This window comes from Miscanthus floridulus, chromosome 15 (assembly GCF_019320115.1).
Source record: "Miscanthus floridulus cultivar M001 chromosome 15, ASM1932011v1, whole genome shotgun sequence".
NCBI lineage: Eukaryota > Viridiplantae > Streptophyta > Magnoliopsida > Poales > Poaceae > Miscanthus > Miscanthus floridulus.
The window spans coordinates 76,169,547-76,313,725 of NC_089594.1; the positions used below are offsets into that span (position 1 = coordinate 76,169,547).

The 144,179-nt window shown below is 43.3% G+C and overlaps 2 protein-coding genes and 2 pseudogenes across 5 annotated transcripts; 1 reads left to right on the forward strand and 3 right to left on the reverse strand.

Annotated features, from left to right (window-relative positions):
- Positions 1–59,373: 59,373 nt before the first annotated feature.
- LOC136507978 (light-inducible protein CPRF2-like) lies at positions 59,374–64,388 on the forward strand. Of its 4 annotated transcripts, none has more exons than XM_066502565.1 (7): positions 59,374–59,645; positions 60,928–60,992; positions 61,137–61,224; positions 61,933–62,092; positions 62,533–62,608; positions 62,693–62,818; positions 63,823–64,388. In XM_066502565.1, exons 1-7 carry the CDS (start codon positions 59,393–59,395, stop codon positions 64,183–64,185), a joined length of 1,131 nt encoding a protein of 376 aa, XP_066358662.1. In that variant the 5' UTR covers positions 59,374–59,392; the 3' UTR covers positions 64,186–64,388. The 4 variants fall into 4 exon arrangements, with proteins under 4 accessions (XP_066358662.1, XP_066358664.1, XP_066358663.1 ...); XM_066502566.1 differs by having other exon boundaries at positions 59,402–59,645; positions 60,928–61,017; XM_066502568.1 differs by lacking the exon at positions 60,928–60,992 and having other exon boundaries at positions 59,402–59,645.
- A 343-nt stretch (positions 64,389–64,731) lies between these two features.
- On the reverse strand, positions 64,732–72,319 carry LOC136507977 (pyrophosphate-energized membrane proton pump 3-like). Its single transcript, XM_066502564.1, has 15 exons — positions 71,898–72,319; positions 70,937–71,241; positions 69,803–70,006; positions 69,403–69,554; positions 69,159–69,306; positions 68,947–69,079; positions 68,615–68,787; positions 68,085–68,205; positions 67,441–67,628; positions 66,416–66,853; positions 65,990–66,154; positions 65,755–65,910; positions 65,562–65,673; positions 65,270–65,489; positions 64,732–65,056 (listed from the first exon to the last, which is right to left on the reverse strand). Exons 2-15 carry the CDS (start codon positions 71,024–71,026, stop codon positions 64,957–64,959), a joined length of 2,400 nt encoding a protein of 799 aa, XP_066358661.1. The 5' UTR covers positions 71,027–71,241; positions 71,898–72,319; the 3' UTR covers positions 64,732–64,956.
- Positions 72,320–88,103: 15,784 nt separating this feature from the next.
- On the reverse strand, positions 88,104–96,039 carry LOC136507690 (putative disease resistance protein RGA4; annotated as a pseudogene).
- Positions 96,040–137,873: 41,834 nt separating this feature from the next.
- On the reverse strand, positions 137,874–141,236 carry LOC136507691 (protein RAFTIN 1A-like; annotated as a pseudogene).
- Positions 141,237–144,179: the final 2,943 nt, after the last annotated feature.

Here is a 144,179-nt window from a genome sequence, read left to right on the forward strand (position 1 = left end):
ACCATCACTTACTAATTTTTGCATCTGGACAACATAGGAGCGAGATCCTGTAGCCTGGTGGTACTTCACTTTTGCACGGTTTCACTTGTTCTTCTTAGATGTTTCCTATAACTTCATTTGTGTTAGACTGCAGCACAAGTAGACCATATCAAGACTAGACAGAAAATCGATGGGTTCACACACCTTGTTCTTAGCGCTAGACTAAATCTTGACAAGTTCACACCACTATGCATCGTTCATGGATGAGACAGGAGAGGTCATACAGATCTAATTAGCAGGGACGCCATTGAAGTATTTTCTCTACTAATTTTGTAAGAACAAGGGAACATGGAGCCCCTGAACGAGCACCACGCAAACTTGAAGCACCCCCAATTGAGTATGGAGACCCTAAACAGGAGAGAACCATATGATTACAGATCTTCTATTAAGACAAGATTTGCTACGATTCACTTTCCTGAGACATGTTTACACAGATGCCTGGAACTCGAGCGAGGCGCCGTTTGGTTCCTCGAGAAAGAACCGTCGCATTGGATGATTCACTTCCCTGAGACATGTTTACACAGTATACATGATACTTCAAGAACACGGAGTCTCCGCCTACATAAACCGTCGGCCCTATTTCCCTAGCACTCTTCGCCTCATCATAGTCGTGCCTTCGTACTCCGCTCCGACACCGCATCTATCGTCATTCGTCGCGTGCACGCTTCGACTCTGCTTCTTCCTCGGCTATGTCATGATGGATCAGCTCTCGATGGAGTTGGCCGCGTACATCATTGGTCGCATCGCTGAATAGTCATATGCCCTCATGGACGACCTTGCTAGCCTGCGGGCAACCTGCTCTTTCATGCGCAGGGTGTGCGGCACCACCGAAGTTGGCCGGCGCATACCACTATGCCAAGTGCTGCAGCATCAAGGTTTCTAGGAGCACCACTACTACTATGACGACTATTGCGCCCTGCTCACCACCGGGCTAGCCAGTGTGGGCAACCTAGAGGCCTGCTTCCTCGCCGGCTTGTGTCTCGTCTTCATGGAAGCCCGTAGGTCGTTGATGACACCGATTGAATGGCTTGAGCACTCCGCCATGGCAGGCCATAAATTTGGTATGTATGTCTTCGCCCTCATGCTCTATAGGTCCAATACCAGCAGCGACAATGACGATATTGCTCGGTGCTTGTTGAGGGAGCTCGAAGGTGCTGACGAAGCGGGGCTGGCTGCACTACAGTGGAAGAACCAGACCTATATGCGGTGCCGCAAAGATGTGTACTGGTGGTTGCAGGACATGGTGCCATAACATGTAGATCCCATTCTTCGCCCCGTTCTTCCCTAGAACGGGCATTGCACAAGCGGCGGCTGCGGTGAGCCCGTTAGATTTGAAGAATGGGACTTGTAGGCTAGGTTCTACAGCGAGGAGTGTAGGATCTCATGGGAGTACTATAAGTTATTCACATCAGTGTGGTAGATTAATTCCGAATTAGTGCATGTTGTGGCAGAATCGCCTGAAATAACACGCTTACGGAGGTGCTCGTCTTCCACCAGACACTAAGCACCCCGAAAGCACGCTACAGCGGGTGGTATCCGTCGGGCACACCCCAAGGGAGAACCTAAAAGATCCACATTTTTCCTAAGGATCCAACAATGAGAACAAGTTACAATATAGGTCCATTTTATACATCAGAGTTTCTTAAAAGTACATTATTACAATACCAAATATCAGAGTGCGGAATGATAAACAACAGAATTTAAAATAAACATCTAGCGATAAGAACGAGGATCCGTCTGAGCCCACCAGAAGAATCCTCCACACAAAGGTACTTCTCATGCATCACCTGCAATAGGGGTAAATAAACCCTGAGTACATAATATACTCGCAAGACTTATCCGACTAGTGGAAATAATTTCCCAACTCCAAGGAATATGAGAAGTTTTATGGTTTGCTGGTTTTCTTTTAGCGAAAAGCAATACTAATACTAAGTCCTTATTTATGTTATTATTATCAGCCATATTAAGTTATTATCTATCCTGTCTATATAAGCACCTATTCTACTTTCAAGCAAGAGTTGAGCAATCAGTTCCATTTCATCATCTTTCATCTTTTAGTTCTTACTACGGTACTAGACCACGACAAGCCGTACCAGATGTCCCGACGATTCGCGAACCAATGTGCCCAGCTGGGTGCCCTGATGTAACACCCCAAATTTTTGCACTTTTAGAAATAGAGTAAAAATGATTTATTTTATAGTTTTGTGCTCATAAAAACATAGGTAAAAGAAATTTTTCTTTAAATTAAAATCCGACGTAAGGGTAACAATATGTTTGTGCATACATACCGTTGCATTGATACTTTTGTGATGAGTGGTTTGGAAAATAAATTCAAATCTCAATCTTTAAAATATTGCTTTCAAGTAGTGGTTTAAAAAGAATTTGAAAATTTGTAAAAACAAAAGTTAGATAAGATGCCTTGTTTTTAAAATCTAAAGGCTTGGAAAAGGTTTTAAGATACGTTAGGACGATGTCTCACTTTCCGGGAATCTTTTCGACCTTTTTCGGGATTAAATTCATATTTCTTGGAGATTTATCTTTTTCCTTGATCAATGCAAAAGTCTTTTTCAGGAGCTAAACCACTTTGGTTGTGTTCCTTATCCTTTCATCTATTCCCAGGAATTTTTCTAGTATTTTTCGGAGCTCAGAGATATTTTTCGGAGCCTAAATAGTAATTCCCGATTTTCTGTAATTATTTTAATTTCGAAAATCAATATTTACTAAAATATCTCGGATTTCCAAAATATCCAAACCCTACGTATATATATATGCCGGCGTAGCCCTCGACGCGAGGATTCCAGAAGTACAGCCCGTTTTTCGAGCCGCCACACGTAGCCCCGCAGATCGGACGCCGAAGTTCTCCACAGCTAGGTTTCCGGCGAACCTTCGGCGAGCTTTTCCGACCACCTCGGACGCCTCCAGCGAAAACCGTCACCACCACGAGGTAGATCTCGTCGTTCTCTACGACATCTTGTCATCCTTTTCGCGAATCCGTGCCCGTTCGTCGTTTCCCTAACTTCGTTTTCTCTTTTCCGGCGAGCTCCTCCATGGACATCATGTTCATCGTCTTCTCCGGCTTGTTGGCCACCCGGCGCCACCACAGTACCCTCCCGTGTCCCGGCCTGTGGCCCTGCGCCACCCTGTCCCGCGCCCCTGCTCGCGATCACAGCCAGGTAGCCGCCGTCGCCCCTGCACGTGCGTGCAAGCACGCCGCACGGCCTGGCCGGCCAACCGCCGCCGCCGCCGCCCCTTTGGACGCGTGTGCACGTGGCTATGTCACAGCCGACGCTGCCCGCAGCCCTCCCAGCAGGCCGCCGACCAGCCCCGGCCGAGTCCCTCCCTCTCCTCCGCGAGCATCACAGCAGGCTCCCATGGCCACTGCTCTGTGCGTAAGAGAAGCAAGGTAGAAGATGGAGTATTTACAAGATTGCCATCCGGTAATTATCATTGATCTTTAATTCTTCGTCGTTTCGTCATTTTAGCTCTGTTCAGTCCGTTCCAATTGCGTTAGTTTCGTGTCGTCGAGATCTATGCAGTAGCGTTATTAGTTTTCCGATCACATGTTTATGAATTTATTTTATTAAAATATTAATTGTGCCTATAATTAATTAATCGCCGATTAATTAAAGTCGATTTAGGTTTTTGATTTCGATTCGATTGCACGAGTTTCATCGTAATGTGTGGTACGTGTTAGCAGCGATGTTTAGCATGTCTCACGTTTTGGAAATTTATAAGTTAAATATTAATATGATTAACCTACAACCAATTAGTTTTCTAACTTAAAAGCAATATATATATATATATGTTACACTTCAGTATTTAATAAATGATATTCATATGATTAATTATTAATATTCCTAAGTTATAGTTTGATTAGTTTAAACACACCTTGCATATATTAAACTTGTTAGATGCTCTCACGTGCATTTTACTTTTGCAAAGTTAAAGTTTGACTTGATTAATCTATACGGCAATATTTATAAATAAAACATAATTTGTTTTAGCTCAGATTTAGGAGTATACATTGTGAACTTAAATATTAACTTGATTAAGATTAATGTGCAACTAGCTTTCTAAATTAATTAAAAGCAATATAGGTTTTCCACGTCGGCCTTAATAAATGAATATTAAACTGGTTATATCAATGTTTTGATTATAACTTGTTTAGCTGAACCCACGTCATATTCAGTTATAGTGTAGATGCTCTTACATGTTCTTTTAATTTGAAAAGTTAAAGTTTATTTTGATTAAATAATACATGCACATCCGCTCCTTAATACATTATTAATTATTCCATTGATAAATCCTAAACTGATGTAATGCTTACATCATTTTGGTTTTCCTTTTAAAAATAATAAATGCAAGGGCTTATACGTGCTATATATGTTTTGAATATATACTCTCACTTGTTATTATATCTTTGTAAGTCAAAAATTTAATTTGCATAAATGATATCAAAATAACTATAATTAAGATATGAATAGTTTATCTTAGTTTTCTAAATCTAATAACTCAAGTATAAAATGACTTAACTCAATTTTAGATATTCCCCTGAGATATCTTATACATGTTTTATGATCATTAAAATAGATAAAGCATATAGTTTTCTTTCCAACGCAAATCCTTCGATAGATGTTTCTGTTTTACCGTAGCTCCGATTAGTGTGTCTTTCGCGTGTGTGTGATCGTAGCAATGCGTAGATTAGATTTTGAATCTTTTTCATTGATTGGTGTATTGTTCTAATCTAGTATGTTTGCTATGCATGCTTGTTCGGGTGCTTGTGTGGTGCTTTTCGGTCTTGTCCAGTCGGTGAGTTTTGCGTTGGTGATCTATAAGAAGTTGGAGAAGAAGAAGAAGAAGAAGAAGAAGAAGAAGAAAACGTTGAAGATTAAAGCTTACCGAAGGATCGGTGTTTAAGGCAAGTATAGTTTGGGTTTTCTTTCTGTGACCATGATCTTGAAACTTGATTAATGAATATGCTACAAACATAAAAGATGACTTGTTAGCAACAACAGGAGGGTTAAATTCCCTCTCCACAAGGTCTCATTTGTAAGTGATCATCCAGGACTTACAGTACAGCTGTGAGGGTTATATGGCTCTGGCTCTAGTTGCTTGGGAGACCTTTTCTAGCAGGTTTAGAGGATACTGCGAGTTGGGTATAGGACAGCCTCTGTCCTGTTGTGCCTTGCTATGGAAGCGGCCTTTTAATGGAAGGGGGGTTCCTATATCCGATGACCCTGCGGCCCTTCCCGGTTAGACGAACTTCTGAGTAGCTTTATATGATTTCCGGTGTTTGGACCTTGCAAACCCGTACATTTGGAAATCATGACTCACAGTGAAAATGTACACCTCTGCGCAGAGTTTAATAAACTGATATATCAGCCGTGCTCACGGTCACGAGCGGCCAAGGGATTCTTATGTCAAAGATGAGCACTTGTTAAATCATGCTTAACTGAGTTATTTTGAGCTATTTATTATTCAATTATACTTGATCATGTGGCTATGGAATACACTACCTTGTTGCTATATTTGCGGAGTTCGACATGGACTCACCCTTGCAATTTCCCCCACACCTCAGGCTGCTGGAGTCTGAAGGAGTTAGGCTTGTGATCAACCAGTCAGTTGGATCCAGGTGAGTAAAGTCTACACCCGGAGATCAGAGTTGTCTATCCGTTGATTGCTTTCTAAGGTTATCTCTTTTGCTAAGTTCGCTATATATTAAGCATTGTGAATTGATACTGCCTCTTCATTTGTAGCTATATGTGAGGTTTGATTACCAGGGCTCACATATGGTGTGCATTCGGCTTTGTCCTTAAAACCGGGTGTTACAAGTGGTATCAGAGCAATGCTGACTGTAGGACGCAAGCGTAGTAGAAACTGGTCGTTCTAAGGTTTACAAGTTACAGCAAAAATCCTTGTTCTATAAATCTTGATATTTTCTTCTCTACTACATTCTTACCCTTGATATTCGTTCCCTCCTTGATGCTTCTTTAAAAGCTTTTTGTTCCCATCTACTCCTTGCTTTGATATGCTTTTAGAATCTTGTCTTACCACCTTCTCGCGCAATTCGAAGTTAAGCTATAGGATCTTTACCCATAATATTAAGAAGACGATAGCATCGCAAGTTTAAGTCAATGATTGAATTGTGCACCCTAATTGCCTGTTGGCTTGTCATTATGATTATGTTTTGTTTTGAATCTTTGTAATGAGTGCAATGATTTTGTGGTATTTTCCACAAATTCATTTAGTTTATAAGCATAAGACATAAGGATTAATGAATAGATAGTTGGGTTTTGGTTTTCTCCTATTTTCCTATCCTATCTTTCTGGAGCAACCTATCATCTTTGGTTTATATCTCTATTCTTGGGTAATTAAAAATCATGACAAAATTCTGGAGAATAGTAGACTTCAACATGTTTCTTTGACCGCAAGAATCACCCTGATATCTAATTTGGTTATGGAGTTATCAAAATCTCAAGAGGATATAGCTGTGCTGACTGAGATCTGGAGCAGTATGTGGTTTTCTGGTTATATCACAATACCTGTTCGAGAAAATGTTACAAAATTTCTATGGGATCAACTGGACTTCTATACCTATCATATGCCTCCGGATTCACCCTCATAGCTATTTTAATTTGGGAAATATAGTCATCACAAGTTGAAGTTTCTGTGCAGTCTGAAACCTGGAACGGTTTCTGTTGTGCACTATTTTCGACCAACTTAGCTGTATAATCTGGAGAAGTCTTCTACATGAAAGTTATAAAGGATTTAATGAGCTTTCCAACGGTGTAAAGTACGACATTATTGGATTTACAGAACAGGAATTATAGTAGTTTTACTGCACTGCTGTTTTTCTACTCGCGGATAAACTGAGGTTACTTGTTCCTACTTATACACATGAGTTCCTCTTGGTTATCAAAGGTCATCCTGATAAGTTAACTCACTTAGAAGAAGATTCAAGCTATCCTTTGGCGCCCTACTTGATCTTTTCTTAAGGGGGGTAGCCAAGGCATAAAGGAATCACAAGATGGGGGTCTCATATAATCTAGAGCTTCACTTGGAAGTGTCGGTTATTTCTACGGTTGAGGAATCACTATCAGACACAAGGATCTTTGTTCAAGATTGTTAACAGGTTGGATCATCTACAAGGAGCTCAAATATTTTGTCAAGATTGGTCTTCGCTTCAAGCTATCATCACTTGGGAGTTCAATCTTCAACTCAAGACAAGTTGGCACTGATGGCATACGAAAATATGATGATTGGACTTCTCTACAGTTGGTTCTTTGGTGACTTAAGTGAGTTTAGTTTGGATGGAGTTCTCTTTTTTGTTGTGGGATGTCTCTAATGATAGAATTATACGGACAATTGCTCAAGAGAGATGTGTTGAGCTAGAACCCGCTTAAGTATGCAAGAGTGATTCAGAATTCCTCGGAATGGTAAGATTCTATCACACGTTCATTAGAGGTATTATAGTGTTGAACACAAGAGTTTCTTTTATAAAGCGGTTGGCAAGGATATGGATGTGCTCTATGTAAGAAAAGCAGTGAATTATGCATCAAGTCAACTATGGAGGCTTGAGATGGGCTATTTGACATATGAGATCTGGAGATATCCATTGTGGAGCATAGTGGTATTATCTACTTGGACATGAAGAGTGATATCTACGTGAATCATAAGAATCTAAGGGACACTTTCAGTAAGTTGGTTTGAGATTGTGACATCAGTGTTGGGTTCAATTAACCAAATGTTTTTGGTTTAGAAGTATGTGTTATCTTTAGAAGAAATAAAAGTCGTTGTCAATGCCGTTAGCAAATTGGAAGAGCTATGCTAAGAAGATTGAACGACACCATGAATTAAGTTTTGTGTTTAAGAGTCACAACTCAACTTGAGCATATATATAGTTAATAGTGTTTTGAAGTTGGAATCTATTTTGGACCAAGAGAGTAATACATGAGGATCAATTGGAATATGGATGTATGAAGTGGTCGATTTGATATCTTAGACTAAAAAAATCTAGCAAGACATGTTGAGAAGTATTGTGTTACATTTTGGAATTAGTGAGGACAAGAGTTTGTCACTCAATGGATTCCAAAGTGGTCTTTGTGAGAAGCATATGGAGTGTCAGTGTGAAGAATAAGCTAGCACCCAGCTGCAACAGTTCATTAAGGTTGTTAAAAAGGAAAAGAGAAGAGGCCTAACAATTGGAAGAGTACCAGAGAGTTGGTTTGTGGATACTTGAGAGTTAATTAGAGGGCCTATCAACATCTTGGGATCAGCGAGTATGCTATTTGGAGTAAAAGTCAAGATGAATCTTTGTCAAGACGGTGGAACTACTCGAGAAAGTGAAGAAGATCCAATGGCAGTGTGTATTCTAGTGTCTTGATCATCATCTTCTGAATCTCGAGGACGAGATTCATCTTAAGGGGGGTAGAATTGTAACACCCCAAATTTTTGCACTTTTAGAAATAGAGTAAAAATGATTTATTTTGTAGTTTTGTGCTCATAAAAACATAGGTAAAAGAAATTTTTCTTTAAATTAAAATCCGACGTAAGGGTAACAACATGTTTGTGCATACATACCGTTGCATTGATACTTTTGTGATGAGTGGTTTGGAAAATAAATTCAAATCTCAATCTTTAAAATATTGCTTTCAAGTAGTGGTTTAAAAAGAATTTGAAAATTTGTAAAAACAAAAGTTAGATAAGATGCCTTGTTTTTAAAATCTAAAGGCTTGGAAAAGGTTTTAAGACACGTTAGGACGATGTCTCACTTTCCGGGAATCTTTCCGACCTTTTTCGGGATTAAATTCATATTTCTTGGAGATTTATCTTTTTCCTTGATCAATGCAAAAGTCTTTTTCAGGAGCTAAACCACTTTGGTTGTGTTCCTTATCCTTTCATCTATTCCCAGGAATTTTTCTAGTATTTTTCGGAGCTCAGAGATATTTTTCGGAGCCTAAATAGTAATTCCCGATTTTCTGTAATTATTTTAATTTCGAAAATCAATATTTACTAAAATATCTCGGATTTCCAAAATATCCAAACCCTACGTATATATATATGCCGGCGTAGCCCTCGACGCGAGGATTCCAGAAGTACAGCACGTTTTTCGAGCCGCCACACGTAGCCCCGCAGATCGGACGCCGAAGTTCTCCACAGCTAGGTTTCCGGCGAACCTTCGGTGAGCTTTTCCGACCACCTCGGACGCCTCCAGCGAAAACCGTCACCACCACGAGGTAGATCTCGTCGTTCTCTACGACGTCTTGTCATCCTTTTCACGAATCCGTGCCCGTTCGTCGTTTCCCTAACTTCGTTTTCTCTTTTCCGGCGAGCTCCTCCATGGACATCATGTTCATCGTCTTCTCCGGCTTGTTGGCCACCCAGCGCCACCACAGTACCCTCCCGTGTCCCGGCCTGTGGCCCTGCGCCACCCTGTCCTGCGCCCCTGCTCGCGATCACAGCCAGGTAGCCGCCGTCGCCCCTGCACGTGCGTGCAAGCACGCCGCACGGCCTGGCCGGCCAACCGCCGCCGCCGCCGCCCCTTTGGACGCGTGTGCACGTGGCTATGTCACAGCCGACGCCGCCCGCAGCCCTCCCAGCAGGCCGCCGACCAGCCCCGGCCGAGTCCCTCCCTCTCCTCCGCGAGCATCACAGCAGGCTCCCATGGCCACTGCTCTGTGCGTAAGAGAAGCAAGGTAGAAGATGGAGTATTTACAAGATTGCCATCCGGTAATTATCATTGATCTTTAATCCTTCGTCGTTTCGTCATTTTAGCTCTGTTCAGTCCGTTCCAATTGCGTTAGTTTCGTGTCGTCGAGATCTACGCAGTAGCGTTATTAGTTTTCCGATCACATGTTTATGAATTTATTTTATTAAAATATTAATTGTGCCTATAATTAATTAATCGCCGATTAATTAAAGTCGATTTAGGTTTTTGATTTCGATTCGATTGCACGAGTTTCATCGTAATGTGTGGTACGTGTTAGCAGCGATGTTTAGCATGTCTCACGTTTTGGAAATTTATAAGTTAAATATTAATATGATTAACCTACAACCAATTAGTTTTCTAACTTAAAAGCAATATATATATATATATATATGTTACACTTCAGTATTTAATAAATGATATTCATATGATTAATTATTAATATTCCTAAGTTATAGTTTGATTAGTTTAAACACACCTTGCATATATTAAACTTGTTAGATGCTCTCACGTGCATTTTACTTTTGCAAAGTTAAAGTTTGACTTGATTAATCTATACGGCAATATTTATAAATAAAACATAATTTGTTTTAGCTCAGATTTAGGAGTATACATTGTGAACTTAAATATTAACTTGATTAAGATTAATGTGCAACTAGCTTTCTAAATTAATTAAAAGCAATATAGGTTTTCCACGTCGGCCTTAATAAATGAATATTAAACTGGTTATATCAATGTTTTGATTATAACTTGTTTAGCTGAACCCACGTCATATTCAGTTATAGTGTAGATGCTCTTACATGTTCTTTTAATTTGAAAAGTTAAAGTTTATTTTGATTAAATAATACATGCACATCCGCTCCTTAATACATTATTAATTATTCCATTGATAAATCCTAAACTGATGTAATGCTTACATCATTTTGGTTTTCCTTTTAAAAATAATAAATGCAAGGGCTTATACGTGCTATATATGTTTTGAATATATACTCTCACTTGTTATTATATCTTTGTAAGTCAAAAATTTAATTTGCATAAATGATATCAAAATAACTATAATTAAGATATGAATAGTTTATCTTAGTTTTCTAAATCTAATAACTCAAGTATAAAATGACTTAACTCAATTTTAGATATTCCCCTGAGATATCTTATACATGTTTTATGATCATTAAAATAGATAAAGCATATAGTTTTCTTTCCAACGCAAATCCTTTGATAGATGTTTCTGTTTTACCGTAGCTCCGATTAGTGTGTCTTTCGCGTGTGTGTGATCGTAGCAATGCGTAGATTAGATTTTGAATCTTTTTCATTGATTGGTGTATTGTTCTAATCTAGTATGTTTGCTATGCATGCTTGTTCGGGTGCTTGTGTGGTGCTTTTCAGTCTTGTCCAGTCGGTGAGTTTTGCGTTGGTGATCTATAAGAAGTTGGAGAAGAAGAAGAAGAAGAAGAAGAAGAAGAAGAAAACGTTGAAGATTAAAGCTTACCGAAGGATCGGTGTTTAAGGCAAGTATAGTTTGGGTTTTCTTTCTGTGACCATGATCTTGAAACTTGATTAATGAATATGCTACAAACATAAAAGATGACTTGTTAGCAACAACAGGAGGGTTAAATTCCCTCTCCACAAGGTCTCATTTGTAAGTGATCATCCAGGACTTACAGTACAGCTGTGAGGGCTATATGGCTCTGGCTCTAGTTGCTTGGGAGACCTTTTCTAGCAGGCTTAGAGGATACTGCGAGTTGGGTATAGGACAGCCTCTGTCCTGTTGTGCCTTGCTATGGAAGCGGCCTTTTAATGGAAGGGGGGTTCCTATATCCGATGACCCTGCGGCCCTTCCCGGTTAGACGAACTTCTGAGTAGCTTTATATGATTTCCGGTGTTTGGACCTTGCAAACCCGTACATTTGGAAATCATGACTCACAGTGAAAGTGTACACCTCTGCGCAGAGTTTAATAAACTGATATATCAGCCGTGCTCACGGTCACGAGCGGCCAAGGGATTCTTATGTCAAAGATGAGCACTTGTTAAATCATGCTTAACTGAGTTATTTTGAGCTATTTATTATTCAATTATACTTGATCATGTGGCTATGGAATACACTACCTTGTTGCTATATTTGCGGAGTTCGACATGGACTCACCCTTGCAATTTCCCCCACACCTCAGGCTGCTGGAGTCTGAAGGAGTTAGGCTTGTGATCAACCAGTCAGTTGGATCCAGGTGAGTAAAGTCTACACCCGGAGATCAGAGTTGTCTATCCGTTGATTGCTTTCTAAGGTTATCTCTTTTGCTAAGTTCGCTATATATTAAGCATTGTGAATTGATACTGCCTCTTCATTTGTAGCTATATGTGAGGTTTGATTACCAGGGCTCACATATGGTGTGCATTCGGCTTTGTCCTTAAAACCGGGTGTTACACCTGAAGACACATGCCCCGCTTGTACCCCAGGCACAAGCAGGACCAACCCATCACTCTTCTGTCCTGGGTGTCTAGGTCCCCGTCCAAACTTGGACTCCAAGCCCCCACTCCTGAGTCCCAGACTCAGTGTGGTGCAAGGACCTCCACCATCTCTGCCTCCAATCAGTCGGTCTCGAAAGAGCCGGATCCATGACAAGAGAGCAACAAGTCTTCCCTGCGCCCATACCTAAGTATGTGCTCGGGACAATAGATCTGTGACTTGCCTAGAGACTTATGCAATGACCGGTCCTTAATCGACATAGACAGGGAAAAAGTGTAACCGAGCTATTCCCTATTGGCCGCAGGACACAACTCCTTACACCCACCAGTACCCAAACCATATCCCTACCCGGTCACCATTTTCCTTTCCACCATTTTATCATGAGTGATCATATTTTATCACCTATTTGCGAGTAACGATAGGTTACTCACGCTATCGATATCCTGAGCATAGCAGCTACTCGACCTGTACTAGTAGGACTCATAGGTAGATATATTTATGCATGTAGTTTCCATAAAATGCCTGTAACTTAAATGCACATCATATATATATAGTGATAAAAATAGGGGTTATGCACTAGGGCTTGCCTTGGGCAGGCGCGGTGTCAACAAAGTCAGTGATGGGTGGCTCCGAAACGTCCTCCTGCACAAGGATCTCCTCCTCGTACTCTTTGACGACTTCGTCGTACTCCTGCTTGCCGAAGGTCACGATCTCCAGTGGCTCATTCTCTATATGCATGCAGCGATGATGATGCAATAATTAATATTTAGGCAACCACAACTCTTAAAATAAGAACACGCTTATCATGCTAACAAGCGAGTTATACTGATCTCATACCAACTAATTTCTTAAATGATTTCATATGCTTTAAATTAGGGTATGTTAGCTACCTTAATAAATTAGCTATTCAGAGGCTACAAAAATTACAGAGAGCATCTAATATTATCATGAGTCTACTGTAAAATTTGCAGGGCTAGCATTTCCACCAATGCATCACATAATGTCATTCCCTAAATAACCATAATAATAACAAGCAACCTAGAATTAATAAGTAACCTTAAAACATCGTAGAACCATATGAACAAAATATACCAACAGATAGATCAGGAATCTAGGAATCTAACAAAATTTATTTCACAATAAATAAATAAATTCAAATGAGCTCTAGAGATGAAGAAAATGATATTATTGGAGGAGGCTAATCATGCTATTGGACTTGTTGACTAGCACGTGACTGTGAGTCTAGAAATAATGGAGAAGGAGAATGAAGGAATTCTTGCAGGTTAACTACCTCGGTCAATTACAGCTCGGGGAGGGAGATCGACAGGGCGAGCTGGAGCTCAGAGAGAGAGAGAGAGAGAGAGAGAGAGAGAGAGAGAGAGAGAGAGACTGAAGAGGCGAGAGGAGTGAGCAGCGGCGTAGGACGGCGACGAGCTCAGTGTCGCCCTTTTATAGGCAGGAGAAGCAAAGGCGCGACAGCGACACATCGCAAGGTTAGTGGCTAACTAGCTTGCTTAAAGGTAATAAAGCGCTGCTTGTGCACGACATGTTGCTTGGATGAACAGTGTTTTCTACGGCGAACAATGTTTTCTATGGTGAACAGTGTTTTCTGCGATGAACAGTGTTTCTGTGGTGACCAGTGTTTGGGTTTCACGTGATGGACTTGAGTGGTCTTTGGTCTTTCGACGTGTCAACTGGGCTAGTGGATTCATGATGGACTTGGACTCGAGTGTGTCTTTGTCGTATCAACGGGGCTGATCAGCAATAAAGAGTGTATGTGTGCTAATTAAATTAAGAAGGGAGAAGGAGACTACAGGTCAAGGAAATAATGGAGAATGAGAAGATCATTTGCAAACTAGCTACCTTAGCTGATTATTGCAGCTCGGGAGGGAGATCGACGGAGCGCAGCTTTCCCAGGCAAGAACAGAGGAACTCAATTTGGGGAGTAAGATGGTGAGCGGTGGAGCGCAACTCTGGAGCTCGGCGTGATGGGAGGGTTGCGCGGTGTGTCCTTGATAGGTAGGAGACACGGGGCTGGAGGTGGAGTTGGCATAGGAAAAAATGCCTGGCATGCCAACACATTATGGCAGCGGCAGCGCGACGTGCGCTGATAATTTTGCAAGGCGATTAGCAAGCGAAGTAAAGGCGTGGGTGATTAGAACAACAAGAGAGGATAGTGGCGCATCACGAGATTGATGGAGATATTGCTGGTCTTAATATAGGGTGCTAATCCACTTTTGAGAAAAGAAAAAGTATTTGGATTAGTCACACTTGGACTTGCATGCACGTGGCTAGTTGAGGAGTGTGTTTTGGGCTTAACGTGTAGGTGCTGCTGGTGCATGAACATGTTGCGCGGGGTAGCGAGCGAGTGGCGTGCTCAGTGGGCTGAGCTTGTGAGTGAGATTAATGCGTAGCGTGTGCGATGCTGTTGCTACGGTCAGTCGTAGCTGTCCGCGTGCTGCGCGGGCTAAGCTAAGCAGTGTGCCTTGTGCGCACTCTGGGAATTAGGAAGAAGATGAATAGCGAGAGATGGAGCTGGATCAGGATGACAATAGTAATTTGAGCTGTGCTGGAGAGTATTTGGATAAGGAATAAATTAGAGCTCAAATTGAGGATTAGTGCAATAAAATTTAATTTCTCATTTTACCACATGCAATAATACACAAACATGATGCTCATGACATGGTTTTAGCAAAAACTATACAATGTAACACCGAGGGTGCTACAAATCTACCCCCCTAAAACAAAATCTTGACCTGAGATTTCATGTGCCTAGTGTGAGAAGAAGGTAGGAAATACATTTCGACGCAGCAACTAACTATCAGAACCAGAAAGGAGGTGGGGGTAATGCTTCAATAGGTAACTCTCTTGTTCCCGCGTGGCCTCATCCTCTGAGTGGTTTTGCCATTGCACTTTGTAGAACTTTACCATACTGTTCCTCATCACTCTTTCTTTCTCATCCAGAATCTTGACAGGGTGCTCAACATAAGTCAAATCAGGCTAGAGGGGAAGCCCTTTAATTTCCACAGCTTCATCAGGCACCCGCAGACATTTCTTCAACTAGAAGACGTGAAACACATCATGTACCGTAGACAAGGTATCGGGGAGCTGGAGTCGATATGCCACTGGACCACACTGTGCCAAAATCTTATAGGGACCCACATATCGGGGAACTAACTTGCCATGGATACGAAGCCAATGCACCCCTCTTATAGGAGACACCTTGAGATACACATAATCTCCAACTTTAAACTCCAAAGGCCTTCTTTGCTTGTTTGCATTGGCTTTCTGTCGGCTTTGAGTTGCCTTCAAATGATGGTGGATAAGGACAACTTGCTCTCGAGCCTCCTTGATGAATTCTGGCCCAAAGTATCCATGGTCGCCCACTTCAACCCAGTAGTGGTGTTCTACACTTCTTGCCATACAGAGCTTCAAACGGTGCCATGCAAATGCTCTCTTGGTGGCTATTATTGTAATAAAATTTAGCCAATTTCAGGCATTCATCCCACTTCTAAGGAAAAGAAATGATACAAGCTCTCAACATATCCTCAAGTATCTGGTTCACCATTTCAGTTTGGCCATCAGTTTGTGGGTGATATGCTGATCTTATAAGGAGATGAGTACCCAGACATTGCTGTAGTTGCTCCTAGAAGTGAGAGACAAAGACTGACCCTCTATCCGAGATGATAGTACAAGGAACTCCGTGTAGGGTCACAATTCGATCAAAATATATCTCAGCATACTTCTTGGCTGTATATCTAGTGTCCACCGGAATAAAGTGAGCAGACTTGGTGAGACGGTCCACAATGACCCAAATAGAATCATAGCCTTTGGATGTGCGTGGTAAACCCACCACAAAGTCCATGGAAATATCTTCCCATTTCCAAACAGGAATGGGCAAGGGCTGCAAATATCCTAGAGTACGCATATGATCTGCCTTAACTCTACCACAAGTGTCGCACTCCGCGACGTGCCGGGTGATGTCCTGCTTCATGTTGGACCACCAGTACAAGTGGCATAGATCGTGATACATCTTGTTGCTGCTAGGATGAATAGACAGCTTTGAATGATGGGCTTCATTCAAAATCTTTCTTTTTAGCTCCTGATTGGATGGGACCACCAGTCTATCCTTGTATCTCACTACTCCATGCTCATCAACACTAAAGTGAGGGCCACGCCCTTCGGTCATCAATTTTCTAATGTGGGGAATTTCTTCGGGGTCTTGCTTTTGCTCTAGAATAATCTGCTCAAGCAACTCTGAGGTCAATACAATGTGAGCCAATACCTCTGCATGGTTGAGAGACAAAGGTGTTTCTACAACCTGATGTGACTTTTGGCTCAAAGCATCAGCTACAACATTGGCCTTTCCTAGGTGATAATGGACTTCCAAATTATAATCCTTTATCAATTCTAACCATCTTCTTTGCCTCATATTCAGCTCTGACTGAGTGAAAATATACTTGAGGCTCTTATGATCTGTAAAAATATGCACTTTGTTGCCCAATAGATAGTGCCTCCAAATCTTCCGAGCGTGGACCACAGCAGCCAGCTCTAAATCATGAGTGGGGTAATTTACTTCATGCTTTTTCAGTTGGCGCGAAGCATAAGCTATCACACGCCCATTTTACATAAGGACACACCCCCAACCCCGTCTTCGAGGCATCACAATATACATCAAAGGGCCTATCAATATCTGGTTGGGTCAACATAGGAGCAGTGGTCAGAAATGTCTTTAGAGTTTGGAAAGCTTCCTCACAGGATGGGCTCCAATCAAACTTAGCTTCTTTTTGGAGCAGCTTGGTCATTGGCTAGGCTATCTTGGAGAAATCTGGAATGAAACACCAATAGTACCTAGCTAGACCAAGGAACTGATGAATTTGGTGCATAGATCTGAGAGACTTCCAATCCAACACATCTTGCACCTTGCTGGGATCTACTGAAACGCCGTCAGGTGTCAACACATGCCCCAAAAACTGCACTTGATCTAACCAAAATTCACACTTGCTGAATTTAGCATAAAGTTTATGTTCCCTTAGTCGAGATAGTACTATCCGAAGGTGTTGGGCATGCTCTTCATCATTCTTGGAATAAATCAGTATATCATCAATGAATACTACCACAAACTTATCTAGCTTCGGCATAAATACTGAATTCATCAGGTACATAAAGAAGGCAAGAGCATTGGTGAGACCAAAAGACATCACTAGATACTCATACAACCCATACCTAGTAGAAAAGGCTGTCTTCGGTATATCATGTGGTATGATCTTGATCTGATAATAGCCTGATCGAAGGTCAATCTTCGAGAACACCTTGGCACCAGCTAGTTGTTCGAACAAAGTATCTATGCGGGGCAAATGATACTTGTTCTTAACTGTTACCGCATTAAGAGGGTGGTAATCCACACACATCCGTAGAGTACCATCCTTCTTCACAAAAATGGCTAGGTAACCCCATGGTGAAGCACTAGGACGGATAAAACCTTTTTCCATTAACTCTTCCAGATGCTTCTTCATCTCAGCCAATTCCCTCGAAGCCATGCGGTACAGGTGTCGGGAGATAGGAGCAGTACCAGGCTCTAGCTCAATGGAGAATTTCACATCTCTGTCCGGTGGCAACCCAGGAAGATCTTCAGGAAAAACATCTAGAAACTCACATACCACAGGGATGGAGGTAAGATTAGGAGAGGCTTCAACATGGGCAGCAACAGGTAAGACTTGATCTGAGGGTACAATAAGAGACATCCTATCCTCAGAAGAAGGAAGCCATAACTTGACACTTCTCCGCTTCATATCCAAGACTACCCCATATACCCACAACCAGTTCATTCCAAGAATAGCATCAATGCCTTGTCCAAGCATTACTATGAACTGTAGGCGATAAGTGTGGGTGGCTAATACTAAGCTTACTATGTATGTTCGGGTATTGATGAACATTTACGAACCCACAGTAGGGATTATATAGGCATATAGTATATCCATAAGTGGAAAGTTGTGCCGGTCTACAAATCCCATGCTATAAAAGAATGTGATGCACCAGAATCGAACAACACATAAGCTGGATGGGAGTCGATGGTAAACATACCAGCCATCACCGGTTCCTGCTGCAATATCTGCTCCACAGCTATGAAATGCACATGTCTAGACTGCCTAGGCACCTTCATCTTGATCATGGTCCGTTTGACCAGCCTAGAGTTTGTCGATGGTTGAGCAGACTGAGCTGGCTGGTTCTAAGGACACTCCCGGGCATAGTGGCCATCTTTGCCGCACTTGAAGCAAGCACCACGCTTGTTTCCAAATCCCTGGTGAGGTGGGACCTGTTGTCCCCACTGTTCGCCTAAACGGTCGTTTAGCCCATTTAAACACCGTGTAAACGCTACATGGTGGTTCGCTGTTTCCATTTAATCACCCGTTTATCTCGTTTAATTGGCTGTTTACCCCATTTAATGGGATGTTTTGCCTGAATAATGGCTAAACGGTAGGTGACCGACTTTTTACCATTTAGCATTTAGAAAAACACTGGCTGTCCCTGAGGCTGCTGGGGCTGCACCTGTTGAGTAGGTGCATGGTACTGTATGGAAGGAATCTGAGAAGTCTGCTGGGGCTACCGAAACGAAGGCCCGCCTAATGATTGATAGGGCCCTCACCGGACGACCTGTACCTTCTGAGTATGTGGGTGGCTGGAAGACCCCGCAGCCACCCGCTTCCTCTTCCACTCTGCCTGGGAATCCCGCTGCAAGCCCTCCATGGCGATGGCAGCGTTCATCAGTGCCCCAAAGGTCTGATAGTTCGCCGTGTACAGCTTCTCCTAAAGGATATAAGAGAGGCCATGAAAGAAGCGATCCTTCTTCTTCTCATCAGTGTCCACATGAATGCCAGCATACTAGGACAAGTGATTGAACTTATTAACATAATCCATCACTATCATACTCCCCTGGCATAGCTCTAGGAACTCAGTCAGCTTCTGGTTGATGACACCGGTAGGAATATAGAACTCTCTGAATGCTGTGGTGAACTCCTGCCAAGTTGTCGGATGATCTGGCTGTTGCATGGCATGGAAAATATCCCACCATGCACTTGCGAACCCCAATAGTTGCTGTGCTGCAAAGTGCACTTTCTACTCATCGGCCACGTTGAGCAACAGAAACTTCTGCTCCAGAATGCGAAGCCAGTGCTCCACCTCCAAAGGTTCATCTGTCGGTGTGAAAGTGGGCGGGTGGGTCTTGAGGAAATCCTGGTAAGAGGAGGGTCCCTTAGGACGATGGGCACCACCCTCGTTCCCACCATTGCCCCCGTGGCCTTCGTGAGTGAAGCCAGCGACAGCTTGTGCCATTATCTCCAAGGCACGGGCTGACTCTTGGCAAGTAGCCAATAGTTCCGCCATCATCTCAGCGTGAGTCATCGAAGGCGGTGGTGGAGGAGGAGGAGCCAGAAGTGGAGCCCCATGGCTCTCCCTATTGGGCTCATGGGCCTGGCCACTCTCGCCTTGGCCCTCGCCAAGACCGTGAGCCGCCCCAGTACTGGTGCTCCCGTGTCCAGACCTTAGATTCATCTGTAAGAGGTAGGAACCATCCTTTTAGAATAACCTTCCCGATCAGAAGTAAGGGATAGAGAAATGACAACACCTTTAATTAAAGCATTCTTTTAATTAATCCTGTCACTTTACTAATCCAATTATACATGTAGGGGGATTTTAGTTTAAGCAAGATGCTATCATCATGATGCATGCATCGTCCTATACATTCACTCAAGCCGAAATATAGCATCATTCTTAAATTTTTCGGCACATCGCACACTCATTTTCCATATTCTAATCGATTTCTTACGCAACGTAAGTTAGTGTACCTGTAGAAACTGATTAGATAAAACCAGTGTCGCTATCCTAGATAGACCATATTGCTAGGGCTGATACTTATTTACATAATTTAATCGCATCCTACTTTTCACAAAACTTTTGTTGGTCAAATTTTAGGTTTTTGAAAAAGAGTGATGAAACTCATAACCATAATTGGCTCTGGTACCAACTGTGGCAGAACCGCCTAAAATAACAAGCTTACGGAGGTGCTCATCTTCCACCAGACACTAAGCACCCCGAAAGCAACCTACAACGGGCGGTATCCGTCGAGCACACCCCAAGGGAGAACCCGAAAGATCCACATTTTTCCCAAGGATCCAATAATGAGAATGAGTTACAATATAGGTCCATTTCATACATCAGAGTTTCTTAAAAGTATATTATTACAATACCAAATATCAGAGTGCGGAATGATAAACAGTGGAATTTAAAATAAACATCTAGCGATAAGAACGAGGATCCATCTAAGCCCACCAGAAGAATCCTCCACACAAAGGTAGTTCTCATGCATCACCTGCAACAGGGGTAAATAAACCTTGAGTACATAATGTACTCGCAAGATTTATCCGACTAGTGGGAATAATTTCCCAACTCCAAGGAATATGAGAAGCTTTATGGTTTGCTGGTTTTCATTTAGCGAAAAGCAATACTAATACTGAGTCCTTATTTATGTTATTATTATCAGCCGTATTAAGTTATTATCTATCCAGTCTATATAAGCACATGTTCTACTTTCAAGCAAGAGTTGAGCATTCAATTCCATTTTATCATCTTCCATCTTTCAGTTCTTACTACGGTGCTAGACCGCAGACAAGCCCTACCGGATTTCTTGGCGATTCACGAACCAATGTGCCTAGCTGGGTGCCCCAAAGACACATGCCCCGCTTGTACCCTAGGTACAAGTAGGACCAACCCATCACTCTCCTGTCCTGGGTGTCTAGGTCCCTGTCCAAACTTGGACTCTAAGGCCCCACTCCTGAGTCCTGGACTCAGTGCGGTGCAAGGACCTCCACTATCTCCGCCTCCAATCAGTTAGTCTGGAAAGAGTCAGATCTACGACAAGAGAGCAACAAGTCTTTCCTGCGCCCATACCTAAGTATGTGCTTGGAACAATAGATCTGTGACTTGCCTAGAGACTTATGCAACGACCGGTCCTTAATCGACACAGACATGGAAAAAGTGTAACCGAGCTATGCCCTGTTGGCCGCAGGACACAACCCCTTACACCCACCAGTACCCAAACCATATGCCTGCCCGGTCACCATTTTCCTTTCCAGCATTTTATCTTGAGTGATCATATTTTATCATCTATTTATGAGTAACGGCAGGTTACTCACGCTATCGATATCCTAAGCATAGCAACTACTCGACCTATACAAGTAGGGCTCATTGGTAGATATATTTATGCATGTAGTTTCCATAAAATACCTGTAACTTAAATGCACATCATATATATTAGTGATAAAAAACAGGGTTTATGCACCGGGGCTTGCCTTGGGCAGGCGCGGTGTCAGCAAAGTCAGTGATGGGTGGCTCCGGAACATCCTCCTGCATGAGGATCTCCTCCTCGTTCTCCTTGACGACTTTGTCGTACTCGTGCTCACCAAAGGTCACGATCTCCTATGGCTCGTTCTCTATATGCATGCAGCGATGATGATGCAATAATTAATATTTAGGCAACCACAACTCTTAAAATAAGAACACGCTTATCATGCTAACAAGCTAGTTGTACTGATCTCATACCAACTAATTTCTTAAATGATTTCATATGTTTTAAATTAGGGTATGTTAGCTACCTTAATAAATTAGCTATTCAGAGGCTACAAAAATTACAGAGAGCATCTAATATTATCATGAGTCTACTGTAAAATTTTTAGGGCTTGCATTTCTACCAATGCATCACAAAAAGTCATTCCCTAAATAACCATAATAATAACAAGCAACCTAGAATTAATAAGTAACCTTAAAACATCGCAAAACCATAGGAACAAAATATATCAACAGATAGATCAGGAATTTAGGAATCTAACAAAATTTATTTCATAATAAATAAATAAATTCAAATGAGCAATAGAGATGAAGAAAATGATATTATTGGAGGAGGCTAATCATGCTATTGGACTTGTTGACCGGCACGTGACTGTGAGTCTAGAAATAATGGAGAAGAAGAATGAAGAAATCCTTACAGGTTAACTACCTCGATCGCTTACAGCTTGGAGAGGGAGATCGACAGGGCGAGCTGGAGCTTGAAGAGAGAGAGAAAGACTGGAGAGGCGAGAGGAGCGAGCAGTAGTGCTGGATGGCGGCGATCTCAGTGTCGCCCTTTTATAGGCAGGAGAAGCGAAGGCACGACAGCGACGCGTCGCAAGGTTAGTGGTTAACTTGCTTGCTTAAAGGTAATAAAGCGCTGCTTGTGCACGACGTGCTGATAGAATGAACAGTGTTTTCTAATGTGAACATTGTTTTCTATGGTGAACAGTGTTTGGATTTAGCGTGATAGCCTTGAGTGGTCTTTGGTCTTTCAACGTGTCAACTGGGCTAGTGGATTCATGATGGACTTGGACTCGAGTTTGTCTTTGTCGTGTCAACGGGGCTGATCAGCAATAAAGAGTGTATGTGTGCTAATTAAATTAAGAAGGGAGAAGGAGACTACTGGTCAAGGAAATAATGGAGAAGGAGAAGATCATTTGCAGACTAGCTACCTCAGCTGATTATTGCAGCTCAGGAGGGAGATCGACGGAGCACAACTTTCCCAGGCAAGAACAGAGGAACTCGATTTGGGGAGTAAGATGGTGAGCGGCAGAGCGCAACTCTAGAGCTCGGCATGATGGGAGGGTTGTGCGGCGTGTCCTTGATAGGCATGAGACGCGGGGCTAGAGTTGGAGCTGGCACAGGGAAAAACGTCTGGCGTGTGCGACACACTATGGTAGCCGCAGCGCGACGTGCGCTGATAATTTTGCAAGGCGATTAGCAAGCAAAGTAAAGGTGTGGGTGATTAGAACAATAAGAGAGGACAGTGGTGCATCGTGAGATTGATGGAGATATTGCTGGTCTTAATATAGGGTGCTAATCCACTTTTGAGAAAAGAAAAAGTATTTGGATTAGTCACACTCGGACTTGCATGCACGTGACTAGTTGAGGAGTGTGTTTTGGGCTTAACGTGTAGGTGCTGCTGGTGCATGAACGTGTTGTGCGGGTAGCGAGCGAGCGGCATGCTTAGCGGGCCAAGCTTGTGAGTCAGATTAATGCGTAGCGTGTGCGATGTTGTTGCTATGGTCGGTCGTCGCTGTGCGTGTGCTGCGTGGGCTAAGTAGAGCAGTGTGCCTTGTGCGCACTCTGGGAATTAGGAAGAAGATGAATAGCGAGAGATGGAGTTGGATCAGGATGACAATAGTGATTTGAGCTGTGCTGAAGAGTATTTGGACAAGGAATAAATTAGAGCTCCAATTGAGCATTAGTGCTATAAAATTTAATTTTTCATTTTACCACATGTAATAATACATAAACATGATGCTCATGACATGGTTTTAGCAAAAACTGTACAATGTAACACCGAGGGTGTTACACATATTAAGTTGTGTTAAACATCTATGTATATATATGTAGTTGGTGACTTTATTTTAATTTGGCAACAACATCAACTGTATATGTATCTCATTGTTCAAAGTCGACTGGTGCTGATCGTATTTTTTTTTCCGTACGAGCCTGCACCCCTGCACACGTAAAAAATTCGGGCCTCTGTACATTTGAACGCGTTGGACAATATCCTCCATAGTTTTCCTTCTTTTCCTGTGATGCTTGTTTCTGTGTCGTTTACAATTTTAAGTTTGACTAACTTTATAGGAAATAGTAACAACATCTATGACATAAAAGATCACACCAATTTAAAAATAATCTTATCTAATTCGCATGAATGCAATCACACGAGTACAATCCAAAACATCACAAAAGATCTCATCGAATCATGCAAATAGAACACCATTTTATATCGAATCTGACAATGAGCTTAATCAAGAATCTTGATCCATGAAGTGTCGCCCTGTGTATACATAAAGCATGTATACTTCACAGCATATAGAAGGTCCACCCTATGTATACATAAAGCTTGGCCTCACTCCCATTGTTTGATTCCACCTTGCATTGCACAAAAAACCCTTGCCTCACCTCGCAAAGTCCCAAACTTTGCCTCCCCATCGCTTGACACTAAGCCCATGCCCATGAAGCGCTACTCAACGAAGGGTTGCCTAGCTTTAGTCCTCGCTTCCTCCAGTGTACTAGCTCTCCCTGCTTTGGAGGAGGCGGGGCCGATGGTGTGCCCTGCTTCGGTGTTGGTGGAGGCAGCATCGACGTCCAGTCGTGGGAGGCCGGTGTTCCCGTTGTGCTCCTACCCGCCGTCTCCTAGACTACCATTGCTCTCCCCATCGCCTTCGATGACGACGCTGGCGCTAGTGGCACTAGTGGTTCCCTCGCCACCACCACTCCCAGTGCGCTCTACTTCACCATCATCGTAGGCTATGTGGACTCCTCTGTTCGTGCTAGCCCATGTCACGAGGGGGTCTCATGTATCCTTGTGCTCCCGCTCGACGTCCATCGAGGACATGTCTGAGCGCTCCCTAGGCTGCATTACGATGAACTCGAAGGATGATCATCGACACGGGTATGTAACTCCTGTCCCTAAGAGCCAGAAGCTGATGATACACGCTAGTCACTATGGCTTGCTGGTCTGCCCCCTTTGCCCAAAGAGTGCGCCCTATGGTTGGACACATTCCATCGTTAGGGAGCATGTGCTCGCTTGGGCCAACCGCCGCCCACACGGGAAATACGTCGTTGACAAGAAGATTGCCCGGCATTGCGCTCTGGTGATGAACCAGGGCTAGATCACCGATGGGGGCAGCCACCGGCAATTTCATGCCATGCGGCGCCAGTTGGATTGGTTAATCGTTTGCCTCCTAAATCAGATCGCTCTCCCCTTATCATCTGGGCTTGAACTTGTCTTACATTGTGCAGCGATTCCTCCATGGCAACGCCACCCACCGTAGTGGGGCTTCCCATCGGTGGTGCCCGAGAGTTGTCCCATCGCCGTTTGCTGTCACCGAGCCCGTCTGTCCCCGCACAACCCTCTAGTTCTAAGGTGGGAGAATCTTTAGGTGACGCAAAATATCATAAGTTATTGAAGCATTACCGCAAGGTCCGAGTGTTGTTGTGTGCATCCATGCTGCACGCCGACATGTTGCTTGGTGACTTGGTGGCCGTGCGCGCCGCACTTGTTGTGTCCTAGCAAGAAGCCGTCAAGGCCCGAGAAGATAAGGTGGCTATGGTGTCCAAAGTCATTCGTCAAGCGGCTGCCACGGTGCTAGCCACTGCCCAGCTTCAATTGGGCGAGGCGGTGAACATTCGGGTGGTGGAGCAAGGTTTTCCACCAGGATCGGTCGACAATGGGATCAATGATCTCATCGAGAGCCTCCGACTAGCCGCCAATGGCATCTTTGGGAAGCTGAACATGGAGGAGATCCTGCACGCCCGCCTCGACCCTTGATCTGTGGGACATATCAGTAGTTAGAAGTAGTATGAATTCATGTTAATCATCTGTAGTTAGAACTAGTATGTCTTGGTAGTAGTTAGATGACATTGAGTAGTGGGATGGCACTGCTCTCCTCTTATTTGCATGCATTAGATAAAATTTGTTGAACTTGCAAGAACCATGGCAGCGACAAGTTCATATGAGCAAGTCTCATTTTTCCTCGTTTTCTTGTGATGCTTGTTACTGTGTCGTTTACAATTTTAAATTTGGGCCCTATTTTTAAATCTGGGTCGACGCGTAGGATTGTCTAGCCACTAAGAAGCAACATAGGCTAGAATTTAGTGCACCATGCAACATGACATACATCAAATGGAACTTTGTTTACGGCTCTGCTAATTTTCCAAGAACAAGGGAACATAGGGAATAAGGTCTGCTGATGAACTCTGACAGCACGCTGCGTCTACCATACCGAATGGCAAGGGTAGGGATGACATGAAATTTTCTATTGTCCATGTCTATATGTGATGATGGTTCTTGTTGAATATTATTAGATTAATTACAAAATATCTTCGATGTCAGAAGAGCATGAATCCCTAGATGACGTAGAGTACCATTAACTATTGAAGGATTACCGCAAGGCCCAAGCGAATTTGTCATCGACCAGGCTGAACGCTGAGATGTCCCACGCTGAGCTGGACACCATGTGCGATGCACTTTATTTTTTCATGACTGAGGTCTCTGAGGCATGAGTCAACTAGGAGATCCACCTAGAGCAGGGCCAAAACATGATTAACCTTCTTGTAGATCTGAAGATGCGGGTCGATACCCTCATCCTTTGCGTGCAAGCCACCATTAACTTGGGCGTCCCCATGCGAGCAGTGGATAATATGTTCATCACAGAGGAGCCATTCCTAGCCCTGTTGGACTGCCTTCGAGCCATGGTGACCAAAGTTGTTCGTCAGGGGGATGTCACGGCGCTGGCTACTGCCCTAGCTTTAGATTGGCGCAGTGGTTAACGTCTGGGTGGCGGAGCAGGGTTTTCCGCCGGAATTGAAGGACGATAACATCATCGATCTGGTCGAGAGTTTCAAGCCGGCCACCAACGCCATCTTAGTGAAGGTGGACATGGATGAGATCCTACGCGCCCGCCTCAACCCTTGATCTGTAGGATGTACCAATAGTACTAGTAGTCATGACTAGGTTTGATCTGTGGGACGCCCTTGCGAATATGTGAACTCTAATTTGCATGCATGTCTGTGTGAACTTTTGCTACACTCTGCATTAGGTGGGTTAAACTCTATTGAGTATGGTGTAGCTCAGGTCATTTTGTCATTTTGTAGATGATTTCTTTTAGCTGTAGATTTCTTTCTGGTTGTCTTTGATCTGAAACTTAATTTGCTAAACATTCATGAGTGCCTTTGATCTTTGTTAAAGCCAACTTGTGTCTTTGATAAAAAAATTTGAACTTTAAAGAACCATGCAACAAGGAGTTCATCTGAACAAGTCTTGCCTTGATGTAATGCAGAACAGAGGAGCCAAAGCTATTGACTTTTACTACAAACGCAAGAAAGTCCGGCCGCTGCGTATTTGATCTCATAGGACAGTAGAGTGTCATAGCAATCATGTACCCCTCGACTACCGTGATTGCTTGGATTGGAGTGAAATAAGTACAAAAAGACATGTTATAACCGCACTAGGCATTCAAGTCTCAAGCGTATCGTGGTGGTCAAAAGCTCCTTTTCTTGGTTCAATTCTTGTGTCCAGCTTTCCTGCCGCATTCGCTTCATTCTCATATTTTACTGTGCTTGCAAGAAAGTCCGAATGCAACACATTTGATCTCGTCGGACACTATACAATATAGAGCTATGAGTAAAACTATTGCGTACAGAGTGCACTCGGCAACAACATTTGTATTAGTAGTACTAGTAGCCATGAGTGGCTTTCCCCTTCCATCGATTGACACTAACCGAAATCATGCTTTCAAATGGCAACTAGTTATTATACCATGGATGTGTACTCTACAACAAGTGATCACAACTTTTTCCCTGACCACGTCCCTCTAGTATATTCGATGAAATGACATTTACCTATTTCTTGTAAACCGTTTGCTCGCCTGATAGTCCGAGCAGCGTAAATTTGAATGGGCTGGACATGTAACTAGTTTCAATTTTATTTATTTCCTTTAGGGATTCAACGAATGTATTCATACGAAACAGGTTTCCCTATATAATGTGAGATGTGTCCGGTCTGGTCAGATTTATGATGCTCGGACTTTCTTGCGTGTGCTATAAAATTTGAATAGCTATGTGGCTCCTCTATTTGGCATTACATCGACGCGAGACTTGATCGGATGAATTCCGTTATGCATGTTTACCATACTACAGATCAGAAAGAGTACCAGAATGAAACATGTAGGCAAAACCAATCAATAGGGGCTAGAAACTGGCTACCAATTGACCAAAGGACCTGATCTACACCACGGTCAACAGAGTTTAACCCACCTAATACAAAGTTCAACAAAAGTAAACACAGACATGCAAATCAGACTTCACAAATCAAAATCTCTATACATTTGAACACATCTAACATAAAATGCAAGGGAAGATACATAAGGAAGAGTAACAACATAAGCAAAGAGTAACAACATGTACTCCATCCGTACTCCTAACATAAGGAAGATACATCAAATGCAATATGAGATACATCAAATGGAACTTTGTTTACTCCTCTACTTGTCGTCGATATCGCTGTCCTCATCCTTGTCCTCGTTGTTGGTATCAACGTCATCTTCGTCCTCCTCTACATCCATGAGGCCCTTTTGCTCATCATCGGTGATGCAGTTGGCCACCTGCTCAGCATCGGCATGAACCAGGTTGCGCCGGTGCTTCTCGGTGTTGTGGGTGGTGCTAATTCCCCATGTCATGATGCTAGTGTTGAAGCCATCTATTTGGCTCTGGTAGCAGGAGAGGATGTACTCTGTGTTGTCCGTGCGATTCTTGTTTAGGTAGGCTAGCAGTCCTTCTAGGACATCGATGAGTTGGTGAAAAATGAAGACATAACTGCTCACCTTTTCCTCCTGAGGTGGGTTGTGGGTGCCCACCCTGGTGTTCTATAGCACATGCCTGATCTTCAAGAAAGCCTTACTCATGATGCCAATGGCCTAATCGTCTCTATCTCTAAAGGGATCCACTGAAGCTTCATCTTGATTCAATACGGGCACGGCGTCATCCTCCTTCACCACGGGCATGGTGTCATCCCCCTACCATGCACGCTTCATAGAAGGATCACCCTTCACCATGGCGGTGGCTAAGAGTGAAGTAGGCTTGGAGAAGGCAACCACACATTCCTAGCTATTTTAGATCTATAGTGGGAATGGGAGGGCTCGAGGAAGGAAGAAAAACAAGCGGAGTTGCGAAAGATATCACGACGGTTAATATATCACTACTACAGAGGAGCCATTGATGTTTTTTGGGGAATAAAGAGGAGCCATTGGTGTTAAAATATTACTGCACACGCAAGAAAGTCTGACCTCTATACGTTTGAACACGTCTGACACACTGCACAGACATTAGCTTACATTACAAACAAGTTAAAGTTGCTGCAAAATAATGACAACATCCATCCAAGAGGAAATTAACATGTCCATAGTCAATCAAACAACATTGATCCATTTAAACATGTCATGACAAAGAGATACATTAGAAGCAGCTTTATTTACTACTTTGCTAATGACTCCAACTCCGAGAACAAGGGAACATAGGGAAGATAGTAAGGTCTGCTGATGATTCCTGGTAGGATGTCACATCTACCATACAGAATGTAATGTGTAGGGATGACATGAACTTTTCTGTTGTCCATGTTATATGCGATGACGGCTCTTTCCACCCCAACCCCAACAAAGAAAACCAAATTCCATTCTTGGTTAACTATAACCATTGTGTAGCATGACTCAAATCAAAGTAACCCATTTGTTTCTTAGTCTTTCCAAACAACTTACGTAGGCTAATAGTATGCTTCAATGTCCATTTATTATTAGTACCAAAGTCTTCAAGGATCTAGATCGAAAGCTTGGACATATTGCGACCACCAATAGTACATTAACATAAGTGACCCTAAGCTTGATGGATGGAGCTTGAAAAACCATGTAGCCTATTAGGAATTTTCCTCCATGCCTTTCCCTCCATATCCATAGGAAGTATACAATGGTTACGCTCGTAGAACCCAATATAGTGCAAACAATCGTTAAAAAACACAGTTGTTGATTTTGAAAATGTCCACTCAGCCTCCTCGCCCCATTTAGAATCCTTAAAGATCCATGCTGTAGTTTTAGATGAGTAGATGTCAACACCCATGCACTGACCATCTTCCTTCATATATTCAAGCACATGGAAGTGTTAGGAGGCTATCAGATCAAACCCTAATTGAGCCACACCAATAGAATGGATTCTAGGTGGCAGTGCCTTCAACTCCTAGGTTGCCAGATTGCAAATGACATAGCAATATCCATCATCCCCAAGGCACCAACATAGGATGAGGCTATTGCAGCAATCTGAGATAGCTACATTATTCATGGTGAAGGGCAAGAAGGATAAGGAGGGGTAAAACCGGTGATGTTGGTGAAGTTTCATTGGCCATAGATTCCATCGTAGAAGAAGCCAGCCATTGTCTGGGGCATCAACTTATGGTTGTCTGAGATGAGGCGTTTCTAGGAGCTACAGACACATTTGTAGTAGAATAAGGAGCGAGCGGGGAGGCAGCGGAGGATCTCAACAAAGACATCATTCATGAGGCTGGCTAGTGCGTTCCTCTTGTTGGGGGCCTCCTCCATTTCATCAGTGTGCATGCCATAGGATGAGAGCTTTCTCAGTAATGAGATCACTAAGGAGGAAAATAATCCAATAAAGATCCATCAATGAAGTCCACAACTCATACCAAAGTACAACTTTAACAACCATTAATAATTTTCATGGTACGACCTCATCTAAATTTAGAGTAGCACCACATAGATATATATAACTCAAACAAGAGGAGTAGTTAATGGAGCTATAACCATTACAATTCTAGCTAAATCAAGTCTAACCATCACACTTACAATCAGTACATGAGCTCAGAGCTTCTTCCATAGGAGACAGACAAAGATTAAGAGGACTACAATTACAACAATTTTGAAGGACAAAGATAGTGGAGCGGCTATTGGGTTTTGAAGATAGAAGTCATCATCATGAGCTAAGGTTGGATTTGAGTTGGTTCTTGACTTGAAGGCAGCAATTCCTTCTTCATAGGAGTTGTACTTTTTATAACAAGCACCATGAAACCTGAACTTGTCTATGGCAGTTAGGCTAGTTGTAGTAAACTCCTGGCTTACGGCCATTGAACACAACATAGCAGGGATGACTCATCTCAAATCTACACAATCCAAACTAGCTACCTCAGTTTTCATAAGTAGAATGTCAGTGAACAAGTGGTAGTGATCATCATTGGCATCAGTAGCAATATGTGCAGCTTGGACACTAGTGACCTCAGTCATGTGAATGATTGACACAAAGCATTGATTTACTTTCGATGCCTTCATCTTGTTTGGAACCAAATGGATAACTTGGTTGTCAACAAGGAGAAGACACAGAAAGCAAACATATGAGCTACATCCTAATACATCTAACAGCCATGTAGATAGCATTGGCACAGAAATGTGGCCTCAGATATGTTACAAGTTCAAAATACCATAAGGATTCACTAGTGGCACTAGAGCATACTAAACAGAAATGTAGAATCAAGCAAGCACTAGATAGAAAAAATAGTTTAAGATAGAAGTGAAGGGCCTATTTGTTTGCCTAGATAGATCTGCAAGTGACACACACCGGTAGAAAACAAACTAGTGCCACCTCCTAGTTCTTTTCATCATCATTGGCCTAACCAGATCTGAAACGCTACAATGTTTCTTGTATACCTCATGTTCTAGCAAGGACCAAAACAGTGAAGTGAACAGGAAAAGGCGAGAAAGGAGACCTGTGGATCAGATCTGTCGCTTCTATCGCGACACATGATGGACACAGACACCAATGCCGCTGTGCTCCACTAGGAAGACCCACCGCCTAACCTCCAAAAGGATGCCTAAGCCACCACAGCACACTAAGGATCCTCCGTTGCCGCCGCCGCCGCAAGTCCAATGGGCACAGATTTATTTTCGCTTGCAGGGGATATATCCAATATATAAGTCAACCTATCCACACAGAGAACATATAATACTCCAAATACACATCAACACAACCATGCATCTAGCACAATGGTGAAGGTGGTCTATTCCTTGCTCTGGGTCCCAGGTTCGACTCCCAGGTCTCATGGTTTTTTAGTTTGAATTTATTAAACCCCAGCGACAACAAGTGACACGCAAGCCACCGGGTCCCACAGGTCAGATGAAGAAAGGGTCTACAAGTGACACACAAGTCGTTGGGTCTCATAGATCAGATGGAGAAAGGGTCGACAAGTGACACGCAAGCCATCGGGTCCCACAGGTCAGATAGAGATGGATAAGGGTCCTACAAGTACACATGACACACAAGCCATTGGGTCCCATAGGTTAGATGGTGATGGAGAAAGGTGTTGTCAGGTCCCATAGGTCGGATGAAGAAGGAGAAAGGTGCCGTTGGGTCCCACAAGTCGGATGGAGAAGGGTCCACCAGCATAAGTGCCACGCAAGCCATCGGGTCCCATAGGTTGGATGGAGATGGAGAAAGGCCCCATAGGTACATGTGACACGTAAGCCATCAGGTCCCATAGGTCAGATGGAGAAGGGTCCCATAGGTACACATCACATGGAGAAAGGATCGAGTAGACTTTTATGATGAATTGCAAGCATCACGGATGAGTAACTATAGGTCCACAGGTATACGTCGGATGGAGAAAGTACCATGTGGAGATCTATGATGAAGCATCATCATTATAGATCAAATATTGTTTGTCACATATCAGTAATTAGTTTAATGATGAAGCCCTGTTCGTCACAGTTCTGAATAAGACCGTCACAGATGAGCAGGAACAGTCACGTGAGTGATCTGTGACAAAACCCTATGCTATTTTGTGATGTTTTTTATGATGATACCTAATTTCATCATAGATAAGGGGGGTTTGAGGATCATCACTGATGATCTATGATGAAACCAAAAATTTTGTCATAAAAAGCATTTTTATGATGGTTTCAGACCCATCATTAAAATTTTCATCATAGAAGTAGATATTTCTAGTAGTGTAGGGTTGCAGAAAGCTATGGCTCTCCTCCTCCCTTCCTTATCCATGGCAGGAGCCCTTGGCCCGCGACTCTCTCTCCTATCCTCTCTAGGTGTAGGCAAGCAGCAAGCTCTATCATGCACAAGCTCCACTGCGGCCGTGAGCCCCACCGCATGGGTAAGCTCCATTGTGGTTAGACCTGAGCAAATTGAGCCTAGCTCATGGGCTTGCCTAGAGCCCACTGGCTTTTCGCCCACGCAAGAACCTTAGTGGACAGGGCCTAGACACAGATCTTGCTACCTAGAATTTTTTTTCTTAGTCCGAGTCCAAACCAAAAAACATGGCCGACTCACCCAGTGGGACGGTCAGCCAGACTACTTTTCAGCCTAACCTAAACCTGACCCAACCAGCAAAATGCTTAGGTCTAGCCACCACCGCAATCCTGCCTCAGACAGCTCTACCACACATGAGAGCTCCTTTGTGGGCAGCTTCATCGCGGTCGTGACCTAATGAAGCCAACCTGATGGGTGGTTGACATGCACTAGTAGAGAATAGACTTTTGGTTTTTAGGTTTAGTCCCGGCCAAAATTTGGCCTCGGAGTAATAGGAGATTTAGTCCCAGTTGGCACCACCAACCGGGACTAGAATCCCTTGCCCAACAGATAGTGCAGCAGGCTTTTGCAGCAGGAACCTTTAGTCCCGGTCTGTGGTACAAACCGAAACTAAAGGTCGCCTTTCAATTCTAGTTGGAACCACCAACCGGGACCAAAGTGATGAGGACATGACATCCATGCATATGACCATGTTTGGTGCATGGGATGGAGGGGAAGGAGGCCAGCAAGGGTGTCCAAGTCAAGAAGGAGGCCCGAGGCTAATTCGGTTTGAGTCCCCGAGGTGGAGGCCCAAAGCAACTCAAGTTCGAGTCTGCCTCGGAATCTAGGACTAGTCTGCCTTAAACTGGTCACCTAGGACGCATCCGGACTCCATTTTCGATGATCCACATATGGATGGAAAGCTAATTTGATAAGGAAGCCAATCCAAGTGGTTTCACATCAAAAGCTATTCCCTGATCTTCCGTTAAGTGGTGATAACTATCATTGTTGCGGTGAATGACACATCGATCTGGCTTCAGATCGAACCCTGCAATCTTAGTACCATAGCTCCTCTGGTTATCAACCGAGTCACGGACCAAGTTGACCTCACCAAGAAGGCTAATCCTTACCTGCGCAACGAAGAACACAAGCAAGAACAAGAAAGAACGCAACCAAATTGCAGATGAATGATTAATTAAACTCACGAAGTTGGGGTCTCACAAACCGATGAACGGCGAAACTGTTCTTGAAAGATTAATCTAAGCAAAACCCAAACCCTAATGGAGGGGCGGAAGCTGTTTATGAAGACTCTAGGGTCGTGTAAGACCCCTGGACATGCCCCTAATGGGCCCAAACTCGATACATGGTCCAACAGACCAAAAGACGATGTCGTAGCACCCTGGTAGATTCTGAATGCTGACTTGCTTCAACGATTCCTGTTGATTCCAAACAGATTTTGATGTGAAACCACTTGGATTGGCTTCCTTATCAAATTAGCTTTCCATCCATATGTGGATCGTCAAAAACGGAGTCTGTATGCGTCCTGGGTGACCAGTTTAAGGCAGACTGGTCCTGGATTCCGTGGCAGACTCGAACTTGAGTTGCTTTGGGCCTCTACCTCGGGGACTCGAACCGAATTAGCCTTGGGCCTCCTTCTTGACTTGGACACCCTTGCTGGCCTCCTTCCCCTCCATCCCATGTGCCAAACATGGTCATATGCATGGATGTCATGTCCTCATCACAAAGGTCCTGCTGGCCTTTTATCCTAGGTTTTGGCTCCAACTAGGACTAGAGGTTGATCCTTTAGTCCCAGTAGGCTCCATCAATCAGGACTAAAGGTCCCCACCTATATATACCTGCTTCCACTATCCCCTAGCCCAAGACACAGGTCAAATCTTTGGTCTTTGCTTGTGCGTGTGTTCATCCATGTTCTTGCTTGGGGGAACAAGTTCTTGCTCTCGGCCGTCGACTTCATCTTCAAACTTCTAAAGGTTAGCAGCTTCATCTTCTAATCTTTCATTACTAATAATATAGATCATTTCATGGTTTAGTAATAAGCATAGAAATAAGTGGTTTTTTAGATTATGAATAATAATGGTGGATTTTATTTTTATTTATACATCATTTCTACATAACCTTAAACATTTATAGTTTTCTAGATCTTTGTTAGCAACATTATTTCTTGATGAGAGTTAATAATCGTTAAAAGAATTATGTGCAAAATGTTTAAGTTTACTTGGCATTTCATCGATGATTTATTTTTATATGTTTCTCTAATATATATTGTTGCATGGTATATTTATATGGGGGTTCTATATTTATTGGGATATATTGCAGCTTGAGTCCCATGAAAGTTTTAAAGAGTTGATCTAAGATGAAATGGTATCCCTCAATTCTTGAAGTTGAAAAGGCGAACGAACTCAAAGCGGATCTTCAAAGTTTACATTTCTCATTTTTGGCTTAGGTTTGCTGTACTATAAAGAGGGATGCAAATTCAGGTGGTCTGAGAAAGATAGAGTGCTCAAGTATAAAAATAAAATAAAAAAGAGACACTGTAGCACTTCACGAGCACGTAGAATATATTTCGAAGACTTTTGGTGTCAGAAGTCCTGATTTAAGTCAGAACTCCCGACCGTTGGAAGTCCTAACTCAGGTCAAAAGTCTCAACTCCCATCCCCTTAGCCTACATGGTGACTGTGGCCCTTGGAAGTCTCGACGTGAGTCAAAACTCATGACAGTCAGAAGTCTCGACTCAGGTCGGGAGTCCTGATGCCTGGACCCTTGGCTAGCCTGCTGACTGCTTTTGTCGGAAGTTCTGACGGACATTGGGAGTCCCGACCATTGGAAGTCTAGACGTACACTAGGAGTTCTGACATTGACTTGCTCATGCGGACTTTGACCTTGCTATGAACAATGTTTTCTATAGAGGTTAGAAGTCCCGAGATCTGCGTCGAAACTTCCGACGTAGATTTGAACGGTTAGATTTCTACTATGAGTATAAATAGCTCTTTCCTCTTTTCTAACCGTTACCCACTCATTCATTGCCACCAACCTTCATCCAAAACAACTCCCAAGCATTCAAGGCTCCCCTCCCCTCTCCCCTTTGCTCCTAACTTTGATTCCCCCAAGGATTTGAGTGATAGGAGTGGATTGAGTGAGAGAATCACTTTGGCAAGCTTGAGCACTTGATTTCTTTATCAAGCTGGTTGGATTTGCATCTATTATGAGCTTCCATCTTGTGGAAGAGCCTAGGAAAGGTATTACTCTTGATTTCTTAGTGGAAAGCTCAAGTGACCTTTGTGATTGCCTTGAAAGACGCGACGAGGTGAAAGAGACTCCGACCTTTGTGGTCACCTCAACAACGAGGATGTAGGAGCTCCTTTGTGGGGTTGCTGAACCTCAGGATAAATCCTTGTGTCCCATGTGCTTGTTGTTGTTGTGATTTTCTCAAAATTACTTGTATTTGTTTGTCTCTCTCTCTCTCTCTCCCAAGCTTCATTTTAGGGTTTGGACTCGATCTACGATTTGGAGGCATTTTGGAGTCAAGGGAGTGACCCAACATCTTCACCTAACCACTAAGAAGTGGGGTTGTAAGATTATTTATCTACAAAGTTAAATTTGGCACTGCTTTATAGTTCATGTAGGTGTTGGGACTTCTGACAGTTTGTGCCAGAACTTCTGATGATGTCGGGAGTTCCATCCCAAACTGTCGGAACTTCTGATAGTGGCTAACAAATTTGAACTTAGCATTTACAGTAAATTTTTAGATACGCCTATTCACCCCCTCTAGGCATTGTTAGATCCTTTCACATATATACATTCATTCATAACATGATTGTTGCATATGTCATAGACTATAAAATCATCAAGTGGCTAGAATCAACACTATGGCTGCTCAGGGTGTGGGACATCTTTGAGATGATGACAAGTGTGGTCATGAATGATGAAGGAGGCAAGTTATGCATTTCCCCACCGTCAACCATGGCAAGCCACCTCACTTCAATGGAACAAGATACACCGATTAGGCCTACAAGATGAAGATGTTCCTCATCATCGCAAGAATTTGGGAAGTTGTGGATGTTGGTGTGATGATTCCTACTGATGAAGATAGAGAAATAACTCTGGAAGAAGCTTTCAACCTTCATCAAAATGCACAAGCCATGTCCTTGATTGTCTCAAGTTTAGGTCTGGATGAGTTCAACAAAGTGAATGGAATGGAAAGTGCTAAGCAAATTTGGGAAGCTTTGAGAACTTCATTTGAAGGAGACAAGAGTGTGAGAAAAGGCAACATTGAGCTACTTCTTGGTGAATTGGAAAGATTTGTGTTCTTGCAAGGTGAAACAACTCAAGCAGTGTTTGATAGGTTTATGGCATTGGTCAACCGCATAAGAGCTCTTGGAAGCACCGAATGGGATGACAATAAGGTTGCTAGGAAGATGTTGAGAACTTATAGAGCCAAGAACAACATGCTAGCATCCATGATTGTGGAAAGGCTCAATTATGATGAAATGACACCCCAAGAAGTTCTTTCAAAGCTCAAGCATCATGAGTGTCTAGATGAAAATGCAATCAATGCTCACAATCAAAATCCTAATGCAATGGGACACAACAAGAGTGCAACCCTTAAAGCAACTCAACAACATGAGGTTCAAGGTTCATTTTCAAGAGAAGAAGAAAGTGAAGGATGATTCCTCAAGTGAAGAAGAAGATTCTGATGTAGAGGTCACATTTGTGATTAGGAATCTTCAAAAATTTATGAAGAAGAAAAGCAACCGCAAGACCTATGGTGATGGAAGGAAAAGGTACAAGAAGAGGTTTTGCTATGGGTGTGGTAAAACTAGCCACTTCATTGCCAATTGTCCCAAAGAGAAGAAGAAGAAGAAGAAGTACAACAAGGATGATGACAAGAAGAACAAAGGCAAGAAGAAAGGTGAAGCTCATCTTGGTGAAGAGTGGGAGTCAAATGATAGTGACTCAAGTGATGATGAGAAAAAGAAGAAAGGAGCTACAAACATCACCATTCACCACTCTTCATCACCAACCATGATCTTCCTTGACTCATCTTCACCACCAAAACTCTTTCCCAACTTATCTTCATCACCAAGGCTCTTCTCTAACCTCATCAACAATGAATACTACACTCCAACTTGCCTCATGGCTAAGGGGGAGAAGGTACATAACTCACCCGATCCTTCTAATGATGAGTATGATAGTTGTGATGAGAACATAGAAGAACTTGAAGCAACCATGACAAAAGTAATTTGGTAAAAATGCCTTCACTAAGATAAAAACCCTAATGAAGAAATTAGAGAAGAGGGATAGGTGATTGGAGTTGCAAGGTGAAATAATCACACAAGAGAGGGATAAAACCGTGCACTTGAAGCATTTATCTCCGAGGAAAGAATGAAGGTTGAGAAGTTAACTGTAGAATTGTCTTTAGCCAATGACTCAATTAGCAAATTGACTTAGGAACATTCTTTGGTTAATGACACAATAGCTAGCATCAAGAATGAAAAAAGTTTAGTTCAAAAAAGCCTTACAAGCTTGGAAGAAAAATACCGTAATCTTGAGTTAAACTATAGCACTCTTTGGGCTAGCACTTCAACTTCTCCTAAAGCAACCGAAGACTCTAATGTCTCCACTAGCAATGGTTGTAAAAGATGCTATAAAATTGATGTAAATACATATGCAACTAACCTTGTTAATCTAGAGAAGAAAGATAAGGAGATTCATAGGTTGAAGATGATCTTGAAGAATGGGTGCAAGTGTCAAGAGCAATCCAACAAGATGATATACAAGTCATCAAGGCACCCATCAATCAAGGAAGGCATTGGCTACAATAGGTATGATGGAAAGGCCAATGGAAGGAACATGATCAATGGTGTGCCTTGTGTAAAGTTCAACAAGGGTGTTTCCCTTGATGAGCTCATATGCAAGGTGAACAACAAAGTCTACATTCCCAAGGTTGCACCTACAAGTGATAAGACAAACAAGGTGAAGCAAGTGGAGGCCCCCAAGCCATAAGCACCACTCCCACGATATTATGCTAGTGATTACATGTGTTGTTGGGGCAAGGATGGCAAGATCATGGTGAAGTATGTTGGTGCCCAAAAGAGAAAGGAGATCATGTGGAGTGTTTGGGTGCCCAAGTTTTGTGTGACTAACCCCCTAGGACCCAAATCTTTTTGGGTACCTAAAACCAAAGCTTGATTTGTCTTTGTAGGAATACTCCTTCGGTGGAACAAGTTGGGTGTTGGATAGTGGATGCACCAATCATATGACCAGAGAGAAGGACATGTTCACATCATTCCAACCTAGTCATGATCAAAGTGGAAACATTATGTTTAGTGACAATGGAAAAGGAGAAGTTCTCGGTTTGGGTAAAATTGCTATCTCAAATGATAATTCAATTTCCAATGTTCTACTTATGAATTCGTTGAGATACAATTTGTTGTCCATTTCACAACTTTGTGAGATGGGCTACAATTGTCTCTTTACAGATAAGGCTCTAGAAGTCTATAGAAGGGAGGATTCCTCTATTGCATTTATGGGTCATTTAAAAGGGAAACTCTATCTAGTTGATTTCACATCAAATAGAGTAAATCCCAAGACTTATTTAATGGCAAAATCTAGCATGGGTTGGTTATGGCATCATCAACTTACCCATGTTGGGATGAGGAACTTGGCCAAACTTCAAAAAGGCGAACACATCATTGGACTAACAAATGTTTCTTTTGAGAAAGATAGAATTTGCAGTGCATGCCAAGCCAGAAAGCAAGTTGAAGCTAAACATCCTGTCAAGATTATTATGACAACTGAAAGGCCATTGGAATTGCTTCACATGGACCTATTTGGATCTGTCACTTATATAAGCATTGGTGGTAACAAATATGGTTTCGTAATTGTTGATGATTATTCACATTTCACTTGGGTGTTTTTTTGCGTAATAAGAGTGAAGTGCAAGGCATTTTCAAGAAGTTTGCAAGAAGGGCCCAAAATGAGTTTAATGTCAAGATCAAGAGAGTTAGAAGTGATAATAGGACGGAGTTCAAGAACACCAACATTGAAGAATTCCTTGATGAAGAAGGAATCAAGCATGAGTTTTCGGTTCCATATACTCCACAACAAAATGGTATTGTGGAAAGGAAGAATCGAACTCTCATAGAAGCCACAAGAGCAATGTTGGATGAGTACAAGACTCCAATCAACTATTGGGTGAAAGCGGTCAACATGGCATGTTATGCCATCAACCGCTTATATCTTCACAAGAAAAGAGAAAAGACCGCCTACGGACTCCTAACCGGTAAAAAGCCTAAGGTGCACTACTTTAGAGTTTTTGGATCCAAGTGTTTCATACTTAATAAGAAATCCAAAAGCTCGAAGTTTGCACCAAAGGTTGATGAGGGTTTCATGCTTGGTTATGGTACTAACTAACATAGATATCATGTTTTCAATAAAACCACCGGTTTAATTGAAATCACGGTAGACATGACTTTTGATGAAACCGATGGCTCTCAAAAAGAGCAAGTCAATGTTGAGATTGTAGGTAAAGAAGAAGCTCCACATCAAGCTATCAAGAAGCTTGCTATTGGTGAAGTAAAGCCCATCGAAGCTCAAGATGAAGATGAAGACATTATTGTGCATATTGATCATGATCCAACCACTCATCATGTTCCATCCAATGAACATGGTGAAGCTTCCGCAATAAGAAATAATCAAGATGGAAGATCAAATGGTGCACAAGGTCATTCTCATGAAGATGGTGCTAACAATGAGCAAGTCCAAACTCAACTCAACAATCAACAAAGAAGTGAAGACAACCCTCCACAAGACCATGGTGTTGATCCTTCAATCGATCATGACCATGATGATGAAGATGATGGCCCCATCCAAAGATCAACTCAAGTGCCACATCCTAGAGTGCATCAATCCATTCAACAGGATCATCCCATTGATAACATATTGGGGAGCATTCGATGACGGGTAACGACACCTCTCATTTAGCAAGTTTTTTATTAACATTACTCATTTGTTTCTCCTTTGAAACCTCATAGGGTGGAAGAGGCACTTGATGATCCAGATTAGATGATAGCCATGAAAGAGGAGTTGAACAACTTCACTCGGAATAAAGTCTGGTCCTTGGTGGAAAGGCCCAAGCAAAATGTGATTGGAACCAAGTGGGTCTTCTACAACAAGCAAATGAGCATGGCGTGGTGATAAGAAACAAGGCAAGGTTGGTGGCTCAAGGATTCACTCAAATTGAAGGCTTAGATTTTGGGGAGACCTATGCACCGGTGGCAAGGCTAGAATCAATTCGTATTCTACTTGCCTATGCCGCTCATCATGATTTCAAGCTATATCAAATGGATGTGAAGAGTGCATTTCTCAACGGCCCCCTATCCGAGTTGGTGTATGTGGAGCAACCACCAGGCTTTGAAGACCCCAAGTATCCCAACCACGTCTACAAGCTCGACAAGGCGCTCTATGGGCTCAAACAGACCCCTAGAGCTTGGTATGATTGCTTGAAGGATTTCCTACTCAAACAAGGGTTTGAGATAGGAAAGGCCAATGCTACTTTATTTACTTGCAAAGTCAATAATGATATCTTTTTTTGCCAAATATATATTGATGACATAATATTTGGTAGTACTAATGTAGCTTTTTGTGAGGAATTTAGTAGGATTATTACTAATATATTTGAGATGTCCATGATGGGAGAGTTGAAGTTCTTTCTTGGATTTCAAATCAAGCAACTCAAGGATGGCACGTTAATAAGTCAAACCAAGTACACCAACGATATGTTGAAGAAGTTTGACATAAACAAATCCAAGCCCATCAAGACACCCATGCCAACCAATAGACATCTTGACCTTGATGAAGGTGGAAAGGACGTAGATCAAAAGGTATATCGCTCCATGATTGGATCCCTCCTTTACCTTTGTGCATCTAGGCCTGATATTATGCTTAGCGTGTGCATGTGTGCAAGATTTCAAGCTAATCCGAAAGAATGTCATTTAATGGCTGTTAAGAGAATTTTTTGATATTTAGTGCACACTCCTAATCTTGGCTTGTGGTACCCTAAGGGCTCCACTTTCGAGTTACTTGGCTATTCTGATTCAGACTCTGCCAATTGCAAAGTAAACCAAAAGAGTACTACCGAGACTTGCCAATTCATTGGTAGGTCTTTAGTGTCTTAGAGCTCTAAGAAGCAAAACTCTGTTGCTTTGTCCACCGCTGAAGCCAAGTATGTGGCGGTCGATGCATGCTATGCCCAACTACTTTGGATGAAGCAAACCCTCAAAGGCTTTGGTTGTGAGCTAACCAAGATTTCCCTTTTGTGTGACAACAAGAGTGCCATTAAGTTGGCAAACAATCCTATAAACCACTCTTGAACAAAACACATAGACATCTAGCATCATTTTTTGAGAGACCATGAAGCCAAAGGAGATATCGCCATTCATCATGTGAGCACCGAAAAGCAACTAGCCGATATCTTCACAAAGCCCCTAGATGAGTCAAGATTTTATGCTTTGAGGAGTGAGCTAAATATCATTGATTCTTGTAATGTGGCTTGATGTCTTGCACATTTTTGGGTTTGATCTAGCTAGGAGAAAAGAATTACGAAAATATTGTGTGATGCTTTCAAAATCTACTTTTAAACTTTTCATGTGTGACTATTGCTTTGTGTTGGTTGATTGAAATCTAGTCACATGTGAAAATGTCAGTGTCCATCATACTTTTTCCCCGCATGGCATGGTGAGTTCAAGCTAGGGAGTTTTTTAGTCTCCCTACGTCGGAAGTCCCAACTCAGGTCGGAACTCCCGACAGCCGAAAGTCCCAGCTCAGCACCGGAACTCCCGACGTGGATCTGGCCCGCGCTGTTTTGACCACCCATTTTAACCATGCTCGTTCCCCTAGGGTTAACTAGTTTTACTATGGGCCAGCCTAGTAACTTCCTCATTCTCTCCCACCCGCCCACCCTCGCTCGCCTGTAGCCCCCGCGTCGCTCCTGCCCTACGCCGCCGCCGTCGTCCTTCGTGCGCCCTGTCAGGAGATCCGGCCGGCCTCTCCTCCACCAGCTCCTCCACCAGGTCCTCTAGCTCTGGTTCTTTCCCTAGTAGTCCTAGCACTTCCCTACCATCCTTCTTCTCGCCCCTCGCCCATCCTTCATCCCAGTGCACTTCGTTGACGACTTCTCCCTCAGACTAAAGGCTTGCGGCTATTGTGGTGGCCGTCGATTTGTTCAAGGAAGTCACCCTCGCTGCAGATTTGGTGTTTCTTCATCTTCTTCCCTCTCTCTTCAAGGTACCACCTTGATTTGAAACCCTAACTCCAATGTACCTTGTTGTTTGCCTCTTTTCTTATTCTTTCTCTCCTCCTCTACCTCCCTTGCATGAATGTGTGCCTAGATCTAGAGCCCCATACCTAGGATGGCATTCATGGTCATTGGAACTCCTGGTGTGTGCTGGAAGTCCCAACGTGAGTCAGAACTCCCGGTAGCCGGGAGTCCTGGCTCATGCCGGCACTTCCGACACCAAGCATGCCCTCCCATGCATGTTTCTCCACCTCCATGTATTCAGTCCCCTCTACCCTTCTTGGTTCTTAGTCTCCTTTCATTTTTTTCTCGCAACCATGGATGACGACAATCCCCTGAGGTGCCATGAGAAGAGGTCCAAGTGCAACCAAGATCGTGCTACTACCCCTAAGCCATCTGGCCACACCAAGGCGGCTTGTCACTTTGATGGTGCTGGTGGTTCATGTGCTCAGAATAGGAGTGCACATGGTCATGGTGGTCAAGGCTTGGTTGCCGCTCCTCCACCTCCTCCAGCACGTGCCTTTGGTGGTGATGATCCCATCATTGAAGAAGAAGAAGAAGCCCTCGAGCGAGCTGGCCACACCATCACTACTTAGATTCTACGTACACCGTGCAGCGGTCCTTCTTTTGTTAGTGATCTCATTCCTTTTGAGGGTCCTCTACTAGTCCTCCGGCAGCCCTAGCTCGCTCCTAATCCCTGTGGTGGCTACACTCCTCTGTTGTTGATTGATTACTGTCACAAGGTCTGGGACATCAGGACAATGTGATGCTAGAATCTCTATGCTAAGGAAGAGAAGGATTTCTGGCTTGAGTATCACTTTTGGCATTCATTCCACCTTGACTTCTATGAGTTCCTGATCTATTGCAAGTTCCTACGGAAGGGTGAGCCACCGTTCATTTAGATGAAGGTCATTAATGCTTATTCTCTTGGTTTGTTCAAGGAGCCAGAGCTAGCGCATATGGTTCGTGATGTGCGCTCAATGGGGCTATCTCACTTGTAGGAGTTTTGTAAGCATTGGAACAATGAGATCATCTGTCAGTTTTATGCATCCTATCACCATGAGAGAGACTCTACCGGTGCCATTGACATCATCCATTGGACCACTAAGGGCAAGCACTACAAGGTGGATTTCATTAATTTCTCTTGCCTTCTTGGTTTGAATGAATACGACCACACTTCACCTGAGCTTACTGAGATGAGGATGTGGCTATGGAAGAGTACCAGCACATGTATCTTGTTGGTTATCCTGCTAATGGATAGACAGTGTATCTAAAATCCTACTTTTATGTTCTAAACAACATTCTTCATCAGATTCTATACCCGAAGGGCGGTGACTCCACTTATCTTTGCAATGATTCTCAAAAGGTGCTTTAGCGCTTTGGTGATGATTTCAACAAGTTCTCCATCAGTCGCTACATTTGGAACAAGATTCATGATGTGAGTGAGGATCTTGTGAGGCACTATCCATATGCCCCTATCTTATTCATGTGATTGAGCAAGTGTTAGGCATTAGATTCCCCACCGATTCCTCTCATAAGGTTCTCAAGATTGCCAACAAGACATCTATTACAGCTGCCAGGGAACTGAAGAAGGTTGTTGCTACTTCTCGTGCTTTGGGCTCTCTCTCTCTCTCACCGTGGTGCTTCACCACCTGCTGCTTCTCGTGCTTCTAGTGCTGAGCCGCTGTCCTCCTCCTCCTCTAGAAAGAAGCCCAGCAAGTTCAAGTTTATCATGAACTACATGTTTGGACAATGTTGTGCTAGTGCTCAATGTGAGCATGACATGCAAGAGAGGCTCTACCATTTGGTGCAATGGGCCAGTATTGAGTCCTCACCTCCCCCGTCGTTTGTGCCTCCCTGTGATCCTCTGGTGCTTTATGATGAGGCTTGTGCGGCATACGCGTGCGATACTTCTTCTTGCCCTCATGGCAAGAGCAAGGCTACTAAAGAGGACAAGGACTACATCGAGGAAGATGAAGATGACGACGACAACGACAATGATGGTGGTGACAACGATGATGATGAGGACTATGAGGATGAGTAGTTGTTTCTCTCTCGCTGCCTGCCCCTTTGGCACTTGTTGACAAAGGGGGAGTGTTAGGCTTTGATTATCATGTAATAAGTTAGTTGGTCGCTTAGAGTTTGTGAGACTTTGAACTAAGTGGTTTGTATTAACTATGTCATGTGCTGGCACTACGTGATGGACAACTATATATGTGTGTATGATGGATGATTGTAGGATAAGTAATGTTTATCTATCTATCATTTTAGCTTGTGCTTGTCTCTACTTGTGATGGTGGATGTTATTTTTGATGGCCATATGTTGATTCAAGTTTTTACTTTGAGATCTTGGCCATCATGTTCTCTTTTACTTGTTGTATGAATATAACATGTCATTTTGCATATCTCTTTCACAAATGTATATTTGTTCACATAGACTTGTTGCACCCCACTAATTACAAAATTTAGGGGGAGCTTTTGTGTCTTGATGTATGCAAGTGATGTATAGATGATCATCATTGAAATTCAAATTCATGCATACATTAAGGGGGAGCTCCTCACCAATTTTGGGGTTCAAAAGCTTTAAATTCTTTCATTCTTATAAAAGCCTAAGTTGGTTGTCATCAATTACCAAAAAACAGGAGATTGAAAGTGCATTTGCCCCCTATGTAGGTTTTGGTGTATTGATGACATCCAAATTAGAGACTAATGAGATTTTAATAAGATATATTGCAGCTTTAGTCCCATGAAAGTTTTAAAGAGTTGATCTAAGATGAAATGGTATCCCTCAATTTTTGAAGTTGAAAAGGCAGATGAACTCAAAGCGGATCTTCAAAGTTTACATTTCTCGTTTTGGGTTTAGGTTCACCGTACAATAAAGAGGGATGCAAATTTAGGTGGTCTGAGGAAGATAGAGTGCTCAAGTATAAAAATAAAATAAAAATGAGACACTCCAGTACTTCATGAGCACGTAGAATATTTTCCAGAGACGTTTTGGTGTCAGAAGTCCCGATGTAAGTCAGAACTCCCGACCATCGAAAGTCCCGACTTAGGTCAAAAGTCCCGACGCCCAGTCACTTAGCCTATGTGGTGACTGTGGCTATCAGAAGTCTTGATGTGAGTCAGAACTCCAGACAGTCGGAAGTCCCTACTCTGGTTGGGAGTCCCGATGCCTGGACCCTTGGCTGGCCTACTGACCGCTTTAGTCGGAAGTCCTAACATACGTCAGGAGTCCCACCCGTTGGAAGTCCTAACGTACGACGGGAGTTCCGACATTGACTTGATCATGTAGACTTTGACCTTGCTATGAATAGTGTTTTCTATAGAGGTCAAAAGTCCCGAGATCTACGTCGGGACTTCCAACGTAGATCTGAACGGTTAGATTTCTACTATAAGTATAAATAGCTCTCTCCTCTCTTCTAACCATTACCCACTCTTTCATTGCCACCAACCTTTGTCCAAAATAGCTCCCAAGCATTCAAGGCTCCCCTCTCCTCTCCCCTTTGCTCCTAACTTTGATTCCCCTAAGGATTTGAGTGATAGGAGAGTGGATTGAGTGAGAGAATCACTTTGGCAAGCTTGAGCACTTAATTTCTTTGTCAAGCCGGTTGGATTTGCATCTATTACTCTTGGGGCTTTGCCCATAGCCCACTAGGCATCACCCAAGAGCTTCCATTTTGTGGAAGAGCCTTGGGAAGTTTGTATTACTCTTGATTTCTTAGTGGAAAACTGAAGTGACCTTTGTTGTTGCCTTAAGAGAGGCAAGAAAGTGAAAGAGACTCCGACCTTTGTGGTCACCTCAACAACGAGGACGTAGAAGCTCCTTTGTGGGGTTGCTGAACCTCGAGATAAATCCTTGTGTCCTGTGTGCTTGTTGTTGTTGTGATTTGCTCGAAATTACATGTATTTGTTTGTCTCTCTCTCTCCCAAGCTTCATTTTAGGGTTTGGACTCGATCTATGATTTGGTGGCATTTCGGCATCAAGGGAATGACCCAACATCTTCATCTAACCACTAAGAAGTAGGGTTGTAAGATTATTTATCCGCAAAGTTAAATTTAGCACTGCTTTTGTAGTTCACGTAGGCGTCAGGACTTCTGATAGTTTGTGCTAGAACTTCTAACAACGTCGGGAGTTCCTACCCAAACTGTCGAGACTTCCGACAGTGGCTGACAAATTTGAACTTAGCATTTGTAGTAAATTTTTAGATATGCCTATTCACCCCCCTCGAGGCATTGTTAGATCCTTTCATATATATACATTCATTCATAACATGATTATTGCATATGTCACAGACTATAAAACCGGTCAAGTGGTTGGAATCAGCACTATGGCTGCTCGGGGTGTGAGACATCTTCGAGACGATGACAAGTGTGGTTGTGAATGATGAACGAGGCAAGTTATAGACGTGCAGTCTCACCTTTGACATCCCCATTAGGTACAATAATGAGGTGCGCCAGGACATCATGCAGACTGGATGACAGTCGCCGACCAAGATAGGCACCTAGATCGATATCGTGTTGCTTTCTTTGCAGACAATTGAGCAAGTTGGCTACCGTATGCCTAATTTCTCATCCTTGAAGATAGAAGCTTTACGTCAGCATAGTCTGGATGTGCTGCGAATAAGCGAGAGGCATGCGACATTCAACCACATGGATGTGGTACGTCGTGTATGATATGAGAGTAATGTTTATTTATTCTTATTATTATATGAGCGCTTCCTAATATTTTGTGTTTGTCCGCTTGTAAATTTTGCTCTATGATTTCACCTATGCTACATGTGGCTTGCAGCCCATTCTCACGCAAGCTATTAAGCGACTGGGGTATGCTTGGGACTTCGTGGAAGGGATGGGCTAGAGGACGACAACTGGTATCTAGTATTGCGTGAGATTTAGGCAGAACCAAGCGATCGATAGTCCGTCAGTAGGCTATATCTATGGTATACCATGTCTTCGGTGTTGTGAGGCAATGGAGAGTGTTGTGGTGCGGGCCTTTACATAGACAATGACTGTGGTTACACAATCCGAGACATATACTACTGGTAGTGGAGACAGGCTAGAGCTGCGGCCGGTTTGTAAGGTTCATGCGTTAATTAGGTTTATTCATATTGTTATGTTTAATTAGGTTTATTTGAACGGTTATGTACTTTAATTAGGTTTATTTGTATGGATATTTTAATTATGTTTGTATACAAGTTAATTATGTTTCATTAGGTTTATTTGTATGGGCATCATAATTATGTTTGTGTGGATTGAAATTTAACTCATGTAGGATTGAAATGCATATGCAAATAAAAAAATAGAGAAATAAAAAAAGAATTTTTGTCAGAATAATAAACACAAACAAACAAAAAAGGACCTTTTAGTCCCGGTTTGTACTACCAACTGGGATTAAAGGGTACTTTTAGTCCCGGTTGTAGTTACAAACTGGGACTAAAAGTCCCCCACTGCGCCCACCTACCACAGCGGGTGATCACCACTCATCCACCGCCGCTACTCATGCTTATAAAACCGACCACTCCGGGCGTCATTCATCTCCCACGATGACATGCAATGTTGTATTATGCCCAATTCATCCGTTGTTGTTTGTCCAATTTCCTATCCACATATATGGCCTCTCTATGGGAGAAAGCCCTCCACATACAAATTTTATTACGCGTAGTCAACAATGAGCAACGCCAAAGCCTGGAGAAGCTAGGTGTGATGCCCGTGCAACGTAATTGTTGCATGGGCTATCTGCTACGTTGATGGATCCATCAAATGCGGTGTGCTCTGGACTGTCTGCGGATTGTCTACCCATGCAAGGCATGAATGGACTGTTCATAGGTTAATGGATCCATCCAAGGAATGAATGTACTATCTTCCAAGAGGCATCGGTCCATCGGAGCTCGCGCAACCGCCCCCTTCGTCTTCAAATAGACGTAGTTCGTCATCCACCTCTGGCATCCTCTAGCACCTATTTGACCCTACTTTGGTGCTAGAAGAATGTTTTTTGAGGTGGTTATTTTATAATGTGTTGGTACACTTTGATTGTAACATTGAAATTTGAATTTTTAAAATGTCCTCAAATGGAGAAATAACCAGAATCAAAGTTGTATATCTCGAAAAGTTATGCAACTTTGTAGTTGACAACTTTTTCATATGAGCTATATCTTTTTACTACGCAATTTCCAATTTTCAACCTATTTATGTTAAAGGAAATGTTAAAAACCGTTGCATGGGCGGGAAACAAAACTGTCGGGTAGGCAGCAGTTCTGCCGCGCACCAAAATTTGGCTTTAGTCCTAGGTTGGGCCAACAACCTGGACTAAAAGGCCTTTAGTCCCGTTTGGTGGCCCAACCCAGGACTAAAGGGTACCAACCCAACATATACTTGTGTCTTCTCTTCTTCTTTCTCCTTGCAAGTGCCGGATTCGCCACTCCGCCGCGCCGTCACACCTCCTATGCGCCCGTCCAACTGCGCCCTCATCTCTGGCTCCGGCCTCGCCCTCGTCCATCGGCTCCGGTGCGTGCAGCTCGCCCTTTTCTTTGGCTCGGGCGATGGGACCTTGAACTCATCTCCCCGGCGCGCACCGTGGTGCCCTCATCCTCATCCTTCGGTGACCGGCTGGCCTCGCCCTCGTCCTCGGCTCCGGCGCACGTGGCTCGTCCTCATCTCTGGCTCACGCAGCGGGCCCTCATCCTCGTCTCCCCAGCACGCGCGTGCGGCGGTGCCCTCATTTTTGTCCTCTGGCAGCTGACCAGCCTCGCCCTCGTCCTCGTCCTCAGCTCCGGTGCGTATGGCTCGCCCTCATCTCCGGCTCACAAAACGGACCCTCGTCCTCGTCTCCCCGGCGCGCGCGGCGGTGGTGCCCTCATCCTCGTCCTCCGGCCGAACTCGTCCTCGTCCTCTTCCCCAGTGCGCCCTCGTCCTCGTCTCCGGCCAGCTTCGTCCTCGTACTTGTTTGCCGCTAGGTGGCAATACTCGTTTTGCAACCCCTTCTCATCCCTTCGTGCTGTGTAAAACCGAGCACTCACCACTAACTTAAGCTAAATGGCTAACTATTTCTATTCGATTTGACTAGTATTTGCTTTTATGCATTTGGTATATATATAGGTTTCAGTTAAATGAATTTTGATATATAGGGTTTACATATGTGAATTTTGATATATAGACTTTAGTGATATGCATTTTGGTATATGAAAGAAATTGACTTCAGTGATGTATATGAATTTTGATATATTGACTTTAGTGTTATATATTGTATAAATATGATATGCATGCATTGTGTATATATATAGGGTCCAGTTATATGAATTTGGTATATAGGGTTTACAGATGTGAATTTTGATATATAGACTTTAGTGCCTGATATTTTGGTATATGAAATTTTTTTACATCAGTGATATATATAAATTTTGGTGTATGAATTCATATATTGACTCCAGTGATATGAATTTTGATATATTAACTTTAGTAACAAGAGATGGCTAGACGTCTCTCTGAACCGATTGTCCCAGGTTGGAGCTATACAATTACTCGTGGATTTGATCTAGTGTTGCCGAATGTACTGTTCAATCATCCTAGCATAGTAAGCAATGATATATGTTTTCAATAAATCAATATGTTTTAATTACGCTTGTACATAATATATTGTTCTGATCTGTATATATGTGTTTCTTAAATATACCGTAGATAATTGACTCAATCATTTGGCTTAAAGAGACACTATCGAATTTTGGGGTTCAGGTTGTGGATGTTGAGAGCTTTGAGGTAGATAATGGCCGATTCATCCAATGTCAAGTTGGCTTTTCCATCGCCGCTAGGAGGGGTAGAGGTGTTGTACAAATCTCGGAGGTGGGAGTAAAGGCACCTAATAAAGGTTGTTGCACAAACATATGTTGTCCTAGCATGTGTAAATAAGCTTGCGAATATTAGGTACACCCTGCCTACTTATCATGATGTTGCGGGCTTTTGTGCAAGGATGGCTCAAAACAACCGGAATGATGTGGTAAGTCGAAGTCAAACTCATAGCTTGTATCTAGATTTGTTGTTATTGGAAAGCTTGGTTCTCATATTCATTTTTTCTGCCAACACTTAATTACAGTTTGGGGACTATGACTTAACCTACGCAGGTTGCAGCTTTGAAACCATTCTAAACCAAACAATGTATGCATTGGCTTATGATTGGAAATATGCCGATAAATGGCCAACACGCACTACGGTAGGATTTTAGGAAAAGATTCTTGTGGCTAAGAGGGGATCATCTGACCCACCGAGTTCTCAGCCACCGCTAACCGTCGTTAGTAGACCCTGTGCTCATACTTTTAAAGTAAGGGAGAGTGCACTATTTAATACCTTGAATTACGTCAATGACATTTGTGGATAACACATCGGGATCTACATTTCGCCGAGTTGAAAATACGAGAAAGTCAAAGGCATTTCTATCTACCTATATTTGCATGAACTTTGGGGTGTACTTGGACATCTAGTATGGAATATTTTAAGTTGGACATCTAGTTTGTAATGACTTGTTTTAAATTATTGTAATATATAATACTTGATTAGTTTCGTTCTTATTTATGGACCGGACGACGTACAATAGTATAGCCTATAATACGTGTACTAAAACTATTTGAAAAATTTGAATGGAAAGAAACCGCAAAAGAAAAGAAAAGTGATATTTAGTTCCGGTTAGTTATACCAACCGGAACTGGAGGTGCCCGCCCTCGGCTCAGCCTGAAGGCTCATTTAGTTCCAATTGGTATAAGTAACTGGGACGAAATGGCCCCCATTCAATCCTAGTTACCAGGCCCGGGGCTAAAGGGCGGGCCTTTAGTCCCGGATTAACAGTCCCGGTTGGGAAACCGGGACTAGAGGGGGTTTCCCAACCGGAACTGCAACCTAGTCCTACACTAGTGATGTGGGGTCTGTTTGACCAAACGGCTTTCGATTTTCTCATAGCCCATAACCAACAACAACTTTCCCACGGACCACAACTCGCAACAATTTTTCGAGAAGCCATAGCCAAACACACCTAACTCAAATTTGGAAGTTGGAACTAAAATCCTTGTTCACATGATGCGGCCTCTTGAATGCCGCACACGCTCGTACAAGTTATCAGAATGATGGTTTTATAATTTATCTAGTAGCTAGCTTTTACTTGAAGCTTCAAGCAACTCATAATAATAAGAATATAAAGATAAAGATATCGTCTTTTACTAAGCGCTGAAGCTTTTAGAAGCTCGCCTTTCTTGAATCTATCTTTCTTTATTGAATCTATCTTATAAATAAAAAAAAGAAACTCAAACTAGACATCTCGCAATATTTTAACTAGGGGGATTGTTATTAATTCTGGCCACACAAAAAAAGAAGGAAGAAAAATAAAAAAAAATGCTAGCTCATATTATCTTAAAACTGAACGTACCTTTCAATGCTAGCTCTTCATGCACCTATCAAACATGGCATTTGGTGCAGAAGAGATAGCTCAAATTATCTTGCACCATGAATCAAGATCAGATCGAGGACCATCACATCAGGAAAGCCACTAGTAGTATAGAAACAGAATCTATAGAATTCCTGATAAACCTCAGTACCTAACACATCTTGGATTGTGTTGGAGAGAGGCAGGCAAAGGCATCACCATCACTGGAATTCCAAGGACAAGTGGCCACCAGACACGTGACCAGATGCATGCACCGGCCCGGCCCACCCGGTGAATTTCCGGCAGCGGATAGTGGCGGACGACGTGGGCGTCACAAAATATCAGCGCCTACTGTCCGCTGCCGACCTGGTAAGGCTCCCAGCCAGGAGAAAGATACGGTGGGGTCCAGAAGAAAAATCCACATTTGGTGGACCGAAACACCCCTGCCCCGGGCCCAGCAGCGGCCCAGTGGGTGCGATCCGCCGGCCACTTGGCCAGCAAGTTGGGGATCCTGGTATTTTCGCGATGGGAGCAGGGAGAAAATGAAATGAACAGACCGACGGCGACACCTTGTCTGCTTGACTTGTCCAAGCTGAAATATGTAGTCTGGGGGGAGAGGTCTTCTTAGTTCTTGCTTTCAGGTTCTAAATTATAAGTTGTTGTTCCGGTTTTGTTAGGTACACAGCTTTTATTTTATATTTAGAAAAAAACATTTATAATTTAGAATGGAGATAGTAGTTATTAAACGTACAGTCTAGATACGCGTTCAGCAACCGAGCGGTGCAGTAGTGAAGCTGTGGTATGAGAATTCGGACTCCCTGTTCATTCTCGTGGTGAAAAGAATTATCGATATCGAGAGGTATAGTTGGCCATTTGGCCCGGGCACTACGGGTCGGCCCAAGCATGACACGAATCAGCACGGCCCAGGAACGTCCCGGCCTTAGTGCCATGCCTGGGCCGTCATTCTGGCCCGTAGTGCCGGCCCGGCAGCGGCACGGCTCGGCCGCAGGTGGCCGTTGGATCCCCGGCGTCGCTCCCATCTGACCGTTGGATCCGGCCGTTGGAATCGGGGGTATAAAACCGCAGCGCTCTCGCCTCGCTCTCAGTCTCCGTTGCCCTAATTCATTTGCTCTCAGTCTCACTCTCTGTCTCTCTCGCCTCGCTCTCGGCTCTCCCCCGTAGCGCCGTCTCGCCCGCTCCTCTCTCGGCGAGTCGGCGACTCGCTCTCGTCTCTCGCCTCCGACTTCCTCTCTTCTTCTCGCTCTCCAGTGGCCTCTGGAGCCATCGTTGGCCGGCACTGGCACAATCCCTAACCCTAACCCTTGATCTCGCTTCATCCTCGTCGGATCCATCGGTTTCCTCTCTGGATCCGTCGGTTTCCTCGCCGGATTCGTGCCTCGTCGACCTCGCCGACGACTCTGGTGCTCCGGCTTTGAAGGTAAGTCCATAACCCTAACCCTAACCCTCAATCTGTACTAACCCTTGCTCTATTTTTGTCTGAAGCTGTTGAGGGACCGGGGCGCCGATGAGTGGCGATGGCTGGATCTGACGACGAGACGATTGAGTTCTCTGCTGTGTTTGTGTGATTATGTGACTTTGAGTCTTTGATAAGTTCTCTGAACATGTAACTTTGTGTGACTTAGACTCTTTGATAAGTTCTTTGATTCTGATCAGTTTGTGATTCTGATCAGTTTGTGTGACTCTTTGATTCTGATCAGTTTGTGATTCTGATCAGTTTGTGATTCTGAACATTCAGACTTTGTGATTTTGATCAGTTTGAAGTGTTGATCACTTATAGGGCCAGTGCCGGCACGGGCACTGCTGGGCCGCTGTGCCCAGTGACACGGCACGGCACGGCTAAGACCTGATAGTGTTGTGCCTGTGCCGGCATATCGGCACGGCGGCACTAACAGGCACGACACGGCTAGTCTACCGTGCCGCGTAGTGCCGTGCCTGGCCATGCCCGTGCTAGTGCCGTGTCGTGCGGCCTGTTTGGCTAACTATATCGAGAGGTGTTTGGTGGGAATTTTTTTATTCTTGTTGTGGGCCGGCGGAGAATCCAATTTTGATCTGTTCCAAACAGGACCAAAGTCATTTCCCCTCTCTCTTCACATGCCGAGGAGACATGAAGAGGAGAGAGAGGGGTCTTTATGAATAGCAAGCGGCTAGCATATAAGAGTAACTTGATGTTTATACTTGTTTAGTGTGCCATCACTTCCCTCTCCTCTAATAGTTTGTATTTCTTTTTCTCTCTTTTTCCTCCTTTTGCTTTGTGACATAGATTAGCTTTGTGCAGTACCTAAAAGCTAGAACACTGGTGTCAGGTACCGTAAAACGGGGTACCCCTAGCGTATATCGAAAGAACCACTTCAACCCCATAAAAAACAAAGCCAGAAGGTAAGCCATTGGTTAACCACCGGTCCCGTCCGAGCCCACCGGCTCTCTGCCTCGCATTTGGCCTCGCACGGGAGGTCTTGACGGCCTGACAAATCTCTGCCTCGCGCGAGGGCTCGCACGGGAGGCCTCGCGCGTACAGCCTCGAACGAGACAGCGATTCTCCGTATCACTCGAGGCCGGCTCGGCAATAACTTGTCGCTCCCGCCACGACCAGTCTTCCCGACAACGCATCGCGTCCCATTAATGCGTCAACCACTCCCGCAATCTCAGCCGGACGATGGCTCGACACCGCGGAGTGGCCGATGGGACGGGAGGTCACATCGGCGCCATACCGTCCAGAGCAGGACGGGGTAGGAGTTACCGGCCACTGTGCGCTAGCGTTGTGCCCACGATCAGCGCCTGAACTACACTGTGCCACCTAATCCCTGCCCCAGGAACAACGCGGCATGGGGAGTCAAGTCCGGGTCACCATAGCCTCGGAATCAGCATACAAGCCCAACCGCTCCCTTCAAGCCTCGGCAATCTACCGTGGGGTCTCGGCATCTGCGGGATTCACGTCTGCCGAGCCTCCCACAATGGCTCAGCCTCGGCACCAATTAGGCCTCGGCGTGCCACCAAGTCAAAACTTCACAAGGCACGGCATGTCACCTACAGCCGAGGCCATGCTGACTAAACGTCAACGAGGACTCCTACGACTTCAACAGCCTCGGGCATGGCCGGCATGACGCACCAGTGATCAAGTACCAATTGCCATTCCCGACACTGTGCTGCTACAGGAATAGGCGCAGTACTAGATCTTCCTTCCTCGCTAAGGCTCCACATGTAGCTCTCTCATGTACTCCTGGCTCCCTCCTTGCGGCTATAAAAGGAAGCAGCTAGGGCCGTTTCTTAGGGGGATCGGACACTTACGATTAGGCCTAGGCCCACACGACGAACTCGCGCATAACGCCCAGAGGAACACACGAGCTTTCCTACGGCTTGAGATCAACATCTCAAGCAATCCACGCCGCACCACGAAGAGACCTGGGGCTAGCTCCCTCTCTCGCCCTGCTTGTAACCCCCTACTATGAGCATTTCGGTGCAAGGAATACAAGATCGATCTCTCGAACCGGACGTAGGGTACCCATTATCCGAACCAGTATAAACTTTGTGTCTCTTTGCATCACCATCCGGAATTGGGAACACACAGTACAAATTTACTAGTTGGTTGAGGGCTTGCTAGTCCAAAACACCGACAACTGGAGACGCCGTATTTTTTTTATACTAGTTCAGTTCTTGTTAAAGTGGATGTGACATGTACACCAGCCTTAAAGGTACTCCTACATGATAGTTCTAACTATTAGCGGTGTTAAGGAGAAATTGCAGGAGAGAACGAGCGCATGGTTTGTTTGATTAGCTAGAGCTAAAAAATTAGATGTGGTTGCCTAGTTAAATACCTAGCTAAAAATTAGCTAGCTAACAATTAGTCCTATGTATCTAAATAGGCTCTAAGAGAGGTGGAAATTTTGAAACCCCACGCTGTAACAGTTTAAATTTATTTAATTAACTCCATATTTTTTAGTCTAATTAAGATCCAAATAAGACGGCTCATCAATGCATTCTCAATCCAATCCAGACTCTCTAGTTAGCTCTAAGGCCCTGTTTGGCATGGCTCTAACTCCAGATAAAGCAGCTCCACTCCAGAAATCCAGGTGGAGCTGGCTCTGAGTGGGGTTGGAGCTGTGTTTTTAGTGTGTTTGGCTAGAAAGAGAGTCTCAGCTCCAGAACCATGTTCAATCGTGTAGAATGCCCACTTTGCCCTCTGAGTAGGACCCACATGTCATCCTCTCTTGTTGGTTGCTACAGAGGAACTCACCATTGTCTACGGGGAAGAGGGCGCGCCGCGGCAGAGAGCTCCGTCCGCCGGAGTAGGAGAGGGAGTCGTGGCAGAGAGCTCCGTCCGCCGGAGCAGGAGAGGGAGCCGCGGCAGAGAGCTCCGTCCGCCGGAGCAGGAGAGGGAGCCGCGGCAGAGAGCTCCGTCCGCCAGAGCAGGAGAGGGACCCACGGTGGCACCGCTCGGCGAGGTGGGCTCAGCGGGGGAGGTCCGGTAGCCATAGGCGGGGTGAGGGGGCGGTGGCAGCGGACGGGGTCGCCTAGTCGCGAGGAAGCCGCGCGTACGCTTGCTGGGGACGGCGGGGGGCTTCACGCCGCCCTCTTCTCCTTCTTCTCTGGCAGAGATGGAGGCGTCCTTCTTCCCCTTCTCCTCTAGGGTTAGGGTTGGGGATGGAGGAGACCTTCTTCTCTTCTCCACTAGGGAAAAGGTGGGGGATGGAGTAGAGGGGGAAGAGAGGCGGGGGAGGGGAGGGGAGGGGCACCGGCCGGCGATGGCGTCGCTGGGCCGTGGCCGGTGGAGGGCGCAGTCGCCCAGCGCGCGTCGCCCGGTCACGCGGATTCGCGGAGAGAGAGAGAGAGAGAGAGGGAGGGAGGGGGAGTCGGCCGCACGCGGGTGTGGGAGGCAGAGCGAATAGAAAGAAAAACGGTTCGAGTTGTGTAATCAGTGGCAATTGCGGGTAATTTCACCCCAACTCCACGTCTAGATCTATTTTGGCCAGTTCTAGAGTAGGAGAAGAGGTGCTCCGAAACTCCATCTCCATTTGCACTACAGCTCCATGGAGTTGGTAGCTCCATGGAGTTTTGGAGCTGGGGTGTTTGGCTGGAAAATTGATTGGAGTTGCTGGAGTTCAGCTCCAGAGCCATGCCAAACAGGGCCTAAGATTTTTTTTTGGAGTTGGAGCTTTGCCAAGCAAACCTTGTTTGCTAGCGCTTCTCAACATCGATTCGCCACAAACAAAAAAAAATCAACAAGCACATGATGCTAACTATCTCCAAGCGTGGATCACAACAATCTTGTTTCTATTTTTTGAGACCATATGTTAGTACTGTGACACTCACAACCATATGTTTTGTGTACAAGTTGCATTCAATTCAAACTTACAAAAGTTGATAGGTGTGTTGGGGTAAGCTTGTGGTTTGCCACTTGGCCTACAAGTTCGGGTCCTGATTTTGTTTTCTTCGGATGAACAGGAAGAATGGAATGAAATTGACAGGGACACCTTTTCTGCTTGACTTGTCAGCCTAAAACTAGTGGATTGGTGAAATAGGTTGAAAGAGGCCTTTTTACGTGAGGATGCGTTTGCTTGTGTGGCTCTACTAAAAGGACGCGATGAGCATAAGCTTGGAGTTGCAAATCTGGAAACTCAACATAGTATCTGCAAGTCTGAAACGTAGGAATTTCATAGGATTTTTTTTAGGAATTTCACAAGAAACAATTTATTTTTACAGAAAAAAACACAGGAAACATAAAATATTCCCTCAATCCAAAGATAGCCTAAGAGTTTCTAGGGTGAGAGATTTACTAGGCAGGGCACGTTTGCTAGAGCTAACATCGATCGTTGCATAAACCAATCATGCACGATAACTTATTCCTTTTTTTGTATGGTTGGCATATGTCAACTGAAAAAAATATCTTAGATTCCTATGAGAATATGCACTTCCACTTTTCATTTGTGCTCAAGAGGTTCCCTTTCCGTCTTTCCATACCCTCTAAGATGCATGCTCCCGTAGTAGAAAAAAGAGAAGGAGACAAACCCGAGTACAAGAATACCACACACACCAACAATGTCTAGGACATGCTAATTGGTTCTAGCTAATTTGTCCTAAACATCATATATTAATTAATAAAAAAATAAAGTATTTTTTTCTTACTCCCTCCATTCTAAATTTTAAGTCATTTTGAATTTTCTAAGTATATAAGTTTTGCTATTCATTTAGATATACACTATGCTGAGATACACAATACAAGCAATATATCTAGAAAAACTAAAATGTTTTATAATTTAAAATAGAGTGGGTATTAAACAACGGCTAGAAGGACTCATGTAATTCTTTTCTTTCTTTCTTGTTGTAAGATAATTGGTAGGGCAAACCCTCCTGTTTTATAAAAAAAATGTCAATATGTTAACAAAGAAGGCAGTATATATATTTGATTCAAAATCACCAAAAATCAACAGATGTTGAATATATATAAGGTTTTAGTTTGCAGGTAAGCTTTGGAATCCAGCCGAATACACCAAGGCAAATCTTTACATTTTTGTAACAGTGGCGGCAAAATGTTGCTACTGTGTAGAGTTAATCTTCCATGTCAATTTGCAATCCAGAACTATACAATGTGCAACTTACTGAACTCAGAGCATATGATTTTTTTTTTGAAAGTAACATAGGTAAAATTACATCGCACCATACTCCCTACTAAAAATGAGAAACAAAGGCAAGGGTGTTTCCGGAAAAGACAAGCAGTGTCGCCACTCGCCACAGGGCGCTCCATCAGAGCGACCGCCGGTATAAATGCAGCCCCCTCCGGCCTCCACCAAGACCACCATTGCTCAGGTCGCTCCCAGCTCCCATCCGCTCCCCCTCGTGGAGTACGAGGTACGAGAAAGAGAGCGACTTTCCTCCAAGAATGGCGGGTGGCGGCGCCGACGACGACGACGTGGTGGAGGTGAGCTGCGGCGGCAGAGGCGGCGGCGACCCCTGCGCGTACGCCGCGGTGCTCAAGAGGAAGCTCGACCTGTACTGCGCCGCCGTCGCGAAATCCATGGTGTGATTTCTCCTCCTCCTCCCCCTCCTCGTTCAAAGATTAGAGTTTTCTAGGCCTATTTGAGTATTGGTTGTGTGCTTCGATGTTTCAGTTTCACCTCTAGCTTGATTTCGAGTCACAATGGTAGAAATTGCAAGCTCTAGCATTTCAGTTATTTTCTCCTTTATTCTGGGTTGGGGAGTTTTACACCAATTTCTAGTTTTTGGAAAATCACAAGCAGAAGAAAAAGTCGGTTGCTTCATTTGAGGAGTTGGGAAATCTTGAATTGGTTGGTCCGCATGCTTGTCGTGTAATCCTACACTACCATTGATAAGCCGTTGGCCACATAAAAATTTCACAGTAGCTTTTATCACCCACCAACAGATACAAAGAAAAAAATTCCCCTGCCTTTGAGAAACATTAGAAGACACGGCAGACGGCACTGTGCACACCCATTTTTCGTATGGCTTGTGATGAACAATATGATCAAGATCAGAGCAGTGCCATTGTCATTGTTATTGTAGTACTGTGCAACGGCAAAATGCAAATGTTCACATTTTACATGGGTACCGTATCAGATATTGCTTTCTGATCTGATGCAAGGGTAATGGAGGAGTCCTGGAGTGGTGAAACTGACATGTAGGATAGTAGATTTGGTCCATGTGCCATCGAGGAGGCAGGCTCACTTCCACATGTACACCACATGGTGTACATGTGGAATATTCTGATGGAATGATATTGACCACAAATGATTTGAATGAGTCTGACGTGTCGGAGGTTGAGCCAATAGGATTTTCTCCTTTTTGTTTCTATGTTTTTTTCCTGGCTAAAAGCGACAGGAAACAAAACAAGGTATTGATTTGAATAAATAGAACTGCAAATTCACCGTATTTAGCCATTTATCCGTTAGTATCAGATGAGTTATTGAATTGATGAACATGTTCGTAGTTTATGATTTGCGGATTTCCCTTTCTTTCAGGTAAAAATACCATATTTCACTGAATGTTGGCAGTTTTGCTATGGCTATTTTTTCAATACTCTGTTACAGTGCTCTGAACTAGTGAGGTTAAGAATATCTAGGTTTTTACAGGTGGCATGTCCAAAGATGGTTATATGAAAATGAATTTGCACATCGATTTTCCAAGTTAATTATTGATTAATTAGTACCACAAGTTAGTTGAGCAGTTAGTTTTTCCATAAGTACCTCATTTTATTTCGATACTATAAAAAAACATTATGCATGGTGGCTCTCAGTTACACCATAAATAACGCATTTGTTTCCCATTTTCTTAAATATTTAAAGGTTGGACTTGGCACAACCATGATATTGACCATTGCATCCAATGGTTCCACAAAACTTCAAGCTATGTATGTTTTTCCTTCTATTATGTGGGTAAGGATGTGCAGTACTAGTGGCTTTCCAGAGCTTAACAGTGACAGAAACCTCGCGTACTGGCTGCACCCAGCCCTTTGCCCCTTTGTTGCAGTAATGTTTATGTAAGTCCATTTCAGGAAGCTAAATCACAAGAATCTTTGTTGGGCTACCCCAACTCACAAGCTTCAGATACTTCGCAATTGATTTCTCAAGCTTCCTTTGATGGTATTTATGACCTCTCATAATTGAGTGCTTGTCAGTCTATGAACCAACTTGGGTAAACATGCAGGCAGGAAGATTCCAAAGGAAGTAGTGCCTTAGGATAACAGGATGTGGTCTGATTTAAAAGCATGTTAGATGCCAAATCCTATTGAGCTCACCATCTCCCAGCTGATCATTCCAATAGGACATTAGATGCAAATTTCACTTATCCTAGTACACTTGATTACCAGCCTTGGTTTGAGTACTGTGAAGTGTGAACCATTCACTAGAGGTTAGTCTTCTGTGATAATTACATACAGAAGATCTGATCTCACCAGCAGTTTCAGTAGGATAGGTTAACTGATGCCCGAGGAGGAGGTGAGTAGAAATGTCAATTCTGGGTTATCTTTGTGGTTTGGTTGAGGTTGATGTGTCCCATTGATAATTCTGGAAGAATGATCTAAACTATGAGCAAAGTTAGTGAGATCAGATATAAGGCTGAAAAATGAAGTCTGATCCTGCTTCAGTTATACTGAACAGTCACATTGGCTCTGTTGATGAGCTGCACTGGTAATGCAACTCTGTTGGCACCAGTTTTGCATTCTGGCAGTGTGAAGATATGCTGCATGTGTGGTTCAGAAAATATATAGGCCTTTTTTGTGACATTTGAACCGTCGCTACTGTTCTACTTATTTTACTGTACTGTTTTCGTTTCTTTAATTCTACACACAGGTGACATAGATGGGGCAGGCCTAGTTACAAACTCTAATGTCATAGAAGATGATGATTTTCAAGGCAAGCCAGCCAACAGTGGTACATCAAAGGAATTGTCAGACGATGATGGTGACCTTGAAGAGACTACTGACCCTGCTAACGCCAATAAGATGAGGAGGTAACATAGATTGTTGCATTACAACATTTTCTTGATGAGAAATATGGACTCTGCTAAATAGAAACCATTACTTGATTTTGTTGTGAGTGAAAGATAGATTTATCTTGTTAGAAGGTAGCGTACTTCAGTTTTCCCGTTCCCTCCTACCATTCACTGCCTTTAAAGGCAGAAAGAATCCAATCATATAAAAGCTCTATCCAATTGTCCATGCCCTTAAAGAACTTTGAACTTTCAAAATTGTTACATTCCTAGAAAAAATTGGTAATTCAGTCTGAAGTTACAGGATCAGAAATCACATATACCTTTTGCCATTAGTTTCCTTTTGCGACAAATCGGTAGCCTTTATCTTGAATCTACATGAAACATGATATGTAACGTCAGAAGCTTAACACACCATTTCTGTGATGAACTGCTCAGTTAAATTTCGGTGTTGTGATCAGAATGCTGTCAAATCGGGAATCAGCTAGGCGATCAAGAAAGAGGAAGCAAGCACACTTGAACGATCTTGAATCACAGGTTTCAAATTGTGATAGATGAGTGCTCAAGTTAATATCCAACTAAATTGAAGATACTCGTGCTAATTACTGCACAACTCTCCAGGTTTCCAGGTTAACATCTGAGAATGCATCTTTGCTAAAGCGTCTGGCTGATATGACTCAGAAATACAAGGATGCTTCCCTTGACAATAAAAATCTAACAGTTGATATTGAGACTATGAGGAGAAAGGTTCGTTCATCTTGAATGCATCAGACATTTTTTTTTCCCTTTTTGTTGTATGAAAACTCTTAACTGCATCCATTTATCTATTATCATATTTTTACTGGGCTCTGCATATAGAGTCACTAGATCAATGTTTACATCTCTTTAGATGGTTGAAAAGGGCAGTGAAAGTAATATTATTTTTCATAATTTTTGTTTTAGAACCTACAAGTTCAGTCTTAGTTCATAATGATTTTAACTGCACCCCAAAAAGTACGACCGTATTTTCATTTGATTTTCTGAATTTCTGCATATCTTCTTCTATAAGTGTGATAGGAATAATTTAGTTTCCTGGTTTTGTTTTGTTGCAGTTTCATTTCAGATATTTATTTTCTTCTGTTATTTTTTAAGAATAACAGTGTTCTCTTACAGGTGTGAGGAGTTGTAAAACGAAACAAAATATTAAAAGTGCCCATACCATGTTACAATGCTCCAAGTGTGTGTCCCATTAAACCTGTGGTGTTGCCCTTGTGGAAGGGCTCTCTTGAGAACAATGATACCGCGAGGAGTCCAAACAGAATACTACCATACAAACATTTCTTAATGCTTGTGTGTGAGTATATGCACAAACTCTGTATTCTTGTATCATTAGTAAGGTGTTTTTGAATTTTAAAATATCTATGCTTAAGGGTTTTAACATAATCATGTGAAGTAATTATGAAAATTTGCTTAAACTATGACTGTTCCAATCAAGTTTTTTCCAAAAGAAAAAGATCTTCACAAAAAAACTAGGCTTTTAACAAATCTGCACACCATGACTTTATGAAAAGAAACATATCTTCAGGAACTCATATTGCTATCCCTTTACATATATGGTTATTGTTTATGAAACTTTATGTTTGTTAGATTACTAGTTGACTTGAGAGTGAACCAGCCCTGCCTTATATTCCCCTACCCAAAGGCAGTAGACAAAGAAATAACTCGTTACACATCCTTGTTCTTTATTTTGTTAATCTAAGTATTGTTTTCAGGTGAACATAGCCGAGGAAGCTGTCAGGAGATTAACTGGAACAACCCTCATGTTATCAACCGCATTTGACAAGCCCGCGAGCAGCACACCCCTGTCATCATGTGCATCTGATGCGGCTTCTGCCTCTGTTGCCATTGAAGACAGCATGAAACATTTCCTCCAGGCGCCACTTCAAAGCGGTCAGATGAAGCTTGACATCCCAAACGCAGCAATTCCTCTGACCAGTATGGTGATAGGCACCAAGCCAGCTTCTCTGCAGCGTGTTGCTAGCTTGGAGAACCTGCAGAAGAGGATCATTGGAGATTCAATGCACTCTGAGACTGCATCAACATTCTCAGGTCCTGAAGCTTTTGCCGATAGGTAAACATGAGTTTGTAAAGATTCGCTCCAGTGATGAACAGCCGTGTGATGCTCTTGTGGCCTAAGTTTTTGTGGTAATGGAAGTTGTATCACCCATGCGCCTTGGTGGGATCTATACAGTGATTTGTACACTATTTTGAAGATTAATAATGCTGTGGCTAAGGCTGTCATCTTTGATTCTGGACTAAATAGGCTTATGGACATCAAGCACCATGAATGCAGGATGGTTAAGAATGCAGCTTCTGTTGAGATTGATATGAAGCTTCTTTTGCTATCTGCGCATGTTTTCTGTGCTGGAAGCTATTAATCCTCTTACAAGAGCTCAATCGGTCATATTAACACCATTACATTGCTACATATAAACAGTTTGCGTGTAGGATTTTCTTGATGATGTGAAGAGTCGAAGGTAAGATGTAGAACCAGTCCCGATCCTAAAATCCATTGTGGATCGTTTATTTCTTCCAGCTAGCGCAACGGATGTCATATACGCTACCAATCTACCATAATGTTCCAGCAATAAACAAAACCAAAACATTGAGGCTACTAGTGGTAGTTCAGTAATGTCCGTCACAAAATATGGCATTTCCATCATCAGTATAATATCTACCGTGAAACACAGGTACAGATCGCTGCTTCTTTCTCCGGGTACAACATGTAGTGATTGATACTAAAACCGAGTGGATCATTACATCACAAGCAGGTGAACAACTCATCTACAAGTCGCATAGATACATCTCTGCAGGGTTAATGGCAAGCTTGATGAGTGGTTGGTTAATCACAAGAATATCGGAGCCATGACCAATGTGATTGTGGCGAGCATCTTGATAAGAACGTGCAGCGATGGACCCGCGGTGTCTTTGAATGGGTCTCCAACCCTGCAGCACAACACATACTCTTTTAAGTGCATAGAAAACTTTCGGATAGTGCCAATCATCCAGAATTGGAAATAAAGCCACACGCCATGATCGGAACTATTTTACTACAGGAGAAACATCTCTTTGCTCTGCCTTGGCCAACAGAATAAACTCAACTCAAGAATCTTGCCCCAAAGCATAAGTCACTAGGACACTAAAAGCTGAGAAACTTACGTGTCGCCAGTAACTGCAGCCTTGTGGGACTCGCTGCCTTTGCCACCAAGAGCGCCAGTCTCAATGTACTTCTTTGCATTATCCCAGGCGCCACCAGCAGTGTTCATGAAGAGTGCCATGAGAATCCCAGCAACTGTCGCAAACATAAGCAGCGACGCTACAACTTTAGCTCCAAGAAGTGGCCGACCAGTGGAGTGGCCCAAAATCCGGAAGACAACGCCTGCAAACCACATAAAAGAAATTAGAAAAGTATTGAGTGCCAGTCCCCACAAATATGGCCTACAAGACTCACCAACAGCCATGGGTGATATAATTGCTAAAGCCCCAGGTTTTATCATTTCTCTCAAGGAGGCAGATGCCACAATTGCAACACAGCGTCCATAATCAGGCTTCTCTTTGTAGTCCTGGATGGTATTGTTACAAGTTAGCATCAGCTTTTCCAAGCATAAAAGAACTGAAGAGCTTCGTGGTAATCATGTACTCACCATAATACCAGGCCTCTCGATAAATTGTCTCCTGACCTCATTAACAACTTCCTGTGCAGTTTTACCAACTGCTGAGCAAGCCCATGCACTGAACAGGAATATAAGCATTGAGCCTAACAAACCACCAACAAAAATCTCTGGGACTGCTATGTCAACCTGCAGCAATTGTGTAAGACCATTGAATGAGTACAAAAAATTTAGTATTCTACGTGGCATTATAACACATACTGCATACCTCCTTGAATGGCAATTGAGCAAAAGAAGCTACTTCATCCATATATGCACTAAACAGGAGGAAGGAAGCCAGTCCTGCTGACCCTATGGCAAATCCTTTCGTAGTAGCTTTAGTTGTGTTGCCCACAGCATCTAGAACATCTGTGATTTCTCTCACACTTTCAGGCTGCACCAGTACACAATCACAATGGATGATTAAACATAATACCTAGTACTAAAGCTGACATATAAACATGAGACAAATGCTAAACCTGCTAAGTTGCATTACTGCCATTATGGGAAGAAAAACAGTACATAATGCTTTGAATTGTTCTTTAGTTTTGAACCATGAAATGCTTTGAAATGGCAAAAGTATTAAATACAGATTGTTTGCTATAACCTACAGGCGACAACATAGGTTTGAACTACAAAAGAACATGTGTCATACCTGCTGGCTCATCTCAACAATACCACCAGCGTTGTCAGCTATAGGACCAAACATGTCCATGGTGAGAACATACCCTGCTGTGCTAAGCATTCCCATTGTTGCTACAGCTGTCCCAAAAAGACCACCAGCCGGGTTGCCAGACTCGTCCACCAAGCCAGAGGTCTGCCCCAGCCAATAGGCTGATATAATGGCAACACTTATCACTAGAACTGGTAGGGCTGTTGATTCCATTCCCAAACTTACTCCAGCAATAATATTAGTTCCATGTCCTGTAGAACTTGAAAGAGCTAAAAGGCGGACTGGCTCGTGTTTATAATCCGTGTAATACTTCGAAATCCAAACAAAAGCATATGCTGTGATGATCCCCACCAAGCCACACAATGCAAAATTCAGCCATGCAGAAGGTGCTTGTTCTGTGTACAGGAGCCAACGAGTAGACTGGAAATTTAACACAGATCAATAATAATAAATCAACTTCTGGGGAGAAAGGTATGATTTTACTTTGTATAAAGGGAAGACACAGGACATCACAAACACAGGCTCTGCTCAGTGTGAGTTGAATGACTATCATAAAAACTTCAACAGAACTCAATCAACTACAGATTTATAGAAAACTTTGACAAGGGTTCATGGTTTTCAATATGTTTCTGTTATCCATTTCAAATATCATTGGATTACATCCTTCGGCTATGGATTTAGCTATAAGTAACTGTCAGACCACTGTTTGGACAATTACTGGCATCTCTTTCTTCCAAGAACATTTAATAATAATTGATGCTTCAATGACTCAATAAAAGTGCTCTATTTATAATAAGATGCAAATGGGAAGCCTACATGAAAGCCAACAAACTATGTTGTAGACCACTTTTGCATATTGCAACTCTGAAGTGATTTATATACCCAGCCAATGGGAACAGATGCAGTAATATCATACAGCATTAATGTATAATACCACAGATGTTATTGTAAGCAGTAAAATAACATAGTCAAATAATATAAGTATTTATGAAAATAACAAGACTCACCGCTCCAAACGTAAGAACAGCAAGCATAATAGTAATAGAGTAGCCTTTTTGCATAATTGCCATGGGATCTTCGATAGGGGAAATGAGTCCAGAGTCACGTGTTCCTCTGATTGAGAGAATTCCAACTGATGACACCACCAAATCAAATGAATGGACAACAAGAGGAAACAAAATAAAGCCAGAGGGATCTGCAATAATAAACAAAGCTGATTATGGGCCAGAATAGAGCAATTACAAAGGTGCAGTATGTGTACCATTGTACCAAAAACACGACAGTTCTTAATTTTAGTAAAAACCAAGTACCGTCCATGCATAGCTCATCCAAAGATTAGTTTTTGTACATAAATAGATTAATAAGAACTTATGATACCAAGAATATCAGCAACCACTTGCAAGCTGTGCCCAGTATTCTTAAAAAAAAAGGCGTACCCGGTGCAGAGAGCTCCCGCTCTGTGCGGGGTCTGGGGAAGGGTGTTAGTGGCAAGCCTTACCCTCGCCTGTGCAATGCGAGGAGACCGCGACTTGAACCTGGGACCTTCCGGTCACAGGCGGTAAGACTCTACCGCTTGCACCAGGCCCGCCCTTCTGTGCCCAGTATTCTTATTGACAGATATTATATTAGAGGGTAAACAAAAGAGACTTGCCCTCAATTTTACAGCGTTGTGCCATTGTTCCTCCAAGTATCATTGCACTGATAATTTCTGCTGCTATGCTCTCAAAAAGATCAGCGCCTCGGGCAGCACAATCTCCAACATTGTCACCAACCTGAGTAGTTTTCTTTTGTTATACAAGAATATATAGTAGCAAAAGATGAACTATAGGATAACAAAAACAAGGCAAGTAGAGTTGTAGAGCAAAGCAAATCTTGTATTGAGTATTGCAGCACAGACAAGAAACATTCAGTCCTCGAGAATGTTTATGATTCAGAATTCTACCAAACCTTAGGCAACAAGGCAACTCTTGCATATATAGTAGCATATTACATAATCGTTCAGTGAGTTTCAAAACAGAAGCAAGCTGTTAACATCAATTTACCCCTACTAAAGTTTGAGAAGCACATTAATACTGATCTTCATCGCTAATGCCAGGTATACTTGAACATAATTGAGCAGTCTTCAATGAAAAATAATAAAAAAGAAACAGCATTCCAAGTTTTACTTGAGAACATCAATACCAAGTCAGCGATGACAGCTGGGTTACGAGGATCATCTTCTGGTATTCCCTGCTCAACTTTTCCGACCAGATCAGCTCCAACATCAGCAGCTTTAGTGTATATTCCACCACCCAACTGAGCAAAAAGGGCAACAAAAGAGGCACCAAAACCATATCCCACAAGGAGAAGAGGCACTGCACAAAAACCATATGAATCAGCAGCCTAATAATATTCCTTTCACATAACAAAATGGTATTGCAATTTGCAACTACAAGAAAATAAGTAGATAATTGGTGGACAAGTTGGATTGTAATCTAGAGTGTTTTCAGGTGTACTGTGTACAAGAAACTTACAGTCCGTAACCTTCATTGACCCAGGTGAATCTACTCCAAGCCAAACATAAAATGTTGAGTACAGTATTGCCACACCAAATACAGCCATGCAAACAACCACAATGGCTGAGAAACCACCAGCACGGACAGCAATCTGTTTTGAGGAAACAGACATGACTTGAAATTCTATTGTAGAAGGCAAACACCAAGTGCATCCAGGAACGAAACCAAACCTGCAATGCTTCTCTTGCAGAGCGCCGAGCAGCACTTGAAACTCGTACATTTGCACGTACAGACACCCACATTCCAACAAAGCCAGCTATTCCAGAACATAATGCTCCAAGGAGAAAAGAAGCAACTGTAATATAGGCTAATGTTGCCCTGTGTAGTCATGATATTCACGAGATGTCAACATGGCAACAACTAATAAACATATATAGGTACAAATAAGGTTTCAGATAATGGCAGACAAATCACCTTCCCAAGCCAGATGCCTCCTGCTGTGGGGTGGTAGCGCGAAAGAGATAAATGCCAAGGATGACAAAGGCCAGAATAAGTGCCATTTTAGAAATAGTTCCATATTGTGTCCTAAAAAACCCTTCAGCACCATCTCTTATGGCGTCAGATATCTGAACAAGAGAAGGCACAAAATCAAATCACACTACATCACTACTCTGGTGGGTCAAAAACCCAATAATACTAGCACAATTTAGAGAAACCATTGCATGAAGCAGAATATGCATAGCAAGACAGCAACATTAGCATACAGCACTTTCTAAACACATAAACGGCATGTGACGAGAAGCGAAGCATTGAAGATGCAGAAAATGAAGGCATAGCACATTATCAGTGAGCTGAATTGAGGCAGTTTTTATACCTCGGACATTTCTGGAGGTCCTTCGTCCTTAGCAAGAACCCACTTTGTAAGGTAGAGAGAGAAGAATAGACTGAGAGTACATATACAGAACACAAAGACCACAATTGGTGATGTACTGGCTCCCACATATAGAACACCACTGAAGACCAAAAGAGAAAGAATAATCAAGGCACGGGGATTTATCCTCATCAACAAACGGAAGGCCTGCAGCAACCAAAAAAAACGAAATAAGATACAAATGTAAAATATCCAACAGTTGCTCATAACATGTTAAAAAATGTATGCCAATCAATCAGCAGAAATGTACACTTCAAGTTTTTTTTTTCATTTATCAAATTTTCGTGACATGGAATATAAAGTGTTGTGAAGGGCGGGCCTGGTGCAAGCGGTAGAGTCTTACGGCCTGTGACCGGAAGGTCCCAGGTTCGAGTCGCGGTCTCCTCGCATTGCACAGGCGAGGGTAAGGCTTGCCACTGACACCCTTCCCGAGACCCCGCACAGAGCAGGAGCTCTTTACACTGGATACACTCTTTATGGAATATAAAGTGTTAAGTGGCCAGTTCTTTTAGCTGAATGACCATTTTTGGGATATGAGAAAAAGAGGATAACTTTTAACCTACCATGACTTGTGACTAATAGAATTTATTTAATAGGTAGGACCAAAGTCTAAAAGGCTTTGTTGTCGTTGTTGATGAGCAAAAGTGGATAACTTTATTAGCTACTTTATGTATAAATTTCTAAAGTATAAATATATAGCTAAAACAAAGAAAGATGGAAAAGAAATGCTGTAGTATCCATAGTGTGCTGAAGTTCTTTGGTGTACACTTTGATAACTGTCAATAGGCATATACATTAAACTAATGGTATAGAAAAATAAATAAATGAACAGTGTAGATTTTTCTTTCCCACCCAAAATAAAATAGTGTGGATATATCAACAAAAACAGGGGCATTTCATACTGCTTTGTTTTAGGACAGATACCATGTACTTGCACATACTAGCACACAAGAAAGAAATACATACACGAAGTGAGTGCACAACTTATGAATGGAAGCTAAATTGGTCCTTTTCAAAATAGCCAGAAAAGTCGGTTTTGTATTTTCAAAGGTGGAGAAGCTTAGGAATAGTCCATACCAGCGGTACAGATGATTTGCTTCGTACTGTTGAGAAAGTCCTTGGTCTTTCTTGATACGACCTTCCACTTTCCATGTCCGCTTCCATCATGATGGAATATGAATTTGCCCTCCTTGTCACTGGAAAAGGAACGAACTCCCCAACTTGGGGTAGGTCGCTCCCTGAGCCCTGGCGCTGAATTTTGGATAGTCTATGTCAGACCACCTCTCAAAAATAGTAAGCCCTAAAAGTTTAACACATCCAGATTTTCTTCAGCCTCAGCGACGAGCTTCTCTTTGATTGAAAGGGTTCTTTTGCCGCCAAGTCTACAAGATGATATTACCATGAAGCTAAACGTAGTGAATGTTCTATAGAAGCATGATAAACAAGCACAAGGTACAATTGTCGCCAAAAACATGAACTCCTGGTTAGAATAAAATAAAGTACAGTAGCAGAGTACCGAGGCACCTTCTATAATAAGGACAATTCAAAAGTATAATCTTCATTAGAGACACCTGCAATCTATGAAGCACAGATACAGATACACTCATACATGGATATGGCATTTCCCAAAAATAGCCGATACAAAGATATGTTTCAGCAAATTAAATAATAAACAATAAGACACGTTAAAATTGTAATAATCGCAGTAGCAGCCTAGCTGGAAGGCTTAGCTGGGTGGAGATCTAACAAATAACCAATCTCTTCTCTGAAAGTTTACACAGTTAAGCATCTAGCAGAACTATTGCCCTAACTTCATTTCTGCGATCACGACTAGTGTCAGGTGATGAATAATTCTCGGGCAAGTAACGATTCTAAGTTCAGAACCAAGTGCAGTAAAAAAAAAAAGTGAAACATCCTCTGTTGATAGAGAAACAACAGCAGACCGAGCAAAACTGACAGTAGTTCAATGTCTAGACTCCACTTCTAGAAAGACAACGCCTGGCGTAACTACGGGAGAGGGAGCAGGGCTGGTTCTCACCGCTGATTCACGCCGGCCGGCAGGTGGCGGAGCTCGTTGCGCGCCGCGCGCGTGCAGGCGGCGTCGGAAACGGGACCCGCGGGACGTCCGCGGCTAGCAGGCGGCGTGCGTCCCCGGGGCGGATGCCGCCTGCCGGAGCTCGTGGCGCGGTGATGGATCTGGTCCCTGCCGCGGGCACGGGGATGGATCTGGGAGGAGGGAGAGGGAGAGGAGGCGGCGGCACCTACGGGAGCAGCCGCCGGCGCCGGCACCGAAGTGGGTCACGGGGGAGGGGCCGCCCCGCCGGTGGCGTCCGCGAGGATGAGCGCGGCCGCTTGCTGGCAAGGCAGCGACGAAGCTGGCCGCGGATCTGCGAGGCGAGGGGGAGGTTTCTCCGAGACACACACAGAGGCAAGGCAGTTGTGGGAGGATGACCACGCCGATGAAGAGGACTGAGAGGTGGAGTGGAGTGGAGTCTCGCCGGCCCGCGTTAGGATCATTCCCGTTAGTGCCCAGCCCACTAAGCCCAACAAATCTCTCTCTTTTTTCTTTTTTAGGAAAACTCCTTTTACCTCCAAAACCATAAAATTTGGATTACCTACCCACGTCAGTTAAGAAGTGATTTTCAAGACGGTTTAATTCTTTTCTGAAAATTTTAGTAAACACCTGATAATTTTTTTAAAACCATAAAAATATCTCTATCTAACCTTCTAAAATTTCAAAGGAAAATCTTAGAAATATATTGGGACACGATCAAACAAGACACCAAAATAAAATATTTGGAGTTCATGAAAAATAATCTGGAAGGTTCTATAAATTAGATTGAGCTCTATGAAGACGAGAAACATACCCTGAACAATCTAGAGAAATTTCAAAAACATTTCGATCAATGTCTAACAAACACATTTTAAAACTTTCCACGACAAAAATAGGAGATGAAATCAGCATAAATGCAACATGCATTAATGACGAATGCATTGGTGCTGGTTACATCTCTTGCTTTCATTTTGAAAAGTTTTCAAAATGTAATGAAGTGGTCGCTTAAAATTCTGGAAATTTCCATATTTTTCTGGGTAATTTTTTTTATTTGTCTAGAGCTAAATCTAGTCTTGGGAAGCATAAAAAATTATCATTGAATCATCGTTAATGCATTTTTTCATATTTTTCATCATTAATTTTTCTTTAGATACATTTGTTTTGCAATGGCTTGTAGACCGCTAGCGCATCCGTGCTCACTATCCCACGGTCGTAGCTTGGCCTAGCCATGCTGCCGGCTTGGTTGCCCACGCTAGGTCACGCAAGTGGAGAGAGGGATGGACCTCGTTCCTAAGGAATATTCTGTGAATATTCCTCAAAGATGAACCTTGTTATTCTCGTCCTTTCAATCAAATACCATGGAAAAGGAAAGGAGGGAGATATCGCGCGACGGGTCGCGCGACCCGTCTTCAACCTCCGTCGCGCCGCGCCTGCCTCCTCCCCCGCCCCTTTCTCCCTCCCCATGCCTCGCCTTGCCTCGACCCCGCTATAGGGTCGAGATGGCGGACTAGAGAAGGGTGAATAGTCCTTTCTAAAATTAATCATGTCGGCTAACTGTAACAAATGCGGAAATAAAACTATCGGTCTAGCCAAGACAACACCCTCTATCTATGTTCTCTAGCACCTTACAAAGATCTTAATTATGCAACTAAGGTGTCGAGCTAGCTAGAACTCACCTAATCAATTCTAGTGGCAAGGTCACATAAATCAATGCAACTAGTACTATACCAATCGGGGGAGGTCCTACATAATCTAGTAAACAAAAGCATAAAGCCACTTAAGCTCACTAGCAATGCTCGATAACAAGGCTACACAAGCTAAATTATAGAGCACAAATTACTTAGCTACACAAACTAAGCAAAGTGACTAACAAAGTTACTAAAACCAAATTAGCTACACAAGAGAGCTACTTCTATGCTACACAAGCAAGAAGGTAACTAGCAAGCTACACAAGTCAACTAATTACAGGAGCAACTACACAAGCACAATGTATATGAAAGTAATACAAGCTTGTGTTTCGTGGAATGCAAACCACCGAGAAGATGATGAAGACAATGTTGACACGGTGATTTTCTCACAGGTTCACTTGGTTGCTACCAAGCTATGTTCCCGTTGTGTCGACCGCTCACTTGGTGGTTCGGCGACTAATTGGCATCACCCACCAAGCTCGCATGTCAGCACCATAAGAACCTACCCCGAAAGTGAGGGTAGCTCAATGACACGCTCAACTAGAGTTGTTCTTCGCTATCCCCGTGGGGTGAGCACAATCTCCCTCACAAAATCCTCCTCCGAAGCACCGCACAATTTTCTCACGTGCTTCAATGGAGTCGCAAGCCACCAAGCCATCTAGGAGGTGGCAACCTCCAAGAGTAACAAGCATCACCAGCTTGCAACTCGATCATCTAGTGCCACTCGATGTAACCTTACGATGCAACACACTAGAATTATACTCACTCGCAATCAGATCACACTCTTACAAGCACAAGTGAGTTAGAGGGCACTCAAGCACACCTACACAAGCCACCAAGGCTTAAGGGTGCTCAGCAACCAGCCCAAGCCTGAGCTCCACCTCTATGTATAGCCCCCAAGCCAAATAGAGCCGTTGAAGCAAAGCTACTGGTTTCTGCGGGGGCACCGGATACGGCGGTGCCTGGCACTGAACACGGCGGTGACCTACCCAACGGTTGAATTTTAACGGTCACAAACTAGCCATAGGGGCACCGAACAGGGTGGTGGTGACCACCCTACCGAGCCCCCTATTTTCCTGCTCTCTGGATAAAAGGGGCGGTGCACCGCTGCACCCATGGCGGTGACCATGGCAGTGCCCCCCTTTGGCTCAACACCGAACTCGCCAACCTCAGGAAGAAAGTGGCGGTGGCACCGGACGCCCCCTGGCGATGCACCGCCCAGCACATGGCGGTGTATACCATCACCGTCGGTGATCACCTCCACTGCTGCTGCTCTGAACCAGGGCCAGGTGGGCACTGCCCTAGGGGTGGTGGTGCCACCGGACAAGGCACGGCGGTGCCAACCCCAACACTCCTTCTCGCCCAAGGCTAGGTGGGCACCACCCTAGGGGTGGTGGTGCCACCGGATAGGGGGTGGCGGTGCCACCCAAGCAGCACCCGAGCCTGGTTGTGCCTCATTTTCTTTACCAACTTCTTCTTTGCAAATGTGGCAACACCACAAGTGTTCACTAACTTATGCAAGTGTGTTAGCTTTTCACAAATATTTTTCCAAAGGATTAACACTCTTTTCTCAACGCCACTAGATCCTAACACGTATGCAAAGTTAGATCGCTCAAGTGGCACTAGATGACCGATATGCAAACAAGGTTGCCTCTCTTGATAGTACGGTCATCTATCCTAAACCCGGTCATACACTTCTCTATACAACCTTTGACCAGTGAAATGAAATGCCCTACAAATATACCTTTGCCTTGCGCATTCCATTCCATCTCCTCTATTGTTGATGCAACATATGCACCAATATGATCGATAATGACATGATCCACTCCATATCATCACGTGACCGTATTGGTTCATCGATCTTGACTTCACTTGCTCTTCACCGTTGCTTCGGTCCATTGGCACCAAGTCATGTCTTGATCTTGTCCACCTTGATCACATGACTCTATGTCATGTCTCATATGCAATGAGCTCCTTCATCATCACATATGTAAGCTTTGCAACAAGTCCAAGCCATTTCACCTCCATGGCAAGTATTGCTTACACACATGTGTGTGGGCTAATCACATGTGTATCTCACTTAAACATATATTAGTCCACCTAGGTTGTCACTCAATTACCAAAACCAAACACGGACCTTTCAATCTCCCCCTTTTTGGTAATTGATGACAACTCTACAAATATATGAAAATTAAGCATTTTTTTGGATTCATGTTGCTTGCCCAAGCAATTTTACCATGTGTAAAAGATTTTTGGACAAGTACCACAAACCTAAATTGGTAGTATTAGCTCCCCCTACATATGTGCTAGAGTGTTTGGTTTGAAGCTCGCACATATGCAAAGATTGGAATTATGGGAGAGTAATTACTACCATATGATGTTAAGGTGTAAAGAATTAACCTTTGATGCGTGATACCAATTGGAGTTGCACTTTTAACACCATCCTTAGCACCATGAGTAGCTAGACAACAAAAACACTAGAAACCCTGTGAGATCAACATTATAATCAAGGTTCTAGTACCACTGTAGAAATACAAGTCTAGCTACCATCCTATGCATGCTAGTTATTATATCATCAATCAAATTCTACAACTAGCATACACCACACAAGTATGCATATCAAATTTAAAAACTTATGCAATGCAAGCAAGCACATGACTATACACATATCAAATGCAAACAAACAAAGTTCATGAGCTTGCTCTCCCTACTTGTGTGCTTCTCTTGTCCAAGAATTTTGATCCTTCTCTTTTTTCTCAATGTTGCTCCCTCTTTGTCCATATCCATGTCCAAACCCAACTTCCCATTATATCTTTATACTAATCTCTCCCCCTTTGTCATCAATTTCCATAAAAGGTATGCTTCTCATTGATGCAAAGACTTGCATTGGGTTAGATAGTTGACACTTGAATCTTCATTTTTGATGGACATCACTTGTATAGCTCTTTAGACACCATGTGTAGGATCTTGTGACCTTGATACCAATTGTAGTGGGACTCCTCCCCGTATGTCCAAACACGGGTCATAATACTTGATAATCTTGAGCTTGCGTACCACTTGTTGATGAGGGATGCATTCTTCACTTGATGATCACTTAAAGTTGAGGATCACTTGTGGAACCACCTTTTGATGTGTTAGATACCACTTGTAGGAATGTGATACCACGTGTATGATTGATTTGTCAATAAAAACCATTTCTTGGACATTTGCTATCTTCATGAGTACCACTTGTAGGATATCACTTGTAAGTTGATCTAGACACCACTTGTGAATTCTTGATGAAATACTTGAGTCTAGATGCCATTTGAAACACTTCAAGCTAGATATCCATTTGCATTATTGTTTTGTGCTTGTACTCTTTGTTACTTATCATAAGCTTCTAAGTCGACTTGAACTAAATTGATTTGCCTAAGCTTCCAAGTCTGGTTTGAACCAATGACAAACTTCTTTACACCTCTTACAAGGGTTATCTTGCCAATGTTGTACTTGTCACTTGTTAGCAATCCAAATTAAATCAAGTATTTGAGTTCACTAGCTCATGAACAAACTCATACACTACCATTAGGTCAATCAACCATTCAAGCGATAGTGGTAGGTTATGAATTTTAAAAATTCATTTGTAATGCATGATCCTATTGTAACACCCTAAAAATTTGACTTAGTTTAAAAATCACTAAAAATTTGAACTTTCTAAAACTTTGCATAGAAACTCACACATACTAGTGAACCTAGAAAATAATATAAATAAATCAACATAGGAATAGAATATTAGGAAACCTTGGGTGTTTGAGTGTTTGTTTGCTTGTTGAACTTATGGTGGCATCACTAAATTCAAACTGCATTTCAATTTGCATTCAAACCATTTCAAAATAGCTAAATAGGAAAAGAAGGAAAATAGAAAAGCAAAGGAAATAGAAAAGGGGCAATGGGCCTCCTCTCCCTTCCCCTCTCCATTCAGCCTGCAGCGCAGCCCACTTCCCCCTCCCTTCTTCCCCTTCCAGCATGGGCTAGCCGTGGCCCAGTACCGCAGCGCCAGTAGCCCGCGGCCCTTCTCCCTCTCTCTCTCTGATAGGTGGGACCCGACCATCAGCTCCTTCGTCTCCCCCACGTCGACCACGACTGCACCGCCGTACCAGCCCCATCGTGGACCAGCTCAACGCCGAGGACGATGGGCGCACAGTTGCCGAGTTGACGACACTCTGAGCTGTCCCATCTCCCCTCTTCCTCCCTCTCTTCTCTCTCAACACCCATAGTGCGTCAATGCCGGCATGGTAGCCAGCATGGGAAGACCTCACCGACGTGACCAAGCACAGCGACGACCTTGCCAGAGTACAAACGGATGCAGAGGCATCTAGCTCACCGCCACTTAGCTCAAGCACATGCGTGAGGTGGAAAATATCCACCGGCGGGCAAGGAAATATCCCGCCGCCACCGATGACCTTGCCCACCTATAAAAGGGGCTGGCCGATGAGCCTCTGGATCACCCACCACTGCTCCGAGCTCCATAGTGAGCCGGAACACACCATCTCTATAACACCCTCGGTGTTACGCCTTAAACCAACTACTAAATCGTGTCATGAGCATCGTGTTTGTGTAATAATGCATGTGATAGAAGGTGTTGATAGATTTCTTGTAGCCTAAAATAATCAATAAAAGTGTTAAATCAATGTTGATGCAATAGCTCATGTATATCAAGTTGGATTTAAAACCAATTTTTATTAGCAAAAATACTATAGAAAATATGTGTGATACTTAAATAAAGTTGGAAGTACAAACTTTGTAGATGACAATACAACTTTAACTTTTGAAAAATAGACGTTGTTAACTAGTGTTTTGGGAGTTCAAAAATCAAATTTGACGATAAGATAAGCTCTTTTCGTAAGTCAGCAAACACTTGAACTATTGTTAAAATACCATTTTTAGCGAATTACATTGAGCAAAATAGTTAAATAGTGCTTAAATATTTTGCTCCGATGGGTTAGTATAAGGTATGGACTATGGCATGAAGTATTTGTTGGTTGAGGTTAGCAAGGTTTAGATCTATTAAAAATTACGACAAAAGAGTTAATGGTTACTTAGTCCTAAATGAAAACCTTAACGTTTCTAAGTATGAAGGGTGGTAGACAATACTATTTTGGCATTTAATTTCTAACAAAAATGTTTCAACACTAGTTGCATGTTTTGGTATTGTTGATTTCATCAAAATGAGTGCTTGATCATGGCATAGGTTGACATTGTGTTGGATGTCACGTTGTTCGCTCTAAAATTGCCCTAACTTCACTAGAACACGTTGTCGGTGTTGTGTCGGGTTTCGTTCGTGAACCGGCATTCTGCGCGATGAGCTCATGTTGCATCCTTCTTTCCCCCTCCGTGGTTGCTCTTGGGCCATGTCAATGGCTTTGCTGGGTCACTGGTCATCTTGACTTTAGGATAGGGGAATTAGCTGGGCCTCAATTGTGATCGTTGGTAGTTTTTGCTTCACTTTAAAATGCGTACACATCAACAATAACAGTGTTCGGACTAGGTTCACGGTCACCGCAGACATAGCGTGGTGGCGCTAGGGTCATGTTGCAACCATGCCATGGTCGCCGGCCGTGCGTGCGCTAGGGCCGTGCCAGTGCTCCCAGGTCTAGCATGGCTCGACCCCACTGACAGTGGTCTGGTCACCCGACCGCGGTGTGCGCGTGCCAACGCCAGCCACCGAGCCATGCGTAGGGCCGTGCATGGGGCCATGGCGGGGCGGCGGCTGTCATCGCTTTGCCAACATGGCACTCGTCTCGCCCTTCATCTGACCTATCGCGTCGAATCTTTGGACATGTGCCGCTGCGGCCGTGCCTCGGTCGACAACCTTGATCGCTGTGGTGACGAGATGTTTCCCTACCTCTCCGCTAGCCGACACTAGTGAGCCCCGCTCAGGTGTTGTCGCTCAACTCAAACACGTCGCACCAAGCCCATAACCATCACTACGCGCACGTGTTCGAGCTACCATCATCAAATGGAGCCACCCCATCTTAATCCGCTCGCCCACGCTCAGGTGCACTCTCCATGGCAGGGCCATGGCTAGAGCTCTACTTTTCTGCCCTTCAATTGCCTAGCGCCAGTGGCTTCGCTGTTCAATTCCTCGCTATAGCGGGTAGCTTAGGAGGTAGGCTAGTCGTATACTACCCCTCAAGCTCAGTTATGCCCTACCGACCGGTAATTTGGTGTTTCACTCACCGCCGACCGTGGGCGTCGCCGAATTAGTTGGTTGGGAGGTAAGGCATGTAGGAGTGGTCGCAGTTCGATTGCTCGTAACCCTGAGCTCGCCTTGACTCCCCCTATCTGGTGCTCCCACTATTTTGGCCAGGGTGCTCGTTGTCGGTGGCGTGACGCGCCGGTGTCCTTCGTAGAGCGCCGCCATCCCACTCGGTCGCACATGGCCAGACCGCCGCAGCGCTTCCCCGCTTCAACTATTAGAAGGGCGTGCACCACGGTGAGCTACTGTTGCTCCTCCGCCATCTCTACCTTTTCGTGAGGACATAGGCTCGCCGAAACAGTCGTGTCACTGCCGTGGATCGCCGTTGTAGCCCATGACAGTGCGCCTCCGAGTCCCTAACCACCGCCCATCCTTGCACGTTTAGCTGTAGATGATGGTCAGCCACTTACTTCCGTCGTATCGAGCCTAGTTTGCCCGGCGTAACCGCCTTGTGCCGTCAGCCACCACGCTGACGCACGTGGGGATCCCAGGGACCTCCCCGTGGTAAAGGCGAAGACATCCGAGGGTATAATTGCTAGATTACTGATGGTAGGAATAATGCTCATAGTAGTCATGCTATTATGTAGAAGCACAAGGGTTTTTCTACAAAGCCACCGTCGTGCGTAGTCGCCCCGGCCTTGGGCCGTTGCTGGGCCACCATGGCATGCGCGTAGCCGTGCCGTGCTAGACTGTCGGGCCAGAAGGGTCGATGCCGGCCCTTTCCTTTTTCTAATGTATTTTCTAATTTAGTTTCTAAGATAAACTTGTAAATTCAATATAAAATTATGTAGTGGACCAAAAAGTGTAAAACCAATTTTGTTAGGTTCCTAAAATTATGATCTATCTGCTAGTATATTTTGTTCACATAGTTTTATAATATTCTTAGGAGCTATATAATTAATTTGAGGTACTTAATATTGTCAAAATATGAACTTGTAGGAATTATTGTGATGAATTGGTAGTAGTACTGGCCCTGAAATTTTTACAGTAGATTCCTAACAATATTAGTTGCTCACAGTAATTTTTTAGCTCCATAGGAATTAGGGCGTGTTTAGTTCCGAAAATTTTTGGCTTTTGGCTACTGTAGCACTTTCGTTTTTATTTGACAAAAATTGTCCAATTATGGACTATTTAGGCTTAAAAGATTCGTCTCACGATTTCTCGGCTAACTGCGTAATTAGTTTTTTTTTCGTCTACATTTAGTACTCCATGCATGTGCCGCAAGATTCGATGTGACGGTTATTATGCAAAAATTTTTGGTTTTTGGGTGGAACTAAACGGGGCCTTAGTTTGTTAAGGTAACTAAATGCGCCCTAGTACTAAAAAATATATTTAATCAATCAAATGTCAAAAATAATTGGGGGTTTGTACAACGAAAACATTTTCCGGAAAACGAGCCTCACTTGGCCACGTGGATACATGGCTTAGTATGTTAGTCATTAGAGCTAGCTCGTTAGCTTGCGAGACGTAATCGTATTTTAGAGTTGCGGTTGCCGTTGATTATTTACGTCCCTGTGTTGCATCCACATATTTCATGATAGGAGCGATGCTGGATCGCGGAGTCATCGAGAGTTGTAGAAGCAGATGGTGACTTAATGATCATGCCACCATGATGAAAAGCTAACTTGGTTATATTTTACCTAGACAAGCCCCGATTCATAACTCCTATCATTCTACACTTTATCTTATGCTTGTGCATTAAGTTTTAAGGAGTTGAATAAAAACCACTTGCATATATATACCCTTATCCTATGAGTCCTACTAGTATGTCAGTATCGTGTAGATTACTATGTTATAGGACTCGGTAGAAGTCGAGTGATTACCTGTCACTCGCAAGAGATAGGAAAGATATTATTGTTGTTATTGTATTACTATCACATAGAATATATATGAATGATAATTGGAGACCGGGCGGAATGGTACTTTGGATCTGAACTTGGTTAGGCATTCGAGCAAGGCTCGGATTGCACTTGTTCTGCTTGTGTCGGTTAAGAACCGGCCATTGCATTGGTTTCTAGTTAGATCACAGACTTATTATCCTAAGCACATACTTGCTTATGGGGACGGGAAGGCTCGTTGCTCTCTTGTTGTGGGTTTCGGTTCTTTCCAGACCAACTAATTGGAGGCAGGGATGATGGAGGTCTAAGTACCACACTGAGTCTGGGACTCAGGTGTGGGGGCTTGGAGTCCAAGTTTGGACGGGGACCTAGACCCCATGATAGGAGAGTGGTGGGTTGGTTCTGCTTGTGCCTGGGGTACAAGCGGGGCATGTGTTTCGAGGTATCAGCTGGGATACATTGGTTCGTGAATCGTCATGTAATACAGTACAACTTGGCTATGATCTAGCACCGTAGTAAGAACTGGAATATGAAAGATGATAAAATGGTTCTAATTGCTTACCACCTGCTTGAAAGTAGCATAGGTGCTTACATAGAATGGTTAGTTAATGAACTAATGATGACTGCTAATAACATTGAATATAAGGACACACATTTAGTAATGCTCTTGCAGATGCAATAAATCCACAAGCCAAATAGTCTTGCATATCCTTGGAGTCTTTTCTTTCCTCCTGACGGGTAAGTCTTGTGGAGTACAATTGGGTACTCAGGGTTTATCCTACCCTGTTGCAGGTGATAGGTGGATGCTAGAGCTGACACTTGTGTGCGGAAACCTGAGGATTTCCTTAACATTGTGGACATAGAGTTTATTTGAAAATTCCACCCAAAAATGTTTTACAATTGAAAAAATATATAACCTATTATGATGTATATAACGGACCATCATGTTAATGTTTAACTTGTCATTAAATGATTTTGTTTCCGCTGAAACTCTGATAACATGGTTATATTCCACTGTTATAAACAATAAATATTATACTCTGATGTTGCATGGAAAGTGATGTAAGAAATGACTAAAATGTTGTAAGCTTTATTCTTCCATTTATGATCCTGTTGAAAAATGTGGATTTTCGGGTTCTTCTATGGGGTGTGCTCGACAGAACTGTTTAAATTAGCTCACTCTTGGGGTGTTTAGTGTCTAATGGAAGATAAGCACCTCCGGAAGCAAGTTATTTTAGGCGGTTCTGCCACAATCTCCCCCTCCGTTTCCTCTTTCCCCCTACCAGTAGAGCGCTAGGTCAGTTTTCCCCAATCCGGTCTCCGCCGACGCCATTGGAGCTTCCTCCCTCTTCTTCCCCTCTCGCTGCATCCCCGGCCAATTGGAGCAGTAGGTGAGTTTCCCCATAGCCTCCACTATCTAATGGCATAGCTATTTCCTTCTCTCCCCCTCTGTGTTGCCCGGTCTCTCACTGATGGGTGGGACCGAGGCGTAACGGTGTCCTGTTACTGTCGTCCCCGTCCGTTACCTTCCCCTCCTCCTCATCTCTCTATGACGTGGGCCATGGTCCTGATGCCGTCCCGAGCTAACGTGGCCATGGGACCTACCTGTCACACATGCACACATGCACACCACACATAGTGCTAGGTACACTAAGGAAAACACTGGGTACACCCGGTTAGTGCACACAAAATGTTAAAAGCCTATTTTCCCGACTTAGAAAAATTCCTAGAAAATTTGTAAATAAACTAGATGCATTAGAGAAATTAACCATATAGTTTGCACCCATTTCATGCACTAGAAAATGCATATAAAATTCTACCTAGTTAATTAGCTATAGAATAAACTTCTAAAATTCATAACTTTTAAACCATAACTCCGTTTTGCATGAAACCACATCAAAAATTTCATCTAAAATCAAACCTTACCATATGCACCTAGTGCCACCATATAGTTCTATGTTTGCTTTTGCCTTTTTCTTTTGCGAGTAGCGATAGTCGTATTCGATCGATACGTCCGACAGACGACGGTGATCGTCAGGAGGACGAAGACCCGAATTTCGTAATGCCGGAAAGTGTCAACGACGAAGGCAAGTCCTAGCTCCCCTCCCTACCATCTTGCTTAAAACCACCAAAATGCTAAAACATGACTATGAGATTATAACCTTAGAAAATGAGCTCGATAAGTATGAAATAATTAAGATAAATGGTTATCTTGTTATTTTATGAGCTCCACACCATGACTAGATTTAGGGATAATAATAGAACTTAAAACTTGTTAAACTTGAACTAAACCTCGACATGGGACGAGTAGTGGTAAACTATGGAGGTAGTTTACCATGGCAGAGATGCTTGGAGATGATTCCTGTGGGAGATACTCACCTCGGTCACATATGGACCGCTTCGTAGTACCTCTCGCCTAGTGAGTTCTTTTCGTACAACCACATGTCTATATGGGTAGGCTTGACCTCACACCCCATTAGATAGAAGTATAGTTTCTACTAGGAGGCCGGTGTAGGCAGCGGAATATTAGAATCCGGTTGGCGTGGATGCTATGTGATCTTCCACGTTAAGCTTTAGGTTTTTAGGCCACGTTCGAGCCGCTGCTTTCTTGGCCGTGTGTCGAGCCATGTTTTCTTTTGTGATAATTTGGTATCATCACGTTTGGGGGGATTTGGTATCTTCTCGGTTTTGTGTCTCCAACCCCTGAGAAGCCGTAGTAGAGTTATATGGACATCTAAGGTCGCGTACATTCTGGTACGAGGTCTCGTTAGGTCTATTTCATCCATCGATCATGGATGAGGTTGCACCTATCGTGTGGGAAAATTTGTACACCTCTGCAGAGTTTATTAAATCTATTTGAATAGCCACGTCCTTGGAATGGGCAAATGCTAGGATGGGATACTATGATTAGTTTTACTTTTATGTGTAATGAAACTGGTAATGGAATGATGCTAACCTGGGCACTAGTGGGAATGATAATACTCTGCTAGGACCCAACCTTTAATCATAATCACCACCACATCTCTATTTCCACCATGTGGTTGGGACTTGTTGAGTATGTATGTACTCACCCATTGTTAATTCACAGACCTCGGCATAGAAGAAGACTATGACTTCGAAGATGAAACATACCACAAGGATTAGGTTTCTCGTAAGAAGATACGATCATAGGAATGTGACATCGAGGCTAGGGTTTCATTCGCGCTCAAGTTGCCTATGGAATATGATGCTGTTTCGTTGTGTTATAATCCCGCTTTAGAGACAACCAATAATGCCGTTTCATGGCCGTAGTCTTCCGCTAGCTATGTAGCCTATGACTATGCCCCTTGGGCCACTGTTGTAGACCTTAATTTAGAGTATCAATAAAGCTTGAAACCTTTTATTATATATCTGTGTATCTTGCATGTGATTAGTGCGTATTTGTGCGTGATCCTGGCGCAAATACGGATGCACTGAGGACTCTCAAATTGAGGGACCGACACCTATAAAGCATGTTCTATATGCATTGACCGCATACTAGTAAGGGATAAAATGATCATGCACATTACAATGATACCTTTGCTATCTTGGAGTAGAGGATAGTCACATAGATTTCAATTCATTACTTCAATAGCAATGTGAAGTCCAATTTATAGCATGGCGAGGACCAATCATCAATAGAGAAATTCATTCTTCACCCATATAATTTGAGAACCACTAATGATCAAGTGCACTATCATGATGTGGTTGGCTTGCTTCTTCTTTTGATCAATGCTTAGGTGAGAGCATCAATGTGAGAATACCATTTGAAATATCATGACTAGCTCTCTTTTGGGTGTTGCTTGTTTTTCTTGATCAACCCTTTTGATTACTTCAACTGAGCATCTCAAATGTTCCTCGGATCACCACTTCCATATTAGCCTTCCAAGTACCACACTTGGTTTATATATACATAGGCGGCAAGCCCCTACACTAGGGAGAAGTGACCTCTCTCCAAAGAACCATCATTGATACTTACTTGAAATGACTTGATTGATTGGTCCAAGTGATGGACTTAACTTGATGAGTAACCTTGATTTCTTCTTTAAGTCATTTTCTTTCTACTTGTTTAAGTCATTTTCTTTCTACCAAATAATTTCCAATTGTCATTATAACTTAAACCTCATCTTCATCTTGAGCTTGGTCTTGATCTTCAATTTGAGTACCAAATATGTGTCAAGTACACTCCACAATCAAATGGCCTTGTACTATTAGCTTGTCATGCTTCTAGATCAATTCAAAACCAAACTTAGGTACCTCAAACACTTGTAAACATGTTTCCAACTTGATGATCTTTCAATCAAAATGACTCTTGATCAATCCAATAATTATCACTTTTTTGGCAGATTTTGTACTCTTCAAAGAAAACTGTATAGGTAACCTAATTCAGAATGACAGCCCTTCAATGATGAGCGAGACTTGTAATGTTAATGTAACGATGATCTAGCGAGCTAAGTTTTTTTTTCTTTTTTTTGGCAATGGAACTCATAGCACCCATATCGAGGTGACCAGACTCTGATTCCCATACTCTTCAAGGTAAATAATCTGCGTGTAAGACTACCCATTTTCCCTCTTCCTACTTCAGTCTCATTATTATTCATATCGAACACCGTGAATGCATAGAAAATATGTGCACGTGGTTACATGAACGCTGTTAATTTGTGGTGACATTGTTACACTGATCTGGAGACATCAAATGGTTGAGACTATTGTAGTTAAATATGCGCCAAGACTTAAGACATACAAGTACTAGATGGACTTCGCCATGTTTATCTGCATTATAATGATGTGATCATCTTTTTTTTCTCTCACACCAACAGTCTGCACTAAAAATGCGATAAACGGCATCATCCATTCATCCTAAGGTAGCTTGATCAGTTACTGGATCTCATTGATAGTGCATTAATTAGATAACTGCATCTACATCCATGTAATGGCAATGGCACAGAGAAGACACTGAATAGGGCGGTGCATTCTTGACTTACAGTGAAACAAAATGTTTAGCCGCTTCTGGAATAGACCAACCGATGCAGCAGTCTTCTTTGCGCCTCTCTGCTTCTTGTCGTGGCCAGTGACTGGTCCGTGAGTAGTTGTTTATTGTCAGCAGCCCTAGCCAGGCACCTGAAGAAGAAGCTGCTACTTCTAACTTGCTTACCGGCCCACAACCGATTCGGTCCAAGAGGGTCACGAAGCCCAGCTCGCGGGTGATGGGATCATCCTAGATCAATTAGGAGACATAGTATAAGTAGCAAAGAGGAAGGGAAGAGGGACATGAACAGAAAATTGTAAAACCCTAAATTGAGTTTTAATCATTCATCGTAGCTCTATCTCTGTAATTCCTATTCTGCCTACATTTCCTTCTTCCCAAGCGCCGTCGGGTGCTAACACCTGGTATCAGAGACATGTTCCAATCCTAGCCATTCCAACACCGCCACCCCCTCTTCCGCCGCCCCCAACTCCGCACAACTACTACACCCGGCTCAATCGCGCTCGCGGCGCTAGCCAGACACGTGAAGAAGAAGCTGCTACTTCAAGCTTGCTTACCGGCCCACAACCGATTCGGCCCAAGAGGGTCACGAAGCCCAGCTCGCGGGTGATGGGATCATCCTGGACCAGTTAGGAGACATAGTATAAGTAGCAAAGAGGAAGGGAAGAGGGACATGAACAGAAAATTGTAAAACCCTAAATTGAGTTTTAATCATTTATCGTAGCTCTATCTCTGTAATTCCTATTCTGCCTACATTTCCTTCTTCCCCAACGCCATGGGGTGCTAACATTTATATTATAATAAAACCATGTCAGGCCTCTATAAGCATCTAAGCCCGATAACTGTATGGATGATTGTTACTTGCCTTCATTATTTAGTTAGATGAAATATTCCATAGCCACCTAAATTGAGCGATATGGAGCTTATCCTACAAGGCACAAGCAATTAATAATATAACTTTTAATGGCAACACGGAGTGCAGAACAAGTTGTGGACAACTCAACTCACAAAACTAAGCCATGTATACTGAGGTCGTCGGATCCATTGACCCACAAGACCACAACACAGTATTAGTGCCCAAACAATGCCACAGGCAGGGCAACAAGTGTGAGCTTGACATATAAGAACATCCAACTAACAATGCAAAATTGTATCTAACCTCTGTGCCACCGTGACAAAGTTGATTTGCCTTCATACCACCGTGCTTCGGTCAGCCTCCTCCGTGACTCTGCTCATCCACCAGGTCTTGCTTTATCTCGTACTCTACCTCTGTTTGAGAAGCAATATTTATTTTTAATCTTCCAATTCCAAGATCACCAAAATGAAGCAATACATAGTTACATGTACAAAGCAGAGATTCACTAGGCTTTTGGAAGGTTTCTTACCTCTTATTCTTCGACAGGTTGTCCCTGCACGAATCTTTGTTCAAACTAACAACTCTACTTCTGGGATGTGAGAAATCTTGTGGGCATCCTCCCCCTTGCATTTCTCAACCAGTCTTGGACAGTCTTCGATGGACAGTTTCTTCAGGGCGGTAAGGTTCCGTATGCTTTGAGGCAAAGATGTCAGGTTGGGCGAGTACCAGATGCTTAATTCTTCAAGGGTAATGAGCTGCCCCAGCCATTCCGGCAGTATCTCCAGGCCAGACAACGATAAAAATAGCATTCTGAGAGAGGGAAAGCATGGAGTGGCCACCGGCAAGGATGATAATGAGCTCCTGTGGTCAATGACACTCAATTCCTCGAGCGTGGAAAGGTGCTGAAGCCGAACCCACTTGTCAGCAGTAAAACTCGAGCTTTTGATAAAGGCCTTAAAAGGAAGAGTGGAAGATGAAAGCCTCCCAAACCCATGCACTGGTGGTAGCACCTCATCGCTGTAGGCCAAGTCCCAATACATACTTTTGGTGGGATATGGCAGGAACTTCAACTTTGTGCACTTCCTTACATCCAACTGGTGCAAATTAGGGATTAAGAACTCGTCGCCCTCATCACCTGACCGTGTTGTCCACCACTCCTCCAAGTTCTCCAATGAATATAATTGAATAACTCTCAATCTTTTGCATGCTCCTTCCTCTCCATAGAATTCCTTTCCGATTTTCATGATGTTGGGAATTTCCTCAATATGCAACATCCTGTGATTCGGCAGCATCCCAAGTGGAGGAAGAGCATCACATGCTAAATTTATGAGTTTGATGGTGGTGAGATACGGAAGATAGGAGGAGACCTCAAGCATCTAGTTAGGGAAGTTTGCGCTCCTGTACCCTGCTAGTTCAAATCCTTCAAGAGTCCGAGGAGGTATAAGGTTCTCCAACACCTCTGCGTCTCTCTTGTTCTCTGTCCTATGTGCATGATTCCAGGAAAGCCTTAGCTCCCGGAGGTCTGGATTATCTCTCAGTTTAGCTCTCTCTGCATCTTCTGGACGCTCAACTTTCTCAAGTTGAGCAACTACTAGGCGGTGACAAGCCAATTTCCCAATGTTCACTATAGTTCTGGGTTCTAGTGCCCCGTCATACAACTGCAGATGCCTCAAAATGGAAGGAACTACACAAAAATCTATTTGTGTTGTTCCCTGTGTAGACTTCAAACACGGTGAGACTAGTCATGTTGCCAAAATCATTTGGCAACTCACGGAGATTCCACAAAAACTCCATGTACAGAACTTGAATCTTCAAGCTACAAAACGAGGACGGGAGATTTTCAAGCCTTATACAATATGATAAATTGAGACGCTTCAACTTTGACAGATCACCAAATGACTCAGGCAAGGATTCCAGCTTAGAACAACTTGTTACATTCAGAGTCTGAAGCTCAGAAAGGTTACCAAAGCATTCAGGGAGCCCATTCAGATCATGACAGTCTGAAAGATCAAGGTCTTTCAAATGCTTAAGCCGGCAAAAGGACTCTGGTAACAACTGAACCTTGTAACAATCAGAGAGGTTTAAGAACTCGAGTTTGTCGAGATTGCCAAAATCTTGTGGTAGGGTTTGTAGCTCATGGCAACTTGATAGGTTTAGATGCTCTAAAGACTTGAGGCTTACACTGTCAGGCAGTTTAACTAGTTTGGAACAGCCTGACAAGTTTAGGAACAAGAGTTTGGGAAGGCTGCCAAAATTATCAGGGAGGTTTTCAAGTGCACAACAGCCTGACATGTCGAGGTGCCGTAAGCCTTCAAGCTTGTGAATTGATTCGGGTAACTCATCAAGTTTGGAACATTCTGATAGTTTGAGGAATGAGAGTGCAGAGAGCTCCCCAAATGAAATGGGCAACTTGTAAAGGCTCTTATTGCTAGATAGGTCCAAATGGCAAAGTTTACGAAGGCAGCCAACGCTATCAGGCAAGGTTTCGAGCGCAGAATTGGACATGATCAGAGTCAGCATATTCTGAAATTTCTGCAAAAATTTTGGAAGGAAAGTTATTGGCAAGCTGGAGGCATCGAGGTACCTTAGCAGCATCAGATGATAAATGGAGGATGGAAGCGAAATGCTGCTTGGGACAGTATCGATGGAACATCCACTTAAATCCAAGACACGCAAATACTGGGATTTAGAGAATGACTTTCGATGAAGCTGCATTCCACTGCATTCTGTAAATTGGAGAGATCTGATTTTGCCTGGAAATTCCTCGAGAACCTTTTGCTGCTTCTGACCATTGTCAAGGCGCATATGTCTGCTATAACGCCTTTCAGATTCAGTCCAGGTGATTTTATCATAAGCATCTGCAATAATTAACTCGTTGCCAGCTATCATCGTGGCAAGGTCATGCACCAAATCATGCATGGTGACTTTGTTGGCAGCTTCGGAATCCCCTGGAGAACCCTGCAAATAAGTTACTAATAAGTTAGTCATGAAGTTAAATCCGTCACTACTTTTTTGTAGGCAATAAGTTGATTGTCACTCTAGGGTATCGCAACGCGCCCCTAGTAAGCCTCAGACATGTAGTCTTTGCGTCTATAAATTTAAAGCTTGTAGAGTTTTCGTCACAAAGTGCATCCAAGCCTCCAATAAACATTGCGCGATCTCTCCTCTTCCCCCAACAGCCTATACCTTCCTCATCAACACTTAGTGGCTAAGCTATAGTAAATTAAAAAGGTAGTGACATTTCAATCTTAGCATGACGTAAATTATGTCATTGTGTATGATACATTTGATATGAGTTGTAAAAAAGTGGATGATCAGGGATCCTGAGGAGACCCAACATACTACTGGAATTATCTGATTTCTCGTGCACAGCAGCCAGAAGTCCTTGGGACAATGACACATGCACGTGAGCCAACATAATTTGGTGGTTCTGCCACAATGTGCTTTCATCATGGGAGAATGGACTTGGGTAATGTACTTAGGGTTCATATATGGTGAAATTAAGTCATTTTTATTGGGTTTAGTCCCACATCATTAATTGATGGTTGGAGAACATAACATGAAAAAAGCGGGACAACCCTCATATATCAGACTAGTCTTTTGGTGTTGTGTGTGATATGGAGAGTTGGACTCAAGGCCTGAGATGAATCTTCTGGACATCACATAGGGTATAGTGAGCTGGATATTGAGGTGTTTATTCTTTTGTGTCAAACTATTAGTGTGCTTGCTTTGATCATAACTCAAACATCATTGAAATACCAATTCAAATAAACTTGAAAAATATTTTTTCATTCACCTTGGTCCCAACCCTTCTTTCCCCTCTTAGCCTAGCCCAACAACCTCCAACTCTCCCTACCGAAACCCCACTTATTCTTCCACTCATTCAACGTCTTTAAGGAAAATGGCTCGTTGCATGGGCCATTAAGTGACTTTGGTGTTTGAGTGAAACATGACCATTTGTAATTATCTGGTGAGTACCATAAAAGCAGCACTGGAGAAAGGGAGATCCAACGTTTGACTTCAAATGGCTAGTGCATGTGGCACCACCGGAATCAACATATTCGGTGAGCATGTAGAATGTTGATTCCTTTGCCAATGACTAGTTTCATTTGGGTAGGATATATATATCCTTCCAACTAGCCAAACAAAGTGTGTTGGAGCTCAAGGAAGTAGTAGAAGGGTTGAGGCTCATCTCTAGTTGCTCTATCCACCATAGTGCTTAAGAAAATCATTAGGTGATTAGTGTAAGTGCTTTATGAAGTGCTCAGGTTAGTTAGACCACTGCTTATGCGCTTGGTCTAGGCTTAGGCCTAGTGTTTAGTGAGGTTTGCATATCTCTTAACTCTCGGTGCATGTGCGCACCATTACTTACACTAGGGCCTTGTATGATTACGAGGTCACTAGGTTGTAGAGAGGCCGCCAAGCGTGTGCACAAGGAAACATGTGACCCACGGTGTTTTGGCCGAAAAGATGATAGTGAAATCGGTGGGAGCGGTCCAGGAGGTGGTCATCACGGAGATCCACTTGTACGTGGGGAAGGACTATGGGCAATCCATGGAGTTACGAGACCGAGAGCTTGGCCCTTTCATGGGGAAGCTTGAGCTTCTTGATACATCGAGAAAAATCATTGTGAGAGTTTGCATTCTCTACCACGTAAGTTTCCGCATTGATATTGCTACCTTGGTTGTGTGCTTTTTACTTTTCTAGTTTAGCTTGGTTAGTGATAGGATTGGAACCTAGATTGCATAAGTCTTTTGCAGTAGAGATAACAACACACTTAAGAAAACCTTAGTTGCAAATCTAGATAGTTTATCTTGCATAGGTTGTGATAAGTGGAATTAGAGGCCATTATTTAAGAAATAGTTTTTAAACTGACAAATTCACCCCTCTCTTAGGCTACATGGTCCCTTCAATGCTCTCTCCTCCCTCTCCCTTCTTCAGTGAATTTCACAATTATGTTTAATCATGATGTGTAACTATTGAATTATATAAATCAGTAAATTAATACAACAATGCATGCACATTTCTGGAGTAGGGTTTGAATGGTGATTTGAACTTTCAAATTTTCTATTTTGCATAAGTAAAAGTATGTTAATTTGGTTGAAAAATAATTAATTCATGCACCACAATATCAATTAAATGAGTGGATCATAACATTCAATCATTCCATCTATCATTGGAAGAAAACAAAAAAAATTCAAACCATGCTGCATCAACCAACAAATAATTGGGAAAGGAATGGTGCTACTGACCGGAGAAGACTTTGAAATCATAAGAAAAGATGTTCCCATGAGATAATTGATACAATAATGGTCATGAACCGATTGAATATACCCGAGGGCTCTCCATCGCTGGATCAAGTGGTCACGAGGAATGTAAATCCCTTGGGAAAGACTGCACAATATGTAAAGCACAACTTGACTTCGAATGGCATATAGTAATAGCTCAACATGAGGCGCTCCAATGCCTCTGGTGATTCATGGTCTTCTGTTATACCCAGAGTAAATTTTCTATCCCTTACATTTTCCCATGCCATGGTAGACTTATTTTGGGATAGCAAAAATCCAAGAGAGCGGGCTAGTAGTGGTAGACCACCACACTTCTTGGCAATTTCCCTTCCAATTTCTTCTAATCTAGCAACTACTGCATCATCTTGTCCCCAAATGCACTTTGTTGCATCACATTCCAACAGTCATCCTCAGATAAATAAGTCAAATTGATCCTGTCACTCTCACGCACTGGGCGTATTATTCTTTGCCTCGCAAGAACACCAACATCCAGCCCTTACACGTTGTAGACGTGTAGTTAATATGATCATGCTTCCTTTTGCACCATGTTGCAGCATCTGCTGCAGCTTTTGCAAGTTATCATCATGTACCTCCCATATATCATCCAAAACGATTAGATATCTCTTAGTAGATAGAACAGATTTCAATTTATCTATTATGGATGGCAAATCATTATTCTTGTGGGTTGTATGTCTTTCGCTTGTTATGCTACCAACACTTGCACATGCATTTGATATTATTGTTTCTCCAATTCTTGGCAAATCAAAATTCTTAGACACGAAGACCCATACTCGAAGACTGAAAATTGTCTTGACCCTCTTGTCTGAAAGAATAGCTTGTGCTAGTGTTGTCTTCCCTAGGCCAGCAAGTCCAACTATAGGGATGATTGAGACATGCTCCTCAGCTTCCTCTTTAACTAGAAGCTTAATTATGTTCTCTTTTTCATTATTTCTTCCAATCATTCCAATGTCAACGTATTCATTGGTCCATGGAATAGTAGCTTGAATTTTACTGCCTTCAGCTGATCGTGGCATGTCGTTGTAGTTAGGCACAAGATTAAGGTTGTGACCATCTTCCTTGATGATGTCTAAATCCTTCTTCACCTTCTTTATTTTATGAGCCATGGTCAGTAGCACAAATAGTGAATTGCAAGATGAAAAGAATAGCTTCATCTGGAAAAGTAGAAATTGTAAGAAATCAAAATCAAAATCAAAAGTCGTATCTGCTTTTCATAAGGTACTTTAGTAATCCAAATACTCCTGATTATGATCTCATTGGCAAAACAAAAGTAGTTTAAGATACACTATTTGTGTGCTGCAACGTTTCTCTACTAAACCAACAAAGTCCACTGCGTCGTGTGCCAAAACAATCACTGGTTACCTTTCTTAGTATCTGTTCCTCAATCATGCATGTGTTGAGAAATTTGTTTTGTTTGGTTCTGTTACTGGTTGCTGTCCTACTTGAGATGGCAGCAACAATAAAAGACCCCCTGATTTATTGTTTTATGCAGCTCCTGCTGGAACTTGGAGTCAATAGCTATGCTGTGTTTTTTCTCCTGTGAATGATTGTTTATTTTCGAGATTAGTCAAATTGTCGCTCTCCTTTTAATGATGTTTTTTAGCACTACAGCGAGGTTTGTAGCCAAGGCTACCTTTTTGTAATAATGTAGATCAATGCATCGTCTTTGATGAGGTTGAAGTCGAACAATTTTCCTTATCTAAAAAATGTTATATTATACATATACATTTATTTTTGACAAGCTAATTTGCAAGAACTAGTTATTGATTACAAGCCAAATTTATTCCCCCCCTCTATTTTACCTTAGAGCATGGCCTATAATAAAGCCAAATGTTTGCTTATATTATTGCCATATCAACTATACCTTGTCCAAATGTCCAATAGCCTACCCATACAAAAGTAGGCTATTCATACATACTATACCATTAATATGCAGTTCACCTCATCCCCTCACAAAGATCAACTCGGTGTAAATTTGCAGCCCGCTTCTTTTCTCTCTGTTGTCCTCTCCTCAATCCTCCACCTAAACAACAAATCTGATATAACATTTTCTACAACTTGCTTACATGACTTATCTTACTCGTTCTAACCGAAGTGGTTTGTGTATTCACTAGAGCACGCATCTTGGTCATCCAAATTGATTATTTTCATTTGAAGCATACCGAGGAAATGGCATGTGCATGTATAGGAAACATAAAACACAGCGTCCTTTGTCGTCCTCATCCCGATACCCCACCTCATCCCCTGTCCAATCCGATCCCCACTCGTGCACACCTCCCTGCACGGCTGCACCTTATTATTGTTGTTCCCAATTCAATAGTCCCCAGCTAGCGGTGCCGCCATCCTGCAATGAGGCTGGTGCTTAATATGATGCCCTGCTGCCATTCGATGCCCAACTACCGCCCCCTAGCTACCACCATTGCGAGCGGCACTCCAACCACCTCTCCTTCCGGCCCATGACCTGCCATCATCGGATATTGTTGGATTCATCTCAATTCATAAATTTAGTTTAAGGTGTACTTTAATCCACGCAACACATGTGGATCGATGCGAATCAAGTACGTGACAACCTCCCCGGACCCTGGCCATCGATCCGTCTATAGTCGGAGACTCAGAGGCCACTAATAAAATCCCTAAATTCCCAACCCCATCCCAACCCGAAATCCTAACCTGTCAAAATTAACGGAGATCTGTGTATACGGAGGAGAAGGATCTAGCATGCTGGATGAGAAAAGGGTTTGCTGTCTCCTTAATTAATTCACTCTGTTAATTTGACCATCAGGTCTAGATCAACACTAGCCTTCGGCGTGAACAGATGAACTGGCATACACTAGATGCAACTCGAGTAATAAAAAAACATAATAATAGAAGCATTGAAGTTTAGCATTACTAGTACCTTGGATTGGTTTCGCCGAAGGAGGTCAATAGCCTCAAACTTATCCAACAGGTCCTCCACATCGTAGGCGACGGACTTGAATCTCTTCGTCCAAACTCTCACACTATCTCGGTCGTGGCTTGCCTGCCTGGCATCAGCATCACGCATCAGGGCATTGACAAACTCCATGGTCTCCCTCATGCCTTCGACGTCGTCCTTGAACTTCCACAGCAGCGTGGCCTCAATCCAGACAAGACCGCAAAGCTTGCCGTCGATGAGACCGCCAACGGCACCCGCCGTCCGATCTGCAATGGCACTTTCCATCCCAGCGCCCCGGCCTTCTTGACCACCGAGGCCAACTCAAAACGGATGCTTGGAGCTGCTGTGTTCACTACCGACAGAGACTTTGCCGAGTGTAAAATTCTTTGTCAAGTGTCAAAAATCGGACACTCGGTAAATACCTTCTTTGCCGAGTGCTGCCCTCGGCAAAGAATTGCACTCGGCAAAGATTTCTTTGTCGAGTGCCGGGCACTCGACAAAGAAATACACTCGACAAAGAACTTCTTCACCGAGTGCCAGACTCTCGGCAAAAGAGCGGCACTCGGCATAGGCTGACCCGCGTAACGGTGTTCGGCCACGTCCTTCTTTGCCGAGTGCCTGCTGTTAGGCATTCGGCAAAGATTTATTTATTTTTTTAAAAAAATTCTTTGCCGAGTGTCCCAGATCTGGCACTCAGCAAATTTTTTTAATACTTTGCCGAGTGCCCCTGGCACGGCACTCGGCAAAGATTTTTTTTAAAAAAATGTCTTTTTTTTTGGAAAAAATACTTTGCCGAGTGCCCCTAGCCCGGCACTCAGCAAAGATTTAATTTTTTTTTAAATGTCTTTGCCGAGTGCCCTGTGAAGGTACTCGGCAAAGAGGAATTTTTTTTAAAAAAAATTCAAACCCTCTTTGCCGAGTGCCTTATCCATGGCACTCGGCAAAGACCCCCTTTGCCGAGTGCCATGCTCCGGCACTCGGCAAAGTTTTTTTTTGTTTTTTACCTCCAATTTTTTTTGCAGCCTTTTAAAAGCACCAGGAACTTCTAGTTAGAATTTGGGGATTTTTATGACTTTTTGATATATTTAGTTACTTTATTTCATTTACTTGATTTTTTTTGAAAAATATAATTTTGAACTGCACGTGGTACGAATAATGGAATTTAATGATTTAAAAATGATAGTCATGTTACTGAGTGTAGTGTGAGGCCGTATCCTAGGAACGTACCCGAAATTTCGGACATCTTGTTCACGAAACATGACCGCGAACTTGCGTGCGAAGTGTTTTTAAATTCTATAAAAAGCAAACGAAGTCCAAAAATCATGAAACTTGTTGAGATATCGTGATATCATATGTGGAGGCTATGATAAAAAAATTTAGATGATTTCATGCACGTTGTCACGTACGATGCTTACAAACCAGGACATCTCTACATGTGATATCTGATATCACATGTAGAGATGTCCTGGTTTGTAAACATCGTACGTGACAACGTGTACGAAATCTTCTCAAATTTTTATCATAGCCTCCACATATGATATCACGACATCTCAACAAGTTTCATGATTTTCGAACTTCATTTGCTTTTTATAGAATTTAAAAACACTTTGCACGCAAGTTTGCGGTCATGTTTCGTGAACAAGATGTCCGAAATTTCGGGTACGTTCCTGGATACGGCCTCACACTACACTCAGTAACATGACTATCATTTTTTGAATCATTAAATTCCATTATTCGTACCACGTGCAGTTCAAAATTATATTTTTCGAAAAAATTCAAGTAAATGAAATAAAGTAACTAAATATATCAAAAAGCCATAAAAAAATCCCCAAATTCTAACTAGGAGTTCTTGGTGCTTTTAAAGGGCTGCACAAAAAATTTGGAGGTCAAAAACAAAAAAAAACTTTGCCAAGTGCCGGAGCATGGCACTCGGCAAAGGGGGTCTTTGCCGAGTGCCACGGATAAGGCACTCGGCAAAGAGGGTTTGGATTTTTTTAAAAAAATTTCCTCTTTGCCGAGTGCCTTCACAGGGCACTCGGCAAAGACATTTTAAAAAAAAATTAAATCTTTGCCGAGTGCCCCATTTTTTTTTGAAAAAAATACTTTGCCGAGTGCCGGGCCAGGGGCACTCGGCAAAGTATTAAAAAAAATTTGCAGAGTGCCAGATCTGGGATACTCGGCAAATAAATTTTAAAAAAAATTAAATCTTTGCCAAGTGCCAGATCTGGGACACTCGGCAAAGAATTTTTTTTAAAAATAAATCTTTGCCGAGTGCCTCCCTGATCTGGCACTCGGCAAAGAGCCTATCTGGACTTAAGCGAATTCAGCCGGCCGACGTTCAGAACAGGACAGCCAGAAAGCCAAGCTCCCCCCCCGCGCCGCGCCCCCGCGCCGCGCGCCGCACGCGCCGACCCGCCGCCACGCGCCCGCAGCCCGTGCTCGCTCGGCGCCCGCCAGCCCCGTCTCCGCCGCCCGGCCGTGCCTCTGCTCCCGGCCGCCCCGGCCTGCCCTGCACCCGCGCGCCTGCGTCTCGCGCGCCCGGCCTCATGCTGCTCGCGCCCTGCCCCCGGCCGCCCCAGGCCGGCCCTACCCCCCGGCCGGCCCTGCCCCCGGCGGCGCCCGTGCCCGACCCCGTTCTCGACTCCAATGACCCCAACGCCGCCTGCCCCTACCCCCGTCGCCCGTCAGGTATGCCTTCTCTCTTTTTGTTGTCGTGGTAGTGATAGTTGTAGTAGTATTAGTTGTACTAGTGGTGCTAGTGGTAGTAGTAGTATTAGAAGTAGTGGTAGTAGTAGTACAACTAGTGGTAGTAGTAGTAGAATTAGTGGTAGTAGTAGTAGTAGTAGTAGAAGTAGTGGTAGTAGTTGTAGCAATAGTGGTGGTAGTAGTAGTAGAACTAGTGGTAGTAGTAGTAGCAATAGTGGAAGTAGTAGTAGAAGTAGTGGTACTACTTGGATATATTCTTTTGCATGGATTGATATCCAAATTACATGGCTTCTCTTGAGACATATGTGCTTGTCGGCCATCGTGCTGCTGTTTTTTGCAAGTTTTGGAAACCTCACCGTGCAGGGGAGGTTCTGCCGATTTTTTTTAAATGACAGTATTTTGTTCCATTTTGTAGAAAAGAGCCCGTCGGAGCCGAGTCGGAGTTTCCGTCGTCGTGCCGGTCTGCCTGCACCGCGCCGCCTCGCCACTGCACCGACCCGCCACGGCCCCGCTAGCCTGACTCCGCCGCCACCCTAGGTATAACCCCTCTTTCCGTATCATGGTCGTAGATCGCGTAACCTAGTTAGGCGTCTCCCGTTCGAAAGAGATACGGTTAGAGGTATGCAGATCTTTGCATATCTATGACCGTATCTATTTCGGATTGTCCATGTTTTTTGGACAGCCCGCGGATCCATAGATGGGTTAGTTTCCATAGTCTGCTCTGGTCCGAGACAGAGTTTTGGCATCACCTCCATGTTGTTCTCTGGATACGCACTCTTCTTTGGCAAGACGTGTATCTGGAGAACAACGGGGAGGTGCTGCCAAAATTCTATCTCGGATAGGAGTAGAGCATGGAAACTAACCTCATCTACGCATCCGCGGGTGGGATTAGGACCTATCCTCACCTATTAGATAGTAGGAACACCATGTAGATGCAATTGATGGTTACATTACTCGCTGATACATATGTTAGAGGATGGATGACCATTAGTGGATGTACACGGGCTGGAGAAGTCTGAGTGATTACACCACGGAATGGATGAACAAGACCGATGCTTTCTTGAACAGTGCATTTGGTAAGGCTGCTAAAGGACATTGCCTAGTGTTGTGTCCCTACATAAAATGTGGATACAGGAGGAGGGTAAACAAGGTGGAAATTGGTAAACATCTGGTGAAGAATGGATTTACGCCGGACTACACCCGGTGGGTCCACCATGGTGAAGCCCATCGTATGAGAGAGGAGGTGGTGAGACCACAGGTGGAGGCTTTTGATGCTGATGCCGGGGTACCAGACATGTTAGATGACTTTCACCAAGGACAGTTCGATGAGGGACATGAGAAGGAGGAGATGGAGGCAGCCGCACAGGCGTTCTACGACATGATGGACTTAGCATAGAAACCCCTTCACAATCGGTCAATGGTGTCTCAACTGGATGCCATTGGAAGCTTAATGGGGTTGAAGTCCGAGTTAAACTTGAGTCGACCTGGCTTCGATAAGATGTTGGCCGTGATTGGCACCTTGCTTCTAGAGGGCCACATTCTGCCAAAGAGCATGTACGAGTCACAGAAACTCCTTCGAGCACTTAAGATGCCGTATGAGCAGATACATGCTTGTCCGAAGGGGTGCGTCCTATTTAGGAAAGAACACAAGCATGGAAAGTTTTGTCCAAAGTGTAAATCCTCTAGGTACCTAGAGGTAGACTCTGATGATGGCTAGAAGAGGCAACTTACGATCCTCATGAAAATCCTACGGTACCTTCTGTTCCTACCGAGGATCCAACGGCTATACATGACCGAGGAATTCATGAAACAGATGACATGGCACAAAAATGGCAAACGGTACAGTCCTGACAAGATGGTACATCCATCCAATGGTGAAGCTTGGATCCGCTTTAATGACAAACATCGTGACAAAGCAGATGAGGCTCGTAATGTACGTGTCGCGCTGGCAACAGATGGGTTCAATCCTTATGGAATGATGGCTGCCCTATACACATGTTGGCCCGTCTTCGTTATCCCCCTTAATCTCCCCCCCGGTGTCTCCTTTCAACGACATAATGTATTCTTATCATTGATAATTCCTGGACACCCAGGGAGTAATATGGGTGTGTTCATGGAGCCCGTGTTTGATGAATTGGTCCGTGCTTGGGACGAAGGGGTATGGACATGTGATCGAGCTACAAAGACAACCTTCAAAATGCACGTTTGGTATCACTACTCCCTGCATGACTTCCTAGTGTATGGGATATTCTGCGCCTGGTGTGTTCATGGGAAGTTCCCTTGCCCAATATGCAAGGAAGGTGTGAGGTTCATTTGGTTGCAGAAGGGTGGCAAGTATTCGTCGTTCGACAGACATCGTCAATTCCTACCTCTTGACCATCCATTCAGACAAGACATCAAGAACTTTACGAAAGGTGTCAAAGTGATATATGATGCACCCCCGAATGATGACTGGTGCCGAGGTTCATGCTCAGATAGATGCTCTCATGCCTAATGAAGAAGGTGGTTTTGTAGGATATGGTGAGCAACATATGTGGACTCATATCTTGAGCATGACGAGGCTCCCCTATTTCGATGACCTTCTCCTACCACATAACATTGATGTAATGCACACTGAAAAGAATGTCGCCGAGGCACTTTGGGCAACACTCATGGACACTAAAAAGTCTAAGGACAACCCTAAGGCTAGAGTGGACCTGGCAACATTGTGCGATAGACCAAATCAAGAGATGCAGCCTCCTAGTCGTGGTAAGACCTGGAGAAGGCCTAAGGCTGATTTCGTCTTGAAAAAGGACCAAAGGAGGGAAGTACTTGAATGGATCAAGACGCTAATGTTCCCTGATGGGTATGCAGCGAATCTAAAGAGGGGACTGAACTTAGGCACTCTACGAGTAAACGGGATGAAGAGTCATGACTACCACATATGGATTGAGCGGCTTCTTCCGGCGATGGTTCGAGGCTATGTCCCAGAGCATGTCTGGCAAGTGCTGGCAGAGTTGAGCTACTTATTCCACCAGCTTTGTGCCAAGGAGCTCTCTTAGACCATCATTGATGACTTGGAAAAAGCAGCACCCGTGTTGCTTTGTAAGTTGGAGAAGATCTTTCCACCCGGCTTCTTCTTGCCGATGCAACATTTGATTGTGCACCTCCCGTATGAGGCACGGATGGGGGGGCCCATGCAGAACCATTGGTGCTATCCAATCGAGAGATGTCTGAAGACTCTTCGCAAAAAATGTAGAAATAAAGCCAAAATTGAGGCTTCCAATGCAGAGGCATACATTTTAGAGGAGGTGTCGAACTTCACAGAGAAATACTACACTGAGAAACTTCCTAGCGTTTATAATCCACCACCTCGTTACAATACTGGCGAAAATGAATCAAACCTCAACCTTTTTCAAGGGCAACTCGGAAGCGCAAGTGCATCGACCACTAAGCAATTAAAAAATGAAAAGTGGCGCAGTATCATGCTATATGTGTTGACCAACCTTGTCGAGGTGCAGCCATTCATTGGGTAAGTTCTGAACGAACTTGTTTCATTTCGCCGTATGGCCTTGTTTCTTCGTCCAACCCCCTTGTTTCTCGTTGGTATAGGGAATTTCTTCGTCAATCCTGGCATGGATCAAGGCAACCTACCCCGCAAGAAAATGATACCCTTCTTTCACGGGGTGCGGGACCAGGGAGCCCTGATTTCATTTGTTGGTTCAAACAGAAAGCCCAAACTGATGCGTCTATAAGTGACGAGCTGAGACAGGTTGCAAACGGCTGTGCCATTAGGGTCAAGTCATTTACCGGTTATGACGTAAATGGATATCATTTTCACACAGCAAGCTACGAGCAGAGTCGGCCCAATCGAAAAACCACAAACAGCGGAGTTGTTACGCCCAACACTGATGGACTCGACTATTATGGAAGAATTAAAGAAATTTATGAACTATCATTCTATGGTTCCAAACCTCTTACTCCTGTCATATTTAAATGTCACTGGTTTTATCCTGGAGTAACGAGATAGACCCCTAAGCTTGGGCTAGTCGAAATTCGATAGAATTCCGTCTATCCAGGAAAAGATGTCTACATTGTGGCTCAATAGGCCGTCCAGGTTTATTATACGTCATACGCATGCAAAGACGTTGAGCATCTTAAGGGTTGGTCTATTGTGCACAAGGTATTGCCACATGGTAAACTACCTGTCCCAAACGATGAAGATTACAACTTCAACCCAAACACATATGATGGAGAGTTCTATCAAGAAGAGGGACTACAAGGGAGGTTTGATATAGACTTAACCGAAGAGATAGGAATGGAAGTAGACAATGAAAGGGATGATGACGAGGACGCTGGAGACGAGGTGCGAAATCTGAAGGACATACAAATGCTTGAGCGATTACGTTTAGGCAATGACAATGAAGACAACATTCCTCCTTCGGATAGTGTTGATGAGTTGGACAATGTTGATAGTGATGACGAGACCTATGATCCAGCTAATCTCAATCATGAAGATTATTTCTAATACATGTAATACTATGTTTTTTGTAATTATGGTTTGTTCATTTTTGCACCTATTTCTAATTACGTCTTGTTTTTCTTTTTTTGTTGCAGGTGATTGAATAAAGATGGTGGGCGACCGTCATAGGTCCGTGAACTCAATTTACCAAAGACCACGCCGGCTGTAGGAGGAGGCGGAGGGGGCGGCGGAGGGATCGGTCAGGAGGACAAGGAAGAGGACCGCCAACCGCAGGAGGGGGCCGTCTGCTCCCACACCGTGTGAGGAGGAGCCAGAGGAGGAGGTGGCGCCCGTGGACGAGTTGGACGATGAGCTGGTTCGCCAGACGGATGAGGAGGAGGGGCCGTGTGAGGAGGAGCCGGAGGAGGAGGAGGAGGCGGCAGGCACGGGTTCCGCTTCCTCCGACTCCTCTTTGAGCGTCTACTTGCGAGGTCCCGCGAGCCTCCCACAGGCTCCGCTTCCTCACCAACGCCCAGTGATTCGCCCCAAAGGGCAAAAGTAAGTAACTTTATATGTTATCACCACCACTTCATATGATATGATGAAAAAAACTAATAATTTTTCTTAATCACTTGTGCAGGAACTGGGTGGTTGTGTCGGGTGGTAACGCACGGCTAGTCAATGGCATCCTGGGTCTTCTATGCAGGCAACACTTCCCCAGTATTGTCACGTATGCATCGAAGATGGAGTCGGCCTACTCGTTTGACCACTATGCCGTCGCCACCGATGTGGAGTACCCCAACAAGGCGGCGCGGGTGAAGGCAGAGCTTTGGGTAAGTCTCCCTCGCACAACATTGCTCAATACGTCGCATTCATTGGACTTTTCTTGAAATAATGAATGGATACATCGCTTTTGTATGCAGACTTATTACAGATGCGAGGAGGGATTTGAGGCCAGGGCAGAGCAGGTGACTGCCAAAGCCTGTAAAAAACTCGTCACCGACATGCATCACGAGGCACGCATCTAGGCCATCGTAACCTACTACGGGTCGAAGCTTGGAGAGAGGAAAACCAAGAAAGACGCAAGAGAGATGCAGCTGACCCGGGAGCAGTACCTTGAGGTAAATGAAGAACATAAATATTGATTCGTTTTGAGATTAAGTTGGTTTAATTTGATCTTCTTATATGTCCAATACTTGATGATGATGAGTAGATGATTCCCTAGTGGTGCCAAGCGTATCCTGAGTGCTGAGCGATGATGGTGGAGAGGTGGCTCATGGAGGAATACCTCAAGATGCACAGGGATGCCCAGGACCATCGTTTGCAGATGCAAGGTCCAGCACACCATCAAGGCAGCCGCAGCCTCGCCGGATACAAACAAGCATGGGTACGTGAATTCATTTATCTATTATGACGCTCAGTTCTGCCTGATTTGTAATCATCGTGCTGTCTTTCTCGCAGTCGGCGTCACATAGTGGTCAGGCTTGCTCGGACTTCCAGGCATGGTGTATGGCCCACAAGGGCAAGGCGACGTCCAACGTCTCCTTCAACCTGGAGGACCCACCCGAGGCATACACGAACCCGAGCGTCCACTCCCGCATCTGTGAGTACACTGAGGTGGCGAGGTCGCTCCATGGGTCAGACCACGATCTGAGCACCCAGGACTTCGATGGAGAGGCCGTCATGAGGGTGGGGCAAGGCAAGAAGCATGGGCGGTTCTGGCTTGGCGATGGCGTCATCGACACGGCCTCTACTCCCTCTCTCTCCCAGATCCGAGCACGGAGCACGAGCGAGAGCCCGACCATTCGCACACGGTCGACCGCTGCACAGCACCGAGTCGACGCACTCGAGGTTATTCCTGTTTTACTCGTCATACATTGATCTTTACACACCTTAATTAGCTTTGCATTACTGAAACATTGGAGTGGAATGTTGCAGGCTCGGCTGGAACAAGAAATGAGGCAACGTCAGGAGCTGGCGGCCGAGCTAGACGCCGAGCGGACCGAGCGGCAGGCCCAGGCGCAGAGGTTGACGGACATTATGGAGTTCCTACAAGGGCTTAGGCAACGTGTGGGCTTGTCTCTACCACCTGGGCTGTTGGTTCCACCTCCGCCTTCGCGTCCTACAGCTGCAGCTACTCCTGTGAGTACGAAAGTTTTTTTTTCTTTCGCTTGTGCTTTGCTTGTATGGCCTCTACCTTTCAAGATTAGCTATCTAAATAATCTTGTCTCACATGCAATCTTTACTCATTTGTGCAGTTTTCATCTGACGGTGGTTCGAATAATCCACCTCATGCACCTCCAAATGATGCAACTGGGCCTTCACCACAGTCGTAGTGGCCGAGATGAGTGCACGTTGTATTTTTTTCATTTGTTGTTCACTTGGTGATGGACTTTGATATACTTGTGATGCACTTGTGGACTTTGATAGACTTGTGGATTTATTTGGATGGACTTGAGCACTTATTATTATATATGTGATGTATATTGTGATGGATGTGATATGTGCGGATGGATGTGTGGATGGATGAGATATATATGTAATGGATGAGATATATGATTGTATGAATTTATTTGTCATGATGGAACGTAAAAAAAATTAAAAATAGCCGTTTTGGGTCACTTTGCCGAGTGTTGCACTCGTCAAAGGACCCCTTTGCCTAGTGCCATCGTCACAGCACTCGGCAAAGCTAGGAAAATGGGCTGATGGAAAACCATTTTTCTAGCTTTGCCGAGTACCATGACCATAGCACTCGGCAAAGAATTTTTTAAAAAAAATTCCAACTTTGCCGAGTGTCGGCCAGAGGACACTCGGCAAAGAATTTTTTTTTAAAATCAAACTTTGCCGAGTGCCGACAAGAGGGCACTCGGCAAAGATTTTTTTTTTAAAAAAATTCAAACTTTGCCGAGTGCCGGCTAGAGGGCACTCGGCAAAGATTTTTTTTAAAAAAATTCAAACTTTGCTGAGTGCCGGCCCCAGAGAGCACTCGGCAAAGATTTTTTTTTTAAAAAAATTCAAACTTTGCCGAGTGCCGGCCAGAGGGCACTCGGCAAAGAATTTAAAAAAAATTCAAACTTTGCCGAGTGCCGGAAAGAGGGCACTCGACAAAGAATTAAAAAAAATTTAAACTTTGCCAAGTGCCGGCCAGTGGGCACTCGGCAAAGAAATTTTTTTTAAAAAAATAAAAAAATCTTTGCCGAGTGCCTGCAGGGTTGACACTCGACAAAGAATTTTTTTAAAAAAATAAAAAAATCTTTGCCGAGTGCCTACAGATTGGCACTCGGCAAAACCACCGTCAATGGGGCCGGCGACGTGACGGCCGCTTTTCTTTGCCGAGTGCCCGATAAAAGACACTCGGCAAAGAGGATTTTACCGATCAATTTTTTGCTGTGTGTTCTTTGCCGAGTGCCGCACTCGGCAAAGGCTTTGTCGGGTATAATTTAGCCTTTGCCGAGTGCCTCAGGCATTCGGCAAAGAATCTGAGTCCAGTAGTGGTTGTTGGTGGGATTGCGCACGGTAGAAGAGAGACGGGTTCTCCGATCCTGAGTGGCGCTTATAAATTCCACGCCCGTGGTCTATTGGATATATTTGTGTTATCTACTGACTTGTGGCAACCTCTTCAATGCTGTGTCGTGCATTCCAATCTTCGGTAGACCGAGGCAAACTAAGGTCTTGTTTAGTTCCTCTCCTAAAACTTTAGGTTAAATATAAATTAAAAAAATAACTAATTGCATATATTACGACTAATTTGTGAGACGAATCTTTTAAGCCTAATTAGTTTATCATTTGACAACAAAATGCTACAGTACACACATGTGCTAATGATGGATTAATTACGCTTAATAAATTCGTCTCGTGGTTTACTAACGAATTCTGTAATTTATTTTTTATTAGTATCCGAACACCCTATACGACAACCATATAACATTCGATGAGACGGTCCAAAATTTTACTTTGGATTTAAACACCACTAAGAGCATCTCTAGGGGCAAGTGTCGTAATATATGATTTAGTATAAGGAAAAGTTATGAATGGAGTGTCCAAATGACTTGCATCCGAATCTCGAATCAAGCTCCGGTATCTGGGTTTTATAAACAATATACAGGGCTCTTTTTCCTGCTCCGCACATCGATGTTATGTGGATTCCTTTTCCCTGTCAACGGCCCTATTCGATTCTCTTATAATTCGTCTTTTTCAGTTTATTTTTTTAGCTAAAACAGTATTTTTCTCTCTCAACAAATCAGCCAAAACAGTATTTCGGCTTATTTTTTCAGCGAAGTGAACGAGGCCAGTGCACCACTTGCAATATTTCCGTGTTTCCCTGTAACATCGCTGTCGGTGGTTGCTTGCTCCCTGTTCGCTTGAACTTATCAGCCGGCTTATCAGCTAGAATCTACAGTATTTTTCTCCCACAACAAAACAGCTTCAGCCGGCTTATCAGCCGAACAGATCCTTGGTAGCCGTCAGATTATTTTTTTCCGGACTGCCGTGAAATCAAGTACCCAAAGTCGCGATGAAGCCGTATATATACACTTGTTCGCTTTATCATTTATGTGGCTTATAAACCCTGTGGCTTATAAGCCGGCTGATGCTGTTTTGTTGTGAGAGAAAAACAATGTATCATGGCTGATAAACATGGCTGATACGATCAAGCGAACAGGGTGATAATATATAACAAGCTGGCAAGGACACCCAGCCCGTAGCTGTTCATTGACTAAGATCAGTTTCTTCAAGACTCCCATCCGTTCTAACAACAAGTTTCATCAACTAATTTTAGGCCATCTCAGTGCTAAAGTTTATCCCATCTCTTTTAGTCATATTTTAGCCCTCATAGATCTAAACAGGAAGGCTAAAAATGGAGGCTAAACTTTAGCCCACCTCTTTTCCATTAGCTCCTCCAAGGTAAGCTAAAGAGAGCTAAAAGTGGTCATGTGGGACAAAAGACACATATTACCCCCACCCATCCCTATGCACGGTTGTGTATGTGTATTAATTAGGGGCAAATGGATCATGGTAGGGTACATGACTAATCTTTAGCCCCTGAATCCAAACAGCCCCATAGGCTAAAATTTTAACCCCTTCATTCTAATGGCGAATCTTTAGCCCTGGGCTAAACTTTAGCCTCATGGATCCAAAGAGGGCCTTATTCTATAAAACTTTCTGTCATCTCTTCATTTATACTATGTCATGTCAGTTTACTCAATGGTGTTCATAAAATTCTCATAAAACCCCTACTAAGACTGACCTAACTAATACATAGTGTTGATAAAGATACTACTACGGAATCCATTTATAGAGCCGGTTGTTTTATTATTTATAGAGCTGGGCATCAGTGCTACAGAACCCATTCATATTAGATACTATCCTCACGGAAAAGGTTTTTTGTTATGTTACACACATGCATGTGTTGTTCTCGAAGCGCAGTTCCTTTCCTTGTTTCAGCTTTAGTGCTAATACTCCATCGTCTCGGCGAACACATGGTTGATATGTGCCGATGTGTGTCGAGTTGATGATAAGTGATTGTCAGGAGATGATCAGGCTTTGGTTGAGTTTGAGACTAACCTTAGCATGAGTATTGGTGTGTGCAACATGTATCTTTGGCTTGTGGTGTGCAGGTGTGTAGCACAGAGACGGTCGACGACTATAGGGAGGTCAAGTGGAGACGTGCCTTATTGATGGACTGGAAGCGATGAAGGACGGACGTGAGCCTTGGACCGACGGACCTAGGGGGTTGGAAGACTGACCGTGGGTGGTTGACACTTGGGACATCGACAAGCAAGTGTACATGTAGAGGAGTAGAACATGTTGACCAAGTCAAGACAGCGGTTGACCAAGTCAAGACGGAGGCCCAAAAGGACTTGGTAATCGGGCGATCGAGGACGGATGGTAAGGTGACACGTGTCGAGATCGTGGAGGAGGCGTAGTGGATAGGCTTCTCCAACTGGGTTTGGTGGTTTGAGCTTCAAACCACTGACGAACGATTTATGGGTTTGGGCCTCAAAACCCGGTTGGAGTTCGGGATGGACTTCGGAGCGCCACATGGCGTCATCACGAAGCTTGCATCGATGCGAAGCAAAGTCGTGAAGAGCTCGTGGTCGTCGGATGCATGTATCTCCAATTGGACCATTTTGCCCCTAGGATTAAGTGGTTCAGGCAAAATATCTAGGGGTATGTTTGGAATGTATAATAGCCTCTATAAATAAGAGGTGAGGGCTGCCCAAACCAGCCATCTCTTCCTTTGCTTTTGCCTTAGCATCGAGGTAGTTTCCTGTTTAGTTTCCCGACAGTTGAGAGAGATCCACAAATGAAGTGAGTGATTACACTATCTGTGTTTTGTTTCGTAGTCTGTCCTCTGTAAGAACTAGACCTGGTTGATTTTAGAAATAAAGAAAATCATTCCTCTGAGATCTGAGTCTACGTGTTCTTAAAGTTTTGGTTTTGTTTTTTCCTCTCCAGTTCCCCTCCCTTCTCCCTTTAGTTGGATTTTGTGTTCATGCGGTTTGGGAGTTGGTTTGAGGGCTTGGATTCGTGCAAGGACCCTAGATAAACATATCTGCCAAGTAATTGGGCTAGATTCATCACGAGCACGAAAATCCATCCTTCGGAGGAATTTGGAGAAAACCCTCTTTTAATTGCTTGGTTTTAAGATCCTGTTCAATTCCAAGGTTTCTAGGCGATGATTCTTGGGGATTATCTTCTAAGCACCCAAGGTAAGCCCTCTGCGAAGTTTGGGACTTTTCGAAATCCATTTTTTATTTTTGGGAGAAGTTTCAGAGTGCAAGCCATCAAAATTGGCCTAGCCGACTCCTTAAATCAGCTCAGTTGGTTCTTCCCTGGCGGCCTGCCAGCCAGGCCACCTCCCAAAACGGCCAAGCCGGGTCCAAGGCCGGCCAAGCCGTCTCTGCTACAGCCCCTGCCCAAGAACCGGTCAGGCTGGGTAGGCAGCCAGCCAAGCCAGTTTGACTGTTGTGCAGCTCCTCTTTGTTGCATTTTCTCGCGTGTTGTTGGTTCGTTTGCTATTTGGGTCTATGAGTGTCTTGTTGTGTTCTCTGGTTATACCAGAGGGCATCCGGTCAGTAGTTGACTTGAGGGCATATCACTTGGTGTTTTGCTGTTTTGGTGGGTTGTTTGGGACAGTGGTCATTTTGGAAGAAATTTTGGATCGGCTCCCATTCACCCCCCCTTTAGTTGTCTTTCTTGGTCCTTCAGTCTCAAAAAGAATATAATTTTGAGATTCATGTCCTTAAGTTTGATCAAATTTATAGTGACTAATATTAATATTTATATCTCTAAATAAGTTTATTATGAAAATAAATTTCGCAATTAGTCTAATTATACTTGTTTTGTATTATAAATGTTAGTACATTTTTTATATAACAATTTTGATCAAAGTTCAGACCATCCGACTTCTAGAAAGATGAGAATTGCATTCTTGAAATGGAGGGAGTACTAGTACTCGTAAGCAGGGACGGACCTACAGGGCATGTCGGGTGGTCCAAAAAATATCCTAAACCCAGTTGCACGATGTCCGTCCCTGAGCTTGCGACATTGAGAGAATATGTGTCAAATTTACAACAAAAAGAAAACCACCACTGTACGATGTATCCGCGGGGCGGGCGTAATAAGAGCATCTCCTTCATATTGAGGAAACGGATCCCCTTCCCCTATATCCTGGCATAAAGAGGATGGATGGGTGAAATCAGTGGACCACTAGGTCCCCTTTCCTCTCCCCTTTTTTCCTTAGTTGAGAAAACACCTCGGCTCTCCCTCAAAGAAAGAGAAAGAACCACATATTTTTCTCAACTCCCTTTCCTTCTTCTCTCACTAACATTTAGGTCCCACGCTGGGAGGGCCGCGCTTGCCGCACCGGCGCCCAGCTGCTGCCATGTCGTGTCACCATGCCGCTGCTTCGAGCGAGTGTGCTGGCCGTGCCGCCACTCCGAGCTAGTGTGCCGGCCGGTTGGCCATGTCGCCGTTCCGAGCGTGCAGGCCGGCCGATCGCGCCACCGTGTCGAGCGAGCATTCAGGCGGGTTGGCTGCACGGCCCCACCGGGCGAGACACAGATGACCCACCCACGCCACCGCTCCGAGATCTCGTGGGACGGGTGTTCTCCACCGCGTGCCAAGAAGAGAAAGAGAGAAACGAGAGGAGAGGAAAGGGGATCAGATTTTGTCAATCTACTCGAGGCTGTCTCCCTTAAAACCATAAGGGCCCCTTTGGATTGTAGGATTGGCAAAGGAATTTTGTAGGATTTGGAGTCCTTTGGATTGTTTCCTACATCTGCCTTTGGTTCACCAGAAATACAAATGAAATATTCCATAGGATTGGATTCGTACGACTCAGTTTCACAGGAAAGTAAACAAGAGCTCAGACTTCATGGAAACTTTCCTGACGCGAAAGGAATCGACTCGCGCATCTGTTCGCGCAATTGTTTTTCAGCCTTGGCGCCGCGGAGCCCAAGTCTCGCTGCAAGTCCGCCCCCTCCCCTCCACTCCTTCCTCATGCTGCGTCGCCGCCACCTGCTGCCCAGTCCCGCCTGCTCTGCTCCACTACGGAAGAGGAGGGCAGCAGCCCACAGCGCGACCCATTGATGTATAAGCAAATGTAACTGCTAGTTTTCTGCTTTGAATGCAACTGCTAGCCAAAGAGCTTCTCAAACGTGTACATAATTCCTTTGTTTTTCATGTGGTGCAGCCAAAGAGCTTCTCATTTATTTTCTTGTGTTTTTGAACCCTATAAGATTGGAGAAATATGCCACATCAATTCCTATGTTTTTTCTATCCCTATATATTTCTTACCATGTGATCCAAAGGATGCCTAAAAGATGTTTTCTCAATCCACTATATGAACTTTTGGGCGCCGTTTGGATAGCTGGGTTTAGGTTAGGGATATATTAGAAAACAAGACAAATCCATTGTTTGGTTTAACTGGCTAGGTTGGGTGAGCCCCATGAGATTTAAAAACTGAAGTGCACACATGGCCTCTACCTTCTTACTCATCCGCTCAAGCTAGCAACCAGCTGTTAAAAAAAAAAACACTACCAACCAGCGTTATCCCGTTCCCATCGATTTTTTTTAATTTTAACACTTTTTGAAAACTAATTTTAAATCTAACACTGCCTGTTTTTTTTAAAAAACTAACACTTTTGGCCGCGCCTATTGCCTTGGCGCAACCAAATGCCTGTGCCGCGCCATGTATGGTGGCGCGGCAGCGGGCTGACATGGCAACGACCGGAATCGCGATCGTTGACGTGGCAGGGCTCTGCCGCGCTACCGATCTTGACGCGGCAGGGCCAAATAAATATTGCGAGCGAGCCCGCCCGCCCGCCCGCACCCCTGCCCGCCCCCGCCGCCAGCCGCACACGCCCCGCCGCTGCGCAGCGCCCGCACGCGCCCGCCCACGCCGCGCCCGGCCACTCCCGCCGCGCAGCGCCCGCGCCGGCCGTGCCACGAACGCCGGCGCGTCAAGGCCGCCCGCTCCTAAGGTACCTCCCTCTCGATTTCATGTTATTTTGATTATTATTGTTTTAGGATAATTAGTGATTTAGGATAGTTAGTAATTTAGGATAGTTAGGGTTTTATGATTGTTATTGATTTATGATAGTTTGTCAAATTTAAGATAGTTAGTGATTTAGGATAGTTAGGTTAGTGAATTTGTTTGTGATTTACGTAGGTAGTTTTTAGGTTCGAGGTTGTGTGTTCTAGTATAGTTAGGATTTTTGGTTTATGGATTGATTAGGTATTTATTATTTAGTTTATAGTTAGTTATTTAGTTAGGGATTTTGGGTATAGATACTAGTTTACAAATGTTGGTACTTACTAGTGCGTGATACGTCGATTTTGATGACTTCATGAAGTTTCGTCAAATGCTTATATTTCTAGTGAAGTTATTTATGTTACTAGTGCGTGATATGTCTATTAATGTTACTTTGAATATATACATGTGCTTTCATATTGTGTTCGTATTGCATAACAAGTAGTTCAAAATTTGCAATGCTACATAATGTTAATTTGAATACTCTAACGCTTAGTTTATCAATTTGTAACAGGATGGTCCCTCCCACGCAGCACCCGTTGTACCCTATTCTTGAGGTGGAGTACGATGACCAGCACCGACCACACATCTTGAGTGACAACAACGCAGAGGTGGCCTTGCTTACTTTGAGGCCCCGCACGCACACCAGGGCACATCAATGGGATGAGCGTTATGCGCCGTACATACGGCGTGTCGGCTTCCTCGAGCTTGTCCGTGTTGTCAACCACGGTTTTCTGCCCCTTGACCCAGCACTACTTACTGCAGCTGTAGACGGGTGCGAGTGCATTCTTTGTACGTAAATTTTCTTATAACAAATTTGAGGCAACTAACAGTCGTTCTATTCTTATAACAGGTGGAGGCCTAAGACCCACACGTTCCACCTACCTTGTGGCGAGATGACCTTGACCATGCAGGACGTGAAGGCTATTTTTGGCCTTCGGTTGGAGGGACTTCCAGTGACAGGGATAGTTGCCAACGATCACTAGAGGGAGCTGGTGGCTCAGTTTACTGGCTTTCTTCCACCGGACGACGAGGCTTCCAAGAAAAATAAGTGATAAATTGAAGCCTATTTAATACTTGCATTGCTTTCCTACAACCATCGGGTCTCATTTTCTTTGGTAAATTTTAGGAAAACTTTCGGTGCTTCGTCGTCCTAGATCACGGAGAGCTTTGATTACTTGGACCCACAGGCTGAGGAGGCCCAGATCGACAGGTTCGCTCGAGTGTGGCTCTAGCACTTTCTTGGTGCTTTCCTCTTCCCAGACGCCTCGGGCAACACCATCAGTTGGATCTTCCTTGACATACTATGCCAGCCGTGGGAGAACATAGCGGCGTACAGCTGGGGCAGCGCAGTCCTGGCATGGACGTATCGATAGCTATACGTTGCCTGCCGTCGCACCTCAGGGTATGCGAACCTTGGAGGTTGCTCGTACCTACTCCAGGTTTGGTGTTGGGAACGATGGCCCGTTGGGAGGCCCCTTAGTACTGGTTTACCGGTAAGTACTTCGGTTCATTATATTCTTCGATATGGTAACATATGATGAGTTTATTAATGGGTAATTCATTATCGTGTTCAATGCAGCAATGGAACGGCAGGATACACTCCCTACAACTCTGTTCATCTAGACGGAATCATAGTTAGTTAGAGGGAATGCGAGGCGTAAGTACAGGAAGTACACAGACGGTCTCGACGTCCTGACACAGCACCAAGTTACGCTCTCTTTACTATCATACCTGTGTCTTGTTCGATCTACACTATATCACAGCCTAACTCAATTACGAAATGTTCAGGTGCATTGGTGTCCTTGGAATGCTCCGGAGCTCCAGTACTATCTCAGTCCTATCACTAGGGACGAGTCAGAGGAGTATCGCTGCAACGTCCCTCTTATTTTCTTCCACGTGGTCAAGATTCACTTGCCCGTCATGGTCTGCAGACAGTTTGGAAGAATGACAGGCTGCCTACCACCACTTTACTCCACCAACCAAGGATTGCACGGGTGCATTATCGATTAATAACAAAGCTATAATTCAGAGGTGTGTGTGGTACAACTAACATCGTTTTGTTGCAGGTATGACCACAGGAAGAGGTACAAGACCAAGGATTGGTGCGTGACACACAACGCGCACATCCACTTGTGGGAGACCAGGGAACGACAACCGGTCCATGCAGGTCCTCCACACGACCAGCACATCTTCGACGAGTACATACGCTGGCTTCACAGGTCTACGAGGACACATATCAAGCCCCCGTACACTGAGGAGGCGATTGACGAGGACTCGGAGGAAGATGTGATCAAAGATGTGTACGACATTGCCACTAGAGATGACACACAACTACAGAGAGCCCCGCTACAAAGATACGTGGTAAGATACTTGAATTGTATAATTTGTAATCCATTTGGTATTAAGTATGTATACTAAAACTGTTCAACCGCGTTTCTGTACCCAGGCGACACAATTGTCGAGGCTGTCCAACGAAGCAGTGTTCCGGCTTCACGAGTCTAGAGGGCAGGGGCCAGGCGTTCTTGAGGCTTTTGTGGAGGTAAACATAAACTAGTCCGTTCTGAAATTGTTTCTTTAGTATATATATGTTTGGGAAATGCACTAACTTTAACGTCTATTTATGCAGAAGGTGAAGAAGAGCTGTAGGAAGCTAGCTCAAAAGCTGGGCTGCATGGACACTCCTTATGAGGAACCGCCACTCTCGGCGTGGTCGGGTGGCACGTCTTCAGCCTCTTTGAGGACACCAACCGGCTCTTCTCAGCCGGTGACAGGTGCCACTTTCGCGGTGCGTACACCGCCACATCATAGCGCTGGGAAGGAGCCTACAACCGAGGACGACGAGGACGACGACCCCCGGGCTTCCACAGACAGCACAACCAGTGGGACGATTAGTCGCGGGACGAGATCAGCATGTCTCAGCTAGGTGGTGCCCCGCTTGGTACCCAATGAGCCTCACATGTACTAACAAAGGTAGTTTCTTTAAATACATAGGCTACATGAACTAACAATCATAAAGAATTCTAAGTAATCGTGCATATCATATACTTGCAGGGTACGAGCCGTACGCACCGGCGACACGACCACACCGACGTTGGCTACACTCCCAATGTGTTGCCAACAAATCCGAAGAGATATAGGCGTCCGAGGGATCCTTACACTCCTAGGTCTTAGTTTGTTAGGTCAGACTACTATTGGCGTCCGAAACTTATAGACTTAGTTGGTTATGTTATGTCGAACTTATGTCAAACCAATGAAAATGTTATGTGGCAGCTTGTCAACTTGCGCACGCACTTGATTTATTTGCTTCATATTCGTTTCAATGCGTCGCGGCATCACTGCATGCGAGATTAAGTAGCAACTAGTTCGAAAACCAGCAGTCCCGGGGTATCTCGACGCCGGTGGCCAACGTCTTGCGCGAGGGGTCGAGAAAGCCGGGGTCCATGGTCGCGTCGCTGTCGATCCTACAATATGGGGCCAAAAGCCAAATGAATAAGTTCCCTTAAAAAATATTCGTTTCAATCCGATCCAATTTTTCGTAATTGATTAGTTAATATGGTGGTTAATCGTATTATGAAAGACGAAAAAAATATCATTGACTTATCAAATTCTCTATTTGGCTATGAAAAAATTCAACAAAAGACAAAAACAAATCCACTATTGATTTTACGTCAAGCAATACTTAGAATAACTCCCACTATTGGCGCGACGCGTTCCGATTAAACCGTCCAGGTACCGCCGGGTGGGCGGCGGGCTTGCTGCTCGGGCAGGCGGGACTGGCCGCGGGGTTTCATTCGGCTCTGCCGCGCAACAGATCAGGGCGCGGCTCTGCCGCGCCACGGATCAGGACGCGGCAGACCCTGCCACGTCATCGGTCAGTGATTCCGGTCGCCGCCACGTCAGCCCTGTGCCGCGCCACCATGCATGGCGCGACACAGGCATTTGGCCGCGCCAGGATAATAGACGCGGCCAAAAGTGTTAGTTTTTTTTTTAAAAAAAAACACAGCGTTAGATTTAAAATTAGTTTTCAAAAAGTGTTAAAATTAAAAAAACCCCATCCTATTTTGCAGGCGACAGCTCATGAGCGAGCTCGTGGCTCCACCAACCAGCGCGTGTGAGTTTAGCGCGACTCCAACCGTCCAGCGACTGCGAGTCCATCCACGGCCAGCAGGTGCGAGGCCTGGACGGCTGCGAGGCTAGCGGTGGCTCCGGCCTCCGGGCACCTACGATATCGCGTCGCGCAAGATGAGCAGCGCGGCAACTACTGCGCTCGCGACGTCGTGAGCCTCCGCACACGCACAGCTCCGGCATCCTGGGGCCTCGTTGGCAGCGCGCTCTTCCATTCGCCGGAGAAGACGAGGCAAGTAGCGTTGGCGGGCTCCAACTCCTCCGTCGTTGCTGCGAACCGCGGTTACTCCATGGCCACTCATGCTGTCCACCGGCGGGCTGGCCGCATCCTGTTCTCCGGTGACCGGCGCTGGAGAGGTCTACGGCTCTACGATCCCATTTCCTGCTCCAATTAAACCCACCTCCCCCAACTGGATAAAAACGGTGGGATACGAACCTCTTCTATCCCATTCCCAGTCTATCGTCCTATCCCTATCCCTCGAAACGAGCATAGGTTTAGATCTATCCCTCCGTCCATTTCCCATTCCCACCAGCAATTTCCCAACTCCTGCGGCACAAGCGCACAACGGCAGTGCAGCCTACGAGTCTGTTCTCTGCTGGCTGCTGCACCGGCGTGCATGACGCGGCGGCGGGGCACCGTCTCGGCGTCTCGGCGTCTCCGTCTCCGCTGTAGCGCTGCTCGTGCGACGTCCGCGATCCGGCCGTCCGAGGTCCGCTGCAGAATCGCCCATCGAGTCAGACGCGTTGCGTGGAGTCACAGTCGGAAGAGGGCGTCAGGTTTGTCACCGCGCCGCTGCGCTAGCTCCTGCTGAGTCATCTACTTTTTTTTTTCTAAAAAAAGTTGCGTACCTAATCACTTATCAATAATAATGTGTGTATCAAGAAGATTAGCAGATCACTCATCACTAGATTACCTATAGGTTGGCGGTTTATTGAGCTGGATATTTTCTTCAAAGTGGATGAATATGATATAACGGAGACATTCATATCCTTAAAGCGATGTCTCCGAAAATCAGATGAATAGTATGCATATTATATTTCAAAAAACTATTAGTCTTGCATTTAATTTATTATTTATATTGTAACTTGCTAAATTTAAGGTTTATTATGTTATTTAGTGCCTATATAACCAATTATGTTGCAAATTTAAACTGTTTACTAAATTCGTAAATAGTTTTTCCCAAATTATATATGATTTTTTTTATACGGCATACTCTATGATAAAATTCTAGGTCCGCCGCCACTGCTGGTAAATACGCCTCTTAAGGCTTCAATTGCTGTTCCGGTTGAAGCTGACACTACTAGTGCTAGTGGCATCCCAAGATGGTCAGATCAAGCCTGGCCTTAAATTCCCAACTAAATACAACTCCCCTAAAAACATGAAATTCTTACTTTTTGAAAGGCCAAATGATTTAAAGTTTAATCAAAGTTCTATAAAAGGTACTCACATTTATGTCATTAATTAATTATAAAATATAGTTTTATAATAAATCTAATATCTACAGTAACTTGGACGACTTTCGTCCACGCAGCTTTCACCGCGCGCTCCTGCGATTCTTACCGGCGCCGACAGGTGGGCCACGCTCGGTCGAACCGCCTCGGCAGACTCTACCGCTACCTCTCCGATACCTACCGCACCTTGCACAGTCGCACCCAATCAGCTACGAGCTCGCCGCCCACCTCCCCGCCCAGTCCCGACGCTCCTCCTCTCCACCATCTCCGTCGCCTTCCTCTCGACCCAGTGAGCGCCCCCTCTTTTCAAAATTATTAGGACACTCCCCAGTGCCCTCTCCGCCGTCAACCGAGTCCGCCTCGCCTTCGTCTCAGCCGCCTCATCCCGCCCTCGCCTACTCGGTCGGTCTTCACCGCCGCCACCGAGTCCACCCGACCACAGAAACTTGGCACGGAACGACCGCCGCTCCGACCTGCCCTCGCCTCCTTGGGCCCTCACCGTCGCAGTCGAATCGGCCCCCGGCTCCGAATTGGAGGTCGAGAGCGCCGTTGCAGCCGGCGGGCCGAGGGCTTCGGAGATCTCGAGATCACGCATCGCCTCTAGGCGCTGCTCCTCTGGCCGCGTCGCCTCCACCCGCTCGTACATCCCGGCCGCTGTAGCTCCTCCCGACGCCTCCAAGGTGCTCCCCGTCACTAACGAGGACTCGGTGAGTCTTGATGGCTTCCTCCCTTGGGAGGAGCAGCTTGTTGTCGTATTCTCGGATCCCTTTTTTTTTTTGCAATTTTTGGAATCTGTGGAACCCGATCTATGTTAAAAAAAATCACCCATTAGCTGCTCAACCATATTACTATGCGTCATCAACTAAATGGTTTTTTGGAATCTATAGAACGATACTGATGAGCATATATCCTGACAATCATTCTAAATGCTTTCAAACTCAAAGTGATGGAAGCATAGGCTTTGCTTTATTAAATTTTGTGTACGGAAGCAGGCAAAGTATGTTGGTCAGTACAGAGTTATTGATTATGATTCGTTAGGGGCTTATTATCTCTGTTCACTTCCTTGCTCTGTTTTGCTATTTGTTAGTTCTACTGAACTTTGCTCGACTGGAGTTCCTGCAACAGCAATACTGAATTTATCTATTTCTTTGGCATAGCAGAGTAAGGGACAAACTGAATATTTGTCTTACTATTAAGCTTAAGATTTGGATAGCAATTGTTGTACTTCTGAATACTAGAATCCCCTAGCTTGCGTTTCATGTTCTGATGGAGCAAAGAGTCATTTAAAAAAAAAACAGTGGTAGCAAGTCAGTGCTGAACTTCATTTCGTGCTTTCCTTTGTTTTGTTTTGTTTTTTGTAATTATGATTTCCTTTGATTATTCTGAAGTTAGTCAAACCAGTAAGCGAGTCCTGTTAATGGCTTTGTGATGGACCAATACAAGTTGGTAACAAACCTTATAATCTACTCAGCACACCAGCAAGGACTCAACAACTGATTACTAAACCAATTCACCTTTTCCCGCTCAGTTTGTGATTGATTTCCCAGTGGCACACACACCCAGAATAACTTTATCAATTTTTTGAATGCACGTTCCATTGAAAAGGTTACCTTTGTTTCCTTGCTTAAACACTTGATTTTGAATATCTCATGGCTGTCAATTTTGCTGGGCACTATATTCGGCTTGGATTGATCATCAGCCATCTTAGTCTCTTGATTGATCTCTATCCCCAGTGGAGTCGTCAAAAAATGTGTTAACGTTGGATTGGGATTCAAATTATACACCAGCAAGGGCACATGCTAGGTTGCAATCAACCATCAACACGCAGCAAGCAACTCTTGGGATCGATTAAACTGATCTAAAGATCGGTTAGGCCGATTTAGAGCTTGTCCTTCGCCGCAAAAGGATGGGAACGCCTCCTGGGAGGACTCATGGGGGAGGAGCACGCCTTGTTCTAGGATTAGCAAGGCCACTTAGAATACCGATGAATCTCGTGGAGAGATGCAACAAACAACAAGAGAGTTGAAAAGGGGCAAAAGTTGGGTACTATATAGGTGTAAAAAAGAAGATTAGTGCCCGTGATTATATATAAAGGGGTAGTCTTATCCCAATAGAATCGTAATCTCCAAGTTTCCGGGGTATGGTGTATTTCGAGCTCACAACATACTGAGGCCTGAGGGCATTAGGGCAAGTTGTTGTACTTGGTCTAGGTGTGTACGTAACAACTCATTTGTCTTCGCTTCGCGCAAAATAATTAACCGAAGGTTGTAACACATCCTTGGTCTATCTATTTAAGCTGGTTCAGCCGTCCCTTAGTCCTCAGTATGGCACTAAACCTTGGGTGAACAGTAACCCGTTGTGGCACGTCCCAGCTCGGCACTACAGCTCGCGACTACTGTACCCCTGCAGCTACAATGGCCCCGCCCAACACTATTCAGTTCGGCCCAGCTTGGCCCAATGGGCTGGGTCTCACATGCAACAGGCCGATGCTAGCTATATATATTTCCTACGTTTTCAAACAACGACGGCATAGCGAAGGGCCAAAGCTCCCAAATGCATGTCCTTGGTGTTGTTGTCTACTGCGCAAGTGGAGAACACGACTCAACAGAAGAGGATTGTTGTTGGTTAGCGGCCACGTAGCGATCATATGGCAACAGATCATCAGCCAACCACAATTATTGTTGGAGCTGGAGCCGAGCACATCCATCACTCTCTGGTGCCCGGTGAACCCAGTGGATAAGCGTCCAATTAATGCGAAGAGAAAAATATGGAGGGAAGTGCTAAGTACTAGGACGTATGTACGATGCGTCTGTGTTTCGGTATGCAGATGCCTTACTAGTGTGCAGTCATCAGAATTTCACATCAGACAACAGCAAAGAGTTTGAAGCTTAATTAATCCTTTTGCAAGGGATTTTGAAAAAAAAAAAACTGAGAATTGAACGGCGCAGCCATGTCCCCACAATCCACCGATAGGGAGTGTCGTCATTGGATGAGGTAACAAGGCCGGTCTTAGTGAGGGTTTCATGGTCCAGTTTTCAACACACTTATACTTTGAAAAGGTGTAGAAGAGTTTCATTCCTATGAAACTCTTTCTACTCACATGAAAATTTTATCACCTCTCTCTTCATCAATAAAGTGACATGTTAGTATATTTAATGCCCATAAAACTCTTATGAAACCTCATTGAGATTGGACTAAGCCGTTGCCAACCAATTGCCTTGACACATATATTATTCCTCGTTTTTTACCGTTTTATTTGCTATATATATTTTATATCATAATAGGCACCCGACCGCTGGATAGGTACCAGACACGGAGTGACATCTGCAGTTAGATTTACTTCTTCAAAATAACCACTCTTTAAATTTCTCCCTCGATCCCCTGAGAATTTGTTGACAATCAAAATTGTCCAAAGTGCACAATGAACTTCGTTATCATGTTTCTATCATCAAGGTGGTTAGAAAGCACACTTGGATTAACTCATTTGGAGCCCAAATGTTGGGGGGGGGGGGGGGGGGGGGGGGCTGACCTAGCCAAAACCGGCTAAGCCAGTTTTCCAAACTTTCTCAAATGTAACAATGGCCTACACCGTTGCGTTTCTGTAGCACCCAGTTTTAAGGACAAAACCAGATACACACCATATGAGAGCCTAGGAAGTCATATCTCACATATAGCTACAAATAAATGTAATATCAATAGACAATGCTTAATATATAGCATACTTAGTATAAAGGATATGACCTTAGACAACAAACAACGGAAAGACAATTCCGATCTTCGGGTGAAGACTCCACTTCCACAGGGACAACTGACTGGTTGATCACAAGCCTAATTCCTCCAAACTCTAGCAATCTAGTACCCATCCAGGATTTTTATCCAAATAATTGAAAAATAAAGCAAACGTAAGTACATGTCGTACTCAACAAATATATCATGGGGTTCATGAGGCTCAAAAGGCTGACACTGGTTAACTGCGATTAGCTTTTAATGAGTCATAATTTTAGCAATAGGGTGGCAACAAGTTTATTCACAAGCCCATATAAACACATGATTAGGTTAAACATGAATAATGAATAGCATAAACAGTAATCATTAGTGAGCATCTTCATCATCAGTATCATCAGTGCTCATCATCTATTCCGTAAGGGTTCTAAGGCAGCTCGTGACCGTGAGCACGACTGATATACCAGTTTTACACTCTGCAAAGGTTGTACACTTTCACTGTGAGTCATGATTTACCCTTTCGTCCGAGATGATCAGCCTCTTGACCCACTACCTAGGAAGGTCGGCAGGGTTCACTATGAAGCCTTTCAAAGATTCGTCTAACAAGTTAGGGCCATTAGATTCACTCAGCAAACAGATGTAGAGCCCCCTTCCCGATGGCACAATGACGCGCAGTCTATACATAAAGGGACAGAGGCCGCACTATACCCGATTCGGCAAGCCATTCTTACGCCAATAAAGATAACCACTAACAAGCTAGAAAATGTCCTCATACTGAGCTAAAGCCAGAGCCATGTAGCCCTCACAGCTGTACTGTAAGTCTTGGATGATCACTTACAGATAAGTCCTTAGGGAGAGGAATCTAGTGCACCATAAAAACAGCCCAATGCTCTAGCCCCTTGGTTCCATGTTGCTAAAAAGCATCTTTTAGTGTTTATTACATATACCATTAGTCAAGTTACAAGATCATGGTCTTTAGTTGAGCACTAGCATCATACTACCCAATGCAATAACCCGTAGGTATCAAGGCACAAGGTAACAAAGTACTAGGAAATCCTTAGTGGTAGTCAAGGTAGACACATGCAACATGAATTAAATGATTAAAGGTGTATAGGACAACAAGGAAGATCCCATGCTATACTTGCCTTAAACTCACATCCTTCTTCAAGTACAAAACTTCAAAGATCTGCTTCTAGATTCACCATGTATAGCTCACCGACTGAACATGATCATAAAGCACCACACAAGCATCCATGCAATCATACACAGAGCAAACAATAGATCTAAATTAGAACAGTACACCAAACATAAAATCAAGATGAAAAGTTTATAAAACGAATCTACGTCTCGCTACGAACACACAGACGCGAAAAGCAAGCTAATCGGAGCTATGGTGAAAAAGATACAACTACCGTTAGATATGTTTTGAAAAGAAATTATAGGCTTCATTTATTTTAATTATAAAACATATATAAGAATATCTAAATTGTTTTAAGCCAAATTATATTTGTATTAGAAAACCAATATAAGATTAATCTTATTTTATTTACATAAGATAGAGGTGAAAAGCCCTAATTGCTTTTAATTGAAAAACTAATTACATATAGATTAATCTGATTACTATTTTATTCAAAAACTTTAAACATGTTGAATAATACCACTAATCTGATTACGTTGTTACGAATCTAACGCAACTTGAACGGGTCAAATCGGAGCTAAAATGGAGAAGATATGGCCTACAAAAGGTAGTGGCAATTTTATAAATAGATGGAATTTGATCTTCGAATTAAAATAAATAAAATCTGATTTTTAAATCTGGTCGAGGACTGCGGGCACTATTTAAAGAAAAAGCTGGGATCCTTTTGGAAGAAACCAGGGACGGGCTCTGTCGGCCGTTGGATCTGGACTTGGATGGCTCTGATTAGACAGAGAAGGGGGCGAGGGATATCGTCGGCCAGAACAGTGACCTCGGCGGCGGTTCCATGGCCGATCTCCGTCGGTGAGGCTCAGAAACACCCTACGGGCTCTATTGCTTCAACGGAGTTCACTGGGGGTAGAGGGGAACAAGGCAGATCCAACCAGGGTACCGGTTAAAGCAGGGGAGGGACGGTGACGGCGATACGCGCGATCTAGCAGCTCGGGTTGGACAGCGAGGCTACGGCAACGTCGCGGAGACAACAGAGAGCGAAAGAGTTATCGAGGATAGTATCTACAGGTTCCTTACCTTTACATGAAGCTCGGAAGGCATCCAGTTGACGATAGAGAGCCTTGGAACAACGGCGCGGTGGCGGCAGAAAGCGGCGCTAGGGTTGCGGTGCGCGACGAAGCTAGAGCGAGGCGGCTGTGGGCTCTAGGGTATGAGGGAGGCGGTGCGGCGTGTTGGGGCGCTATTTAGGAGGGCTCGGCGTGGCTTGAGGCGTACTCCAAGACAAAGACGGGGCGGAGAAGGACACAACGGTGGAGTCTGGGTCGGCTACGTGAGGTGGGAGACGAAGGTGACTAGTGGGTCCAGGCTGTCGGTGAGAGAGAAGGAGGGGCTAGGGTGGTAGAGAGGGGGAGCAAGGGGCACTGTGCGACCGAGCGAGGACGAGTGGGCCGAAGGGAGTTGGAGAGAGGCCGGCTACGGCCTGTGCTAGTAGGCTGAGGGAAGTGGCCCAAGCGGGGAATGAGAGGGAGGATAGGCAGGCCGGGCTAGTAGAGAGGAGGGCCAGACTGAGGAGAAAGCAATTTTTTTTTCCAATTTTGAAATCTTGTTCTATTTCCCTAATTCAAATGTAAACCAAAACAAATTCAAACATTGTTTCAAACATACTTTTCAAAATGAGCACTTTTGGGAGGTTTCCAAAACTGAACTTTTGCAAACTTTTGAAACCCTTTTTAATTTTTCAAATTCTCTTTTATTTTTCTTTTCTTTTATTCAAATTCATTTTCAAAACCATTTTGAATTCATTTTGAATTTTAGATTCAACCACTCACTGCAATAAATCAAATGCACCGGCATGTAGCTCATCCATGTTGCTACTCCTTATGATGAATTTTAATATAATGAAAAATATTTTTTCCTATATTTCATGTGCACAAAAATTCATAAATAAATCATTTTAATCCTATTTTGAAAAGTATAAATTTTAGGGTGTTATAGTTTCTCTTGTCAAGCTGATTGAAAAATATATATGGATTGGCTCGTTTGGAGTCCAGATGAATTAATTATGAATTTCGGAAAATTTTTACCCGGGGCCTAGGCTTAACCAGGTCTAGAACCGACTTAACTGACTTTAGTAGGCCCAGATCAGATCTAAAACGCGTTTCAACGTGTTTCGCAAAGGTTTTCGACCTTTATGGGATACTAGCAAATATGCTCATGCGTTGCAATGGGAGAAAAAAAACTATTAAACATTTAACATGAATAGTACATATATACTTATGTTTTATGCTTTTATAATTTATTTTATGATGATTATCGCATTTATAATCTCTACTCTCTACCACTAATAATGCACCGATGGCGAACTTTTCTAAAGCCACACTAAAAACCGTCCACTGCAGTCATGAACTATCCTACGTACACTCCAAAAATACAACCAGAGCTAACAAATCTTTAAAACAAAGGGACGAGATCCACGCTAACCTCTCCTTTCACTCACTCACTCAAATCCAACGGTCCAGCTCACCTGGACCAAACCTCATCACTCATCCAGTCATCCCTCCTTCCACACGCGCGAGGTGCGAGGCGCGGCTCCCCTCTCCCCGACGCCGACTCTCCCTCTCCCCGAGGCCACCCTCGCTCTCCCTGACTCCCTCTTTCCCGCAAGTTGCCAGGGCTGCACGCGTGACTCCACCACTCCCTCGTGGATCTCCCATCTCACGGCCAGGCTACATCAAGCGAGGGCATCAGGGCGAATCCAGCGGCGGCAGCTCCTGGCCACGGTTCTCGGCGCGTGCGGAGCTGCGGCGGCGCCTGACTATGGGGCTCAGGGTGCGCGGGTAGGCGGTGGCGGCGGCGCCCGTCCACAGGACTCATGGCGCACAAGCCCAACCGTGGGGCTCGGGGTGCGTCGGCGACGACGGCGGCGCCCGGCCACGGGACGACATGGACATGCCTCACCCAGCCGCCTGCAAGGTGAGATTCGATTTGGTCGCATTTGCATCCAGCAACGGTGCGTTTGAGCCCCGGCAGGGGCACGACGGCCTAGGGTTTGCGCAGCTCAGGGTGCACGGATCGATCTGCTCTCCGCAGTCCGCTGATCCGTGGAACGAGCAAAGCGCGGGTACGGTCCACCCCGGGGTTCTGATCTAGTCCTCGCCTCACCGGAGGAAGAGCCAGAGGAGATGAACGGCACCGGGCAGCCACCAGCAGCACCATCAGAGGCTCCGGCAGCAGCAGTAGGCTATATACTGTGCGCGTGCATGATGTTCGATCAGAATGTTTTAGGTTTGTTTTGCGAGTATTTGGTTGACGTGTGGTTTTCATGTGGATTTTATTTGCATTGTGTTGGTGCAGAGGGATTCATATCCAAACGAGCTGTCGGTGCAGTTGGGGATCACATATAGGAACGTTTGCCGGTTCAAGAACTGGAAAACTCTGCCAGCCAAGATTGCTCGGCCAACTAAGGACTGCACATGTGTTACTGGCAAACATACATGTATGCTTTCTTCCATCTTAAGCTTGAGATTTATGAACCTACATATTAAATGGCCTCGGATCTTTTATGCTATTGTTGATAAGCTTTGCTGAAGTGCCAAGATATAGTATCGTTTCTATTGAATACTCTTGCCGAGCATAATATTTTATTTTATCTACTAATGAGTTAACCGTATAACATTATTTGATATTTACACTCACAGTGTTTTTTTGCAGTTTACATCTCTTTCTATCTTTCTATCAAATTTCATGGCTGCTGATGTGGACATACACAAACCTAGGAATGCACAGGAAATACGCTATGAGACTGAAAAGCAAATAAAGGCCAAAAAAACCAGTCTACATGGCATACTTCTGCACTGTTACAGTTTAATATATGAGAGAACACTACTGTCTAGATGATACTGTAGTTTCAAACATGTTTACTGAAAGTCAGATAGGTAATCAATATTCACACGTCCCTTCATTTAATCTCTCCTTTTGAGAAATTTTAAGTGTTTAGAAGCACTATGAAGTGGAACTATGTCACTTTATCAGCCCTGTGTGAAGTAGGACTGTAGGAGTATTTAAGGGCTTTTTTTTTCTCCAAATTACCAATGCAACATGGTAGCCTTATTTTGTTTACTGGTCTGTGTTTCTCTGTTGTTGCCATCATTGCATTCTTCCCCTGAAATTGTTGCTTGTTGATAGCATGTACATAAATACTACTCTTCCAGCAAAATTAAGTAACCTTCACTGCATTTGAAGGTTACTCTGATGTACATATTGACTACTACCATTGAGATCAGGTTTCTCTATTTTTACTACTACCATTGAAGTCAAATGAGCTTGTGATGTATCTATTGACTTTTGTTCCTTTACAAATGCAGTGGAAACAAATCAGTTTGGATTTCATCTCAAGGGAAAAAAAAGGAATATCCATAATGACAGGACCACTGCAACAAGTATGTGCACTTGCCGGAGATGCGCAAAGCAGGATGGAGTTCATGCATGGAGCTTTATCGGACATCGGTGAGTAAATAAACATGGGATTAGTTTGAGAGTAACTAAACTTTCTTTAGGACTTAGGACTCAATTTCTATAATACAAATTTGTTGTGGAAGCTTGAGCTTTTCATGCATATAAAGGACTGATTGAAATAGAACCCATAATGTACAATGTGTCACTTTATAGTTTATATTTTCCCTGCTCTCTTATTTCTGGTTTCAATGAGGTGAACATGAACTAACATGGACTACATGAATGTGATTCACTATTCTGCATTCCATCTTTCTTAATTTGTAACTGACAATGGTTTTACTGTTTTACTCCATGAATATTGAATAGTTATTTTTTTTTGACTCAGCTTCAATTTTGATGCTTGGAACTGACTCCATACCTACATTAGTGTTTTACTGTTGTGCATATTTAATTGATGAGCTATTTGTCTGGCCATGACTGGATATACTTACCATTCCGAACTCTGAATTTAACGAGGATCTTTGACCACCATTGTAGTAGTCACACTGCCTTAACTTCTGTTCTTACTCACTAGACTGAGACTTATGCAACCTATGTTGATATAATTATTGGTGTGTTCACAGAATAAGGTTCCCTTGAATGTAGAAGGCTACTTTTTGTCTAAGCTTCTAAGCTTGTCGTTCTTAATTCAACTTCATTCTGTTTTCACTAATCTGTAGTACTGATAGAGTATATGGCCATTGCAGGTCCAAAATAATCTATATGCACTCCCATCCTGATTCATAACTTATCCATGTGTGTCGTTATGTATAGTCAAAATAATCTATAGTCAAAACCTTTGCTTGAGTTATGCTAGGGGCCTTGTTGCAAAAATACAAACGCACACCACACTCTTGCTGGGAACAACAACTTACAAGAATAGAGCAAAAGACGCTTAAACAAGCATTACACGGTTTAGGTCCTCAAAAGTCAGCCAACAAAAGCTACCCAAATCAGAACCATCGGATCAGTCCTTCAACTTCAGAGTAAGCCACCACACCAGTACGCTTTATTTTTGCAAAGAAATTTCCTTTCCTTTGACAATTAGTATCACCAGATATCATCTTTTCTTCTCAAGGACTACTAAGCATTATTTTGGTGTAAGAACTGTCGTCCAAACATTTTGGTGGTTCTGTGTGTATTTTGCATGTTAGTATGCAATTGTATTGTACTGATCTTGTGATCCACATGTCTAGATTTAATGGGTCGCTGCCCCGCACTCTACCTATAGTTGTGGACACTAGAATTGTTTCACTTGCTGCTATGCATTTCTGAATTGTTTCGCCGTGTGCCTGCAGCTGAACTGGTACTTCACATTTGTGCAGGGGTTCGTGAAGCAGATGGTGAACCCAGCTCTCCACCGTGCTCATGGGCTCCAATGGCCTCACCAAGGCCTCACTCGCCTTCCCCAGTTACCCTGCGCAAATCATGTTCAAGTCAACCAAGGTAAAATTGGCCCCCTTTTTATTCACTGTTCCCCATATGCTGGAAAATATAATACTCTAAAAAATGTTGGAAGAACAATTCCCAATGTCTTTTTCAACTGACAATTTGAGTAGCATTGTAGCAGCAAAGTTCCTCGGTTCATGATTTCTTTTTCATTTTTACCTTCTATACAGGGTTTTTTTTTTGTTTTTGTATTAGCAGAAATACAGTTCCTTTTTGCGAGGAAAAAGAAAAATAAATATAGTTCTTGTGAAATTACAATGCAGTCTGAAAGACTGAAACATCGAACATAGTTAGCCCAAGCAGTAGGAAAAGAATCAAATACACCATGCTCTTTTATCGGTATATATCCTAGGAATCCCTCTTTGCAATTCTTTATAGAGAAACAATCTCAAGTTCTGAACACTGCAGTCCACATCCTGATGACCAAGGATTAGATCCACTCAAAAAGTGTTGCTACTTGCTAGCTACATAGCTTGAGTTACTGAAAAGGAGCTGGGAAACATGAAGATGATTTGGATGCAAATATTTTGGTCTATATGCATTTTGACTTGCCTTGGTGCCTCCCCTTTTAGACCGAGTCACTATTATAAATTTATAATGAACTTAAGTTCCACATGTCTATGCAACAACACAAAATTTTCTTGTTTGAGATAGTCTGCATAGGATTCATAAGTTAACTTTGGACTTAATGTGGCAGCTCTACGGGCGACTTTTGAATGTAGGGGAGCTTGAAGACTTGCTGTGCCAAGGCGTGTGCTCTTGCATATATATATTTGTATTTGCATTGTTTTTTTGGCTGCCGATTGGTGTAGCAGGGTGCAGCAAGAGTGTTGGCTGCCTTGGTGGAAATATGTAGCCAGAACATGCGATCTCTTCTTGCGTGAATCATAAATATATCTCAGTTATGCTTAATAACTTGACATATATGTCTTTTAGTTATTTGATTTGTCTGGTTATTGGCTGCCGTAGTTTTAGCATGGGTATTATACAATTGCGTGAGACTTAAACTATGGAAAAAAAAACATGTGCATCCCTGAAATGAAACTGTGGTGTTAGCACGGACACTATACTAGTATAAGTTAATGTTGACAATAAATAACAATATGATTGGTATATTTTTTCTTCAGTTGCAAAGCGCATAATTATTTAGATATAAATATATCATAACATTAATTTTTCATGCTAACCATGTGTTTCTATGACTCAATATCGACCTTTGTAGTTTTTTTGACGCATCATATCAACCTCCGTAACATTTTTGTCGATGTGTTAAGGATAGGGGTATGTCCGCCAATAATTGTGATGAGAGACCTCTCTTTATTTTTCACACGGCAGCCAAAACATATATGCAAGCAACATATGCAAGGATGATTTAGCACACCTATAGACAAAGCATAACCTAACAAGGTTTATAACATCTATAGATATCACATTTTTATTAAGCTAACAAAATTGGTTTGGTATTTTTTTATTTTTCTATGATTCTTTGTGAATTTTACAAGATCTTTGTTTTTATAGAAAAAGGAGAAAAACGAAAGAAAAGGAACAAATGCTTACATGGGTTTGGTCTAGCCCATAACAAAGCTGGCCCAACTGCAAGGATTCAACTCAGGTCGAAAAAGAAGCCCACCAGGAGAGGCATATTCAGATCGGAACATTTTGTATCAGGAACCCTATCTATTTCAAAAACTATTAAGACCCTCCCACATTTTCTTTCTCTCTAGCATCATTACATCTGGAACCCCATATTTCTTTCTATTATCTTCCCCACTCAATGTTAATGTAGTCTGAATCAGACACGGGCGAGCACCCCAGAGCGACACGGAAATTATGGTGGCAGAAATTTTACCTCTTTAATATTAGGTATAGGTATATTGATAAGGCCACCCCCACCTTATAAGTATAAGGTGCATGGCCGATTGAGGTGCCTAACGCACACAATCAATCCAAAATAAATCTACTCCCATCTTTTTTTTGCCCTAATCTCTCTCTCAACCCCGTGTTACCTTAATCTCTCAACTGCCTTTTTTACTTTGCTGAACCAATTCTAAGTAACACCACGGTTCAAAAGCCATTGAAAAGTCGCTGCGCACCTGCACGTACTGTTTAAGTAAACTTTCTTTTTTTCAAGTTTCGAATAAATCAATTCAAATGTCATCCATCTTCGCCATAAAAAAAAATATCATCCTATATCCTCAACAAATGGTGGGAACCATTCGTGTTGAACTGATTGGAGCAGAGTCACACGCCGACTAACGGTAGCCCACTTTAATTAGTTGCTCACAAGCTAGCATATCTAAGATCAGGGTGTTTATATGAGAAAAGTCAAATTTGATGAAGTCATGAAAACTAAAATTAAAAGCCATAGTTTACAAACTGGTCATCCAAATTGAATTGGAATGGCTAGATTGTGGGTTTTTACAATAAATTCCTCAAAACAAGATCAATCTCAATTGGGTATATTTAGATAACAAGTTCCCACAATATCCATAATATTCATGTCTATTAGTAGAAAAGAGAGAGCATCTCATGGATATTGTGGGAACAATGTCTTAAAATATATCGTTGAACATGCCATGGATAATGTATGAACAACATAACATACACCATGAAAAAACTTCACGGGTACTATGTGAACAATAAAAAATACAATGGACAATATCCCATAGATACTACATGACCAAAACAAAATATATTAAAGAACCTCTTATCTATACTATATGAATAATAGAAAATACATTGTGGAACATCCTATGATCAGTACCATGTGAACAACCAAAAACACACCTAGAACATCTCATGGGTACTATAGGAGCATTACAAAATATAGCATGTATTTGTTTTAAAAAAGCATGTATGGAACATAACCTTTTAGGAAAATATAAAATGCTTCATCGAATATTGCAAGAATATTATGAAAACAATCCAAAATATATCATCGGACATCTCACAATATGATAATTCAGAATACGCCTCCTAAGTACTATGAGAACAATCTTACTATATTATAGAAAAAATAGTTCAAGTGAATATCACCACTCAAGATCATGGACAGAAGAAAAAATGATATAAAGTAGTTTGAGAGAAAATACAGGAATAACTCAAAACACTCCCACAAAACATAGCATGTGAGGAGCATAAAAACCCTATCTAGGAGTAGAAAGGAAAATGAAAATAGAAAAATAAATAAATACATAGGAAAAAAAGAAATATTGTAGGTTTATTTAGGAGAATAATATTCCAAGTATAGAACAATAATGATCTACGTTTCATTATAATAATATTCTAATTCTGGAGATATAATATTCTAGGTTCAAAAGAATAGTATTCCCTTGTATAAGTAGGAAAAATGGAAAGAATGAATAATAATGGAAGGAAAGCAACAACGAAAACACAAGGAAAAAATCACACAATTTTTGTTTACAACAAAATGTAGAATTAATATACATGCAACAAAACCAAGAAGATAAGTAATCAGTACAAAACCTAAACAAACATCCTTTGTTGGACTCAAACATAAATGACATATGAGTTAAGTTGAATAGATGGACCAAATGAAGTAAAGTAGGCTCGAAGAAAAATCAGTCCATCAACGGTCCACTACTCCACTACACATCAATGGAGGTGATCATCCTGTTCTTGGTACATCACAATTGTCTCCCTAGTCTTATAGGACATGTTGGATAGCCCACCAATGGCCCATTACATTGGTGTGGGTGGCCCATGTCCTCAGCCATTGCAAGGAGTTGAGCCCAACAAATAATGGCCGGCTAAATGCATGGTTTTATTAGTGAAAATTGAACAATTTATTTATATTATATATGTATATTATTAATCTACGGCTTGGTCATCAGGGCTCGGCCATTGGGCCACACTCCCCGGGCGTCAGGGCATGTGGTCGTGACGGTAGGAGCATGTGGATGGTTTCAAGGGAGGTAGGGCCACGGCCATCCAAGCACTTGTGCGGATCGTTAGAGATCAGGGCGAGCCGGTAGTGAAGGAAAGGAGGAAACGAAGGACACTAGGCCATTTCATTCTTTTTGTCACCTCAAGGAGCCATTTTGTCAAATAGGTCACTAAAATAGCTTCGGCTTTATCGGTAAAGTTGTTCGTGAAACTGAATCTAAAAAACCAAACGAGGCCTAAATATGTTTGTGAACCTTGACCTAGGTCATGAATTTTTAATTACAATCAAAACATGTGGTGCCGGCTATTTGAACATGTTATCGATGATCCTAGCGAGTTACAAACGTAAACCTTTATTGTATCTAGCATGGGTTGCTTAAATTATTCTAGACCTTTATTATTTTGTTACAAAATCTATAGTTTTTATCCTATTGGTTTGTTTCGACTTGGTTTAGATAATTCGTATAGTTATGTCCGTAGCATAGTAGTCCGATGAGTACGTGACTAACAACCACGCGGAGAAACGGGCAGCTCCCGTTTTGAAAGAGTATTTGTTGATACGTTGGCCCTGTTATAAATAGATTATTTGTTTTCATTTATGGGAAAAATAAGAAAACATAGAGAGGGAGACGGTAAAAGGACGGACTGTGCTGGTGGAAGCGGAATGGAGATCAAAAGTTCAGGGACGTGTGGAAGCGGGATAGATTCATACTCTTATTCCTTTTACATTTTTTTTATCATGATTCCTATTTAGATTACTCAAAAAAGCTTATATATTTGAACGCGTGGATGTGAAAAGAAACAATTATTTCAACATTCACAAAGTTAGTTAGGGAAAGGCCAAACAAAAAAAGGAAGAAATTTTGCCTCTTTATTATTAGGTATAGATTACACTAAACAAACTGCTCAAGATTTCAATTTCAATTTATAGTTTGATTATTCAGACCATTGACTGAACCATACTCTAACGATTTAAGTTTTGTTCTTAATGAAAATTATACCAACAACTTGATGGTAGCAACATTTATTTCTTAGATACAGGGATCAAGGTTTCCAAGGTTTATAATGTTGCATTTATTCTTTATTCTAATATATATTTTTGGAAAATAAAAGAATTTCTTTATTTTTAATATATTCTTTGGAAAATAAAAGAAGAAATAGAAGAAGGAACCGGTGGACAGCCAACGGAAACTAACAAAAAAACATCACGGAAAAGGAATGGACTGAACGTGGGTTGGCGCGGGGGCTCTTTGGGATCGGACTCAAGCCTGTTGTAACTCGTGCCATGTTCTGATTACGTGAAAAAAGCACATGTAAAATGAAAAATAAAAAGAAAAACAAAAAACACTGAAATAAAAAAAAACTATTTCTACCATGTTCTGATTACGTGAAAAAAGCACATGTAAAATGAAAAATAAAAAGAAAAACAAAAAACACTGAAATAAAAAAAACTATTTCGTAATAAAAAGTTTCGAAGTCGGATTAGTCTGGCAGGAAAAGAAGGAATAGGAAAATAAATAGCACCACAGACGCACTCCTATTTGAACTCACAGTAACCTTGTATCTAGATCCAAAAAGTATTAGAACAAGGTGATTGACGAACACATCAGCATAGCTTAGGAGTCCAGGTCACATACATGACCCAATACATTTTGGAATCGCACTCCGTATCACGATAGACAAGAGGTATTCTAACTCGTATATGAGCACGGGTTATATATAAGTCTGGACAAAAAAAAAACTCTCAATTATCCGGTAGTTAGAGGGAGACGGACAAAAAAATGGATGGACAAAAAAATAGGCTGAAATGTTGCCTCATTATTATTAGGTATAGATTAATATTATTATTATTAGGTATATATATATATATGTATTGATAAATATAGATATAAATATTATATTTAAAATGTGCATATGTGCACAGGAAATAATATTCCCCACACGTCTTGTATCCTTTTCAAAGATCAACAAACTGGGTAAACTTGATATGCTAGCTATCTTGATGTGGATAGAATATGATGTTGTAATCATGTAAATTAGAACAATACTGATCACATCATAACTCAACTAAGAAAGTATTAGCCAGTTGAGAGGATCTCAACTAAGAATAATGACAAGTATTGGCCAATTGAGAGGATCTCGCCTCTGAATTTACAGGCAGATGCCGATTTGAGTTTCCGAGAAAAATGAAGAGTTGACAATCTTCCTAAATAGTAGCATTGAATCAAGCCATACTTAATTACTTACATGCATGTGAACCACCGAACTCATTGTTTAAAAAATTAATTAGAAATTTTGCTAGTACCTTCAAAGAATCGAAGAGCCAAGCAGGTGAATCATACTGAGAAAACAATAATACATACCGAATACTCCTACGTGACAGCACCTTCTGCACATGCATGTTGCCACCACACCAGTGGTGGACCTAGGATTTTAATATAAGGTATGCCATACAAAATTTTTCTTATGCAATTTGGTAAAACCATTTCCAATTCGGTAAACCATATCAATTAAATTTCATAAAAAAACTCACATGATACGTTATCTTCTAATACTAATGTTGGACGAACTGTTAACCACACTCTAACAACTTATTTGCCTAATCTTCATGCACAACTAGAAAAATAAAGGATGAAATATCATATAGGTAAGTTATTAATATTGAGAGGGGATAAAAGATTAGAAATTTAAAACTACTCGCAACTGAGGTTTCACGGGACACAACAAGATGAGGTAAAAATACGAAAACTAAAGAAAAAATGTATTATCTATAGTTAATATCTAAAGGGAACATAAAATGGAAAAATATAAAAATAGAAAATGCAAAATGGAAAATAAAAACAGAAAATACAGCTGCAGGGGTTTGAACTTGCGACCCCACGGTCAAAAGAGCAAGGTGCTTACAACTAGGCTAACAAGATGTTTTAACAATGTCAATAGAAGATTTTCTTATCTAAAAAATATAATACAGTCCTAAGTAGTACAAGACATGCCCCCACAGGGTATGACGTGGCCCACCTAGCATACCCCGTGGGTCCGCCCCTGCACCACACCTATCTCCTCTCTCCAGTTCTCTCAAATCATCTATCTCGCGGTCTCTCCTCATGCCTCATCCAAGTCAAAGCCCCCTGCTTCTGTTCCCACATCGGTCGTGGAGTTGAGAGAGCTGGCGGAGTCCCAATCGAGCGTCCAAGGAGAAAGCTCGAGGAGTTGGCGGAGTCCTAATCGAGCATCCAAGGAGAGAGCTTGAGGAGTCAGCGTCTACACGGGGCATCTGTGGCGAAGGGTGGCGAGCCCCGTGATTGGTGCATGGCATGCCCGGCAAGCGGCCAAACGAGCAAGCTCGCTTAAGCCGCAACCAGCAGCAGCAGCAGCAGCGAGGAGAACGTCTCCTTCTTGCCAATGGTACTTGCCGGGGTCAACGATGCCAACGAGCTCAGGGTCCCGCTCACTGCTACAGAAAAGCACTGTAGGGATGGTTGGTGAGCCTCTGTAGGGGCGGCTCGGCTAGTCGCCCCTACGCTACTGACTCTATAAATCATAGATTTGTAGGGGCGGTTCCCAAACCGTTCCTACAAATCCTATTTGTAGAGGCGGCCTGTGACTTGAGCCGCCCCTACAAACGTTATTGTAAGGGCAGCTTGTGAGTGAGCCGTCCTACAAATCTACCTATTTGTAGGGGCGGCTAGTATCACTAGCTGCCTCTACTGTTCGATTTGTAGGGGTGGCTAGAATTGTGGGACTCGAGCTCGCCCACTATAGAGGCGGTTGGTGATGAAGTCGCCCCTATAAAAAAAACTCGTTGCTAAAAATTGTTTTTTAGTAGTGCACTAGTCTCTAGATCCGGTAATAAGGAATAGACATCTGGAGACTCGTGGAGGACCAGGCCAGCGACAACATGGTACATGGAGGTCATGCACAAGGCTCTAGCGTTTCCATGGTGGCAGCGCCCATACGGCCATACTTCATGGGATCTCTCCGTGATGATTGGTTTCTCAGTTGTTTTTTTTTCTTGCATGGATTCTTGAATACGTTGATGATGGTCCATGGTTTAGCTTTATCGTATTTGTGAAAAGCTATGTTACTATTTAGAAAGATTGCCACCAGGCCTGTAAGATATTCGGACTCTATAAGCTTGAAGAAAAAAGGTGATAGAAGTTGGAGTTTGGTTCCTTTGTAAACAGACTGAAAATATATAAAATAAGGAACATAAGGACGTGATTTTTTGCCTCCCTTTTGACATATATAACTAAATACAGAAAGCGGAGCAAAATAAAGAACGTAACTCTGATCCTTTTCTATTTGATTATTAAGATTTTTATTTAGAGTACTTAGGATCTGTGGAATCTATTTAGATTAGGATTCCTACTTCATATTGGTCTAGACGCGAGCTATTCTAACTCGTATGAGCATGTGTTATATATATGTCCGAATAAAAGAAATTCTCTATTGTTGGGTAGATAGAGGGAGACGGACCAAAAGAATGGATGGACGAAAAGAATGGCCGAAAATTTTGCCTCTTTATTATTAGGTATAGATATAGATATAGATTTACCAACTTGCATGATCTTGGAATTAACATGTATAAAACTGGGCCAATACTATTTCAAGAATAAACAATGGTTTATATATGGATATTTATGGTGATGAACAGAGAGTAATTGTTTGCTGGGAGGCCCATATAATATATGTAGTATACATACTTGAACATATTCATTCACAACACGATGATACAGTATGTTCGGCGCTAGCTAGCTCGGCCACACAGCACCAACCACAAGTTTCACACAGGAGTAACAATGACATGTACCAGCACTAGCTAGTAGCAACATGTAGGGATCGGAGCCTCCACTCACCAACGCTAGCGACATATGTACTTATATAACATCTATCCAAACAAACGTACGTGGACACACACCATTTGTACACCCTTATATATTTTCTTCTGACAAAGCTAGTAGCGACATATGTACTTATATAACATCTATCCAAAGCTAATAGCGCCTTTCTTATCATCAGCTAGAATGGACGATGCATGTCCACGAATATATTTACGGTTCACATGAACAAAGAGCGCGCCATGTTGATATCCAGAGCACGACACTGGCGCGCGTAGTAACGAAGACTGCAGTAGCAAGCTAGGCTGTGCCTGCCTTATTGACGAACGCGAGATTGCCGTACGACATGAAGTGGCACACCGGCGTACTGCCACCAGGGTGGGTGTTGAGTATCTGGAACGCCGGGTGCATCGGGTTCCAGCCGGAATTGTCAAAATGGCAGAACGCCAGCATGGAAACCGTCGGGCCCTCGTGGCGGCCGCTAAGCGAGACCATGTAAGCTTTGTAGCCCCTATTCGTAACGTGACATTGGTAGACGGCGTACGGGAACGGCACCTTGCGGCAGGACACGTAGCGGCTGCCAATGAGTGGGGTGACTGTCTGGACCACGCACTCCCGGCGTGGCAGCAGGCCACCGCGGGGGAGCGCCGACGTGGTCGCCCACACGTAGTCACCACTCACCACCACCACCCTGCAGCTGGCTGCTGGTGGTGCCGAGCATCTCCATGGCGGCCTTCACGGTGCTCTCCAGGGACGTGGTGCAGGCTTTCATCTCACCGGCGATTGGCGGCTGCTGGCACTTTCTTAGGGTGTCCTCCACTTGCGCCGCCTCAGCGGAGCCTGGTGAGATGTGGAACGTGGATAGGACGTCGCTTAGGTTCTCGAAGGGATGATAGCGTGCTTTTGTTCTTTCCTCCCTTAGTTCTTTATCTATTGTTCATGTAACACAAAATAAAACACGCACATGACAGTATATGTATGCAAAATAAATGTTGTTATTACTGAGTGCTCGAAGCTGCTATAGTAACTGAGAAAAGCTGCAGCTAACTTGATCGAATTTCCTTTGTTTTATGAATCCATTTATTCACTGGCGTAGTTTTTCTGCTTGCTATTTCTGAAAGCATGATAGAATACTTGCCACTTATTTTACTAATCCACAATTAGTAACAAAATAATTTGCAGGCTCCGTTCGATTTTCTTAAAAAAAAGAAAATTGACCAATAATAGCCTACTAAATTAGCTTTCTTGAAATATTTTGGAAGAACATGGAGATAGTTATAAGAACGAAATACCAATAATTGTAAGAACGACGGTGGACAGTGAAGCAAATGAACCTATTCGTTGTGCGATAGCAATAGATGATGCTCTGTGTCCTTATTCTTTGTGCGATGTTCAGTGCCAACAAACAGATAGTATACAAAAAAAAAATACAGAATAAATGATGCAGATTTTTAGCCATTCAAGATTTTTCTCTCCCTCACTATTCAGATATGAGCAGTGAGGACATGAACCAATAAGCATATATAAATGCTACTATAATGAAACTATTATAGTATTGCAATGGATTGCCGTTCAAGTACCACCAATTTCTAGCAAGTCAAGATTTTTCTTTCCCTCACATATACAACACACCTGGCTGATGCTACCATCTAGATATAAAACCTTAGCACAAGCATTGTGCAACATTCTGAATTTTTGCATGGCTGCTGAAACAAGCGCCATCATTTCCAAACTTGTATATAAAAGCACATGCTATATAATCTAACCGACAATGGTTAAAAGTTTGCAAACATCCAAAATATGAAAGAAATCGCTACAGCATACTGATGTGTATCAGCTCGCAACATACTCGAGACAGGAGCACTAATAGTTTTCTATTTGGGATTTCTAAAGAAATTAGCCAACCTGTAAGCTTCTGATAGAGCTTTCTCAATGTGTCTCATATTTCTGATCCCAAAGGCAATAAGTATAGCCACCCATAGATCCATCCTCAAAACTTAGAGCTTCTGCATTTCCTTGTATCCAGCTGAGAGAATGTTCCTCGCTGTAGCCTGAAAATAAGAGTCAAGTGTTGAACAACAGAACCCATGCTTAGGTGTCAAAATATATTAAAACGTTCATGTTTGAGACCCGTTTCTGCAGCACGCTTCTTTCCAACACTTGGCATGTTTGGATTAATGTCACAAACATAAATGCATGCAGGTGTCTTCTTCGTTATCAGTAAGAGTACCCTGCATAGGAGAACAAATTGGATCAAGCAAGCTTCAGATATTTTACCATCAAGTTCGAGGATGGGCATTAAAAATATTTAAAATCACGACGATATAAAAAAACTAATAAGAAACTGAAGCAAACTACAACACCTAAGGTAACCTTCACACATATAAAAAAACTATAGGAGGAGGTGCGCCACGGAGGAGTCCGGTAGCCGCTGCCAAGTCCGCATTCACATATGCTCCTTCCTCCTTCGCCTCTGCTCGTGACTAGGCAATGGGCTCGTGGATCCACGACGACAGGGAGAAGTGCCCAAACAGATAAGGGGCTCGCTTGCCTCCCTCCGGCCGGGGTCATTCTCCTGCCCTACCACCGGCCGGGGTCATTCGCCTGCCCTACCACCGGCCGGGGTCACCTTAATCTGTTTTGCTAACAAAAAAAAGGCTAGAACTATTAGATAATGAATCCAAATATTTATTTAGGCCAGATAGCCAAACAAAAAATCAATAGTATTTAATGGTGTAGCTTCTATTTCATCCAGACTACACAAACACTATTCTAAACGAGAGTTAACCTAAACTGAATGATGAGGCCAATTCATGTAATCGATTCTTGTGTAGGCAACCACAAAAATCAAGAAAGAAAATATATGATATATTTTGTACAACTGTTTAAGGAATAAAGTGCATTAGTGGAAAATAATTTCCCAACCTCTTAGAAACATTTTATCAAACACATTGAGTGTGGATTAGAATTGATCCATTTCAAATGATTTTTAAGAGTACGTATGCACATGATGGATCATTAACCAATTTAGTAAAACAAGAAGAGGATGAGAGGGAAGACGTGACCTTGTATATGTTCAGCGAGTGAATTGGTGTTGTGTGCCTGATAGCTTTGATGGATTTTCGGCATACATGTTCAAACACCTGGTGCCATGCTCGAGTGGATCTTCAACCCCCCCCCTCCCCGCGCAGGCAACCATGCAAAAAATGTGGCTTCGTTAAGATCACTCAATCATCCATATGAAAATTGAGGAAATGATCATTGCCTCATGGACACTCATGGTTGAAGGGGAGACGCAGTCAACAGGCAAGGCGACGCCGACGTAGATTCTACCACCGTCTATCGTGTGCTTAACACTGCTGGATTCGAATCGCCTGGTGGGGGAAGGATTGCAATGCAGCTAGAAGGGTGAGGGGCGGATCTGAGGGTGCCGAGGAGTTAGCCAAACGGAGGAAGCCAGAGGGAGCGCCGCAGGGGAGAGGATCCAAGGCCAGCTAGCGGCGGCCCACCACCCGCACCCTTCCCCACCCCTGTCACAATGGAGAAGAGGCCTTGAGTCCAAGGGAAGTCTTCCGTCATGCTGAATCAGAGCTCCAGGGGATCTAGAATGCGAGTAGTGGTACCTTGGTCCGCAGCCATATAGTAGGCCGCCGGCGAGGCCATCCACGGCGTGCACACATCCCTCCCAAACCTCTCAAGTAGGAGAGCACCCGGCTGGCTACGGTCGCCACGGCAGGGGTGCGGCGGTCCTCACCGTCCTGGCCGTGACCGCAACCAGGCAGCAACGACCGACGGAGGACCCCCGCAGCGGGCCGTGCGGCCGTCGGGATGCACGCGGCGGCGATGGCGCGAGACACGGTTCTCAGCAGGACAATAGGATTTCTAGCGCCTTCGTTTTTCTTTTTTCTTTTTTTTTCGGAGCCAGAAGGTTTCGATCGCGGGTGGGCTTGCGGATGGGGCGGTTTCGATTGCGGGTGACTCGCGGGATCGCACGGGGAAGGCAGACCGACGTGTCGACGTTTTTGTCGCACGAAGAGGTGACGGCGGACCCAAAACAAATGTCGCACCAAAAAGTATCCATGCTTTGTTCTTTTTAGTTGTAGAAGATTCTTATTATAAGGTTTCAAGCTAAGAAAAGATGTATATATATAATGTCTATCTCATTTAATTTTTTTCAAGCCTAGTAGTTCCTTTCATCGTAGTCAATATGTTCACTAGCTCTTAAGCCGGTGTGAGTGGATACGAGTAAGAGTTCACTCTTAAAACATTCCAAGCAATGCTTTTACAAACTCCTGCCTATCTAAATGAGTCCTCATTAGCCATCTTCTATAGATTAAGTTTGTATTTGGTACATCTTCTAGAAAGTGTTTCTACTACCAAAAGTACAACGCAAACCAAACAGGTGGAACTTAAAGCTGTTTTTCTAGAAGTTGTTGTTTTCGTGTAGTATAATTTTCGCAACACCCTTGGATCCTGCTTTGGCTTTCGGCTTTCCGCTTTCTAAAATGGGTGAAAATAGATAGGTGTTTTAGAGTTGTTTCAAAGAGATAGAGGGAGGATAAGGTTCTATAGTTGTTTCAACCAAACAACTTACAACTTTTAAACAACATGCAGCTTACATTAGCTTTTTCATACCTTACACAGTAACTTTTACAGCTTATAGCTGAAACAAACAGACCTTGACTTATGCAGTGCCTCAAAGGTTTTTATGTGATTTGATAGGGAGGTGAGAGAATCTTCAGGAAACTGTCTTATTATATTAGCTTAATTTAATAAGTGCAACAAGACGATGCATGTACCACTGTATCATACATCATATGAAGGTTCTTATGTGATTTGATAGAGAGGTGAGAGAATATTAAACAAACTATCTTATTATATTAGATTAATTTAATAAGTGCAACAAGATGATGCATGCACCATTGCATCATATATTCATATGACATAGCCATGAAGGTGTATTTTCGTTCTGCTCTTGCAATTTTGCGTCATATATACATACACATGTACATTCAACAATGAACGCATGTAAGGATATGCTTGCACAAACACAGTACCTCCGTGAGACTAGACCGATTGGCATATCTTAAGATTGATAAAATTATAGAAACCTCCCTATTGATTGACACGATTCTTAAACTTTGCCTCTGATCCATTGAAAAGGGCCAAATTGCAAAGATCTTACTCTCTCAGTTCTAAATTGTTAGTTGTTTTGGCTTTTTGAGATTCAATAACTTTTACTATGTTTCTAGACATAGTGTGCATATATATGTGTGTGCATAGTAAAAACATATACTAAAAAGATCAAAAGGACTTACAACTCAAAACGGGTGGGAGTACTTAAAACTAACCTGCATTAGGGATTGTCCCTTAATTATCTCACATATTACACACAGAGCAGCAAAGGAAATGAGCAAAATGCTAGTGTTTTTCTCTTTTTGTTTCTCGTCGAACATGGATTCTTGTGGGAACAGAGACGTTGAGATGTCACTTTTGGTGGTGAGGCATGCAATTCCACTCGTATGTTTGTTAGCTTTTTAGTTTGCTTTCAACAACCATAAAAAAATGCATAGGTTGACATTTTCAGTTCCATGTGTATACATTTGTGTCTTGGATCAGAACGGGCTATTACTGTATTATTACATAACATCATTTGGAGGAGAATAAGCATGCATGCATGTAGCATGATGTCCTTTTTACTTGGGTTCCTATGTAGCCTCCTGTAACACTTGAAAATTTATTTTTAGCCAGCTTTCATGTGGAACAAACCTGTATTACATATAGCACATCTCTTATACTTTCTTTCTCGTTTTGGATAAAAAGGTTTATCTAGATGTTACATATTTGGAGTGACAATGATTATATGCTGGTTCGGACCTATTTAAACAACCAATATATGACTAATTTTTTCACTAGAACACAACATATGGACTGTAAAGGGCCGAAACCAGAATGTTACTAGGTTAGGGTATTGCACATCTAAACATTTTACTTTAACTTTTTATGTTTGAGTTTCTGTGCCATTATAAATGATGATAGCGTGCTTTTGTTCTTTCCTCCCTTAGTTCTTTATCTATTGTTCATGTAACACAAAATAAAACACGCACATGACAGTATATGTATGCAGAATAAATGTTCTTATTACTGAGTGCTCGAAGCTGCTATAGTAACTGAGAAAAGGGCGAAACAATAATAAATTTGTTGGAGAAAGGTCGATGGAACATCAGCTTGGTGGGAAATGTGCAGAGGAGACGAGACTTTTTGTTTACACGCTATCAGAAGTATGACATGTATACGCACACGTACATCACCTCGTAGGCACACCGCGAGTACGCAACACCAACTATAAGAAACCAATGAAAGCATCGCAAGCCCAGGATTTGCATCCTCTATATATATTGTACTATATATTCATTGAACCTTGAAGGAAATAAGGTGATCGTGTTCCAGGATTCTTTTCATTCTTCTTTTTTTATTGAAAAAACTTTGCATTCATTTCTAAATTTCATAGAACTTCAGTTACATGGTACTTCAAGTCTGCAAATTTGCGCTTGAAATAGATTTGAGTATCTTCAATTGTTCGGTAAAACCACTCCTAATCTTGAT

Excerpts from the sequence above, each read along its gene's own strand:
- LOC136507978 (XM_066502565.1), top strand. The coding sequence starts at position 59,393 with ATGCAGCCCCCTCCGGCCTCCACCAAGACCACCATTGCTCAGGTCGCT. Across the intron at positions 60,993-61,136 it reads TCCACAAAACTTCAAGCTAT|GAAGCTAAATCACAAGAATC; the intron begins GTATGTTTTTCC and ends AGTCCATTTCAG. Across the intron at positions 61,225-61,932 it reads TTCTCAAGCTTCCTTTGATG|GTGACATAGATGGGGCAGGC; the intron begins GTATTTATGACC and ends TTCTACACACAG.
- LOC136507977 (XM_066502564.1), bottom strand. The coding sequence starts at position 71,026 with ATGATGGAAGCGGACATGGAAAGTGGAAGGTCGTATCAAGAAAGACCA. Across the intron at positions 67,629-68,084 it reads ACAACGCTGTAAAATTGAGG|ATCCCTCTGGCTTTATTTTG; the intron begins GCAAGTCTCTTT and ends TTATTATTGCAG. Across the intron at positions 65,057-65,269 it reads GCTGCAGTTACTGGCGACAC|GGTTGGAGACCCATTCAAAG; the intron begins GTAAGTTTCTCA and ends GTTGTGCTGCAG.